Source organism: Equus quagga, chromosome 3, assembly GCF_021613505.1.
Source record: "Equus quagga isolate Etosha38 chromosome 3, UCLA_HA_Equagga_1.0, whole genome shotgun sequence".
In the NCBI taxonomy this organism is placed as follows: domain Eukaryota; kingdom Metazoa; phylum Chordata; class Mammalia; order Perissodactyla; family Equidae; genus Equus; species Equus quagga.
Genome location: NC_060269.1, coordinates 103,392,845 through 103,537,023, shown reverse-complemented (window position 1 = coordinate 103,537,023; position 144,179 = coordinate 103,392,845). Strand labels below are relative to the sequence as shown.

The 144,179-nt window shown below is 36.6% G+C and overlaps 1 protein-coding gene across 2 annotated transcripts; it reads right to left on the bottom strand.

Moving 5' to 3' along the window:
* Window positions 1-63,320: 63,320 nt before the first annotated feature.
* CENPC (centromere protein C) lies at window positions 63,321-140,356 on the bottom strand. Of its 2 annotated transcripts, none has more exons than XM_046657147.1 (19): window positions 140,118-140,356; window positions 136,865-136,911; window positions 135,638-135,708; window positions 134,828-134,922; window positions 129,059-129,164; window positions 120,963-121,248; window positions 119,780-119,989; window positions 116,392-117,005; window positions 111,015-111,206; window positions 105,604-105,895; window positions 88,069-88,215; window positions 86,812-86,894; window positions 78,504-78,563; window positions 74,448-74,552; window positions 73,522-73,650; window positions 72,544-72,639; window positions 70,701-70,855; window positions 64,679-64,769; window positions 63,321-63,519 (listed from the first exon to the last, which is right to left on the bottom strand). In XM_046657147.1, the coding sequence occupies exons 1-19, from the start codon at window positions 140,133-140,135 to the stop codon at window positions 63,449-63,451; spliced, it is 2,868 nt and encodes a 955-aa protein (XP_046513103.1). In that variant the 5' UTR covers window positions 140,136-140,356; the 3' UTR covers window positions 63,321-63,448. The 2 variants fall into 2 exon arrangements, with proteins under 2 accessions (XP_046513103.1, XP_046513104.1); XM_046657148.1 differs by having other exon boundaries at window positions 135,687-135,708.
* Window positions 140,357-144,179: the final 3,823 nt, after the last annotated feature.

Sequence of the window (144,179 nt, the reverse complement as noted above, 5' to 3'; positions counted from 1 at the left end):
AATTATAGCAGACTTCTCATCAGAAATCATGCAAGCAAGGGGAGAGTGGAGTGAAATATTTACTCTTGAAAGAAGAAAAGCAAAGCTGGAAAATAAGATTTTTTTTAAAATTTACTAATTTTGTGAGGGGGGAAGTGTTCTTTTTAACAACTTTCTTGATGCATAATTGATATATAATAAACATCACATTTCTAAATTGTACAATTTAAAAGTTTGACAAATGTATATGCCCATGAAACCATTGCCACAACCAAGATGATGAATATATCTATCATCCTCCCGAAGTGTTTTGGGGCCCCACTGTAATTCCTCCCTCCTGGGCTACTTTGCCCCTTCTTCCCAGGCAATCTATGATCTGCTTTCTGTCACTATAGATTAGTTTGCATTTTCTGTAATTTCATGTAAATGGGATCATACAATATATTTTTTTATGTCTGGCTTCCTTCACTCAGAATAATTATTTTGAGAACTATTCACATTGTAGTATGCATCAACTCTTTGTTCCTCTTTATTGCTAAGCATGGATTCTATTTATGGATATTTCACAATTTTTTTATCTATTCACCTGTTATTTGACTATTTGGGTTGTATCCAGTTTGGGGCTATTATAAATAAAGCAGCTGTCAACATTTGTGTAAAAGTCTTTTTGTACATACATATTTTTATGTCTCTTGGGTAAATACCTAGTAGTGAAATAGATGGATTATATGGTGTATGTATGTTTAACTATTTAAGAAACTGCCAAGTTGTTTTACAAATTGGTTATACCATTTTTGATTCCCACAAGCAATGTATGAAAGTTGAACTCCTCCACACTCTCACAAACATTTGATATGGTCAGTGTTTTTTAATTTAAGCCATTTTAATAGTGTAGTGGTATCTCATTGTTTTAATTGTATTTCCCCAATGACTAATAATGTTAAGCATCTTTTCATGTGCTTATTTATGTTATATAACTTCTTTGGTGATGTATTCACTCAACTCAAATCCTCTACCTATTTTTCAATTGAGATTTTTGTTTACACTATGCTGTGTTAAAATAATGGAAGATTATAAGTAATAGAAATGTGCAACAATAGAGAAATGGTTCCATAAATGTGGTTTACCTATACAATGGTATATTTAAAATGTTGTTAAAAGTATTTTTAATTATATTTAAGTTTAGTCAATTGGATAAGATGGTGGGCTTTTTTATTGTTATTTGGGGGATTTGTTTTGCTTTGCTTTAATAAAACCATATAATCTAGTAAAATGGCCTTTTGAAGATACAACAGTGTTCTGCCTCTCCGGGATTGAGAATTCAATTTACCTTTGGGTTAAATTTGGTTTTTTTTTAATGTTGAATATGACAAGTATCCACTGATAGCCTTGAAGAAAACTGTGACACTATAACATCACCCGAATTCAGCTGTTTTTGACTTAGAACCAAAATTTTTTTTTTTCTTTTTTGGTGTTTATAATTGACCCACCGCTGTCCCTACCTCTTGACTGTGTTTATATAAGGACTGAAGGGAAAATATTTATCTCTGTATAGCTTATGTCTTATCACTGTATATGTAGCTCACATGCTGCAAATTGCTAGCTGCTTTTGTAAGGATGTGTGTTGAACAGTTTCCTATGAGTGATGTAGGGTAAAAACCACAGGACTGCAGGTAGGACATATAGGAATAATATTTAATGCAAGAAAACTAAACCAGACTTTTGATGTCCTTTATGCAGTGTTAATTAAGACTGAATAACTCCAGATTAGCTGATGTTTGCTATTACGTTCTAATGTAATTTTCACACCCCTGTGGGTGGGAATAGAGTCTCCCCTAAATAAAGTAGACATTTCTTCTTTAGTCATGCTGGAGAAAGGCCGCTTAGGACAGAAAATGAGAATTAGGGACTTAGCTTAGACTGAGACAAGTACCTAAACTCAAAGACATGGAAATTCTTGAAGTTGATGCCTGAGATAAACAGTAGAGCAGGCAGAGAGGGAGCCTCCTGGAGGACCCTGAGGCTGGGCTGGGTGCGTGAGCTCAGAGAGCAGCCTCAATTAGCAGCAGTTTTAAGTTCGCCCTGTGCTGGACTTCCCTTACATTATTCCATGATATTTAGCAAAATCTTGCTCCAGGAGGCCACCTGGTTTAGACTGTGAGAAATGAAGGGAAAGGCCTGGGAGTGAGAAACAAAAGGAAGAGCAGTGGCTGACCCTTAGAGGCCTGAGTTGAAAGAGCAATAGCAGAAACTAACAGAAGAAAGTCATGCCCAGAGGAAGAACAATTAATGCCAGAGGCAGTGACATGCTGGGCACAGGTAGTGGAGGCAAAGGGGAGGAACCTGTTGGCAAACCTGTGTGGAAAAGCACTGGGGAATCCTTAGCAGGGAAACATTGTTGTGTTGAAATCCTAGCTCTGCCACATATCAGCTGAATGACCTGGGGCAAGTAGTTTAGCTTCCCTGTCCTTTAGTTTCCTCATCTGTAAAATGGGTATAATACTAATACTACTATAAATGGATTGTTCTGAGGATGACATGAGTTAATATACATAAAGCTCTCAGAATAGTATTGGACAAATGAAAGATTATTGTTCACATAGACTGGTGAGGGCTCACCATTGCCTTTATTGATGGAAATATAGTCACAACGTATTTCATAAAGAAGTCACAAAATAATATTTATGTCAATCATATTTCATCAATGTATAGAGACATACAAAGAGAAATTATGGAAAAATATACTCCCATATCTCTGCTTTGGGAGATTACAGGCCCTTTTAATTTTTTCTTTTTCACATCTCTACTTCTAAAATTAGCTATAGTGAACTTTTGCAACTAAAAAAATAAATATATATTTTGATATATAACAAAAGAGCAGTATAAAAATTCTGGAAAGTAGATTGCTAAAAATCACATTCTTCAATCAATATGCCCTAAGAAATTAACTTTAAGTTTAAAATGCCCTAAGAATTCACAGGAGGCATGTCCATTTGATTGTTTACCAGCGTGATGTTAGAAAGTTATAGTGCCTGCTGTTATCCAGCCATCCCTTTTAAAATGATTCCCTCCTTGTCAGCAAAGGGCTCCATGCTAGACTCACTCTCAGTGAAGAGGCAGGGAATGAAGTGGCCTTTAAAAATTGCTCGCCTGTCAGTGCAAAAGCAGCTATATGTTAACCTCACCTTGAAACCCTGGATAGCACTGACCACTCAGCATTAGAAAAAAGTAGAGGTGCTCTATACATTAACTGCCTAAATTTTCACAGCAATGTTATAAGGAAGGTACTATTAGCCAAATTTTTCAGTAAGGCCCAGAGAGGTTAAATAACTGGCCCCAAAGCACACAGCCAGGAAAAGATCAAACCAGGATCCAAACAAAAGCCTGGCCATACAGCCAGGCACCACAGGGGCTCTCAGGCTTTCAAGTATAGGAACTGAGAAGCATGTGTGCACACACACACTCTACATAGAAGTGGAAAGAATCCCCGGCATACATTATAACCAGTTGTTCCCAAGGTTCTTCCAGCACTGACCCTACTGACTTTAGAACTCTGTATTAGCTCACAATTTTGAAGGAAAATGGAAAAGGAGGAAATACTATCATGAAAACATTGAAACATAAGAACAGCAAACACCTCCCTACCCAAAACATCTAAAACAGTACGTTGTAAGTTTGGGAACTGAGTATTACAGCAGATCTTTTCTTCTTGCACAAGAGTCACTTATACTAAGCCCCACACCACTAAACCGAGACTTAATTACAGTTTCCGCTCTCCCAGAAATGGACTCTGAAACCAGTCACTCAGGAATCCCCTGACCAGCACTAGTGAGGTCATCAGCCCGACAGACCCCTGCCAGCCCCTGAAGGAAAGAGACTGTGCCATAACCAATCCACTTTTTTGTCTAGTACAATTTCCTTGTTCATGCTCCCTTCCGCTTGTAAAAGTCTTTTATTCTGTACAGCTCCTCAGAGCTCCTTTCTATCTTCTAGATTGGATGCTGCCCAATTCATGAATTGTTGAATTAAAGTCAAAAGGTCTTTAACATTTAATCAGCTGAATTTTGTTTTTTAACATTGTCGTTATAGAACATAGGTGCCATTCATCCATTTGTTAATTTATTCCACAAATAATATTCCAGGCACTATATGGTAGGCATTGACACCTGTCTCAATAGTTCTCTTAGAAGTGACTTATTTTTTATTTCAAAATTCTCACACCATCATTCACTGAGACTCAGCATTAACAGAAAGAAAACACACCTGCCTCCAAGCACACACACACTCCTGCAAGTCCATTCCCACAGGCCACGGGTTTCTCTCACGTTCCCTGAACAAGGCACAGATGTTGTATTCTCCCTTATTAACATTCAATTAAAATGTTATAGCTCTCTCTAGGACTTGCGATGAAATAAGAATATATTGATGGAGTTCGGGACACGCTACCCCAAAATATGGCACCTTGCAGCAGGGAATATTTGAAGCCAAAGGAGTTGGAGGACAGCAAAAGCAAGGTCCCTTTGACTGCCCCCTACAACCTTCTCCCCTGAAACAGGTTGTGAAACCCTCAGGCAGAGGTGCCTTTCTGAACCCAGAGGAAGGAGCATCCTCATCTCCAAAGACAAAGGGACCCCGAGAAGAATCCGAAAAACAGGCCTTACTCAGTTTCCCTTTTACTACACTGACTTCATACTCTCTGACCTCTCAGAGTTCTACACGACCGCCCACTCTTCATCAAACTGAGTGGTGATGCAAATAATCCATAATCAATCTAGAGATCAAAATTGGGGTGAGTTTATTATATGAGCCAGTTTTGAGGACTACAGCCCTGGAAAGAAACTTCACCAAGGAAGGAAGCACTCCGAAGAAGCAGGGCATACAGAGTGGTTATATACTGTCTTGGAACAAGGAACATACATCAAATATGACAGGAATATCTCTTTTACTAAAGTCTCAAGATGTTTTGCTAGCACAGCAGGTCAGTAGTCACAAGAAAGGCACAATAGTTGAGTAATTAATCTTTAGTTTCTGGAAGGAATGCTTATCTTTAAAAAAATGCAGATATTGGGGGAGGCATACATCCCTATCTTTAAAAGCATCATTGTTGACTTTGGGGGCATTGTAAATGTTTAAAGCAGATGTACAGTGCATGCTGGACAGGCCATGTCGGGCCTTTCTGGAAAAATAGGTCAGGCCGAATTAGTTTTAAACCAAATGGCTTCCTCATATACCTCAATATATATTAATTTTTCTTATGCCTCTTCATTTATTCATTGTAGGGACCTGGAAATGGCCACCCCAAGATATGTCTCTTTGGCATCAGGATTATTTGAGGCTGATTGCTTTTGATAAACTGGGACAGGGAAGGAGGCTCTGAGGAATAGAATTTGCCCTTTGTTAGGACACATTTATATTTGTAAGGTAAATCTCTAGCTGTAAAAGGTGCCTCTCTCTCTGTACCAGGAAGAAGAAAGGAGATGACCTTCTCTCTAGAAACTCTTAATCAATACCAAAGGCAAGGACTTAAAATCTGCATTTTATTGTGCTTGTCTGGTAACCTCCTGTAACTGACTTCCCTCCCCGCTCAACGTTGGCATTTCTTTAAGGATTAAGCATCTTTCCTTAGGCTAGGAACTGATTGCTGCCTCACCTGTGACCGCCCAGCTCCAGACAATAGACTTGCCTCCTGCTACGCCCGCCGAGATAGCAGACCCACTACCTGCTGTGTCCATCAAGCACTGTGCCGACAGGGCAATCTTGTGACTATTGTGGGAGGGACATTTCAAGCACATGTGAAACACCCTGTTTGGGGGTGTATAACCACTATGAGTACCCCACTTCTTCGGTGCCCTTTCTTCCTTTGGGAAGAAAGGTCCCGGGCCATGGTTCCTCATAAAGCTTTGTTAATTTTCTCTTGCTATTCTGTCTCATGTGAATTTAATTCGTTCTCTGGCCAGACGAACCCACATTTGGGAAGAGGAAATAGCTTCTCCCCTACATCATCAAGAGCATAAAGTATTCAGATATGTTTCTTCGGGTCTTCGTTTCCTTAATGAAGGTTCCCGTGTCACGCAAAACTTAAAATAAATTTGTGTGCTTCTCCCCTGTTAATCTGTCTTTGTCAGTTTAATTTTCAGACCCAGCCAGAGACCCTAAGAGGGTCAAGGAAAACTTTTTCCTCTCCTACAATATGCAAATAAAGATGGGCGCAATTGAAAGGCACTGATACCCAGCAGGTAGGTATCTGTAACTCAGGGCTCATTTATCTCCAATGATTAAAAAGATTAAAAAAAAGTCTGTGAAAATGACCATCCTCTGTGAATGGTGACTAAATCTAGGTGTAATTTGATGCATTCGATGCACTTTGTTCTGATGGCGATAGTGTCTTTCTCCTTCTTCAAATGCAGGGAAATCTCTCCTTGAGCTCTGCCCGCATCCTTTATTATGGAAGGCCTGCTTTGTAATGGAGTCATTATCTTGCTGAGGACTGAGTAAGAGAAAGTGGTCCTTCTGTCCTGTATTAAAGTGCCTGCTCGTTGACTCAGTTATTAAAATAAGAGAGAAAAAAGCTCCTTGTTCTAATTTTCCTTATCAGCCTCCACAGGGCCCATTTCAGGCTGCCTGTGAAGTGTTAGAACGCAATTGTGTGCTTGAATAAAAAGGAGAAACTGAATTAGAGACTCTTAAGACCATTATATTGTCTTATTTAGTGACACTGTTTGCCTCACCAAAAGCAATGGGCTAAGTGTTCTTCCTGAGTAATAATAATAATAATAATACCAACATTTAACTAGCACTTTACACTTTGCAAAGCACTTTCGCATATGTTATCCCTTTTGATCTATGCAACAACGCTGGGGAGGATCAGGTGGGTGTTATGATCATCAATTTACAAAGGAAGGGCTTGAATCATGCTTAAGTTACAGCTTTAAAACTTCAAAGCCAGGATTTGAAAGCAGAAGAGCCAGGTATTGGAGCAGAGTTCGTCCCGTCTTTGGTAGGTGCCACAGACAGCCCTCCAGCTCCTCAGGGACTCAACGCTGAACCCCTCGCCCACCTCTGGGTAGTGGCCTCTGGGTCCTAATTTAAATGACTAGTCTTCAGAGGACAGAAATGAGGCAAATCAGAAGCACCTCATCATAGCCAGCATGCACATGAACATTTGCTATTAATCCCTACATTATGGAGGACGGGTCGTTTTTAAGGGTTGAAGTTTTCGTGTTTTCTTTTGTTTGGTTTCTTTTTTCCTTTTTCTCCCCAAAGTCTCCCAGTACATAGTTGTGTATTTTTAGTTGTGGGTCCTTCTAGTTGTGGCATGTGGGATGCTGCCTCAGCATGGCTTGATGAGCAGTGCCATGTCCACGCCCAGGATCCGAACTGGTGAAACCATGGGCCACTGAAGCAGAGTGCACGAACTTAACTGCCGCGCCACCAGGACGGCCCCCAGGATCGAAGTTTTTGAACAGCTATTTTAACTATGTGTATTTATGTGAATATTTGCATAATCTGTGTACATATTCTGTCATATGTCAAGAAAAGGCCACATTTTATAGAACATTTCAATGTTGTTACAAATGATCTCTGCAAATGATTCTAGCAGGTGTATATGCAAGTTTGCTTCTTTTAGAAATAAACATGATCCTGGATATATTTGTATAAACCAATTTTCTGATCAACTAAATATTATGCAGGGCTGTTCTCATTTTATATAATTCTCTGAAGATGCCATTTTATGGACTCAAATAATCTCTACTTGACTAACTTCACTGATCAATTTGTACTTTAAGTATAAAGTTTTCTTCAATTAGACTAACATACATGACTTTTGGACATTTCAGTTGCTTAGTTTAAATCAGCTACAGCATTTGTTGAGCCCCTAGTGGTGCAGGACCCTGCTAGAGACTGGGAATTCAAAGACAAAAAGACAAATCCTGTGCTCAGGTTGCTCACAACTCTAGGTGGGAAAGAAACTAACGAGGAAAATGTTCTAATTCCCTATTGAATGGTTTGCAAATCCCCAGAGATTTCTTAAAATATTTGCTTCATTATCAAAAATGGGTTGCCTCATTACCAAAAATAGCATCCTATCTCAGCCCGGGGCCGCTACCAAGTAGAGCTTGGCAAGGATCAAGATGGTAATACTTATTTAAAAAAAAAAAAAGATGGCAATAATTTGTTACAGGTTGAAAGGTGAAGGCAGAGGGTGAGAGTAAAAGGGAGGGAAGCAGGGAGGACCTGGTGCAGTACCGTAATGCCCCACTGTGTAGCTCTCACGCCACAGTGAGCCAGCAAGTTGTTGAGTAGGTGTTAAAGATAAACTGAAGCACATTAAAAATTTTAAGAGTTTATTGGAGCAAAATTTGATTCGAATCAGCTAGCACCAAACTGGAAGTGGTTAGGAGTGCCTCACTGACAAGAGCCAGGGGAAAGACTTTTATGGAGAAGGAGTGGAAGCAGCTAGGACATTATTTGACAGCCTACAGCTTCAGTGGCTATACTGTTTGGGAAGCTTCATTAGCTGTTTGTGATGGGTTGTCTTGGGTTTCGATTTCTTAACCTGGAGGCACTGCAGGCTGAGGTTTTGGTTTGATTAACTAAGTTGCTAAGGTATTAGAACCACCTCAGTCTAATGGGCCCCTTGTTTAATCACTGTGATAGAGGCATGTTTATTCTATACAAGAACTTCTCTGGAAAGGCTATAATAAGGGGCTCCTCTTCAGAGTAGTCCCTAGAAGAGAGAAAGTTGGGGGAGTTTATGTGCCAGGCTCCCATTCTTTTTATTAATCAAAGTTCCACCCACATGGAAAGCTATATAGTGGAAATCAGCCCCTTCTGTTCACACAGGAAGCCAGTTATTACTCCCAAGGGATGTTTGTTCAAGTCCAAGCATGTAGGGAATACTTGGTGAGAGTGAGGCACCAATGGAAGGAAGGAAGGAAAGAAAGAAATGGGGGGTGGACTTTGAGATAGCACATTTATCTTTGATCCCAATACAGCATCCCTTCTCATTTCTATGTTTTAGACTTGATACCTAAAATAGTTATGTGATTTTTTTCCCTCCAGAAGATGCTGAGTGGAAATTATACATGAGATTGCCTTTTTATACTGTCTTAAAGAATCATGTTTCTCTCCTCAGAACACTTCCTAGTTTAAGGTCATTGGTGTTATTTGATTAGTATCTGTAGCTTCTACAAAATAGTTTGTGGTAACAGGGATCATGTCTGATCTTTATTTCCATTATGTCTCCAGTAGCTGGCACTTAGTAGGAGCTTAGCAGATACTGGATGAATGAATAAATGAATGGATAAGACGAGGGTGCTCAAGACTCAACCACTGACGTAATGATTTAGCCTATCCAGATAACACATCTGCAGTTTGCTTGGTTCCCCAAAGCTTTACCTGTAAGGAAGAGAAAGAATGATAACTTCGAGCACTAGTGCAAATCAATGAGGGGGATATTTTAGATGGGAAAAGGGAATGATTCTTTCAGTTCTTCTTAAATCAATCATTTATCTATGTCACTGGCTCCTCCCCTTCCTAAAAGCACTAAACTCTATATTTGTACTTGAGTTAGAAAGAATTATAATAATGTTATAAGATTTTTGTGACTCATTTTGAGATAATTGGAGACTTCCTGATGTGCCATAAAACCAAGGGTTGAAATTCCCTGCACGAAATGATTTGGTAGTTTGTGGAAAGCTTATCCGTCAAGGTAGTTAGAAAATGAGACCAAATATCCAAATTCTCCCTCCAGAGCTTTGGTTCTAATCCTGAAATTATTCTGATCTGCTTTCACAGGAGCTACATGTGGCAACTGAGCCAGAAGTGCTAGAGGTAACATAAATTAGATGATGTGTTCTGTCTTTTTCTTTGATAAAGTTAAACTCTTACCATTAGTCAGAAATTGATTTTGAATTGTTTAGAGTGCAGGTTCAGAGCGCCACCTGCTGGTATAATACGTAAGTTCAAGCGACTTTCCTTGATTATAGCTAATACCCTGGTCAGGTTTCTATTACCAAAAATCAAAACAATAAAATTTAATTCCACAACAAAAGTAATTAACATACATAAAAACGCATGTATTCTTTTCCTGAGATTATTCAAAGCTTTCTAGGAAAAATAATCACTGAACTCAGAATTAGAAAACCTGACTTGACTCTACCAATTTCTAGCCAGGGGACCATGAATAAATTTTTAACGTCAAGCCTCAGGTTCATAATCTGTAAAATTTGGGTTAAAAAAAACTGTTCTAGACGAAATAAGATACCATAGCATGCTGAGTAAGGATGAAAAAGTGCTGAGGGCTGAGGAGTGGATGCAGAATGAGGAATTTACTTACATTGACCCCTACATCCTGCAAGACGAGAGTTGCAGTGTGGTGGAAAAACAAGAGACGGTGGTCCTGGTAAGTGACTAAAATAATTGTACAAGGCATGTAGCCTGGAAGGAAAAAAACGAAGACCTACACTTGGGAAAAAATAAAAAGGCAAGAGACTAGAGATCCTAATGAGGTGAGAGAAAAAGTAAAGTGTAAAGGAAGTGAGATGTCCAGAAGAATAGGAGATGATGGTAAGAGATTTATTCCAGATCATTCCAGATGGTGACAATGTCACAAGTGTGAATAAAGGTAAATGTCACAGGGGTAGAGGTACCACAAGGCTGGGTGTTGGCTAAGTTGTCCAATGAACATTGAATGATCAATGGCAGCAGAGAGAAAAGACCATCAGCAAAAGTGAAAGTCCTCATAGAATATGAGGGAGAGACCAAAACAATAAGGAGGAATAGAGGATGGTATGGCAGGTGGCATCAGTGCAAAACAGGTGGCATTTTTGCTTAAGAATGGTAGTTTCTTCAATCAGTCTCTTACTCCATCTCTCTCTCTTTCTCTTTCTCTCTGTGACTTTCTCTGTCTGTCTCTTTCTGTCTCTCCATATATATATAGTCTCTCCATATATATATATATATATATATATAGTCTCATGTATGTGTATATATATATATATATATAGTGTCCCAAAAGTCTTGGTGTAGTTTTAAGCTTTAATAACTCCAAAATTATAAATAGTTTCAACTTGCAAAACATATCATTTGAGAGTTCAACTATTTAAATTTTATTCACTCATTTAGTTTTGTGGCTTTTTAAATATAAATTTCTAATTTTACTTTGTAGTTTCAGTCAACGTTTGTCATCTTCAGTCAGAGGGACTGAATATATTTATTCAGTCAAGATTGATTAAGACCATCCAACCTATTAAGATTCACAAGCGCTTCCCCAGCAATAGTAGAGGTGACTTTGATGAATACTTCATAGAAATAACTATTGATAGAAGAAGGTTGAGTCTCCTTTCCTTCCCAGTATGACCAACTTCATTCAGATACACCTATTTGCATACTCACATATACATACGTATATACAGAGACCAATTCAAAAGCTTTGAACTTGGGAAAGCTTCCAAGTTTGTTCCTGGAGGTGCACAAAACAGCTGGTCAACTATTAAGATGTAGCACCACTTCAATGTCAGAAAATAAAGTCATGCTGCTGGGAAAATTTTGCTAAATGTCCCAGATAATAGCTTAGATTCCCTGGCTTTTACCTAGTTCTTCCTCTCTTGTTAAAAAAAAAAAAGGTCAACTACAGGAAACCATCAATAAAATGAAAAAACAACCCAACAACTGGGAGAAAATATTTACAAATCATATCTCTGACAAGGGGTTAATTTCCAAAATATACAAAGAACTCACACAACTCAACAACAAAAGAATGAACAACCTGACCCAAAAAATGGGCAGAGGATATGAACAGACATTTTTCCAAAGAAGATAGACAGACGGCCAGCAGGCATGTGAAAAGATGTTCAACATCACTAAGTATTAGGGAAATGCAAATCAAAACTACGAGATATCACCTCACACCCATTAGAATGGCTATAATTAACAAGAAAAGAAATAACGAGTGTTGGAGAGGATGTGGAGAAAAGGGAACCCTCATACACTGCTGGTGGGGATAAAACTTGTGCAGCCACTATGGAAAACAGTATGGAGATTTCTCAAAAAATTAAAAATAGAAATATCATATGATCCAACTAGTCCACTACTGGTATTTATCCAAAGAATATGAAATCAATAATTCAAAAAGATATATGCACCCCTATGTTTATTGCAGCATTATTCACAATAGCCAAGACAAGGAAGCAACCCAAGTGCCCATCAATGGGTGAATGGATAAAGAAAATGTGGTGTATATATATATATATATATATATATATATATATATATATATATATACACATACACAATGGAATATTACTCAGCCATATAAAAAGACAAAATTGTGCCATTTGTGACAAGATGGATGGACCTTGAGGGTATTATGCTGCATGAAATAAATCAGCCAGAGAAAGACAAATACCATATGATTTCACACATATGCAGAAGATAAACAAACACATAGATAAGAAGAATAGATTAGTGGTTACCAGAGAAGGGGGTGAGAGGAAGGCAAAAGGGGCAAAGGGGCACATATGTATGGTGACAGATAAAAACTGGACTGTTGGTGGTGAACATGATATAATCTATACAGAAACTCAACTACAGTGATGTACACCTGAAATTTACACAATGTTGTAAACCAATATGACCCCAATAAAATAATTTTTTAAAAAAGAATTCAACTATACTACAAACATATTTTAATAAAACTGAGGTCACTTTTACTACACATACAGTATATATCATAGATTAGATTGTGTCAGTATATTGTTTGTTATACACTATATATTATGCAATGTATGAAACACATTTTCTTATAAAAGTACAAAAACAAGCTATGCTCTTTTTAGCATGTGTTCAGGAGTGAAGAGAGTAGAATCTCTAAAAGCAAGGACCCTGGACTCAGGTTGCGTGGGTTCAAACTGCAACTCTTCTACTTACTAGCTAGGTAATCTTTCATTAGTTAACTACTTTGAGCCTCAATTTCTTCTACTATAAAATGCGGGTGGAGGGGTTGGCCTCCTGGTGTAGTGGTTAAGTTCGGCACACTCTGCTTCAGTGGTCTGGGGTTGCTGGTTCAGATCCCAGGTGTGGATCCACAGCACTCATCAGCCATGCTGTGGTGGCAACCCACATATAAAGTGGAAGAAGATTGCCACAGATGTTAGCTCAGGCCTAATCTTCCTCAAGCAAAAACAAGAGGAAGATTGGCAACAGATGTTAGCTCAGGGTAATCTTCCTCAGGAAAAAAAAAAGGGGGGGGTGGAAATAATACTACTCATCTCATAAGGTCATGGGGAGGGCTTGAAGAGATAACATATGGAAAGCCATAGCAATACATCAGAAAGGTTATCCTTTATTGTATAATTAGCTCAAGCTTCTTTCCACCATCCCTCTCCTCTTACTTCCCTCCTTCTCCACTTATTTACCTGGCCCGCCTCAGAAATACTTTGAAGAGGGAAGTTAAACTTAACTAACTAGATACTCTGAAACTTCTTTTTCCAAATTCACTGTAGAAAAGGGTGCTCACTTTTCCCTGATCTTCTCTTTCTGTGTAAGAATTCAAGACCAAAATATAAATCAATTGACTTCATCTGAATTTCAGGGAGACCTTAAAATATTTGAGCTCTATGTCTACTCACTGTAATCAACTTTAAATGTTAGATTTCAATTCTTAAACCAAAAAGAAATGTGGATTTATTTATTCTTGGCAAGCCAAATTCTCATTCCTTAGTGTTCCCTAGATACAAATGAAATGGAGATTATTAAAAGGTTAAAATATTTTTGGAAACCTTAACTATTATGCCTAACTTTAACTAATTAACCCTTCCATTGAATTAACGACAGAGTTAATTAGCTCAAACGGGATACATTATTTAGTTTGGAGAAAAATAGTGTTGGAGATTAGATACATTCTCTTGCCATCTTGTGGTTTCACTCCCACACTGCAATGTGTTAATTAGGTGTCTATAAAAGCTGCGTAGATACATTGTTCATCCACATAATTTTAGTATATCTCAGCATGGTATTTAAAGCTGCTACTTAAAACTACCAGATGAGTGCATTTGGTCCTTTTTTTCAAAATGCTGGGTACTCAAATGTTTGGTCTCGATATCCTTCTAAAAGGGAGAATGTTTTCATATACAGTTGGCAATAAATGAGACAAGATGATATGAGGAACAGCTGAGTTTACAAAGAAAGGCTGAAACTTGCACAGTTCTGTGGGTTTCTTACTTAGAAGCTACATTCTCTGCAAGTGTATCATTCCAAGTTTTCATCAGGGGAACTAATGATGTCTTAGGAAAATGCAATGAACACAATTTAGACTGCTTAACTTGAAGTCAGTGTTGTTGTTGTATTTGGCTGTTGTTTTTGTTAACTCTCCATTTTCACGTCTGGATGGCCATTTCCTTCACTTCCCTCACTTCATTCAAACCACTGACAAGGAGAGAGCCTGAAAGTCACCTTTATCTGCAGAGCTCTCTGCATTGGTTAGGAAGACAGCCTCAGGGCATCAGTGCCAAGGTCAAGAAAAACTTTCAGTTCTCTAATTCCTAGTCCACTTTTTTTTTCTACCCCAAACTTAAAACATATTATTTAAACAGCACATAACAAACAAAATTCTCCTATGTTTCCATGGCTCCAAAAAAGGATTACTAGAGATAACCTTTGAAGCTAAAATAGAACCCACAGCTAAAACAAGCTAGTCTATAATTGTCCAAGACTCTAACTGAACATTGGACTACAGACTCATCCATCCCTAAATAATGCCCTGCATTATCTCCGAGATAGCATTACAAATGAATTCACTAGAAAAGACTTCCTAACCTGGATCAATTAGTTATTATAGAAAATGGTTAGCTGAGTAATCTGTGTCAGTTAGCTGTATAACAAACCATGCCAAAACTTAGTGGCTTAAAAAAATAATTCTGCAGGTCAACAATTTGGGCTGGGTTCAGCTGAGCGATTCTGCTGGTCTTCACTGGGCTCACATATGCATCTGTGGTCATTGGCTGGGTTGACCAAGAGGTCCAGGACAGCCTTAGCTGGCACAACTTGTGTCTGCTATCCATGGTCTCTCCTCCCCCAGCAGGCTAGCTCAGGCTTATTCACATGGTATTGAATAGGTTTTCAAGGTCTATTAAGGCCATAACTTGGAACTTGCCTGAGAAGCATGCAAGGACTCCTGAGACGTAGGCTCAGATTTGGCATAGTGTCACTTCTTCTGCATTCTATTAGCCAAAGCAAGTCACAAGACCAAGGGGAATCACATTGCGAAGGGAATATATCCAGGGAGGAGTGAAGGATAATTGTGGCCTTTTTTTCCTTTTGCAGTCTGCCACTTTTACACCCAACATATGTAATTGCGTCACTCTTATTTGAATACTTTCAAATTTGTTCCCATTCAGTTTAGAACCGTGATATAATACAGTAGACTTTCAGTGTTACAAAGAAGCTAACAATATTTCCATGGAAACCTATTCAAGACATTTTTACAAATTTTCTACACAATACTAACCCTATTTTAACCTGACTATATTATACATAAACTCCATAGGTTAATGGAATTGATAATTAACTTCAATGCCACACAGAAAAATAATGCATTCCAGTGGGAAAAGTAGTGAACTAGAAATTGGATAAAATAATTGTATTTGGTTCTATCCGTGACTCCCTAAGATATTGCCCTCACGATTAAACCTACCATGTAGTTATCTGAATTCATAAATTCCACTCAATCAAAATAAAAGAAACTAATGAAGACAGGAGGGATAGAGGTGGTGATGGAGAGGAAGAAGAAAAATGATTTTCCTGAAATATTCTTATTGTGAAGTAGCCTGATAGAATAGAAAGTGTATTATCTTGAGAAATAGAAAACCTGGGCTCTACTGCCAGATCTACCCCCTATTTGTTGGTGACCTTAAGAAAGAACTTGATATATGTAGGGCTATGTTTGCTCATTTCCATAAATTAAGGCAGTCGACCTCAAAAATCCCAGCCAGCTCTTAAAAGTAAAAAAAGTGTGCTGACTGTGGAGGGTTCTGTGTTCACCATATAAATACTATGCCTAATTCCCAAACTTCCTCACCCTCCCACTCCCTCTACTTCCCACCCATCCTGGAAAAAAAAAATTCCAAAAATACATATTCTACAATGGCCTCAATCCAGTTGGGCAAAGAGTACTTGGAATGTAAATGGGAGGATTCAATATGCTAACATTGATAGTGAGTGAGACTTCTTTGACTGTCAGATTACATGACAGAAAAGACAAGACAAGGCTACCAACAGCACCCTAGATGTGTAACTGAGGGGGTGGGGCATGCGAAGAATGACAGTGACAGGAAGGAAATAAGGGTTTTTCTTGGAAAAGAGGTGACCCAACAGAGAGTAAAAGCGAAGCTGTTTTGAAAAAGATAGATAAGACTTCCAGATAAACTCCTTGAATAGCTACAGGAATTGGTGATTAGAAAAGGTTTGAAAGCCAAAGTTTAGAAAAAGAGAACAGAGTGTAGCTCAGGGGAGCTGAGTGGGGCTGTGTGCCAGAAAAGAGGAGATTCAGAGAGACTTCTAGGAATGGAATTCCAGGAAAGGAGCAGTAAAGTCAACTCAATAAATTCAGCAAATGTGTTTTGACAGCCTACTTCATGCCAAGTAATATTCTTGCAGTAAAAGAAATTTTTTAAACAGATATCCTTTTCCTCATGGAGCATTTTAGTAAAGTAAGACAGACCATAAGCAATATAAATAAAGAAATGCATGTGAATTAGAAAGTGCTAAATGCTATGGGGATAAATAATCAGGAAAGGGGTTCCTGGGTGGGGCTGGTAGGTTGCAATTTTAAAGAGGACAGTTAGGGAAGGTTTCAAGAACAAGGTGCTCTCACTGCTTCGGCAGCCCAGATTCACTTCACAGTCACAGGACCACACCAACAGGTCTATTAGTTGCCATGTTGTGGTGGCAGCTCACATAGAAAAACCAGAAGGACTTCAGGATTTTAGGCTGGTTATTTTTAAAACTACAGATGAGAAGCAGGCTCTGAGGACTGGAATTTTGCTTGCCCTTTTGAGAGACATTTGCATTTGTGAAGGAAGGGGGGATAAGCTTGTAGGGACCTGAAATTGGCCACCCCAAGATATGTCTCTTTGGCATCAGGATTGTTTTGGGCTGATTGCTTTTGATAAACTGGGACAGGGAGGGAGGCTCTGGGGAATGGAACTTGCCCTTGTTAGGACACATTTACATTTGTAAGGTAAATCTCTATCTGTAAAAGGTGCCTCCCTCTCTGTACCAGGAAGAAGAAGAGAGATGACCTTATCCCTAGAAACTCTTAATGGGGAAGGCAAGAACTTAAGTTGGTTGCTGTCTGGCAATCTCATGTAACTGATTTAGGGTGGTGGCTTCTGACCTTTACTTAATCCGATTTGATTCTTGTCTAAAAGTCATGGGATCACCCAACGACCAGACCCCACCTGCACTGATACCATTTTAACTTTTTTTCATGTTCTTTCCTTTGTCTTGTAAAGAAATGATTCACATACTCATGCCTTATAAAATTAGCCCTAACCCTCAACTCGGGGCAGCAGCAGGAGCTCTGACTGCCAGTGGGTCCTGTCCCCACGCACCAGCTCTGCCTGCCCATGGGTCCTGTCCCCATGCCAGCGGGGGCAGCAGAAGCGGTGGCAGCAGAAGCTCTGACTGCCCATGGGTCCTCTCCCCATGCTATTCTATTCTCTAAATAAAAGAGCACTACTGCCAGATCTTAAGAGTCTAAGAAATCTTTCTTTTGACTCCTTGGCTCACCGACCCCGCATCAGGACTTACAACTAGGATATACAACCATGCACTGGGGCTTTGGGGAGGGGAAAAAAAAGGCAGCGGCATTTGAAAAAACACTAGAAGGAGGTAAAGGAGGTTACATGAGTGGACATCTAGGGAAAGATGTTCAAAGCAGAGCATCCTCATATATCCTCAGACCTGTAGAGTCCAGTGTAGCTGGAATGGAGTGAGGAGAGGGGAGAGATGTAGAAGATCAAAGAGAAGAGCTAGTGTGGGGAATGTTGGAAGGCCACTGTAAGGACTTGGGTATTTATTTGGAGCCCAGGAAGATGGGGATGGCTTTGAGCAGAAGTCTGACTTGATTGCCTTGGGGTTTTGGGCTGAGCCTGGCCCGTTTGGTTACATAAACTTATTTGTATATAAGAAGGGCAAATATAAAACAGAACCGAGATCTCCAAATCAGTTTATTCTTCAATCAATTAACAAGTATTGATGGAATGACCAAATAGAAGCCTAAACTCTAGGGATACAACAGTGAGTATAACATGGACCTACCACAGGAACTAAGATTTAGAGGGAGAGAGAAATAAGAAAAAAGTCACAACTCAGATTTAACTTTCTTTATTCTTTTATAAATAAACCTAACTTGCTCATAGGCCTCTATGTCCACTCAATAGCAGGAAAAAAAAAAAAAAGGTTACCTATTCACAGTAACTTATTCACTTCTGTATTTAAAAAACAAAACAAAAGAGTCTCTTCCAAATTAGTTCCATCTCTTTGGTTCTCCCAGGTTTGGGGAGTGTAGGGGAAAGCTTATGTAATAGGAGAGGCATCTCTTCCCACACTGATCTGCTGAGGAGTCCCAGAACCTCACCTTGGTCTTGCTTGTGAGCATCTCTCTGTCAGCCTTTTTCAGCTGAAGTGTCTGAGCGCTGGCTGTTCTTCCAGCACTGTTAACATCAGGGATCTCCCCACCACTGATGACTTGGCTTTGCCTTGGCTCTCATGGATGCTGCTGGTTCTCTGTGACATTCCCATGACCCCCAAATGGCCCCTAGCTTTGGACTACTTACCTGCAAACAAGTTAGTCCCAAACATTCAGCCACCTTCCATATACCCCGAAAGGACACACAAACACATCTGCATCTTCTTTACACCACTCACAGGCTTCGAGGAATCAAGGAGGGTAAACTACAACCATTTCACATTGGAGGGAAGCACTGCAGGACATCTCCACTCAGCTTCTCTGGTCAAAAACCAAGCACAAAGGCAATTCCCCAGACCTCTCTGACTTGTCTCTATTTCCCCAGACCAAGGTGCAAAGCCTGAGGTGGTGGCAGGGTATAGGCCCTATACCTGTCTCTGTTCTGCAAGTCTCCTCTCTCTCCCCACCCCAGGCTCCTACCCCTACAGCTGAAGAAAGGGCACTTATCTCCCTCCACGTGATAAATGCCCTGATACAGCCTGTATTCCCTCTACTCAGTACCTTGGTCTCAGGATCCCTTTATACTCTTAAAAAAGTTGAGGACCCCAAAGAGGTTTTGTGTGGGTTGTATCTATTAATACTTATATTAGAAATTAAGATAGATAATTTAAAATATTTATTTCCAGATTATTTTTAAAATATCAATAAACCCATTATGTGTTAACAGAACATACATATTTCATAGAGAAAAAACAATTTTTCAAAACAAAAAAATTTAGAGAAAAGAGTGGCATTGTTTTGCAGTTTTGTGAATCTCTCTAATATCTGCTTAATGGATGTCTTAGTCTGGGCTGCTATAACAAAAAGTACGAGAAACTGTGTGACTTAAACAGCAAAAATTTATTCCTCACAGTTCTAGAGGCTGGAATGTCCAAGATTATGGCATCAGCAGATTCAGTGTCTAGTGCCCTGGTGGTTTGCAGATGGATGCCTGCTTGCTGTGTCCTCACATGGCAGGGGGTGGGGGGGTTAGGCGGAGAGAAAGAGAGAGAGATGGGAAGCAAGCTCTCTCCTGTCTCTTCTTATAAGGGCACTAATCCCATCATGAGGGCTCCACCTTCATAAACTACCTCCCAAAGACTCCATCTCCCCATATCATCACACTGGGGATTAGGGTTTCAACATATGCATTTTGAGGGGACACAAAAACATGCAGTCCATAACAATAGAAGACAGCTAGATTCTTATCTCTGCTTCTTCATTCAATGTGTTGCAATGTTGTTTTGGTTGAAATATATGAAGCAAATCTGGTCACACAGATATGTAGTTGGACAAGGGAGGGGAATTTTAACAGCCTTTTCAGATTGTATATTCTTCTTTGATACTATGCCAAAACTTGATAAACTGTAGTGTCTTAAATGTTTTTTGCAATGTTACATCTGAAAAATCATGTTAGTGAACTTTTTGAACTCCATTATGTTAAAATACATTGGTCTCTCTTACACTTTGAATGGATCTTTTACCCATACGTGATTTTGTTTCATACATGGCTCATTTGAAAATATTGATCAGGGGCCGGCCCAGTGGCACAGTGGTTAAGTGCGCACGTTCAGCTTCGGCGGCCCGGGGTTCTCGGGTTCGGATCCTGGGTGCGAACATGGCACTGCTTGGCAAGCCATGCTGTGGCAGGCGTCCCACATATAAAGTAGAGGAAGATGGGCACGGATGTTAGCTCAGGGCCAATCTTCCTCAGCAAAAAGAGGAGGATTGGCAGATGTTAGCTCAGGGCTAATCTTCCTCAAAAAAAAAAAAACAACAACAACAAGAAAAGAAAATATTGGTTCAATGAGTTATGCAGATCTTCCAAATGTTGACACATTTCACTATACCATATCAAAAACTCACATTTATTAATATCTCACCAACATTCTTTATGTATTGGGAAGCAATGAAGTTCAAGGCAGCAGATACAAATTTTCAAGCCTTCAAAGAAAATTCTAATTTTCACTTGAAGACTCAAATTTATCATTGGAAACAAATACTGTCAGTTGTTTCCCCTGATGTTACAGGCTCATTTAATTCATTAAAAAAAAAAGTGCCGGCCAAATACCCAAGTTGGAATAACAATAGCTTGTCTGTCAATCAGTCATTCAAGGAAAAATTTATGTTCCATGAAAAAAGTGGCTGGTTCAGCTCAGAATTCAAACATAAGTTCTTTTCCTCCAGACAGTCATGGTAGTTTTTAAAAAAATAGTTTTATTGAGATATAATTCACATACCATAGAGCTCATCCATTTAAAGTGCAAAATTCAATGATTCTTAGTATATTCACAGAGTTGTGCATCAGGCATCATCACTACAATCAATTTTGGAACATTTTCAATCACTGCCAAAAGAAACACCACATCCCTTAGCCATCATCCTCCAATTCCTCCATCCTCCTCAGCCCTCGGTACCCTAGTTTCTGTCTCTAGATTTACCTCTTCTAGACTTTTCCTATAAATGAAATTATGTGTTTTTTTGTGACAGGCTTCCTTCACTTAGCATAATGTTTTCAAGATTTATCCAAGTTGTAGCATATATCAGTACCTTACTCATTTCTATGGCCAAATAATATACCATTGTATGGATATCCCAGAGTTTACATATCCATTCATCAGTTGATGGAATTGGGGTTGTTTCCACTTTGGGGCTATTATAAATAATGCTGCTTATGAACATCTATGTACGAGTTTTGTATGGACATATATTTTAATTTTTCTTGGGTATATAACTAGAAGTGGGATTGCTGGATCATATGATAACATAGGTTCAACTATTTAAGGATGTATTGGACCGTGTTCCAAGCAGCAGGACTATTTTACATTCCCACCAGTAGTGCATGAGCGCTCAAATTTCTTCACATCCTCTCCAACACTTGTCTTTATCTGTCTTTTTTATATAAGCCATCCTAGTAGGTATGAAGTAGAATCTCACTATGGTTTCAATTTACATTTCTTTAATAGTTAACGATGTTGAGCATCTTTTCATGTGATTATTGGCTATTTGTATAACATTTGGAGAAATATGTTTTCAAATTTTTTGCCCATTTTTAAATTGGGTTGTCTATTATTCAAATGTAGAGTACTTTATATATTAAAGATACAAGTCTGTTATCAGATTTACAGTTTGCAAATATTTTCCCCCATTCCATTTCTTTTCTTTTTATTAATGGTGTTCATCGAAGCACAAGTTTTTAATTTTGATGACGTCCACTTTTGCTGTAGACTGAATGTTTGTATCTCCATAATTCATATGTTGAAATCCTAATCCCCAGAGTGTTGGTATTTGGAGATGGGGCCTTTGAAAGATAGTTAAGTCATGAGGGTGGAGCCCTCATGATGGAATTAGTGCCTTTATAGGAAGAGAGAGAATAGAGCTTGTCTCCCCTCCCCCACTTCCCTTCCATGTGAGGATACAGTAAGCAGATGTCTGCAAACTAAGAAGTGGGCCCTCACTAGATACCAAATTTTCTAGAGTGTTGATCTTGGACTTCCCTGCCTCCAGAACTGTGAGGAATAAATTTCTGTTGTTTAAGCCACATAGTCTATGGTCTTTTTATTATAGCAGCCTAAACAGAATAAGACATCTTTATCCAAGTATTACTCTCTCCCTACATACTTTTTGTTGCACATTATTTGTATTAGTCAAAGTTCTCCAGAGAAACAGAACCCATAGATATAGATAAGAGGAGATTTATCATAGGAATTGGCTCTTGAAGTTATGGAGGCTGAGAAGTCCAATGATCTACTATCTGCAAGCTGAGAACCAAGAAAGCTAGTGGTGTGTCAGTCTAATCCCAAAGCCTGAGAATTGAGGGGTTGATGGTACATGTCACGGTCTGAGTCCAAAAGCCTGAGAACCAGAAGCGCCAATGTCCAAGGAGAAGAGTGATGTCTCAGCTCAAGCAAAGAGTAAATTTGCTCTTCCTTAGCCTTTTTGTTCTATTTGGATCCTCAACAGATGGGAGGGTACTCACTCACATTGGTGAGAACCATCTGTTTTACTGAGTTCACCAATTCACATGCTAATCTCTTCTGGAAACACCCTCACAGACACACCAGAAATAATGTTTTACCAGTTGTCTAGGCATTCCTTAGCCTACTCAAGTTGACACATAAAAATAACCATCTGACTATTACTCAAAGTCATCCTCCACCACAGCACTGAGAGGTCACAAGAATTGAGACAAATCAGAATAATCTCCAGGACTTTTCTGACAGAGATATTGAGGAAAATAGTCTTTTGCTTCACAGCATGTGAAAGAATGTAAAACTGGAACTGCTTGTAGCCATCTACCTATTTCGCAGTAGGAGAAAATGAAAGCCACACAAGCAAAGAGACGAAGGAAAGACCCAGAGTGCTCTCTGCCAGAGTCGAATCTCAATTTCTAGTCCTGAGTCTCTGCTCCTGCAGCTTTTCCTTCTTGTAAACTGCTGCAATACCCTTCCCAATAGCATCAGTCAATAAATTATTTTTTTCATTTTGTTGTTAGTGCTGTCAAGTTGATTCCAACTCCTAGCGACACTGTGTACATCAGAACAGAACTCTGCCTGGTCTTTTTGCACCATCCTCTCACCTTCTGGTGCTGTATCAGACAGTGCTCTGCTGCTATTCATAGGGTTTTCATGACCAATTTTTTAGGAAGTGGATGGCCAAGACCTTCTTCCTAGTCTGTCTTAGTCTGGAAGATCCACTGAAACCTGTCCGCCATGGGTGACCCTGCCGGTATTTGAAATACCTACAGCATAGCTTTCAGCAACCTGGAGCTGCCACAGTACGACGACCAACAGATGAGTGGTGTGATTCCCTGAATAGGAAACAAACCCAGGCCGCAGTGGTGAGAGAATTGAACCTTAACCACTAGACCACCAGGTCTACTACACTTCTTACTCTACTAGAATTGGATTGTGGCCACCTGGAAGTAAAAGTGTTTGGACATGTTGGTGCTTTCTTGTTATTGGGGAGCCCTATGGAATTAGAGGTGTAGTAGCATCAGAGTGATTACAGTATACCACCGCTGGGAATACACATTTCTAACATGGTGGAGAGGTTGGATGTATGATTTCTCGTGAGTCAACAGAGATGCAGAAGCCAATATCTTGATGAACAAAGTTATCTTACAAACCACCTTACCTTTGGTCATAAGAAATCCATTGGTTTCCAAAAAGTTATTTTAACTTTCTTGCCTAACCGCAATTCATTAATTGTTTTGATGCAAAAACACAACTAGGAAAACAAAAAGATACCACTTCACACCTACTTGGATGGTTACAATTTTTAAAAAATACAGAAAATAACAAGAGTTGGTAAGAATGTGGACAAATTGGAACACTAGTGCTTTGCTGGTAGGGATGTAAAAATGTAAAATGGGGCATCTGCTGTGGAAAACAGTTTGGTGTTTCCTCAAAAAGTTAAACATAAAATTACCAGATAACCCGGAAGTTCCACTCTTATGTATATACCCAAAAGAATTGAAAGCAGGAGCTCAAACAGATACTTGCACACCAATGTTCATAGCAGCATTATTCACAATAATTGAAGGAGGGAAACAGTAAGCATCCATCAACAGATGAAGGGATAAACACAATGTAGTATATACATACAATGGAATATTATTCATCTATAAAAGTAATGAAGTCTTGATACATGCCACAATATGAATGAACCCTGAAAATATTATGCTAAGTGAAATAAGCCAGACATAGAAGGACACATTTTGCATAATTTCAGTTTTATGAAATATCTAGAATAGGCAAATTCATAGATACAGAAAGTAGATTAGAGGTTACCAAGGGCTAGGGAATGTGGGATCAGGGAGTTATTGCTTTTATGGGTACAAAGTTTCTGTTTGGGGGAGAGGAAAAAGTTTTGGAAATAGTGGTAATGGTTGCACAACATTGTGAGTATAATTAATGCCACTGAGTTGTCCACTTAAAAGTGGTAAAAATGACAAATTTTATGCCATATATATATTTTACCACAATAAAAAAAAACGATAAAACACACACACCTAGGGAGACAGTACTGTACGTGTGGTGATTAAGAACTGTTAAAATAAATTACTAGGCCCAAGATGGAGCCACTCCTGCCTGGGGTATCATGTCAGCAAACTGAAACTTAGATGTCCCTGTAAATGTTCCACTTGACCGGAAATGCAGTATATCCAGTTAGCCAATCCCCAAATGCCCAGCTAACTCTGGAACCTACTTATTTCCTTGTTCCTTATTAATTTTCTATCTTTCTTTTTCCTCATTCTTTATCTTATAAAAGCTTCCTGCCTTCCACTCCATTTTGCAGTTCTCTGGACCCTTGGGAATGGAGACTGCCTGCTTCATGAAATGTTAAATAAAGTTTCTTTGTATCACTACATTGTCTCCTTTAATCATTTTTAAAAGAACAAGAGACAAAAGCTGTGGGTCAGAACACCTGAGGTTCAAGTTGGGAACCTTGAGAATGTTTAAAACTTGTTTGTATCTCAGTTTCTTTATCTATTGAATTAGGAACTAGAATTAGAATTAGAACGAAAAACTATCTAGTTCATGGGTTGGAGGAAAGACATAATTCATACAAAGTACTAATTTAGCATGGTAAACATGATAGGTGGCTATTAAATATCAGCTATCATTATCATTATTATTCAGTTCACTTTCTACCCTAAAGTACTGAAAACTCTCTTTATGATTTTTTTGTACGTCATTATTTAACTTCATATAGAATAATTTTTAAATTATATTTTCAACCAGGAGCATGCATAAGTGTTTAAAAACTTGAGTTTTGCAGCATATGCTGAAAACTTTAGAAAATAAGGTGAGGGAAACTCAAAATAGTCTGAAAATCTTGAGTTCCTAGCCATGACAGTGCTGAGATGAATTCTACCCCTCCACAACCAACGATTACATAGTAAGATTCAGCAGAAGAGGATATCTCAAAATCACAGGATGTACTCAGGAACTCCTCTAAAAGTTGGGACATGCACCTATCACGGAGATAAAAATAAGGGAAAATCACCTGTATAGTGATATATATTGTTCAAGAAATCTTGAAGGATGATGGCATGAAATCGTCATTCAAACTCCAAAGGTAAATTATTATAAAATTTTGTTGTCTAAGAAAATTCAACTCTTGGCAGAACAATTTGTGAAAACTACAATTAAACAAGCAAATAAAATAAAGTTCGAAACCCAACTTCAATCGAAGATGAAGTGGAAATAATAGAAGGAATAGGCTAAGGAAAGTCAGCTACTTTTGGTTGGAAAATGACTGGCCTCTGAAAATGGCTAAACGATGTATGAGGTGATGGGGAAAGCTCATGCCAGTTCCTAATACAAACTGAATTATTCATGTTCTTAATAGTTTCCTAATATGCTGTACCAAAATGCATCTTTAAAAGCAGAAAAAGTAAATTGTACCCCTTGGGAAGGTGGTGAGGTATAACTCAATCTTGCCCACCACTAAGACAAAATTTTTCTGAAGAGTTAATTTTTGTCTCAACAATGTCCTTTAATTGTGCCTTCTAGTTTACACTATGCATCTATGTAAATCTTTAAATAATGTTCTAAATTATTAATAGGGAAGATCTCTGATTTATCACACTGGCTAATAAGCAAGATGATGTTCCATTTATCAATTCTGAAAAAAATTGATATAAAATAAAGGGAGTGGACAGTACACATTCAAGTATTTTCTCTTCTCTATCTTGGTTTAGCAATAGTTGTTGGGTTTTGAGCTTTTTTAAGAAGACCTTAATGTGACAAAAGTATTTTGCCATGTCAGGGTAATCACTATAAAGAGACACTCAGATGGTCTGGGTGTGGCCCCAGGCAGCATTTTCAGGCATACTAATTTTTCTAGGGCTGCTGTAATGAATTACTACAAACTTGGTGACTTAAAACAACAATTTATTCTCTCACTGTTCTTGAGGCTAGAAGTCCAAAATCAAGGTGTCAGCAGGGCTACGCTCCCACTGAAGGCTCTAGGGGAGAATCTTTCCTTGCTTCTTCCAGTTTCCCTTCCTTGGCCTGTGGCAGCATCACTCCAACCTCTGCCTCTCTCTTCATGTGGTCATCTCTGTGTGTCCCTGAGTGTTCTTTTCTGTCTCTCTTAGAAGGACACTGTCATTGGATTTAGGGTCCACCCTAATCCAGCATGTTCTCATCTGATCCCTACTTAATTATATCTACAAGGACTCTATTTCCAAATAAGGTCACATTTTGAGGCTCTAAGAGGACACGAATTTGGGGGACACTATTCAACTCAATACGCTAATGAAGGGAATGGGCCTTAGCATCAGACAGATTTGGATTTAAAGTCCCAAGTCTGTACCTTTCTAATTCTATGACCTTAGCAAGTCATGCATTTCTGGGTCTCAATGTGTGTCCTTAGAGATAAAATGCAATTAAATTGCCTTCAACACTGGAAATATTAATTATATCCTGTTGAAGTATTTGAACATGGTTTTAAAAATGTCTAATAACATACCTAAAGAGTTATGAAAATTAAGTAGTAAAAAAGGGACAACTCTTCATGGTTGATTCTTTTTCAGATATTCCGAACAGTTTAATATTAAAAATTGTGACATTTTGGTCCTGAGGTAACATAGATAGGCTAATAAAGATAATGAATTGTTGAATGAATAAAGATAATGAATGTATTGTTGAAATACAGCACTTGAAGGAGTCAATTCAAATAATAACATAAAATAAAAAAGAATTAATGACATTATCAGGGTCATCAAAACTCTTTTCAGCTCATCTCTCACTTCAAATCCAGCTGTGAATATATTTCCTCTAAATAATAACCAGTGTGAAATAGTAGTGTCTTATAATCAATCTTGTGAGTTGAATTGTGTCTCCACAAAATTCACATGTTGAAGCTCTAACCCCTGTACATGAGAATGTGACTGTATTTGGAGATAGAGACTTTAAAGAGGTAATTAAGTTAAAATGACATCATTAGAGTGGGCTCTAATCCAATATAACTGGTATGCTTATAAGAAGAGGAAATTTGGACACAGACACACACAGCAGAAAGACCTTGTGAAGACACAGTGAGAAGACAGCCATCTACAAGCCAAGGAGAGAGACCTCAGAAGAAATCAACTCTGCTGACACTTTGACCTCAAACTTCCAGCCTCCAAAACTGTGGGAAAATTAATTTCTCTTGTTTAAATCATCCAGTCTATGTTACTTTGTTATGGCAGCCCTAACAAACTAATACATTCACAATTCATTTTTTTGTACATCACACTGATATCTGATTATATTCAGAATTCTCTCTTTCCTTAAGATCAAAAGGAAGCATATAATTGTCCACCAACTACTCTCTGTGAATAAACACTGTGTGGGTTGTAGTGTAAGCACAGTCTGCATACACAGCTGTGCTTCACTGAGCCCAACTTGCTTTCCAGAACAAAGGGAACTCTTTCTTAAAGATAAATCTAAGCCTCTACCTTTTAGGATATAGAACACTCACCTTGACTTTATATTTTCTCAGTCATTGTCCACTAAGTTTCCAAAAAATCCACACGTCTAATTTCATGCAGGGTCACCTTATTATGTTACTATGGGGGTTCAGAGAAAGGAGAGCTCACATCTGATCAACAGATGGGTAATGTTCCATTAAGGTGTTGGCATTCAAACCAGACTTCTAACGATGAGAGGGTCAGGCAGTAATTAATAGGCAGTGTACTCTGGTTGGAAATAAAAGATTAAGAAAATGAGGTCTGGAGAATTCGGTGGTTAGAGAACTTGCAATGATCTCATTTGATTAAAGCATGTACATGTGTAGAGAGGTGGTGAGTAAAAATTTTTTTTAAATGTATTCTAGAAACCAATTATTGAAGATTATTATAAAGCTAAAGAATTTGGATATTAGCCCAAAAGACAAGCGCATTTCAACAACTCACCTGGGGGAATTTGTTAAAAATACCATTTCCTGAGCCCTATTCACAAACAAATGTCAGAATTTCTGCCAAGTGAGCCTCCAGAATGTGCATTTGTAGCTAGCTCCCCACATTTATCACACAAAAATTTGAGAACCACTGTAATAGGTGATAGAAAACTGCTAAACAGCCCTGAAAATTTTTGAGCAAGGGAATGACCAGATTATGTCTATACTTTAGGATGATTAATCTAATAACAATAAGTGGTATGGATATAATAAAGGAGGTATTATAGACAAGATAGGAGATAGGTTTAGGGGGCTGATTCAGGAAAGAGGCAAGAAGCAATGAAGGCTGACAAAGATGGATATAAAGTGCCCTATTTTGTCATGTAAAATACATGACAAAAGTAGGAATATAGGATTTTATAGCATTCATGTATCAGAGGTTGAGAGAGAGGAAGCATGTAGGAAGACTAGAATAGTAAGCCTAAGTAGTTTAGGTTAATTAGAGGTAGGGTGGTCATAAGGAAAGCTTGTTGGGCATTTAACCAGAAGTACATGATGGATTCAGACTGGGACATGTTGAGTTTGACATTCTGGTAGGACACCCAGAGCAAGAGATTCAACTTGCAGTTTGAAATATAGACTGGAGGACAAGAGCGAAGTAAGAGCTCAAAATACACAGTCAACATTTGTCTGGATAGAGATGATGGTTGAAGCAGTCTGATTGGATAACACTTGGCTATTGTCTAGGCAACACTGGCCCGAGGGGAAAGCCATAGAGAACGAATGAGTTTAATAAGAATTTAGAAGTTATAAATTGAAATTGTATTGTTAATGATATTTCTTGCATTGTTAAGTTTATGATAGTGTATATTATGATCTGTAACTAAAATTACATCTATGGGCCTTCAACTTAAGTTGATTTTAAAACTGAAAAAAAACAACCGTACAATGTTAATTGCAATGAACATTACAATTTTCAGTGTAGAATCAAGTAGAGTAACAGTCAGAGAAATGTGTCACCTGAGACAAACTAATCCTTACTATTTCCATTATCTTCTGTGTTCATCTTTGCGTATTCTTTTTTTTTTCTGGAGTACATCCTCAATTTTCTTCATATGATGTCCATTGGTCATAAACTTTTTGTATATTTTCTTTTTTGAGGAAGATTAGCCCTGAGCTAACATCTGCTGCCAATCCTCCTCTTTTTTGCTGAGGAAGGCTGGCCCTGAGCTAACATTAGTGCCCATATTCCTCTACTTTATATGTGCCATAGCACGGCTAGATAAACAGTGCATGTAGATCCGCACCTGGGATCCAAACTGGTGAACTCCCGGCCACCAAAGCGGAGCGTGTGAACTTAACCAATGTGCCACCAGGCCGGCCCCTGTATGTTTTCATTTTGACAGTCTATCTTACCTTCACTTGCTTGTGTGGCTGGGTATAGATTCTAGTTTGAAATCATTTTAGCTCAGACTTTGAAGAAAGTTTCCTTTGTCTCACACAGCCCAGGATTGTCAGTGAGCTGTCTGAAGCTGATTCTTGTTCGTTTGTAAAGATCTTGTTCTATTTCTCTCTGAAAACTTTTAGGATTTCCTTTTTATCATTAGTTCAGAAAGTGTTATCAAAATGTTTCTAGATATATCTTTTTAGATTTTTTCTTCTTGGCTCTTAGGGGATTCTTCCAATCTAAAGACTTCTCTTTGTTCAGCTCAAGAAAATTGTCTTCCATTCTTTCTTTCCTCCTTTCCACTGTCTCTGTTCCTTCTTTATGGAATTTCTACAAATGCCATACCTACTAAATCTACCATGTCCTTTAATTTTTCTATCATATTTCTCATACACTTATTTTAGTTTATTTGACTATTTATCTCTGTCTTTCAATTGCCATTTGGTTTTTCAACCATGTCCTTTCTAGTACATTAGCACGCCTACTGGATATTTAAATTTCTAATAACTCTTTGTTATGCTTTGATTGCTTCTTTTTTCCCCCATCAATAGTCATGCTTGTTTTATGGATCCAATTTCTTCTTTAATACTTCTGAAGACACTAACAAGAATTTTTATTTTTTTACATTTTCTTCTCTTACCTGACTTGTTTCTTTCTCTTCCAAGAGTTGGTCACTGTGTCAGTTCACCCTGATCTGTCATTTTCATGCTATTCTTCTTCTTCCTATGTGGGTTTCCTCTGCAGTTTGGTTGTTCTGTTGCCCTAATAATCCTTTCACTTGAAGAGGAAGGTGGGTTTCACGTGCAGACATGACACTTGTCAACAGGCAGGCTTCCCTGTAGGGTGGGTAGCCTAGGAACCAGTTAACAGGCAGACAGGGCTGCCATTTGACAAAATAAGGACACAAAGTATTTTAGCATTTTAAACCCATGAATGCAACTACTTATCCTTTTAATTTTCGTCTATTTTTGAGGACCTAAGCTCTGTTCTACTTCTTTTTCAAGATCCAGTTCTCAAGCCAGGAATCTGTTCAAGAATCTGCTCCATTTCTTTGGAAAATATGATGCTTAGTCTTCATTCTTGAAACTATGGGTTAGTTTCTCAAACTTTATCAATCTTCTTTTAGCTAGCAGGTGTGATTAAAGTTAAAAATATTGACAGTCCGGCCCAGTGGCACAGCAGTTAAGTTTGTACATTCTGCTTTGGCGGCCCAGGCTTTGCCAGTTCGGATCCCAAGTGCAAACCTACACATCGTTTATCAAGACATGCTGTGGCAGGTGTCCCCACATATAAAGTAGAGGAAGATGGGCACGGATGTTAGCTCAGGGCCAATATTCCTCCCGAAGAAAGGAGGAGGATTGGTGGCAGATGTTAGCTCAGATCTAGCGTTCCTCTCAAAAATATACATATATATTGAGATACTGTGCCTTACATTCAATAGCAACAACAAAATTACCTTGCTGCTGCTGCTGCTTATTATTATTATTACTAGTAAGGAAGTTTATTTTATACAGTAGTTTTAAGTTTACAGGAAAACTGAGTGGAAAGTACAGAGAATTCCCACATGCCCCTCTCCTCCTAACACACCACAGTTTTCTCCATTATTAACGTCTTGCATTAGTGTGGTACATTTGTTACAATTGGTAAACCATTACCTTGCTTTTTTTTTTATTGAGGTATAATTGATATATAGCATTGTAGTATTTTCAGGTGTATAACATAATGATTTGATATTTGTAAGTATTGTGAAAAGATCACCACAAGTCTAGTTAATATTTATTACCACACATAGTTATAAAACAATTTTTCTTGTGATGAGAACTTTTAAGATCTATTCTCTTAGCAACTTTAAAATATGCAATACAGTATTATTAACTATACCACTTTCTACCTTACACCCACAGGACTTATTTATCTTATAACTGAGAGATTGTACCTTTTGACCCTCTTTATCCATTTCCTCCACCCTCTGTGCCCCCTGCCTCTGGCAACCATCAATCTATTCTCTGCATTTATGAGCTTAGTTTGGGGTATTTTTGTTTGTTTTTTTGGGGGGTTCTTTAGATTCAATATATAAGTGATTTGTCTTTCTCTGACTTATTAGACTTAGCATAATCACCTCCAGGTCTATCCATGTTGTCGCAAATGACAAGCTTTCTTTCATTTTCATGGCTGAATAATATTCCATTGTGTGTGAGCATATATACATATATATATATATATATATATATATATATATACACACATGTACCACATTTTCTTTATCTATTCGCCCATCAATGGATACTTAGGTTGTTTCCCTATCTTGGCTATTATAAATAGGGCTGCAATGAACATGGGGGTACAGATATCTTTTCAAGTTAATGTTTTCATTTTCTTTAGATAAACACCCAGAGGTGGAATAGCTGGATCATATGGTAGATCTATTTTCAATTTTTGAGAAATGTCCATACCATTCTCCATAGTGGCTGAACCAATTTACATTCCCACCAACAGTGCACAGTGTTCCCTTTTCCCCTTATTCTTGTTTGTTATTTCTTGTCTTTTTAAAATTTGTTATTTCTTGTCTTTTTTGTTTTTAAAGATTGGCACCTGAGCTAACATCTGTTGCTAATCTTCTTTTTCTCCCCCCTTCTTCTTCTCCCCAAAGCCCCCCAGTACATAGTTGTATATTCTAGTTGTGTATGCCTCTGGTCGTGCTATGTGGGATGCCACCTCACTGTGGCCTGATGAGTGGAGCCATGTCCCTGCACAGGATCCAAACCAGCAAAACCCTGGGCCAGGGAAGCAGAGGGCACGAACGTAACTACTCAGCCACGGGCCTGGCCTCTCTTGTCTTTTTGATAATAGCCATTCTAACTGGTGTGAGGTGATATCTCATTGTGATTTTGATGTGCATTGCCCCAATGATTAGTGATGTTGCACATCTCTTATGTACCTGTTGGCCATTTGTATGTCTTCTTTGGAAAAAGGTCTACACAGATCCTCTGACCATTTTTTAATCAGATTTTTGTTTTTGCTATTAAGTTGTATATCATTACCTTGGTATTTTTATAGCACTTTATTGTTTACAAAAACCTTTAGTTATATCATTTATTCATCAGATAGTAGGTGTCCAGAAAATATTTTTGGATTGTTGAATGAATTAAACAGCTGCATATGAGCTACAATTGGCTTGTAATTAAATACAGCTGGCAGGACAAAAATATTAAAATAACTATACTTTTTAAGTTCAGCATCTATCATTTGCTAAATTACATCCTCCAGACTACTAATAATTCCTTGGTATCTTGATGGGGTTGATCTGCTTCACTGGAGTGAGCATTTGGTGTCTAGAATTTTTCCTCCCTCTGGCTCATCAGGCAACATGACTATCTAAACTAAGCAAATAATTACAATAAAACAAGCACTTAAAATTATATTTTATCGAAATATTGTTTTTACAACCGTATTAATTGTAGTAACCTTCTGGCATAACTTATAAACATTGATTTTACTAAAAATATATTCTTCATATTACCCACATTTGAATCATATGAAACATTGTTTTCGAAACAGGGCCTATTCTGTGCTAAGAAGAATGTTTATTCTAACTAGCAAATATTTGTGCTAAGACTTTAGGAAGTTGCCAGAGGAAGAAAATGCTCAAATATTAAAAGACTAATAAGATATCTTATACTACATTAATCCTCCATACAAATAGCATCAGTGGTTTGTAACCTGAATTTCCTGCTTCCATGAGCAGGATCCTCTGAGGCTGAAAAAAAAAGTGTTCACTCATATGTATCTAATCTAAAAACTGATCTTTCACTAGGTAGAAATCCAACTGCAATGACAGCTCAGAGTTTCATAGCCTAACCCTGTCATAACTATTATTTGCCTGAGTCCCTGACTCTGACAGATTTGCCCACCAATGTCAAGAGAGAGGATCTGCCCCTGATTACTGAGAAAAAAACTTCTGTCACCTTATGTCCTGTTCACAAGAACCATTGGAGGAAAAATATGGCAAGAGTCAAATAAGGGAACTATCATTCTTTTATTTTCATATATGTTCTACATGTCATGGCCTAAATACAGAGTAATCAGGATATCGGAAAAATAACCACCTGAGTTCCAGAAGAGCAAGGAACATCAGGATAATATGAACCTGGGTGGATAGAAGTAGTAAGAGAGTGCAGGAAGAAGCCCACTAAAGAGGTCTTAGAGATTTTTCTCATCTTCATCCATCATAAACTTGGCAAAGAAACATAAAAAGATTTGTGGGAAGGAAATGAGTTGTCAACTTCATATAGCAACTACTGTCCTAATGTTGTTATACAGTGATTTTTTACTTATTAAACTTCTTAATATAAGCCAAGAACCCTGGCATGATATGTTTAGACCAATTTCCCTAATAAATCTTTTTAAAAGGAAAAGAATAATTCCTTAACACTATAAAGAATATTAAGAATATTTATCTTAAACCGGTATCTTACTTAACAATGTAAAACTAGATACATTACCTTTAAAATCAGTAAAAGTTGCCCTCCACCTCTGACAACCACCAATCTGTTTTCTATGAGTTGTGTCTTTTAAATTCCACATATAAGTGAGATTATACAGTATTTTTCTTTTTTGTCTTATTTCACTTAGTATAAAAATATTCTGCATTTATAGTAGCAATAACAAAGCAAATTAAATATCATATGGTAGGTTGCTAACAAGGCTCCAATTATTTACCCTTCCTTGTATCTATACCCTTTGCCATGTGACTTTGCAGTTCCTCTTAATGAAGAGGCGGAAGAAGTCTATTTTTCCTCCCAAGAATCTGGACTGCCCTTGGTGACTTGCTTTGGCCAAGAGAATAATTCTAGGGTTTTAGAAACCTTGAATGTTTTTGCTTGCTTGCTCTTTTCCTTTTCTGACTGCTAAAAGAACCTGCCTGGGATAGTTAGCTATCCAGATAGAGGAGGAAAGATATATGAAATGGCCAAGTTGCCCCAGTCATCCAGGCAAAGCCATCCTAGATCAGATAACAGCCAGCTGACACTCAGATGTGAGTGACCCCACCCAAGATTAGCAGAGTCACCTAGCCAACCAACAGTTGACCACAGACAAGCAAATCCAGTCAAGATCATTCAAGCCAAAGCCAAATTACCCAACCCCTACAGACTCATAAGTTAAGTAAATGTTTAATGTTAAGTGCCACTGAAGTTTTGTAGTTGTTACACAGCAATATGGTGACAAGAGATAACTAATACATACTATTTAAAAATATTACTAACGTGGAAGCAAAGCAGCTGGTTATTCCATAACCTGACTCTTGTGAGACTCTGACTACATGTCCCTGAGGGTAAGTATTTAGAGTATTCTTGCCTCTTAGAAGAGTTACCAAGGAGAGCCATCCCAAAAAGAATAACTTTTTTGGCCTTTGCGTGACTGAAAAATAAACTTTTATTGAATTAAGTTATTGATATTTTAGGGTTTTTTGTTATAGCAGATAGCCTACCCTAAAAAATACATCTAAGACAAAAATGATGTTCCACAATCTTTTGCCTGTTTTACTTAAATTTAATAACAAAGCACTCAGAACTTAATTATTCTCTGATTTGCATTTATTCATCATGCCTTCCCTAATTCAAACCTTTCAATACAGAAAGATTATATATTTATAACTTATATAGAGATTATATACCTATATATAATACATGTCATATATAAATATATCTGAAAATAATTTTGCTGAATTACTTCATTATAAATATAAATTCAGTATATAATAATATTGATAAAATAATAGTACAATAATCAATAATGTGCCCTTGAGCTCACATTCTAATGTACTGTCTACCCACAATAAGAAAGAATTAGTAAATCATAAGTCCCTTGGTCAAGGGGCTTGATAAGTACCCACTTAAGCTATGAGAGTGGGTCTAACAGGCTAACCCAAAGAAAATTTCACTGAGCAAGTAGTTATTGTGCACTTAGATGCTCAGTCATAAGATAGACATTATTGGAAGATACAAAGAATTATAGGGGGGACAGCCCTGATGGCCTAGTGGCTAAAGTTCAGCACACTCCACTTTGGCAGCCTGGGTTTGGTTCCTGGCGCAGAACCACAACACTTGTCTGTCAGTACCCATGCTATGGTGGTGGCTCATGTAGAAGAACTAGAAGGACTTACAACTAAAATATACAACTATGTACTGGGACTTTGGGGAGGTGAAAAAAAAACCAAAAGGGAAGACTTGCAACAGATGTTAGCCTCAGGGCAAATCTTCCCCAGCAAAAGATAAAATAATAATAATAAAAAGAAGTATAAGGAATAGTGCTTATGTTGGCTCATGTATAGATTACTTTCCTAATTAAATTTAAGCTTCTTATAGGAGGTGACTGAGTCTTATATATTATTTGTATTTTGTAGTTCTAAGCATTAGGCAATAAAACACTAAGGACCTGTGTCTGTACACAGTTTTCCATTAGCAATAGTATCTTCTACAAGTCCTCAGAATCACTTTCATTAATTTTGAATCAACTGCAACACTTTTGAAATTTAAACTAACTAGGGCTACTCATTAGGAAAGAAAGTAAATTGAAAGGAACTTTGGACAGCAATTTATAATGTGCAAAATTCAAAATCAAAGTAAGTAGAAAAAAAAATGTTACTTTCTTGACTTTGGATATGACACTAAAATCATACATAATAAAACCAAAAATAAGTGAAACTGAATCAAACTAAAAAGCTTTGGGAGAAAATATTTGCAAACCATGTATCTAATAAGAGGTTAATATTTGAAATATATAAGGAACTCATACAATTCAATAGCAAAAAAAAAAAAAAAAGACAAACATGGTCAATGGACTTGAATAGACATTTCTCAAAACAAGTCATACAAATGGCCAACAAGTATATGAAAAGATGTTCAACATTACTAATCATCAGGGAAATACAATTAAAACTACAATGAAATATCACCTCTCACCTGTTAGGATGGCTATTATAAAAAAAACAAAAGACATCAAGTGTTGACAAGAATGTGGAGAAATTGGAACCCTTAACACTATTGGTAGGAACGTAAAATGGTACAATTGCTATGGAAAACAATATACAAGTTCATCAAAAAATTAAAAATAGAACTACCGTATGATCTAGTCACCCCACTTCTTCATATATATCCTAAGGAAACTAAATCAGGATCTCAAAGAGATACCTACACTCCTATGTTCACTGCAGCATTATTTACAATAGCCAAGATATGAAAACAACATAAATGGTCATCAATGGATGAATGAATAAGGAAGATATAGTATATACATACAATGGAATGTTATTCAGACTTTAAAAAGAAGGAAATTGGGGTTGCTGTCAAGATGGCAGCATAGGCAGACTGAACTCACCTCCTCCCATGGACACAACAAATTTACAACTACTCTGGGAACAATTACCCGAGAGAGAACTGAAAACTGGATAAAAAGAACCCCTGTGGCAAGCGACGGTCCTGATTGAAGTGGAAGAGGCAGAAATTCCTTTCTGGAGAGAAAAAGCCACCTTTGAGCCATGGTGCTTTACAGACAGCCAGGAGCAATCATAAGGTACATGGCCTTCCCTGGAGAGCGGGGGACCTGAGCAGGGGAGCATTGCTGCTATAAGCATCTTTTGGACTCAGCACAACTGAAACAAGTGTCATAATATCTGGCTTTGCTGGCTACTATGAAGAATACTCCCAGAAAAGCTATCAGACATAAGGGGAAAAAAGGCAGCTCTTATAGGACCCATGCACAAATTCACCCATTTTGGAAAGCAACCTAAAATTACCATAAAAATGCACAGTCCTTTAGAGAAAAGAGACACACCTGATAGGCTCTGGTTGAATCTTGGTGAGAAGTGAGACCTCTCCAGGGACTGAGACATTGGTGGAAGTCATTATTGTGATGTAGTACAGGTGTGCTGACAAAGATGCTGGCAGATGCCATTGGAGTTCTTCCACTGGCCTGTTTGTCCAGGGTCTGCCCCACCCACTAGAGCACTGATTTAATCCAGTTCAGCCAGGGATTAGGGCAGCCTGCCCTGGAAAGTGGCCCCACCCAACAGCAAGCCCTCAGGCAACTTGTGGGCCTGCATAGACTAGGTCCCTGGATCCTCTGCAGCCAGGCAAGTGGGATGCCTCTGAGGGGCAGGGAATGCATGAAGAGCAGGTGGAGTGTGTGGGGCATTGGTGGAGTGTGTGGGCCTCTGCAGTGGGGTGACTGGGTCTGCTTCAGGGGGTCAGGGTGTGCACAAGGGGCAGGACTGTCTTGATAGGTGTGGCGCCCTGAGGGTGGCGGGGCTTGTCAGCTGCAGAAGACTTGTGCTTCTCAAAGTGCCACATAGATGACTGGCCACACCTTCCAAAGCCTGAAACAAGTGTGTGCTCCTGTGCCTGGGGCCAACCCCACTAAGCTACAATCCTGTGAGAGCTAACAAGAGTCTTACAGGCCAGAGACCTATAGTAATTGTTAAGCCCCTAAGCCTGGCAACCAGCCACTCCAGAGGCCTACTCCCTTAACATAAAAACTGCAACAGGAATGTGCTATTAGACCTTGCAGCCAACTGTGCTGGGGCTCCCTATGCCTGATAAAGTGACTGAAGAGTTCCATAGCAGCCACACACAGCGAGCATTACAACCAGCTGGCCAGGGGAACAGCCTAGCCTCCCTGGGTACCTGCAATAAGAGCAACCCTGCCACAATAAAAGGACATACGTAGCCCACACAGGGGACACTCTGGAACATTTAGAATTGGTGATGAGAGGGAAGCACACTGCTGGGCCTCATAAGGCATCTCTTACATAAGGCCACCTCTCCAAGATCGGGAAATGTAGTTGATCTACATAATATATAGATATAAGCACAGAGAAAGAGGTAAACTAAGGAGACAAAGGAATATGTTCCAAGTAAAGGAATGGGACAAAACCCCAGAAAAAGAACTAAATGAAACAGAAATAACAACAGCTACCTGACAGAGTTCAAAGAAAAAGTCATAAGGATGCTCACTGATCTTGGGAGAAGAATGGATGAACTCAGTGAGAACTTCCACAAAGAATTGGAAAATATAAAAAAGAACCAATCAGAAATGAAGAATACAATGCTGGAAATGAAAAATTCACTAGAGGGACTCAATAGCAGGGGAGATGATATAGAAGAATGGATCAGCGAGCTGCATTAAAGGCTAGAGGAAATCACCCAAGCTGAATAGAAAAAACAAAAATGAATTAAAAAGAATGAGGGCAGTCTAATGGACCTTCTGGGACAAGATCAAGCTAACATTCATATTATAGGTGTCCTAGAAGGAGAAGAGAGAGACAAAGGGGCAGACAATCTATTTAAAGAAACAATAGCTGAAAACTTTCCTAATCAAAGGAAGGAAACAGATATCCAGGTACAGGAAGCACAGATAGCACCAAACAAGATGAACCCAAAGAAGAACACACCAAGACACATTATAATTAAAATGTCAAGTATTAAAGATAAAGAGGGAATCCTAAAACTCTCAAGTGAAAGGCTACAAGTGACATACAAAGGAAAGCCCATAAGGCTATCAGTTGACTTGGTAGCAGAAACCTTACAGGCTAGATTGACATGATATACTTAAAGTGCTGAAAGGAAAAAACCTATAGCCAAGAATACTCTACTCAGAAAGGTTATCATTCAGAATTGAAGGATAAAGAGTTTCCCAGACAAGCAAAAATTAAAGGAGTTTACCACTAAGAAACCAGTTTTACAAGAAATGCTAAAGGGACTTATTTAAGTGGGAAACGGATCACAGATAGGAATAAGAGAATTATAGGAAAAAAGCAATAAAATCACTGGTAAGGGCAAAAACAGTAAAGGTAGCAGATCAACCATCTATGAAGATAATATGAAGGTCAAACGACAAAAGTACTAAAATCACCTGTTTCCATGATAAGTGGGTAACAGATACACACACAGAAAGAGGTTAGATATGATATGAAAAGTATAAAATGTGGGAGGCAGGGAGTAAAAGAGTAGAGCTTTTAGCAAGAGGTCAAACTAAAGAGACCATCAACTTAATATAGATTGCCATATACACAGATCATTATATATGAACCTCATGGTAATCACAAACCAGAAACCTCTAATAAGTACACAGAAAATTAAGAGAAAGGAACCCAAACATAATACTAAAGAAAGCCATCAAACCACAAGGGAAGAGAGCAAGAGAAGAAAGGAACAGAGGAGAACTACTAAAACACTCAGAAAAAAAGTAACAAAATGGCAATAAGTACATACTTATCAATAGCTACTTTAAATGTCAATGGACTAAATGCTCCAATCGAAAGGCATAGGGTGGCTGATTGGAAGCAACCTAGGTGCTCATCAAGGGACAAATAGATAAAGATGTGGTATACATACACAATTGAATACTACTCAGCCATAAGAAATTATGAAATCTGGCCATTTGTGACAACATAGGTGGATCTTGAGGGTATTATGCTAAGCGAAGTAACTCAGAGGGAGAAAATCAAATACCATATGATCTCACATAAGTGGAAGACAAAAACAACAACAAATGGTCACATAGAGACAGAGACTGCATTGGTGGTTACTACAGGGGAAGGGGGCAGGGAGGAGGACAAAAGAGATGATTAGGTGTATGTGTGTGGTGATGGATTGGAATTAGTCTTTGGATGGTGTAATTACATGATGTAATCTACACAGAAATCGAAATGTAATCATGTACACCTGAAATTTATATAATGTTATAAATCAATGTTACAATAAAAAATACGTAAATTTTTCAAAATAAGATTTTTTCTTAAAAAACTTCAAAAAGAAGGAAATTATGCTATATGCAACAAGAAGAATGAACCTGGAAGACATTATACTGTGAAATAAGCCAGTCACAAAAGCACAAATACTGCATGATTCCACATATATCAGGTATCTAAAATAGTCAAATTCGTAGAACTAAAGAATGGAATGGTGGTTGCCAAGGGCTTGGGGGTGGGGGAAATAGGGAGTTGCTGTTCAATGGGTATAAAGTTTCAGTTATGCAACATAAACATGTCCTAGAGATCTGCTGCACATCATCACGCCTGTAGTTAGCAATACTACATTGTACACTTAAAAATTTGTGATGAGGGTAGATCTCATGTTAAATATTCTTACCACACAAAGAAATGGGGTACAAGGAAACTTTTGGAGGTGATGCATATGTTTATTATCTTGATTGTTGTGATGATTTCATGGGTATGTGCATATGTCCAAACTCATAAAATTGTATACACTAAATATTTGCAGTTTTGTAAATCAATTATACCCAAAAAAAGCTGCTAAAAAATGAAAAACAACTGTTATTTTAAGAATATCAAGAAACAAATTCTCCTGTCATACAAATTAGAGTGTCTTATCAACCCATGGTGGTTCAAACTTATAAGGCAGGACACTGAAACACCTGATAAGTCCTAGGTACTTTAAAGAGGCTCAGATTAATCAATTTATCTAATAAATTCATTATAACTTACTGTCATGTGGTAGAAAAAAATACTGAGGAAAAAGGAAATAAGAAGTGTAAAAGACTGTAAAGGTTATAAGACAGAGACAAAGAATATATTTGCATGGGATGCCAATACTGAAAGTAACATTAAGATAAGGAGTTGAAAAGATAAAAGGAAAAATAAGAGCAAGTTGTTTTTTCATTGCAAATTGTCCTAGGGCATGGTTTTATAAAACAGTGTTTGGCAGCCTTACGAAGTGAGCATCGTCCTACTGTACAATCCAGAAATCACACTCCTAAGTATTTGCCCAATTGAGTTGAAATTTATGTCCACATGAAAACCTATATACAAATGGTTATAGTAGCTTTATTCATAATTACCAAAACTAGCAGCAACCAAATGTCCTTCAGTAGATAAATGGATAAACAGTGACACATCCAGACAATGAAATTTTATTTACCAATAAAAAAGAAATTATCTATCCAGCCACCAAAAGGCATGTAGGAAGCTTAAAAGCCTATTGCTAAGTAAAATAAGCCAGACTAAAAAGGTTATATACTGTATGATTCCAACTATAAGACATTCTGAAAAATGCAAAACTATACAGACCACAAAAAGATCAGTCTTTGCGAGGGGTTCAGGCAAAGGAAGAGGTGGTTAAGTAGGCAAAGCACAGGGAATTTTTAGAGCGGTGAGGCTATTCTGTATGATATTGTAATGACAGGTACATGACATGATGCATTTATCAAAACCCATAGAAATTTACAACACAAAAAGTGAATGTTAATTCATGCAAATATTTATAGAGTTATTTCAGAGGTCAGAGTATTCCAGGATAGAATGTAGAAAAGGACAAAACAATCTATTACAAATATATGAAACCACCTCACTGAAGGGGGTGGGAAGATAAGCGTGCTGATCTATGTAACTTTGGAAATGAGTGGAGTAAGACTAAAGGCTAAAGAAATTGTACATAAGCACTATACTCTAGTTGATAAAGTTGTTCCCTATGAGAGTATAAGTTAACAACTCTGAAACTGCTATATATATTTACAGAAATCAACTAGTTAAATAAATGAATGGTGCATGGTGAGAGCCAGGTTCTTCACTGTTCAAATGGGAGCTTATAGATAAGCAAGGAAAGAAGGCTAGAATGATTCATGTGGTAAAAGATTAGAGTTGGAAACATTAGTATAAGCTTATATTAAGCTTAATACAGATACAAATGGTTACATATAGAAGTATTTACAGATATGTGTGTATATACAGGTTAGTATACACACATATATTACCTTGCTCTGTAAGCTGTGAGGGCCTACAAGTAACAACATCTGGTAGTAATGAGTACATTGTGCATCCAGATTTTGTCTTCTAATACCATTCTCTAACAAGAGGAACCAGGGTTCCTTGGAGAAATGGCTAATACTAGGACTGGGACAAAAAAATATACAAGATGAGCCTGGAGCATCTTGTAGTGCCAAAAAGTAAGAAAGCGCTAAAAAAATTAATTTATTTTTCAAAAAACCTTAAAACACACCATGATATCAAAGGGACAAAGGGACGAATAGCTAAAGCTAGAGTAATCTGAAGCAACAAAATAAATTGCCAAAGCTAGAGTGATCTGAAGCAACAACATAAACTGCCAAAGCTAGAGTAATTTGAGCAGCAAAGTAGTATTGGGTTATAACCCACAGTATAAAAAATACTCATGAGTCCATACTGATACAAACAATTGAATAAATAAACAAACATGGGAGAAGTGACAAATCTCTCATGCAGAAGAATTCTAATTTACATAGATATTCCACCCTCAAGGAGGTGAAGCACAACTCCCACTTAAGTGTGGGCTGCATAGTTACTTCATTCCAAAGACTACAGTATGGAAAAGAGGGGGTGAAAAAAGTAACTTTATCATGGAGAAACATGACATACACCATTCCAGCCAGGTGTTTAGGGCAATATCAACAGTGGTCAGTCATGTGATGAAAATGGCACTTCCCCTCTGTGATTTTCCTCTCCAAAACCTATAACCTCAGTATAATCATTAGAAAAATATCAGACAAATCCCAGTTAAGCAGCATTCTACAAAATACCTTACTAGTACTCCTCAAAACTCCCAGGTTCATCAAAAACAAGGAAAGTCTGAGAAACTATCACTGTCATGAGGAGCCTAACAAAATCCAATAACTAAATGTAATGTGATATCCTGGATGGGATCTTTGAACAGAAAAAGGACATTAGGTAAAAACTAAGGAAATCTAAACAAAGTTTGAATGTTAGTTAATAATGTATCAATATTGCTTCAACTGTAACAAATGTACTAAAATAACAAGGGAAACTCAGCGTGAGGTACATGAACTCTACTATCTTCACAACTTTTCCGTAAAACAAACTGTTCTCAAACCTTGTTTATTGAAAAAGTTAATTGAAGACAATTTCAAATTCCACCAGGCTGTAATACAAAGAGCTCCTATTCTTCTCACATGAAAGTCTGACTCCTTACAGAATTCTGAACTTCTGAGAAACTGAAGGCAAAAGGAATATGGAATGGCTAGTGGAGGAGGAAAGTCAAAAAGTCAGTCATATCCTAATCTCCACTTGCAAAAGCAAGGGCAGTTGAATATTTCCTCCTTAATGTATCATTCGTGACTTTCATTTTAAGCGGCATCCCCTCTCTCTGCAATCTTTACCTTCACAGTACATCTATTTGGTGCCCTGTTGGTAATTAACATTCATTTAATCCTTCAATTGCAGAATATTGAGATGGGGTCGTTATAGCACTGAAGGAAGAAAACTAGATTGTGTTCCTTTGGATAGGAAGAGTGTATTATTAATATTAGCAATAGCTATATTGATTGGACTAATTCTGGAAGTTCACATCTGGGAAGATGGATGAATGTGCCTATTACGTAGCCAAAATTTTGGATGTAGTGTACATATATTTGAGTTTTAGCAGCCTGGCTATTTCCTTGATTCCCCAAAGCCCAAATAATTGCGGTCCCTCTGCCACTGGGTATGGTCTTCGCAGTTGTGAGCATTCAATGCAACGTTAACAGATAGTTGAAGATAAGATCAGTGGAGCAGCAGCAGTGCAGGCAGTGGTGGTGAGAGAGGTAAAAGCTCAGTATGGCAGAGATTTTACTGTTTAACTTCATGTCTAGATCAGGTATTATCCTTTACTGAGCCTTGGTCAGCAGCTCTCTACTATTTCCAAGCACTATCATCTACCCACTGCCCTTATTCCTCTTCTGCTTTATCAGAGTTTCTGCTTCTTTTAACAACCAAAAAAACTATTTACTGTGTTGTAAAACAAAGACAGATGATAGATATAGATGTACATTTGTATCATATATACATATATGGAATACATATATGGAAAAATAATGCATGCCACGCACAACAAACATCAAGGAAAGTTATTTAGCTGCAATACGTGCTTCACAGGTATCTTGCATTTTTTCCTAAACCCTAAATATATGTGCTTGTCACATAGCACATCTCTCTTGTTTTTTCTTTATCCACCCAGTCTCACTTGTCTGTCTGGGTTGTCAGCCAGTGCTCCACAGCCCATCCTTGCCAGAAAGACACTTGCTGAGATATAAGCTGTCAGCTCTGGATGCCTAAGTATGTGGTTTTCCTCTAAAAATTCTATTTCCAGTTGACAGTATAGCACTTTCATCTTGTTTCCTTTTTGAATTAAAGGGGAAAAACGACCTAGATAATCTCAGTTGACATAACCTGTGCTGCTTGACAAATTAGCTCTCAGGAAAATTAATGATCCCTCCAGCCATAGGCAAGCTATTTGATTCCCCTTCTTCTAGTGATAAAATGAACAACAGCCATTTCCTAAGCAGTAGTTGACAAATTTGTGTTTGCAGAACAGAGACTTTAAAACATCTACTCATGAGGTCCCATTTCCAACGTTAGTATCCTTATCAATGTAGATTGATCCAGGTTCAACTAAGTTTAATATTCACAGAGCACACAGCTTGTTCACACACACCCATGATAGGTGTTAACACCAAGGAATTAGTTACAATCTCTTATGTCTAAAACTAGCACCATGTCCTTTCAAGTGAACCATGGCACGAGTGGCAGTGTGTTTCACAGAGAGGTCCAAAAAAAATAGAAAAAAACTGAAAGTGAAAATCAAGAATCAATCTTTTTTTTAAATATTTTTTCCTTTCCTTCCTCCTTTATATTACACTTAAAGTAGTATGTTATTTTTTAAAATTATGCATATTATAGACTATTTTTTATGAATTTTGTTTCAGGGTATTAAAGGAACATAAAACATTTGTTATAAAAAGGGGGCTTTGGGTCTTACATAGCTTTTTCCAGCTTTAGTGAGGCATAACTGACAAATAAAAACTGCATATATTTAAAGTGTACAATTTGATGTTTCGTTATATGTAATACATTGTGAAATGATTACCACAATCAACTAATATATCTATCATCTCATACAGTTACTATTTTTTTGTGTGTGAAACACTTAAGATCTACCCTCTTAGCAAATTTCAAGTATCCAATACAGTATTGTTAACTATAGTTACCATACTGTACATCAGATCTCCAGAAGGAAGGAGGAAGAAAGGAAGGCGGGGGAGGAAGGGTCGGAGGGGAGGAAGGGGGTAGAGGGAGGAAGGGAGAGAAGCAGCAGCAGAGACTGTGGGTGTCACACAGAGCCTAAAATATGTACCATCTTGCCCTCTACAGAAAAAGTTTGCCTACCCTGTCCTTGTTATAAAGTTTTTGATTTCCTTTAATAAAGCTGTTTCTAGGCTATTTCTACTTTTATTCCTACCCAGAAGCTTTAATTTACAATCTTGGAACTTCCTGAAGCTATTTCTTTTAATTTAGTCTAGTGCATATCACAAAAGTTATGAATAAGAATTGGTAGAACATATTCTGTCATCAAAGAGATAAGATTCCTTTATTAATGTAAAATCTTAAAGAGAATGAAAAGCTAAATGTCAAAGAAATAAATCACAGAATATATAATATACATAAAAAATACAATACCATTAACAGTTGCTCAAAAAATGAAATACTTAGATGAAAATCTAACAAAACATGTACATGACTTGTATATTGAAAATATACAATGCTGATGAAAGAAATCAAAGAATATCTAAATAGACAGAGATACAGTGTTCATGGAATGCAATATTCAACATAGTAAAAGATGTTAATTTTCCCCAGAATGATATAAGGTTTAACATAATTCTTATCAAAATCCTAGAAAGATTCTTTGCAGATATAGACAAGATTATTCTAAATTTATATGAAAAGGCAAAGGAAGTAGAATTGATAAAATAATTCTGAAAAACAACAAAATGGGAAGAACCAATCTACCTGATTTCAAGACTTATTATACAGATATATCAATCAAAACTGTGTGGTATTAGCAGAGGAGTAGACACATGGATCAATGAGACAGAACAGAGAACCCATAATAGACTCATACAAATAGACTGAACTGATTTTTGACAAAGGTACAAAGCAATTCAATGGAAAAAAGCCCTTTCAAAAAATGACACTGGAGCAATTGGACATCCACAATCAAAATATGAATTTTGACCTAAACCTTAATTATTACATGTAAAACTACAAAACTTTAGAAGATAACATATGATAAAAATCTTTGGGACCTACGGATTGGTCAAGAGTTTGCATGAAGAGTGACAAAAGCAAGATGGTAGACTAGGAGGTCCCCGCCCACAGTCTCCCTCGGCAACAATAATCTGGCAGCCAGTCACAGAAAAAAGTGCCTTTGTGGGGCCTTTGTGGTCCGGGTAAGAGACTATGAAACCCCAGTGGAACCCAAGACCAAAAAGGGTAATTTTGAGAAGGCAGACCCATCCCCAGGTGATAGACTTGCCCACAGTAGTTCTGGCTACAAACCTGAAATACCCGTCCCCCTGTAGACCCAGCTATAGCTCTGTTTGGCCTTGCTCCTGACACTATCACCATCTGCCAAGGGACCCAGTCACACCTGCCCACGCCCTGGGTAACAGGCCCACGGATCTGGGTCTCAGTTGTGAACACTTTACTAGGTGGACTCTAAAAAGGCCAGTGACTGGGCTCCAGCTGCTCTTAGCCACGGTCTTGCCCAGGGACCAGGTGGAAGTCAAGCCTATCTGTGCCACAAGACAGGCCCTCCAACCTTGGTCCAACTGCAGATCCTGAAACAGTGCTATAGCCTGGCTCCAGCCCCTCTCAGCCATGGGATGAAAGAAAATGAGGAAGACACAAGTAAATGGAAAAATATCTCTTGTTCATGGATTGGGAGAATTAATATTGTTAAAATGTCCATACTACCCAATGCAATCTATAGGTTCAATATGATCCCTATCAATGAAAAATTCCAATACCAGTTTCTAGAGAAATAGAAAAAAAAATCCTAACATTCACATGGAACCACAAAAGATCCCAAATAGCCAAAACAATCTTGAGAAAGAACAATGCTGGAGGCATCACATTTTCTGATTTCAAACTGTCTTAGAAAGCTAATCAAAATAGTATGGTATTGGCTTAAAAAGACACAGAATCCAGTGGAAAAGAATAGAGAGGCTAGAAATAAAGACATGCATATACACTCAACTAATCTTTTTGTTGTTGCTGAAGATTCACCCGAACATCCGTACCAATCTGGTCACTACCACAACATGGCCACCAATGAGTGGTGTAGGTCCACGCCAAACTTAACCACTAGACCACAGGGCCAGCCCCTACAGTCAACTAATCTTTAACAAGAGCACCAAGAATACACAATGGGGAAAAAGCAGTCTCTTCAACAAATGCTGTAAGGAAAAGTGGATATCCATATGCAAAATGATGAAATTGGATACATTAACTTGATTGTGGTAACAATTTCTCAAGGTATACATATATTAAATTATCATGTTGTATGCCTTAAAAAGTAAAAGTTACCTTGACATGAAAAGCACGATCTACAAAAGAAAAAAATCCATAAATTAGACTTCATCAAAATTTAAAGCTTTTCTCTTCAAAAGACCCTATTAAAGATGATGAAAATGCATGCCAGACTAGGAGAAAATATTTGCAAACTACATATCCAACATATGACTCATATCTAAAATATATTATTTTTTCCAGTTTTATTGAGATATAATTGACAGATAACATCACATGCATTTTAGATGTATTTTTTTTTATTTTTTATTTTTATTTTTTTTCTACTTTATCTCCCCAAACCCCCCCTGTACACAGTTGTATATCTTAGTTGCATGTCCTTCTAGTTGTGGGATGTAGGACACCGCCTCAATGTAGCCTGACGAGCAGTGCCATGTCCACACCCAGGATCCGAACCCTGGGCCGCCGCAGCGAAGCGCGCGAACTTAACCACTCGGCCATGGAGCCGGCCCCGATGTATATGTTTTTTAAATGATCAAAATTCAACAGTAAAAATATCCAAATAGAAAATGGTCAAGATATGAAGAAATATTTCATTGAAGAGAATGGCAAATAAACTTATGAAAAGATATCAACATCACTAGAGAAATGCAAATAAAGATTATGATGAGATATTACTACTTACCTATTAGAACAGCTAAAAAAAAAAAAGTGACAATAGCGAATGCTGGTGAGTATGCAAAGAAACTGAGTATCTCATGTATTGATTCCAGCCACTCCGGAAAATAGTTCAGCAGTTTCTTAAAAAAACTAAACACACACTTACCATATGTATTTCTGCACATTTATCCCAGAGAATTGAAAACTTACACAAAAACCTGTATACAATTTTTTTTTGTGGTACATCTATACCAAGGAATATCACTCAGCAACAAAAAGTAATGAATTATTATTATGCACAACTTGGATAGATCTCATGGGCATTATGCTGAGTGAAAAAAAACCCAAAGGTAATATACTGTATGATTCCATTGATATAACAATCTCTAAGTGACAATATTATAGAGATGGAGAATAAATTAGTGGTTGCCAGAGGTTAAGATTGGGGTGGGGGCATCAATGTGACTGTAAAGAGGCAGCATGAAAAAGAACTTTGTGGTTACAAAGCCTGATAGCACTGATGGTTACACAAATTTACAAAGGATAAAATCACACGGAACCATAAACACACATTGTATTCATGCAAATGTCCCATTTTGGGCATCTACTATAGTTACATAATGTGTAACCACTGAGGGAAACTGGATGAAAGGTACATCCATTCAGTAAGTGAATGGCTAACAAAACTGTGGACTATTACTCAACAATAAAAACAAATGATTACAAGCATCATGAAACTTTTCTGAGTGAGGATCACGACAGATTAATGGATATTGAATTCATTATCCCTCTACAACTGTAAACTAGCAAAACATAAAAAGTAACTATGTGCAGGCACTGGACAACAATGCAGGGCTGTGATTACTGAAAGGCATATAGTTAGCTCCACAGTCACTGATTTTATGCCTAAGGGTACTTTCCAAAACTGGGTACAGAGAGTGGAGTTCTAACAGGGCAGTGGTCTCATTGAGCAGAGAAAATAGATTATAACTTGGGGCTGTTGAGAGAGCTGAAATTGTGCATCAGGATATCAGAGAAGAGGAAACTGCACTGAAAATAGAACTCCAGAAATCTGGATGGAGTGCCCAAGAGTAGTGCTGTGCGATAGAACTTTCTGCATAATGGAAATATTTATATTTGTCCTGTTAAACATGGTAACCACCAGCACCATATGCCTACTGAGCATTTGAAATATGGCAAGTGCAACTACGGAACTAAATATTTTATTTTAAATGGCTACAACATGTGGTTTGTGGCTATTGTATTAGCCATCACAGCCCTGGAGTTTAGGTTGCAAGTGTGCAGAGTAAAATTCTATGAGGCCTTTCTCTATCTAGCTTATTTCACTTAGCATAACATAGTCCAGGTTCATCCATATGGTTACAAATAGCAGCATCTCCTTCTCTTTTAAGACTGAATAACACTCCATTGCATACATACGCCACAATTTTTTATCCATTCATCTGTTGACCCTTAGGTTGTTTCCATATCTTGACTTTTGTGAATTATGCTTGCAATGAACATGAGACTGAAGATTTCTCTTCCAGGTACTGATTTCATTTCCTTTGGATATATACCCAGAAGAGGGATTACTGAATTGTACAGCAGTTCCACTTTTAATTTTCTGAGGAACTTCCATACGGTTTTCCATAAAGGCTGTACCGCCTGACATTCCCACCAACAGTGTACAAAGGGTTGTCTTTTCTGCACATCCTTGCCAACGCTTTTATCTTTTTGATAATACACATCCTAACAGATGTGACGTGATAACTCATTGTGGTTTTTTGGGGATTTTGTGTGTGTGTGAGGAAGATTAGCCCTGAGCTAACATCTGCTGCCAAACATCTTTTCCTGAGGAAGACTGGCTCTGAGCTAATATCTGTGCCTATCTTCCTCTACTTTATATGTGGGACGCCTGCCAAAGCATGGCTTGATAAGCAGTGCATAGGTTCACACCCGGGATCCAAACTTGCAAACCCTGGGCCGCTGAAGCAGAGCACGTGAACTTATCCACTACACCATCAGGCAGCCCCTAACTCACTGTGGTTTTGATTTGCATTTCCCAGATGATGAGTGATGTTGAAAACCCTTTCATACACCTGTTGGCCATTTCTATGTCTTCTCTGGAAAATGATCTCCCTTACATGTGGAATCTTTAAAAAGTCAATTTCATAGAAGCAGAGAGTAGAACAGTGGTTACAAGGGATGAGAAGGTGGAAGAACTGGGGAGACGGTTGTTCAAAGGATACAAAGTCGCAGTTATGTAAGACGCAAAAGTTCTACACACCTAATATATAGCATGATGACTAGAGTTAATACTGTATCGTATATTGGAAACTTGCTAAGAGAATAGATTTCAGGTGCTCTCACCACACACACACACACACACACACACACACACACACACACACAGAATGGGAACTATGTGAAGAAATGGATATCCTAACTACCTTGACTGTAGTAATCATTTCACTATGGATATCAAAACATCATGTTGTACACCTTAAATATATACAATTTTTATTTAAAAAAAAAAAAAAACCCTGTGAGGACTGACTGAGAATTACTAGGAGTTGTGAACTGAGAATACAGAAGAACACACAGAATACAGAAGTGGCAAAATTTGGGAGATGTGGATCTGACCAACCAGAGTAGAGAGCTCTTGTTGAACAATCCAGGCTTTTAGTTTAGAGACAGAAAGGCTACACTTTAGAAAGCAGGCTACTCTAGCTCTAGAGCAGTTTCTCAACCTCAGCATTACTGACATTTTTTATCAGATAATTATTTTGTGTGTGTGTGTGTGTATAGGGACAAGGGACTACTGTTCATTGCAGGATGTTCAGCAGCCTCTCTGGCCTCTACACACTAGGTGCCAGTAGCACCCACGCACATACCTTTTGTAACAATCAAAAATGTCTCCGAACATTGCCAGATGTCCATTGAATGGTAAAATCACCCCCGGTTGAGAATCACTGCTCCAGAGTAACAGCTAATCTAAAACGATCCTAACAAAGGCTAAAACAAAGTCTCAACAGGATCAAGCTGAACATTAATAAATTAACCTCCTAAAGAATGAAATTCTTAAAAAGAAGGGAAAAAAACCAACAATAAAACAAATGAAAGATTGTTTCCAGTAACAGAATATGAAGAGGTCAACAATTCCCCTATATCAAAAAAAAAAAGTATATAGCTAGACAAAATGGGTAAAAAACCATCATTTCAAGGCACTGGAAATCAATCAAAGGCAAACAGTAGGTTGAGAACTATGTATTCTTGAAAAATTGCTAGAGCTTTGGAAAAGAACCGTTGGAGCCTGTGTCATTCTTGAGTAAGGTTCTCATTCTTCCCTAAGTTAGTCAGTAAGGACTTTAGCTGTATTAGGCAGTCGCTCACTTCAAAAAATAGTAAATTTGCACTAAGAGAGGATGGACTTGATTCAGAACAGGTGTGTAAACCTACAGTTTTGTCACTTAAGAGGAGGAAATCAGTTAGGAATGGATAGGGAAAACCTGTAGTTGCTAGCCAAAGGTGACAGTTCCAGCAACAGAGCAGCCAGAAATTTAACAAAGATGGTCCCGGGACAGGGCAGCCATAGAAGGGCTAAGATGAGTTCTCCAAACATCCCCATCTAACTCAGAAATCCAGCATGCACAGGGGAGACATAAGAGAGCATGGCAAAAAGGAAACGCCAAGGGAGACTTGAGAACTGGCTACAAGGTTGAATGTATCCCCTATCGCACACAGGGAACAATTAGCAGAGGGCAGAAGGCTTACAGACTCAAAATGTTTGATGTGAACCTCTGTCCAAATCATTGGCTGACTACTAAGCTATGCAGAGACAGAGGCTAACCCTAGGGAGTCATGATAAAAATTAAAATAAGAATTTAAAAAACCAAGCAGAGATAGCAATAGCTCCACACCACAGGGGGAACAGATTCCACAGCTTGAGTTCAGGCAAGACAATAAATTTTAAAGAAACAAAAAAGATATAAACATAATATAGAGCTGTTACAATATATTACCTAAATTTTAAACAAGAATTATTAGACATGCAAAGTGTGAAACAAACAGTAGCCCTCCTTATCTGCAGGGGTATGTTCCAAGACCCTCAAGTAATGCCTGAAACAATGGATAGCACCAAACCCTAAATATTGTTTTTTCCTATACACACATACCTATGATCTATGATAAAGTTTAATTTATAAATTAGGCACAGTAAGAGATAAACAACAATAATAATAAAATAGAACAGTTATAACAATATACTCTAATAAAAATTACTGAAGATCTTAGCAACCTCAGCATAAAATTTTTTTTCTTTCTTTACTGAGAACTTTTACTTTTCACTTAAAGGAAGCACTTTATGGATTCTCTTTGGCATATCCAAACTGCCAACATCATTACTCTTGTACTTTGAGGTCATTATTAAGTAAAATAAGGGTTACTTAAACACAAACACGGTGATACCACAACAGTCGATCTGATCATTGAGATGGCTACTAAGTGACTAACAGGTAGTATACACAATGTGGATACATTGTCCTGGACAAAAGGGATGATTCACCTCCTGAGCGAGACAACATGAGATTTCATCACAATGATCAGAAGGGCACACAATTTAAAACTGACGAATTGTTTATTTTTGGAATTTCCCACTTTATTTTCAGACCACAGTTGACTGTGAGTAACTGAAAGCATGGAAAGCAAAACAGCAGATAAAGAGGGGGTCACTGTACTAAGGGAAAAAAGCAGCAGTTTATGAAAACTGAGTCTGTATGGGTTTAGATGTTAGATTAGCAAAGACTTCAATAAGGTATTAATAAACATATTCAAAGAATTAAAGGTAAATATGCTAAAAATGAGTCAACAACAAATGAATCTCTATAGGAAAATATAACTACAAAAAAGAACAAGTTTAATTTCTAGAGTTAAAAGGCCTAATAACTGAAACTAAAAATAAAATCATGGGGCCAGCGCCATGGTGGAGTGGGTTAAAGTTCTGTGCACTCTGCTTCGGTGGCCTGGGGTTCACGGGTACAGATCCCAAGTGCAGACCTACTCCATTTATCAGCCATGCCATGGAGGCATTCCACATATAAAATAGAGGAAGACCAGCACAGACGCTGGCTCAGAGGTAATCTTCCTTAAGCAAAAAAAGAGGAAGACTGGAAACACATGTTAGCTCAGGGCAAATCTTCCTCACCAAAAAAGATAAAAATAAAAAAATAAAAAATCATTAGATGGGCTCAACAGCAAACTCGAGGTGGCAGGGAATCACTGATTTGAAGAACTACCAATAGATATTATCCAAAGAATTGAAAGAAAAAAAATTGAATAAAGATGAACAAAACCTCAAAGACCTGTGAGACAACAACAAGCATTCTAATACATGTGTAATGAGAGTCAGAGAAGAGGAAAGAGGAGAAAAAGATTTTGAATAACAGCCCCAAACTTCCCAAATCTGATTAAAAACATTAATTCAGATGCAAACAGCTCACCAAATCCCTAGTAGGATACATATAAAGAGAAGGACATCTAGAAACATCATAGTCAAAATGACAAAAGACAAAAAAATCTTCAAAGGAGCTAGAGAAAAATGACTCATCACATACAGAGAACAACAAAATGACTAACAATAGATTTCTTATCAGAAATGATGGAGGACAGAAGGCAATGGACTGACAGAAAGTACCAGAACAAAATAAACTGTAAAACTGAAACTATCAAGTGAAACTATCATTCAGAAATGAAGTCAAAATAAAAATATTTCCATATCTACAAAAATTGAGAGAATTTGTTGCTAATAGACCTATCTGTAACTAAAGTTCTTCAGGCTGAAACGAAAAATACTACATGGTAAGTTAGATACAAAGGACGGAATGAAGAATACCAGAGATAGTACATATAAAACACTGTATATAACATGACGTAATCTACATAGAATTTGAAATATATTATGATTTACATCTGAAAATAAATTAAAAAAAATAAAAAATAAAACACTGTATATATATTTTCTCTTAATTAAAAAAGATAATTCAAAGCAATGATTATAACAAAAATTTTGGGATATATAAATACACATAAGCAAATATGTACATAATATACAGTAATGTATACAACAATACCAGTCATTAAAAGGGGAAAAACATGAAACAAAGTTGCTGTATTTTGTGAAAATTAAGTCAGCAGTAACCTGACAGAGGCTGAGATAAATTTAAGATGGATACAGAAATCTCCACAGCAGCCTCTAAAATAATAACTCAAAAAATACAGATTCAGAAGATTTAAAATGGTACACTAAAAAGATCGTCTAACCCAATTTAAAGCAGGGAGGAACAAAGGAATAATAACAATAACAAAACCCCATGAGACATACAGAAAACAAACAGGAAAATGGCAGACATAAATCCAATCTTACCAATATTTACATTAAACGTGAACAGATTAAGCATTCCAATCAAAAGGCAAAGATTGTTAGACTGGATTTTAAAAACTCAAGATCTAATTATGTGCTTTATATAAGAGATACATTTTAAATTCAAAGACACAACTGGTTGAATACAAAAGACAGAAAAAGATATATCAGATAAACAGTAAATACAAGGCAGCTGGAGTGGTTATATTACTATCAGACAAAACAGACATTAAGATGAAAAATACTACTAACAGAGATATTTCATAATGGTAAAGAGGTCAATATAGCAATAAGGTATAACAATGATAAGTGAATATGAACTTAATAATAAGAGTTTTAAAATATATGAAGCAAAAATTGAAGATCTGAAAAAGAAACAGATATTCAACAGCTAGAATGAGAAGTATCAATACTCCTCTATCAGTAATGAAAAGAAAAACTACACAGAAAATCAGTAAGGATACAGAAAATTTAGTACATACTATCAACCAACTTGTCTTAACAGACATAGAAAACTCTAAGAACAACAGAATACACATTTGTTTCTAATAGACATGGAACATTCTCTAAGACCATACTGTGGATAATAAAACCACCTTGATAAATGTTAAAGGGCTGAAAGTATACAAAGTATGTTTTCTGTCCACACCATGGCCTGGTAAATCACACCGACAGGCTGAATCCAGATCACTGCATTTTGTATATAAATTTTACTGAAATATAACTGCACCTATTTATTTACCTATTGTCTGGATGCCTTCATGTTTCAACAGCAGAACTGAGTAGTTCTAATAGAAACCATTATGTCTGGCAAAGGCTAAAATTGCAGGAAAACTTAGGAAATTCCTGAATTAGTAATTAACACAGAAAAACAAATCTGGGAAATGCTTAAAGATTTGGGACTTAAGAGACACAGCCAAATAACCCACTGGTGAATGAGAACATCACAAGAAAAATTTTAAAATGTCTGGAATTAAATGAACATGAAAATGACAGATAAAAGTGCAGCTTTAAATGGCTGAATTAGAAAGGAAGAAATTCTAAAATAAATTATCTAAGCATCCACCTTAAGAAGCTAGAAAAAGAAGAGCAAATCAAACCCAAAGTAAATAGAATGCAAAAACTTATAAAGATCACATCAAAACCCAATGAAACCGAAAGTTATTTTGAAAGAGCAACAACAGCAAAAAGAACTCAGCAAGAATGACCAAGAAAATAAGAAAAAAGAAACAATTATATAGCATAACTTATGCTCCAGATACTGTAAGCATCTGTATATTACCTTAAGCATATTTTAAGACAATTTTATGTCAAATCTAAAGAAAGCTGTTGAAAGAATAAATATTATGAACTTTTAGAGTTGAAAATTTAGATATAGGCAAATTCTTCAAAAAACACATTTAACAAAACTAAAGAGACAAGAAATCTGAATATTCTGATACTTATTAAAGAAGTTAAAGCCACAATTATAAATCTTCTCATAAAGAAAACTCCAGGCCCGTCTGGTTTTACTGGTAATTCTTTCTAACATTTGATAAGGAAATGTTACCAATGCTGTATAAACTCTTCCAAAAATTGCAAAAAGAAGAAACAGACTCTAACGCATTTCATATGGCCTGTAAACCTTGATACCAACACTTGACAATGTCATAACAAAAAAAGAAACCCACAGATCAATATTCCCTCAAGGACCTAGACACATCAAAAAAATTCTTAACAAAATATCAAGAAACTGAATACAGCAATATATAGATAGAATAGTAAACCATAACCAAGTGGGCTTTATCCCAGAAATGCAAGGAGAGATCAAATTTTTTAAAAAAAGGGAAAAATGATCACCAAGTGGTGAATTACGAATGAGAAAACCATATGATCATTTCAATAGACACAAATAGATTCTTTCTTTAAAAAAAAAAAACTTAGCAAATTAGAAATACAAAGAATTTCTTCAACCTAATAAAGGAATCTATGAAAAGTTCACGGCCAGTATTATACTTCAGGGTGAAATACTGAATGCTAAGACTGAGCAAAGGCAGGATGGCTGCTCTCACTGTTTCCATTCAACATGTTGCTGGAGGTCCTAACAAGTACAAAAGGGAAAGAAAAAGAAATAAAAAGCACAAAGATTAAAAAGAAAGAAGTCAAAATGTCTTTATTCACAGATGTGATGGTATACAGAATACATTCACAGAAAATCCCAAGCAATCTTAAAAAAAAAAAAAAAAAGAACTAACGACTGAATTCAGCAAGGTCACAGAATATAAGTTGAATAAATAAAAATCAATTTTACTCTTATATATTAGCAACAAAAACTTGAAAAATTACAGAATACAATTTAACATAGCATCAAAAAAATGCAACGTCTAGCAATAAGTTTAATAAAAGATAAGCAATATCTCTATTTTGAAACCATAAAATAAGAGTCAGAGAAATTTAAGACCTAAATAAATGGAGAGCTATATCATGTTCATTGGAAAGTACACAAAATTGGTTCAGATGACAATTCTTCCCAAATGGATCTAAAGTCTAAAGATTCAATGTAATCCCAGTCAGGATCCCAGTAGGCTTTATAGTAAATATTGACAAGATAATTCTAAAATTACTATGCAAATGCAAAGAACCTAGAACAGCCAAAACAATCTTGAAAATCTTGAACAAAATTAGAAGTCTCACAGCACCTGAATGGAGAGTCTTTTCAACAAAGAAAACTGGATATCCATACAGGAAACAAAACTGACCTTGATCTCGACCTGACACTATACAAAAGAAATTAGTATGAGATGGATCATCATCCTAAACATAAAAGATAAGTTACAAATTTGTAGAATGAAACAAAGGAGAATATCTTCCTGACTTTGCAGTAGGAAAAGATTTCTTAAAGCAAACTAAAAATTGTACTCCATCAAAAAAAGTCTATCTTCATAAAGACATATCATTTAAAACCCACTAGAATGGCTACAATTAAAGACTGATAACACCAAACGTTGGCAAAGAAGTGAAACAACTGCAATTTGCATAATTTGCCGGTGGCAGTGTAAAATGATATAATCACTTTGGAAGTGTCTGGCAGTTTCTCCTAACATTAACCATACACATGTACTTTGACCTAGCAATTTCATTATAGGTATCAACCCAAGAGAAACAAAAACGCATGTCTGTTAAAAAACCTGACAGAATATTCACAGAGATTTTATTCAGAATAGCTCAAAATAGGAAACAACTCAAAATGTCCATCAAGAGGAAAATAAAGTGGTGTATTCATATGAAATATCACTCAGCACTAAAACATGAAGGAGCAACTAATATATACATCATAGTGGATGAATCTGAGATATTGTGCTGAATGAAAGTATATTTTATGAGTCAATTTATACAAAATTTTAGAACAAGCAAAAGCTATCTACAGTGATAAGCAGAATAGTGGCCCAAGAGGTGGAAGTGGGGTTGGCAGGAATTAACTTGGATAGAATAGAAAGGCACTTCCTAGAGTGACAGAAATTTTGTGGGTTACTTAAGTATAAGATGTACTTGTCAAAGATTCATTGAACTACACGCAAGATATATGCATTTGACTATATATAAATTACATCAATAAAATAAAGATTTCACTTAAAAAAAAAATCAAGCCACTGCCGATAACAGACCAAAATTCTGGGAGTCTAAGTAAGGATGGAAACATATTCAGTCACATAACTCTTGACTTGGGAAAGCAAGTATACCAGTTTCTCTAGTGATAAAGCATTTATTCATATACTAAACTCTGAAATTTCTTATGGAGACACTGAGAAATACAATAGACAAGGCCCTAGCAAACTTCACATGAAAAGTAATACATTTGCATTGACTTTTTTTAATACAGTCATGTGCCACATAATGATGTTTCGTTCAACAATGGAATGCATATACAATGGTGGTCTCTTAATATGAGTACCATATAGCCTAGGTACAGGTAGGTTTGTGTAAGTACACTCTATAATGTTCACACAACGATGAAACTGCATAAAGATGCATGTCTCAGAATGTATCTCCTTGATTAAGCAGCACAGAACTGTAGAAGTAATACTTAAAGCATACTTTTGAAATATAATTCTGACAAATGGAACTAAGATTTTCAGGTTAATATGAGAATACTTAAAACCAGAAAAAGAAGAACAGAAAAAGCCCAAAATCAGTAGAAGGAAGGACACAATAAAAATGATAGCAGAAATAAATGAAATAGAGACTAAAAAAAAAAATCGAAAAAAAAAAATCAATGGAACTAACAGCTGGCTCTTAGAAAACATAAACAAAATTCACAAATCCTCAGCCAGATTTAAAAAAGGAAAAAAAGCGCGAATGCTCAAATAAATAAAATCAGAAAAGAGGAGAAACTACAACAAATACCATGGAAATACAAAGGATTATAAGAGAATACTCTGAAAAAGTATACCTTAACAAATTTGATAATCTAGAAGAAATGGATAAATTCTTAGAATCATACAACTTTCCAAAACTGAGTCAAGAAGAAATAGAGAGGGGCTGGCCTGGGGGCATAGTGGTTAAGTTCGTGTGCTCCGCTTCGGTGGCCTGGGGTTCATGGGTTTGGATCCTGGGCATGGACCTACACACCACTCATCAAGCCATGCTTGGTGGCATCCCACACATAAACAGAGGAAGATTGGTATAGGTGTTAGCTCAGGGCCAATCTTCCTCACCAAAAAAAAGAAGAAGAAGAAGAAGAAGAAAAAGACATAGAGAATCTGAATAGACTGATCACTAGTAAGGAGATCAAAACAGTAATCAAAAAATAAAAGTTCAAGACCACACAGCGTTCTCAGTGAATTCTACCAAATATTCAAAGAAGATTCAATACCTATCCTTCTCAAACTCTTCTCAAAAACTAAAGAGAGGAGATGCTTCCTAACTCATCCTATGATGCCAACATTACCTTGATACCAAAACCAGACAAGGACAACACACAAAAAAAGGAAATTACAGGCCAATATCATGTATGAACGTCGAGGCAAAAATCAACAAAATACCAGCAAATCTGGGGACAGCACAGTGACACAGCGGTTAAGTGTGCACATTCCGCTTCAGGGGCCCAGGGTTTGCCGGTTCAGATCCTAGGTGTGGACATGGCATCGCTTGGCAAGCCATGCTGTGGTAGGCATTCCACATATAAAATAGAGAAAGATGGGCATGGATGTTAGCTCAGGGCCAGTGTTCCTTAGCAAAAAAAGGAGGATTGGTGGCAGATGTTAGCTCAGGGCTAATCTTCCTCAAAAAAAAAAATAGTAGCAAATCAAATATAATACAATAAAAAGATCACACACCACGATCAAGTGGGATTTATTCCAGAGATGCAGGGATGGTTCAACATCCGCAAATCAATCAACATAATACACTATATTAACAAGATGAAGAATAAAAATCACATGATCTCAATAGATGCAGAGAAAGCATTAGACAAGATATAGCATCCATTTATGATAAAAAGTCCAATAAAATGGGTATAGAAGGAAAGTACCTCAACATACATAAAGGCCATATGTGACAAACTCATAGCTAACATCATACTCAACAGTAAAAACCTGAAAGATATACCTTTAAGAATAGGAACAAGACAAGGATGCCCACTTTCATCACTCTCATTTAACATAGTATTGGAAGTCCTAGCCAGAACAATCAGGCAAGAGCAAGAAATAAAAGAGTTCCAAATTGGAAAGGAAGAAGTGAAACTCTCACTGTCTGCAGATGACATCATTTTATATATAGAAACAAGAATCCACCGAAAAACTTTTAGAAATAATAAACAAATATAGTAAAGTTGCAGAGTACAAAATCAACATAGAAAAATCAGTTGCGGTCTATACACTACAACAAAAGAGCAGACAGGGAAATCAAGAATACAATTCCACTTACAATTGCAACCAAAAGAATAAAATACCTAGGAATAAATTTAACCAAAGATGTGAAAGATGTGTACAATGAAAACTATAAAACATTATTGAAAGACATTAAAGAAAACGCAAGAAATGGAAAGATATTCTGTGCTGATGGATTGGAAGAATTAACATAGTTATAATGTCCATACTTCATAAAGCAATCTACAGATTCAACGTAATCTCTATCAAAGTCTCAGTGACATTTTTCACAGAAATAGAACAAAGAATTCTAACATTTTATGAAACAACAAAAGACCCTGATAACCAAAGGAATCCTGAAAAAGAAGAACAAAGCTGGAGGTATCACGCTCCCTGATTTCAAAATATACTACAAAGCCAAAGTAATCAAAAGAGCATTGTGCTGTCACAAAAAGAGACACAGAGATCAATGGAAAACAATCCAGAGCCCAGAAATAAACCTACACATCTATGGACAGTTAATTTTTGACAAAGGAGCCAAGAGCATACAGTGGAGAAATGATTAAAAGGATCTGAACAGACATTTTCCCAAAGAAGATATACATTCAACATGACTAATTATTAGGGAAATGCAAATCAAAACTACAATGAGATATCACCTCACGCCCCTCAGAAAGGCTATAATTAACAAGACAAGAAATAACAAGCGTTGGAAAGGATGTGAAGAAAAGGGAACTCTCATCACTGCTGGTGGGAGTGCAAACTGGTGCAGCCACTACGGAAAATGGTATGGAGATTCCTAAAAAACTAAGAACAGAACTACCATATGATCCAGCTATTCCACTCCGAGGTATTTATCCAAAGAATACAAAAACACAAATGTGAAGATATTTGCATCCCCATGATCACTGCAGCATTATTCACAACAGCCAAGACTTGGAAACAACTTAAGCACCCATCGCCCATCAATGAATGAATGGATAAAGAAGATATGGTATATATACACAATGAAAAACTACTCAGCCATTAAAAAAAAATCAAATCTTGCCATTTCCAGCAACATGGATAGACTTTGAGGGCATTATGCTAAGCAAAATAAGTTAGAGGAAGAGTCAATACCACATGATTTCACTCATAAGTAGAAGACAACAACAGTAAACAAACACACAGATATAGAGATTAGATTGGTGGTTACCAGGGGTAAGGGGGGAGGGTGAAAGGGCAATAGGGCACATGTGTGTGGTAATGGATGGTAACTAGTCTTTGGGTGGTAAACATGATGTAATCTATAAAGAAATCAAATATAATGACTTACATCTGAAATTCAAATAAATAAATATTTGAACACAAAAAATATGACAATACTTAAAATGACTTCAGGAATAGCTGCTAGCAATTTGTTTCTGACATTTAACCATTTTCTCTCCTAAATCTCTTTAGTTCTCTACATATTTCAGCGTGTTCGGTAATATTAAGAAAAAAGACTTATTATGTACTGATCTTTCACACTGACTCTCCTTTTTAATAGAAAGATCAGTTCCAAGTATAGAAACATTATTGTGAAACCTACAGGTTTCAGAGAAAGCATGGCCCTGACGACACTTTGATTCCGGACTTCTAGCCTCCAGAACTATGAGACAATAAATTTCTGTTGTTTTAAGTCACCCAGTTTGTACTATTTTGTTTCAACAGTCCTAGAAAAGTAATACAGATATATCATTTAACACAGTTCTCTATTATTGGGTTATTTAATGATTAGTGACTTAAAACTGATATTTGGGAAAGATTTTTAAATGAATGGACATATTAATCAGATCTCTTCTGACAAAGAAATGTCTTATTTTCAATGGGGGAACAGTGATTTTGGTATTCTTTTCATGTTATTAAAATACTATGAATATGGGCATCACTACAGACCATGTGAATATTCAGAGAAAAATTAGAAGATACACATGGGAGTTTGAAATGTTTATCAAACACAAGTACACACAAAATTGAATAAAAATTTTATTTTAAGACATCACAAATAATTACAAAGATAAATGTCTCAATTATACAAACTTGTGTGTATGTGTATATACGTATATACATACACACACGTGTTTAAACTTTGCTTCATCTTTCATCTTTTTATCTGAGTAAAAAGAAGAACACTTTCCTTATTCAGAAGGTTTTTGATGTTGTAATAATTACCTAGAAGGAAGGTGATAAGAAAATAAAATTATTTCTATAGGAATCATTTCCATTTGATTAAAAGTTTAGCCATGACTAAGGTGGTTACAGTATATAGTACCAAAAAAACAATCAATTCATCTAACCTAAAATAACTTATTTAATCCCATAACCTGAAAAATCCAAGAGTTAACCACCACCTGTGATCCAGATAAGGCTTGAAAGAAAATTTCTTTCATTTCACATCATTCTGATAATAAACACAAAGATGAATCAGACAAGGGTGCAGGGAGGGAAAATCTCTCTCTGAACCTAATCGTTATTAGGACTTTGGAACTGCTATGGATTCCCCCAAACCAGACATCTGCATATACAAGTAAGTATAATAGGTAAAATATTAAGTTAACATAAAATCTTGAAGTTATAAAAAGGCAAATGCTATTAAATAAATTAGGTAATAAATTGCAGCAAAAGTGAAATACAGATGAATAGCCACACATAAAGCAAGTTTATAGCACTCAGTACCATACTGTGACTTCCTATAAATTAGAAATTGATACATACTAAGATTAGTGGAGTTAATAAATGTAAATTGTTCACAACAGTGCCAGCACATACAAAGGACTACATAAACACAGCTACTATTATTATCTCCTTTCATTAGAATGTAAGCTCCAAGAGCACAGGGATTTTTGCCTGTTTTATTCATTTATGTATCCCACACTCTTAGCGCTATGCTTGGCAGACTATCAATACCATTTGTTGAATGAATGAACGAATGAACAAATCAAAATTCCTATTCCCAAAGACTTGTGCTCTTCAATAGCTGATGAAGCACACTATTCTCTATGTTTAAAATAACATGTTAAAAACTGTTTGACTATATAATATCTTAAAGATAATTCAGGGTGAAATAATTTTCCTTCTACCCTGCATATAACGTGTCCTCTAACTAAATATTTTTATATTTAGCAATAAACAACTCTTGCTAAATTTTCATGTATCGAAACACTAAAATACTTACCTAATGATAAATTAAAAGAAAATATATACCAGACTTCTTTGGCATCAGTCACATCATGCTTCATTTTGACCACTGTGGCTTCCATTTTCATGGCGCTCATGAGCAACTATATAAACATTTAACTACGTGAAAGAAAATGTCTTTAATTATTCTTACCTGAAGGAACAAAGAACGAATCACCAGTTGTTATCATATAAGGTGTTTCATGTAAGGTACATAAAAGGTCACCAAAGTTAACATAAAAAACCTGTAAAATTAAAAATTACAATCTCATTTCAAATTGAACCACAACTTATACTCCAAAGAAAGTTACAGAAAATGTGACAGGCAGAATAATGGCCCCCCAAAGACCTCCAAACCCTAATCTCCAGAACATGTTATGGCAAAAGAGACCCTGAGATGGGGAGATTATCCTGGATTATCTAGGTGGGCCCAAGCTAATCAATGAGCCCTCAAAAAGTGGAGAATTTCTCCTGCTGAAAGCAGAAGAGAACTCAAGAGAAATTCAAAGCATGAGAAGGACTTGCGCTATTGCTGGCACTGAAGGTAAGAAGGCCATAAGACAAGGAATGTAGGCTATTTCTAGAAGCTGAGAATGACACCCTGGGCCAACAGCCAGCAAGGAAATGAGAACTTCAGCCCTACAACCACATGTAACTGAATTTTGCCAACAACATGAATGAACTTGAAAGGAGATTCACCCAAGGAGCCTTTGGAGAGGAAGAGAGATCTACCAACATCTTGATCCAGCCTTATCGTACTTTAAACAGAATACTCGGCCTAGCCCGCCAGACTTCTAACCTACATAGCCATGAGATAACAAATGGGTGTTAAGTCACTAAATTTGTGGTAATTTGTTAAAGCATCAACAGAAAACCAATACAGGAAGAAATTTCTTTCACTCTTCCTTATTATTTACAGGCTTATGAAAATTCAGAACCACTGTAAAAGAATATCACTTAGCTATACTAGAAAAATAGGTAGATTTTATGTACAACTCTTTAAAGGTTACATGCTGAGGACATGTAACTTAATCTGACTGATGAATCAAAGAGAGAGCAAAAACAAAAACAAAAAAATCATATATTTAAACATGCATCAATATTAAGAAAGTAAAAGAGGATAAATCTATGAATCATCAAGGTCTCTATATTCAAACATGGCAAATTTTATATTTTATACATACGTAGCACCCTGGCAATGATCTGTTCTTTGGGCAACTAAATAAAAAAATGTAAGGCCTTCAAACTTTGAGATTCACTCATCAAGAATATTTTGCCTCAGAGAATTATTCCTCCCTTCCTCCTCCTACTTCCTCTTTTTTTTCCCTTAGCATATTGTAAAATGAGCCTATAAAACACCAGAAAAACAATAGCAGCTAGCACCTATATAGCACTTACTTCATGCTGGCCACTATTCTGAACATTTATTTTTACTCATTTGATGTATGTACCTACCAGTAAGACAGATACTATGTTAACAGTTTTTCACAGATGAAGAAAATGAGGGACAAAGGGATATAAATTTCTAAGGTCACAATGTAAATGGCAGAGCTAAAATACGAACTCTGGCACTTTGATTATAGAATTCATGTTCTTAATCACTATGATATACTAACTCCCTAAATGGGAAAAAAGTTCTTAAAGTGGTTCTAAAGGTACTTCTATAATTTAATAAAACAAAAAATTTTTATTACATCCCAAAAACATTTGACTCAGTTTAAAAGATAAAAGGTAACAAACACACTACCCAGAAAGTCAAGCATATATTTCTAGGTGTTTCTTACTTATCTATTGAGTTTGGCTCTCTAAACGCACCTCTCGCCACTTCTCCAAACATTTTACTAAGAAGGCTTTTGAACTATACAAAAATAGAAGGATGAACTCCCCTGAATATCTAGCACAAACAACCTGCCCTATTCAGAGTCTCTCTACTTCCCTATGCATATTATTTTGAAATAAATTCCCAGCATCATAAATCATCTGTAAATATTTCCGCACATACTGAAAGATCAAGGTGCTTTTTAAAAACATGACCACAATACTGTCATCATACCTAAAAATAAACAAATATTTAATATGAAATACCACATCAGTATTTACATTTCCAATTGTCTCTTATATATCATATTTTTAAAGGTTTGTTTGAATGGAGATCCAAATAAGAGCCACACATTGTGAAAGCTTGATCTATCGCTTAAATCGCTCAATCTATAGTGGTTCTCAATTTGGTGGTGATTTTGCCCCTCGGGGTAGAGTTGGCAATGTCTGGGGACATTTTTGATTATCACAACTAGAGGGATACTATTGGAATCTAGTGGGTAGAGGCCAGAGATGCTTCTAAACATCCTACAATGGACAGGACAGCCTCTCGACAACAAAGAATTATCCAGTCCAAAATGTCAACAGTGCCATGGTTGAGAAACCCTGATCTACGGGTTCCACCTGGTTCTCTCTTTTCTATTTCTTGCAACTTATTTATTAAAGAAATCAAGCAGCAAAATTTGTTGCAAAAATCTTAACACAGCTGGATTTTGCTGATTACAAACCCAGGGCATCACTTGAAAGGCCTGCTATTCTTTATTTCCTCTAAATTGGTAGTTAGATCTAGAGGCTTTATCAAATTCAGGTGGTGGTGGTTGTTTTCTTCTTTGTTTTTTGTGTTTTAAGCAGGTGGTGAGGCAAGGCTACTTCACAGTGTTGTATTCTTTCATCAGGAAGGCACATAATGTCTAGTTTTGTTCTTTTTAGATGCTAGCAGACACTGATGACCAATGCCCAGATCCAACAGTTTATAAGGGTTTGCAAAATAGTAATATTTCATTCTAACATTCCTTTCATTTATTAACTGGAGTATTTCAAACGAGGACAAATTTCCCCTCATCTATTATTTGGTTACTTAATAGTACAGTTTATACGAGAAAGGCAGAATAAATGTTTATTTCCCTTTACCATACTTGTTGTCAAAATGAGTTGGAGAATATTCTCCAAGAGTGATAAATTCATTTTTCTTTTTGTAGTAGTCTTACAAATTCATGGATTTAGATACAATTGATGTGTATCAATCCACGGAAGTTATTCTTATTGATACTCAAATCTTCACATCTTTGTTGGGTGAGAGCATCTTCAAGTTGGATCCTAAGACCTTATGACCCAATCCTAAGGGTCTTTGATAGTTTCCTATCAAGTATGACAAAGATATTCCAAACTCAGCCTGAGGCCTGGAATCAGACATTTCTCTAAGGAACTCTGGTTCCTTTAAGCTTGTTGCTGTCACATTTTGTTTTTTTACTTCTAGAACATTTACTGTCTAATTTTTCAAATATCTTCAACCTTTGCTCATACGGTTTTTTTTTCTCTCTTACCCTGTTTTTTTCTGTTCTCTACATCACTTAACTTTTATATTTTCCATTTTCTTTTTTTTGGCTAAGAAAGATTCACCCTGAGCTAACATCTGTTACCAATCTTCCTCTTTTTGTATGTGAGCTACCACCACAGCATGGCCACTAACAGGCAAATGGTTTAGGTCCATGCCCGGGAACCAAACCCCAGGTGCCAAGGTGGAGCGTGCCGAACTTAACCACTAGACCACTGGGGCTGGTCCATGTATGTTTTCCATTTCTTAATCTCTTCTTTTCTTCTGGGAGAGCTCCACAACCAATTCCCATAGTTAATTTGTTAATTCTTCTGTGGTTTGATTTTAACAAATCTACTACTGCTACCCTCTCTCTCTCTCATATAGATTCTCTAGTACTGAGTTTGCAGGACACAGTTAACAGCCTATGTTGATTCTCCATCTTGCGCCTTTTGTTTCTCAAAAGCATATATTTAAAAGTGTGTTATATTTAAAAGTGTGTGTTATATTTAAAAAATGGAAAAATACTCCCCTTACTATAAAAGAAAGTTTAACTCTGATTTTCATTATAAAAAGTTAAAGTCAATATCCAGAAGAAATAAAAAATCAACTAGAATCATGTAGTAACATATTATTTTTCTAAAGTTCCTTCAAGTTTCTGTCATTTTCATTTTTAACTTCTAGTCTGAAAAGAACAGAGACAGAATTTTCTGTTTTGCACAGTTTGCTTAAATGTTTATCCTAAAGGTCTTCTTATATGGCGTTCTTCAAAATAATATGCTTAAACTAACATAAAAATGCCTAGAACAGTATCTGAAATGTGTAAGTGCTATATAACTGCTTACTATTATATAATGGTTTATCTCATTACTAAGTCAAAATACAAATATAACCATTTTCTTCCTGCACAACATTTCAATAGTTCTCATTTTTACAATTACTGTCAATGTTACAATAAATAACTACATATGTTCAGCTCCCCTAATTTTTAAATTATTTTCCTAGGAAAAAATTCTGAAATGAGATTCATAGATCAAAAGATACACACTTTTTTCCCAATAATTTCTACTAAGTCAGTAATTACAACATATCATTTGTTTTTAATGTGGATTCCTTTGAATATTAGCCAGGTTAAACACTTTCAAATATTTACTATTCAAATTTCCTTTTGTATAAGAAATGCATTATAGTTTAATGGGTAACTGCTATTAGTTCAGTGAAGACATTTCATAAGACTTATCTTCATTATTAATTGTTCTTTAATGATTACACAGAGATCATCAATTACTTTAGTTAGTTAAATATATTAGTTTTACTTTTTTTTTTTTTTAAAGATTGGCACCTGAGCTAACATCTGTTGCCAAACTTCTTTTTTCTTTTTTTCTTCTTCTTCTTCTCTCAAGGGTCCCCCAGCACATAGCTGTATATTCTAGTTGTAGGTCTTTTGGTTGTGCTATGTGGGACGCTGCCTCAGCATGGCTTGATGAGCAGTGCCATGTCCGCACCCAGGATCAGAACAGGTGAAACCCCGGGCCAGCAAAGCAAAGCCGGTGAACATAACCACTTGGCCATGGGGCCGGCCCTTTTTTTAATTATTCTAATAATACTTGGAGATCTGTAACATTTTAAGGTTGGATTAAAGAATATTTTAAAACATTTTAAATCCAGATTCTAGTTATACTGCTGTAGTAATAATTTACTCTTGACTCTCATGTGTACCTTTTCCTTTCCTTGCCTCAATATGCCCTTCTTTGTTAATATAAACTCAAGGATCTTGATGCTCTTCGTTTTAGTCCTATTTGAGCTTACTTTAATTTTGTCAGTAAAAAGAATTGTCTTGAATGTGATACTCCAGTAACTCTTGATTTCATAGGTTCCTGAAATGTTACTGAAAAATGTACCTTAGACTGTAATTTTTTTTTTTTGAGGAAGATTAGCCCTGAGCCAACATCTGCTGCCAATCCTCCTCTTTTTTTTCCTGAGGAAGACTGGCCCTGAGCTAACATCCATGCCCATGTTCCTCTACTTTATATGTGGGACACCTGCCACAGCATGGCTTGATAAGCGGCATTATGTCCGCACCTGGGATCTGAACCAGCAAATCCCGGGCCGCCAAAGTCGAATGTGCGCACTTAACCACTGTGCCACCAGGCCGGCCCCAGATTGTAATAATTTTTAAGTAAACATTCTTAAAATTTGGTGATTTTCAAATTCTATAATTTTCAAATTCAAAATGCAGAAATATAACATACATACATCTCTCTCTCTCTCAGACCAATGTTGCAAGGATGTGTGTCTCTGATGACAAAGACAGAGAGACAAAGACTGACTCACCTTGAATCTCGTTATAACTTTAGCCAGTAATACTGCTATATACAATAATATATTACTTAGTACTCATTGACGCAACTAGCTCCTAGTCTTCAGTCTGCTGCTAACTAGGTACATGATTTTGAAGAAGTCTTTTAATCTCTTTATTGCTAAACTGCATGGAAGGAGAAATGAGATTTAGACAATTTCTATAATCCCATCCAGCTCTAAACTTTAATGATTTGTTTGCAAACCTATATTCTAAGATTCTTTTAACTAACAACCATTCCTTAAACTTGTGAATCTCAAGGTTACACTGCTACACACAGAATATGTACTTTTAAATAACTGTTGGATGACTGATTTAAACAGATTTAATAAATAAAAAAATTCTCTGTGCACCATAGTAATAAGATATCATTTCAGAGGAAATAGAATCTTTAATGCCTCATCGAACCCAATAAATCAGAGTTGTATCAATAGCAAACATAAATATATGGAAAAATATACTCACCAAAATATCTGAACCAACATGCTGCTTTCCCTTTTCTTGATGTGGTCCTAATATCAATTTTCCAGTAGAAAAAAAAGGTGTATCCAATGTTTTATATACTTTCAACTCACCATGTTCAACAATAAATTGATATGTGTCTCGTGGCCTTACAAGATCTAGGGGAAAAATACAAATATAAAAATAAAACAATAGCAATAATATTGCTCAATGATATAACATATACATACATATATACAATAAAGTTATTTCTAGATATAAACCTGCCTTAGAAAAATAGAAGTAATTAAGATAATTGACTCATGAGGTAGAATGCCAGAGGTCAAATCCTGTCTGTCTTACAAACTGTGTGACCTTAGGCAAGCATATCCTCTCAGTGCCTCCACTTCCTTTTCTATAAGATGGGATAATAGTTCATCTATGTTAGAGTTGTGAATATCTAGTGAGTTAATGTGTGTAAGATATTTAAAATACTGTCACACAAAAGTAAGTATTAGGTAAATCTTAGCTATTAATAATAATAATGGCAGTATTATTATTTCTATTATAGCTCAGACAGAAAATAAAATTAGCTAAGAGACAAGAAAGAATACCATTATCTTTAAAAAGTCTAACATAGCCCCTAATACAAAGGTATCATCATTACGACGATAGATTCTTTTGTGCTTGCTTGACTGATTATTAAATAACAAGACTTTTCTTTATCAAGTAAAGGCTCTAAGTAACCAGAGTTGCTCACAAATTACTATCTCACTTTTGAATTTCCCTTTTACTTACAAACATTTCCAGATCTATAATTAATACATTCTTCTGTCACTAGCTTCTGACTCTGCTTCTCTAGATATTTAGGAAAGTTAGTAAACCCAAAGACTATAGGATACAGAAAATATATAGACCCAAGAAACAGAAAAAAAGTGATAAACTCCTGACATCAGTCATAACTTTTCTCACTTGGTACAGTATAGCAATGTTTTTAAGTTAAGACACTACACTAAATAAAATTCTCTGTACGTCTACCTCTGTTGCCAAATAATCTGAATACAGAAATAACTTTGTTACTATGTCAAATGGAATCTATTTCACAGCCAACATTTTAATTAAGAATACCACTACTGCCTCTCTGGTTTGACCTATTTGTTCTCTGACTTAGTCCTCAGTACTCTCTGGTACAGTCATAATAAATAAATATCTCCTGTATGTAAATACCGCCTGGTTAGTAAATAGCTGAGTGTCACCTACTTACCCCCACCACACTATAGCCTATCCCTTGAGACCTCTGATGGTCTCCTAGACACTAAACGCTTAATGCCTATTAAATATAGCAGGAGGCTTCCAGGAACCTGTGCTGGCCTTACAATTAAGCCTGGCATTTGTTTGGCTGATTGATGCCCTTGCTATTCATCCTCCCCGAAGGTTTCAGTTCCCAGGTACCATTACTGGCATTACAAGGTCCGGAAGGCTGTATAAGTCCTCCCCACAATCTCTGCCTGGTCTCATAGTAAGTGTATCCTGGGGTCTGCCAGCTAACTTGCTACAATTCCCCATAAACAGCCCCTGTCCCCATATATCCTTCTGGTCAAACAAGGCCTAGACCCTATTTAGGGAGGCAACACTAGCACCCCAGACAACAAATGCATGGTGCTGTATGTGCCCTGGAAGTGTTTGCCATCAGTGCTCCCCTAGAGTAGTCCTCACTTAGGCTGCTTAACGGAATTAGACCCTCTATTGGGCTTTGGCTCTGACAGAGGTGGGAAGAGAAAGAGAAAATAGATGGGCTGGTCATCAAGACAGCAGTCTGTCCTCACTAGTTGCTGAATGAAGCATTTTCAACATCATCCCAACTTACCCATGAGAATAATTTCTCTTGTTTCTGGGTCCCTTATCCTTGTTGGCTGCAAAGGATCTCCCAGAGGTATATTCAGATTTACCACTAATTTATTCTCTGCAAAAGAAATAACATTGAAATACAAACTACTTACTTAAAATTGTTCTCAATTTAAAAAAAATATCTAGTATGAAATATAGCTGTGGACAAGCTGTAAAGGAAAATTGCCAGAGGCGTAACAATCTCTTCCTATTTATAAATGATCATTCTGATATATAAAAATTCAAAAACCACAATAATTTAATATAGAAGCAAGCATCCTAAACTTATTATCTGTAAGTTTACTGCAACATGACAACTCTTGAACTCTTGCATTATCAAGAAGTTAAATGATGTTTTGCATATCCTCTCAGAGAGACAGAAGTATGCAACAGACTTTAGAAAGAATTCATTAAAATGTCCATTTTAACTGCAGTTTGGGCATGGAAAAGGTAAGCTTCATTTGACTGGGCAATTTACTCATGAGAAAATGTTTTATACTATGCTATTAATGATCTTTTTTTATTATTATTATTTATTTTAAAGATTTTATTTTTTTCCTTTTTCTCTCCAAAGCCCCCAGGTACATAGTTGTGTACTCTTAGTTGTGACTCCTTCTAGTTGTGGTATGTGGGATGCCGCCTCAGTATGGCTCGATGAGTGGTGCCATGTCCGCGCCCAGGATTCAAACCGATGAAACCCTGGGCCGCCTACAGTGGAGCACACGAACTTAACCAGTCGGTCACGGGGCCAGCTCACTCAATGATCTTTTTTTAAAGAATAAAATTGGTTTACTTTCAAAATTTGGGGGAAAAAAGTGGAAATTAAAAAGTGAATTTACCCTATTGTATTACGTCTGAAGTTTTTAGAGAGAAATTTCAAAATCTGCTGAGAATTACTTCTCAAAGCACTGCTATTTAAAATGAAACCTAAAAGTTACTTTTAGGAATAAGTTCATACTTCTTTCATTGTTATCAAGACAGATCCTTTTTCTATTAACTATTTCGTTGACTTTTTCCATGCTTCCTTTTGCCTTCCTTTTAGATGATACCGTGTCTGGAGACAGTATTCCACCAATCACAAATCCTCCTGAAATTTAACGACAAAAAAAAGTAAAGTATCATACCTGAAAAAGTTAAAATCTTGAAACAAAGCTCTTCAAATTAATACAGCACACTTCCTTTCAAAGTATCAAAGAATACAGTAGATTCTACATTCTACAGCAAGTAATTCAAATAATACAAATACCAAACAATTTCACTTATGACTCTACTATCCCAAATACAGAAGCACTGATGAAACATGACTGAATGATCTTTCATGCTTGAAACCAACAGTCATCAGCGAAGGTTTAAAAATCAAAAAAACACAAAGGCCAGCAATGAACTATTTATAGTAATCCACATGTGAATTTAGTACTTTGACTTAGATATAGCCATCAAAGAAAGAAAATAACTTTAAGATAACACTCACTATACTTTCTTGCACTCTCTACCATTTCTGTAGAAAAATATGATGAGAAAATGGGAGGAGAATAACAATGAGGAACACAATCTGTCAGTTATAATTTTCTCATGTTCTGACCTAATGCTTCACCTTATGCAATTAGAAACCTCGTTCAATAGTATAGAAATAATAACACTCTATAAAGTGACACACCTGTCTCAAATTGCTGCCAAAGAGAATAAGAACCAGCATCTTTTTACTAATCAGACAAATCTGGATTTGAATCTATTCTTGTCACATTTTTGGGAGATAATGACTAAATGAGGTAATATATGTAAATATGTAACTAAGTGCTTGACATGTAACATACACAAATAAACTGTAGCAATCCTCATTATTATTTTTTATCATCAGACATTAAAGTATAAACTGGAATTTACCTGATGGCCTTCCCTGATAATCTATTCGCTCCCCTCGCCAGTATTCCAAAGGTTTCAATCGTGTTCTCTTGGTCCTGCGAACATTTGGTGTGTTGGAGGGCAATACTGTAAAAAGATATTAGACAAAAATATACACATATAAATGCTTAGTTGGATGGTATTTTGCAGTGGAAAGACTGATATCATCTTTTAGAACACTAATACTTGTAGACAAAACACTACAACAAAATTTTAAGATATATTTGTGCTAATAAAGAAACGCCAAAGGAAAAATAGGTTACTAGACTGGGAGATTTAAAAACTTGATAATACTCAGCATTAATGATGCTAAAGGTAGATAGGAACTCTCATATCTTGTAGGTAGAAATGTAAACTAATTGAAGATAATTTGAAAGTACCTATTATTATAATACTCTTTGACTCAGAAATTTCATTTCTAGAAAATGAGTTTGCAAAAAAATTCACAAAATTGAACAAAGCTGTATGTACAAGAACATTCATGGTAGTACTGTTTAACAGAAAGAAAAAATCAAATTGAAAACCACCTAAATGCCCCAAGATAGGAAATTTGTAAATCAAAGGTAGTTACGCATTTATTTTAATAGGTTCATGGATCTTTGGGGGAAATAGAGGTAAGAGAAATTTTATCTGAATTCTTATTTTGGCTTTCGTGCTTACCTCAATTATTAAACACACAATTTAACATAAACCAAAATGCTTAAAATTACATAGGCATGCTAATCATGAAAAGAAATACCTTTCAAGGCTGAGAAAATAAACACAATATTTGAGAATTGCTTTTTAAAATGTTATGTCACATTTCCCGTAACAAGTGTTGTAATCAAGTTTTTACTACTAAAACAAAAACAAAAAAGGGTAGTTACATGTGCATGTCTTTGTGTGTATAAACACATATCCACTCATTTTATCTGAAGAATGTAAAATTCTATATACTAAGTTGAGTTTGTTGGCTATATACTCAAATTCCTATGTTCTTGTCTATTTTTTGTTTGCTAGAGCTGTCCAATTCTGAAAGTGGTTTATTAAAATCTGCCACTCAAACTGGATTGTTTAATTAAAAATCTTCTTGCTTTTTCTTAGTTTTTTATTTATATATTTTAGTTGCTAGGTTGTTTGGTGCATAAGAGTTTATGATTTTTCTATTTTCCTCATAAATTGTTCATTTTATCATTATATGTCCTTCTTTATCCTGTTTAGCATTTTAACACTAAATTCCACTTTGCCTAATATTAAAATGGCACTATTTTATTTTCGTTTACATTAGCATACCTAATTCTTTGACAATCTTTTATTTTAAAAATTGTCTTAAGTGTTTCTTATAAACATATAGGTCAGTTTGCACTGTTTAACCAAATCTGATAGTCTATCTTATTAGAGGAATTCAACCCATTCAGACTCTCTTAGTGTAAACAAGTAACAGGCTTCCTTTTATTCCATCCATCTTACTTTATATTTACTAGTTATTCTACATTAGTGATTCTTCTTTCTCCTCATTTTATTGGTTTGATCAAATGATCATTTCTTTTCTCCCTCCTCCCCTTGGCCATTTCAAAGTTTTGCTGTGCTTCTGCACTCTAGTATTAGTTACCTACCCACTCCTGACATTTAAACATCAAACTCTTATTTCTCCATGATTATATTAAAAACTATATCCCTTACCAAGATATGCTATCCTCTCCTTTTTCTCATTTGGTAAAAGCAAACTTTTAGACTACTTTTATTACCCCGTTTTTGACCCCTACTCTTGTCCCTATTATACCAAGTTCTGTTAAGACAGTCTGGATTTCAAGGTATTATTACAAAAATCTTTAACTAGCACTTATAAATCCCCAATTACATTAACATTAAGTAGCTGACACATCCTAAGGTAATCAGCAATGAGTCACCCCCTTCTACAGTCCCCTGCCTTAGGATGGGACCTGTGACTTTCTCCTCATCAATAGAATATGCAAAGTCACTCCTGTGATTACCTCATGATTATATATATGATAATATATGATATTATACATACAAGATACTATCTAGCAGAAACAGTGAGAAATCCTTCCTTGCTGACTTTGAAGAAGCAAGTTATCATACAGTGAAGGGGCCTAAGGAAAAGTTCATGTGGTAAGAACTACAAGTGGCCTCTAGAAGATGAAGAGTAGAGGCCTATTGCTGACAGCCAGCAAGAAAACAAGTACCTCAGTCCTACAATTTCAAGGAACTGAATTCTGCGAACGCCCACATGACCTTGGAAGAGGGCCTCAAGCCTCAGATGAGACAACAGCCCAGGCTGACACTTTTGGTTGCTGTCTGTGAGATCCCTGAACAGACGACCCAGTTAATCTATTATGGCTGGGCTCCTGATCCACGGAAACCATGGAACCATAAATATGTGTAGTCTAGGCCACTAAATTTGTGGTAATTTGGTACAAAACAACAGAAAACAAAGACTTTATTTAAATTATCGACATACATTCCAAGAATTATTCCTCACTACTGTTTCCTCTCTTTGGACTTAGTTCTGATTTATATGATACTTCGTTAGAACACCACACATGGGTATTATACATGGAAGATACTAAACTCAATCTTGCATTATCTGCAAAATAAATTCACTTAGAAAGAAAGATATCTTGGCTGGGTATAAGATTATTGCATTGTAATATATTTCTGAAAGTAGGCTATAGATACGATCTTATTCTTCCAGTGTTACACAGATGCATAGTGCTAGTCATTTTTTTTTCCTTTATATGTAACTTTATCCTTCTGTCTGGAAGCTTCTATTCTTGAAATTTAGGAATTTTATTAACTTACATTTAGAGGTATATATTTTTCATTACTTCTGACAGACAGTTGGTAAAATCATTCAAACTGCAGATTAAAGCGTACCTTTAATCTAGGGAAGCTTTCTTTAACTACTTTCTTTAACTGTTTTCTCTCCTTTAAATGTTTCTTTTTTCTGGAAATCCTATTATTTGCATGTTTTATCTGCTGTCTCCATGTTTCCACTGCATATCATTTTTCATCGTGGTTTCCATCTTTTTGTATCTCTGCTCTGAGGACTTTCTTCCATGTTAACACCAGCTACTAATTCAGCTCTCAACAGTGACTATCTCTACTTTCAGTTCATCTACTGACTTTTTAAACTGAAAAATTATGATTTTTAGTACCAGAAAGTCTTCTATGCTATAAGGGAATCTCTTAAAGTGCTCTTATTTCTTCTGAAAATTGTTATCCATCTACTAAAAATTTCTAGCTCACCAGAAGTTGCCACTGTTCTCAGGCATAATGCTTGAGTTTCCTCTCTCTGGTTGCTGGAGCCCCTGCTCAGGGATGGTTTTATCTCTCTTTGCCTACTCCTGACTCTAGTCAACATTCCACTCCAAGACAGGCATTAAGCATTGAGCAGTCTCTCTTCATATGGGTGCACAAAATATAACTGACAAGATGTGAGTTTTTGGTTGAAGCGATGACAGAAAGTTTCACTCCTTCTGGTTCTCTTCAGGTACAAGCACAGAATACTCACAGCTTCAAGTACAGAGAGAAACATAAAAAGCCACTCCAATCCCAAAAAGATGGGAGGTCCCATGAATCTTGACTGGCAAACATATCTTTGGAAACCATGGTGTTTTAATCCTCACACGGGCCTCTCTGTGAGTTCCACAACTCCCAGCTTTGCCTACTTACCTGTCCTAGCTAGTGCTCTGTTTAGAAGTAAACTGTATAAAAATGGGAGGAGAAGTTGCCAGGGACGCCATCTATATCACAGTTATATTTTACAGAATTCTCCACCCTGGCTTTTTAGCCTAAGTGGGATCATGCTCCCTATTATGGAGCAAATACTGAGAGGGCCACAGGATTTATAAATGGACATAAAGAAACTCAGTGGCCTATGATTTACTGCAAAATTAATGAAAACTAAATTTGTGGTTTTAATTTATCTGCCAATTAACCCAAATAATATTTCCCCCTTGCTTGAGAAAAATTAAGTTACATACATAAACAGAAGTTTTACATTATGAAAATACATAAGGAGAGAAATAATCTTACCTATTTTGTAATGTATTTTGTTCTCTAGTGTTACTTTAGATCCTTTTACTCTTGAGTCATCTGAAAAAGGCAAAAGATAATATCATGAGCAATGGCTGCTAATTCCATGGTGAGTTAAATACAGTATGTTACCTAGTCAACTTCAGTGTAGGCATTTTAAGTAAAATTTGTTCTGATAATACATTTTATTACTCCTTTGGCTTTTCACTGCTACAGAATAAAGACTAATGAAAAACAGTGTAACATTTCTCTAGATTTTGCTGCAATGACCATATCTAAAGAGCATAATAGTTAAAAATAACAAAAACAGGTTTTCTATTGCTGGTGGACTTCAGGTGAAATAAGCCACCAGGTGGATAAAAATGCAGGTTGTGATAAGAAACAATTAATATGCTAATAATGTAATCTATGATCCTTAAAGTTCTAAAATAGTACAACTGGACTGAATTTAGCAGTGTGCCAATTAGGTCAGGGGTTCTCCACTTCAGTCTACACTTAACTGCCATCAGTTCTTTCCTTTCCCAGGCACAAATGTTGTTCTCTATCAAGAGGTAGAGTCTAACTCCCTCCTTCTTGAATCTCTGCTGGCCTTAAAGACTTGCTAGACTAACAAAATGCAGCAGAAATGACATTCTGGGACTTTGAAGGCTAAGTACTAAGTACTAAGTACTAAGAAGATATGAAGGTTCAACCTGAGTCTCTTAGAACTTCACTCTGGGGAAAGATAGCGACCATATATGAGGACTGACTACTCTAAGACCCATGTTGTGAGGACACCCAAGTAACCATGTGGAAAGGCCATGCAAAGGAAAAGAGATTTTTGGGCAGCCCTCGATTGTTCCATTCACCCTGGCTGGGTGGCAAATATCTAAGTGAAGAAGTTACCCTGGACTTACAGCCTAGTTGAATTTTCAAATGACTCCAGACTCAGCAGCTTGTATTTAACTACAAACACATGAGAGAGCCCAAGAGAGAACTGCCCAGCTAAGTCAAGTCAACCCATGGAACCATGAGTGATAAATCAATTCTTGTAGTAAGCCACTAAGTTTTGAGGATGCAGTAATATGTAACTGGAACAACAATTAATGTTTGTGAATTACCTAAAATTTTTGATACAATTTTGTATGAAATATGCATTTTCTGAAAAGTAGGTCTAAGCTTTCACTACATTCTCAAATGAATCCATGATAGCAAAAGATTGTTAAGAATGATTAAATTAAATACTTTATAAAACTGCTGGCTTGGAAGAAACTCTAGTGACCATAAAATCTAATTTCCCTGTTCAGAGTAAGTAAATCTATAGAGATCAAAGAAGGAGAACTACAGGCCGATATCACTGATGAACATAGACGCAAAAATCCTCAACAAAATTCTGGCAAACCAAACACAGCAATACATCAAAAAGATTATACACCATGATCAAGTGGGATTTATATCAGGGACACAGGGATGGTTCAACATCTGCAAGTCAATCAATGTGATACACTACATTAATAAAATGAGAAACAAAAACCACATGATCATCTCAATAGATGCAGAAAAAGCATTCGACAAGATCCAACACCCATTTATGATAAAAACCCTCAATAAAATGGGTATAGAAGGAAAGTAGCTCAACATAATAAAGGCCACATATGACAAACCCACAGCCAACATCATACTCAACGGACAAAAACTGAAAGCCATCCCTCTGAGGACAGGAACAAGACAAGGGTGCCCACTTTCACCACTCCTATTCAATATAGTACTGGAGGTCTTGGCCAGAGCAATTCGGCAGGAAAAAGAAATAAAAGGAATCCAAAAGGGAATGAAGAAGTAAAACTCTCACTGTTTGCAGACGACATGATCTTATGTATAGAAAACCCCAAAGAATCCATAGGAAAACTATTAGAAATAATCAAGAGCTACAGCAAAAAGCAGGGTATAATATCAACATACATAAATCAGAAGCATTTCTATACACTAACAATGAACTAACAGAAAAAGAACTCAAGAACTCAATCCCATTCACAATCGCAACGAAAAGAATAAAATACCTTGGGATAAATTTAACCAAGGAAGTGAAAGATTTATACAATGAAAACTACAAGACTTTCTTGAAAGAAACTGACGACGACAGAAAGAGATGGAAAGACATTCCATGCACATGGATTCAAGAATAAACATAGTTAAAATGTCCATACTACCTAAAGCAATCTACAGATTCAATGCAATCCCAAATAGAATCTCAATGATATTCTTTACAGAAATTGAAGAAAGAATCCTAAAATTCATATGGGGCAACAAAAGACCGCGAATTGCTACAGCAATCCTGAGTAAGAAAAACAAAGCTGGAGGCATCATAATCCCCGATTTCAAAACATACTACAAAGCTACAGTGATCAAAACAGCATGGTACTGGTACAAAGACACATGCACAGATCAATGGAACAGAATTGAAAGCCCAGAGATAAAACCACACATCCATGGACAGCTAATCTTTGATAAAGGAGCTGAGGGCCTACAACGGAGAAAAGAAAGTCTCTTCAACAAATGGTTCTGGGAAAACTGGACAGCCACATGTAAAAGAATGAAAATTGACCATTCTTTTTCACCATTCACAAAAATAAACTCAAAATGGATCAAAGACCTAAAGATTAGGCCTGAAACAATAAGTCTTCTAGAAGAGAATATAGGCAGTACACTCTTTGACATCAGTTTCAAAAGAATCTTTTCGGACACTATAACTCCTCAGATGAGGGAAACAATAGAAAGAATAAACAAATGGGACTTCATCAGACTAAAGAGCTTCTTCAGGCAAGGGAAAACAGGATTCAAACAAAAAAACAGCCCACTAATTGGGAAAAAATATTTACAAGCTACTTATCTGACAAAGGGTTAATTTTCATGATATACAAAGAACTCACACAGGTTAACAACAAAAAAACAAACAACCCGATCAAAAAATGGGCAGAGGACATGAACAGACATTTCTCCAAAGAAGATATAAGTATGGCCAATAGACACATGAAAAGATGTTCATCATCACTAATCATCAGGGAAATGCAAATCAAAACTACACTAAGATACCACCTTACACCCGTTAGATTGGCAAAAATATCCAAAACCAAGAGTGACAAATGTTGGAGAGCTTGTGGAGAAAAAGGAACCCTCATACACTGTTGGTGGGAATGCAAACTAGTGCAACCACTATGGAAAACAGTATGGAGATTTCTCAAAAAGTTAAAAATAGAAATACCCTATGACCCAGCCATCCCACTAGTGGGTATCTATCCTAAGAACCTGAAATCAGCAATCCCAAGAGTCCCATGCACCCCTATGTTCATCGCAGCATTATTTACAATAGCCAAGACGTGGAACCAACTTACATGCCCAGAAACTGGTGATTGGATAAAGAAGATATGCTATATATACACAATGGAATACTACTCAGCCATAAAAAGGACAAAATTGTTCCATTCGCATCAACATAGATGGACCTTGATGGTATTATGTTAAGTGAAATAAGCCAGACAGAGAAAGACGAACTCTATATGACTCCACTTATAGGTGGAAGTTAACATATAGACAAGGAGAACTGATTGGTGGTTACCAGGGAAAAGTGGGGTGGGGGGAGGGCACAAAGGGTGAAGTGGTGTACCCACAACATGACTAACAATAATGTACTACTGAAATCTCACAAGGTTGTAATCTATCATAATCTTAATTAAAAAAAAAATTGCTTTTATGAAAACGCTACCTATAGTGACAATTGCAAAAAATTTGAGGGATCAGATATTTGGGGCCCTGCATGAGATAAACACTCCAATCTTTCCTCAGTGGTTTCCAGTCTTTGTACCACGTGGGGTTCTTTTCTTTCTTTCTTTTTTTTCTTTTTGGCTGTTAAATGTAGATCATGAAACCTGCATTTACATGCACAAATCAAGCAAAGAGCAAGAGAATTGTTTTCCTGGCTTAGAGTAAGAGGGACTTCAACAGGAATGGATGACGAAAGGCATTGGGACAGAGACACCTGAAACTGAACAAGAGATGCTCAAAATCGACCGTGGCACTTTGTACAAGGGACACAGTATATGAAGATAGGGACACAGATGTGGGCAAGAGCTGGGATTAAATTACTTTTCACAAATTAAAAAAAAAAAAAAAGTAGATTAGTGGATGCCTCGACATGGGGGATGTGAGAGGTGATGAAATGGAAGGTACCTGCTAAAGAATATGGAATTTCTTTCTTGGGGTGATGAAAATCTTCTAAAATTTATTGTGGTGATGGCTGCATACCACTGAATTACATACTATAAATGGGTTAACTGCATGCTATGTGAAATATACCTCAAAAAAAGTTCAAATCAAAAAAAGTTCCAATTTCCCATGCAATCCCCACTAGAACAAGTAGAGCGGGATATTCTCTGAAAACTTTCACATAGCAGTATGCCTTGGAGGCAGAGAAGGAACAAAGCAAATAAGTAAATATACTGAAGATAATGGGAGCCACCTTTCTCACTATCAGAGAAGGGGTTTATAAAAACAGAAAAGGGAAAGTCAAAGGTGTTGGACTAGAATTGGAGATACCGACGTGAATTCAAGATTTCTTGAATTCACAGAAACAGATACAAATGCTTGTGTATGTATGGTGTACATATATATATATGTGTATCTATTTCCTATCTCAGTCCACTGAGAGAGCCTATAAGCAATGATATCCCAGGAACGAGCACACTGAGTGCCCAGATCTGGGTTTCTAAATGCCATCCTCCACTAAAACAAACCAGGTTCCTTAGGAGAAAAATAACTGATTCTAGAGAAATAACTGATTCTAGAGTTGAGGCAGCTTGCTCTCAAATAGTTCAGAAAAGGCTAATTATAATAAACATGCATAAACATATATGTAGGGCAAGTAGGCAGGGAGATGGAACAAATGTTGTAAAATGTTGACAACTCTGGAATCTGGATGAAGAGGATAAGGAACTTCTGGGTAAGTCTGAAATTATTTCAAAAAAAGCAACACAGAGACAACTCTCGAATCTCAAAGATTAAAGAATCCTAAGAGCATGGAAATGAAAGAAAACACGTTATCTACAATGGAAAAAAGAAGTAAGGCTGGCTTCAAATTTTCTACTCATAAGCATTAGATATGGTGAGTCAAAAGAGCAATAGCCAGATAGTTTAAAGGAAAATGGATTATGAATCAAGACTCTTTTTACTATTCAACTGGTTGTTCACTGTGTTTAAAAAAAAAAATCCTGAGTCCTTGTGAGCCTATGTAAGAATGTCTACCAACTTTACAAAGAGGTAACAAGCATATCTGTTACGACAATAAGTATAAATGTGCTAAACACTAAAGGAAAAAATACTGATAGAGCCAGTTAAAAATAAAAATTCAATCACGTGCTATTTCTAAGTCACTTTGTTTTAGTTCTGTAAGAAAGGTTAAGTGAAAGGATGAACAAAGATCTACGAAACAACAAATCAAAAGAAAGCAGGGGTCACAATATTAATATCCAACAAAACAGACTACAAGGTAAAAGCATTTTAACAGGATCAAGAGATAAATCTGACCGAAGCAGGTACATTCCCTATGAAGGCTTACATGCTCAATAATAGTGCTGAAACATACAAAGCAAACACTGCAGGAAACAGAAGGAGAAAGAGACCGACCATTGCAAGGAAGCACTTTACTGCAATTCTGGCAGTCCTTAACAGACTTCACAAATCAAAAGTAAGGATACAAAGGATCGGAATAGTGTCAAATGTAACACCTCCAAATCTAAGATTCTGGTCTTTTCCCCAAAATCTGCTCCTTTCCTAGCAGTCTCCAAATCAAGTAACAGCAAAGCCATTCTTTCAGGTGCTCAGGCCAAAAATCTTCAAATTATCCTTGATACCTCTTTCTCTTACCCCCATATCCCACCCATCGGAAAATCTAGTTGACTCTACCTCCAAAAATACCTAAAATTCTACTACTGCTCTCCACCTTCCACTGATATCACTCTAGTCCAAGCCGCCATCACTCGGAGTATTACTATCCCACCAACTGGCCTCCCTGCTTCCAACCTTACACTAGTCCCTTCAAACTCCTCAGTTCATCCCTCACACAGCAGCCACAGAGATTCTGTTTCCAGGTCTGTCATGGCTCTCCTCTGCTCATAACCCTCTAAGGGCTTCCCAACTCTCTTAATAAAAGCCAAAAATCCTTACAATAGCCTTTAATATCCTATGTGATCTTTCATTCTTGTTACCTCATGACATCATCTCCTCCTACTCTATCCCTCTCTTCCTCTGCTCTAGCCCTCCTAGTCTCCTCTGTGTTTCTGGATCAGAAAAGACTCTTTATCATATCAGAAACTTTGCCCTTGATCTTCCCTGTGTCTGGGGCACTACTTCCCCAAAGAGCTGCTTGATTTGTTTTCTCATCTCTTTTATATCTTTGCCCAAATGATCAATTCCTCACTGAGGCCTTTTCTGCCAATCCACCTAAATATATAACCCCCATTTCCCAGCCCAAAATCCCTGCCTTATTTTTCTACTCTCAATATCCAACAACTCCTAAGTTCTGCTATCTTTTTTTACTGTCTTTCATCCTGGCCTCCCATAGAAAGTAAGCTCCAGGAGGGTAGAAACTTCATCACTACTACCTACATCCCTAGCTCCTAGAAGAAAATATTGTAAGTATTCCACAATATTCCATAAATATTTTAAAATTCCATAAATATTCAAAGTATATTCAAAAATGCATATCCACTTATATTATCAACAAAATTATGAGTGGATATACATATTTTTAAATCCTTATCTATACACAAAAAAAATTACATTCTTTTTCAAGATTTTTATTCTTCCATGAGGCTTATGTGTTCTAAGTATGCTCTAGAACACAAAAAAAACTTCAATAAATTCAAAGAATAAATAACACAAGCCAAAGTTCCCTAGATCAATAAAATGAAACTAGAAATTATCAACAAAGAGCAAAACAAAACACAACTTTACTTAGACTAACGGCCAACGTTGCATATTTATCATATGTCAGGTATTAAACTAAGCAAGGAATGTGTATTCATCCTGAGATCCATCTATGGGATTGGAACTGATTTCACCATTTTATAGGTAAGGTAAATCTAAAAACACTGAAACTTCTTACTCAAGATAACATAGGTAACAAGTGATAGAACTGGATTCAATCCCAGGTTCCTGACTCTGGAGACCAAAGCTCTTGACTAATGTTCTTTTAAATAACTGCTGGGTCAAAGAAAAATCACTATAATTTAGAGTACGCTACTACAAAAACATTATGTAAAAAAAAAAAAAACTATAAAATTAAGCCAAAACTATACTCAGGAACGTTCACTGCTTTTTCTTTACCACATAAAAAGAAAAAAATAAATATAGAAAGCATTCAACTTAGAGGAGAAAAAGAATAAAATAAATCTAAACACAGGGAGAAAAAAGAATTTAAAAGGAAAAAGAATTAGCAAATTAAGAAACAAAAAACAGTATAACAGATTATATTCCAAGCACACATTCTTTCGGTGCTTTTCTTAACGGCATATTCTTTTACATTCTTTTCTTAATGGCATAAAAAATTACAAAACTCTCTATTAAAAGGCATTTTTAAAACTTTATTATGGGAAAGTTTCAAACATATTCAAAATAGAGAAAATAGTATAATGAACCTGACATAGCCATCACTCAGCTTCATTAATCAACAAAACATGGCTAATCTTGCTTCATTTATACCCTTATCAGCTTAACACTTTTTTCTTAAAGATTGGCACCTGAGCTGACAACTGTTGCCAATCTTCTTTTTTTTTTCCGCTTTTTCTCCCCAAAACCCCCCAGTATATAGTTGTATATTTTAGTTGTGGGTCCTTCAACTTGTGGCATGTGGGACGCCACCTCAGCATGGCCTAATGAGCGGTACCATGTCCACGCCCAGAATCCAAACCAGCGACACTCTGGGCCACCGAAGCGGAGCACACAAACTTAACCACTCGGCCACAAGGCTGGCCCCTTAGCCTTACATTTTTAAATACTAAGGTAGATATCTTAAGTGCCAATTATTTCATTATATCCCACTTCACGGAAAGAACTGTCACTCATCTCTCATTCTTTTTCTGATTCTTATTTCCCTCCCTCTTTCTCTCTCACCTAAGTATAAGGTCTTACAAATCTCTGAACATACGGTAATGTTCTTAAGAGTGAATCCTCAATACACATTTGCCATTGATGATAATTTAAACAAAACATAGCACACTTTACTCCATATGCATAATGCCATAAAAATCAAGACAGCAGAAAATAAACAATAACTTACCTGAACTTTCCTGAACTTCCTTATCAACCACTTCAGAATTATTCATTTCAGACGTTAAATAATTCTTGGGAGTGGAAGGTCCACTTAGGAAAAAAAAAAGTAAACCATAAAATTTGTGCTTTTATAATACATGTATCTAATGTATCTACCTTAATGGTATTTTTCTCCTAAAACTGCCACAGGTTTCTTTTTTATGAAACCAATAGTGATGTTATAGGTCACCAATAATATACTTACTTGCTGCACAAAACAAAGAATCTACAATTTAATCCCATAATTGACTGTCAAACACGATACAGAATTTTATAACCTTTTAAACTAATTCATGAATCAGTTGTGAATTTAAGTCAACACAAATAACATTCTTCAATAAAAATAAAATTATAAGAACTAAAATTAGACATAAATCAGCTTATCGTAATTTTTCATAAAAACTATAGCCAAAAACAAATGGAATTTAAAATGTAGTCCAGAAATTGTTCAGAGATGATTCAGCTTATCCCAGTCCTAGATCCCTTTCCTCCTATTATGAAGCCCGGATCGGTCTAGTGGTCACAACCCACCAAATAGTAACAAAATCTTAACCATTCTTTAAAAGTCTGAGAATTGCTATAATTTACCATTTCTTCATTTTAAAAAAGGGTATATGACTTCATATATTGTAAGAGTAGGTTAATTTGATTTGCTCACTGAGTGTGCATGCTCTAAACATATATCCACAAATTCTTAGATACTCCTCCTTTCAAGACATAGAGCCTAATTCCCCTCTCCCTGAATGTGGTCTGGACTTAGTGACTTGTTTGTTAATAGAAAAAAGTGGAAGTGACAGCATGCAACTTCAGAGACTAGGTCATTAAAAGGCATTATGACCTGATTGTAGTCATACTTTGTTTTGGATCACTCACTTTGTGGGAAGCCAGCTTCCATACTGAACAGCCCTATGAAGAGTGCCACATGACAAAGAACTGGGGCCTCCAGCTAAAAATCATGTGAACGAGCTATCTTATAAGTAGATCCACTAGTTCCAGTCAAGTCCTTCAAAGGACTGCAAACCAGACAAACATCTTAAATGCAAACACCTCATGAGAATCCCTGAGCCAGAACTAGCCAGCTAAGCCTCTCCTAAATTTGTGACCCACAGAAACTATGAAACAATAAATGTTTGGAAGTCACTACTAAGTTTGGGGTAATTTGTTACACAGCAATGAGTAACTAATATAGTGAGTAAATCCTATTATCTTTAGCACACACATATACCTTTCTTCCAAAACTGAAGTCTTAGGCTCTCCAGAATCCAAGTTAAACTCTGCTGGTGTCTTGCATGTATATCCACTGGTCTGAGACTTCAGATGAACATTTTGTGAAGTCATAACATTAGCTTGATCCTTTGGGCTTCCTGTATCTCTATTAAAATGAAAAATGTATAATTATTTACATTTCTTCATAAAATATTTCTATCAGAAACAAAACACAGGTGGGTAGACAACATAATATTGACTATAAAAAATATCAGATAACCCTGTTCAGGTCCTAGGACTTACAGCTAGCCCAGGAAGGAAATTTGATTCTAGAACCTACCTGATAAGAGAAATGGTACAGACCTGGTCTAAGATGGAAGGGATGACAGGAAGACACTGGGAGACATTACCTACAGGTTCTTATGATGTATACTGCACAACTAAGCTATCACAATTTTTTTGGGAAATCCACAAACAATAGAAATTGTTTTCTTTGACATCCCTTGTCAGCCTACTGAGGAACAGTAGGGTACTCAGAGGGACTCAGGCCCATCTCTTTGGTAGCTACCAGCTAACTAGTTTACCCCCAATATATGCAAACAAGGTACACTATTTCCAGACTGCATAATTTTCTCTTCTCTCTTACAAATCCTATGTTTTAATTTGTTTCTCGAATCAGTCTACCAGCCTACTCTTACCATATGTGAGAAAATAATTTGCATCCAATATAACTAAAACACATGCAAACTTTTGAGTATTCTTTGATAATTTATTTCTGGAGGTTCTAATGTCCAAGTCCTACCATCAAAGTCAAAAGAAATAAAAGGGATTATAACCATGAACAATTATATGCCAACAAGTTAGGTAACTCTAGGACAAATTGCAAGAAACATACAAATTACCAAAACTGATTGAAGAAGAAATAAACTATCTCAAAAGACCTATAACAAGAGAACGAATGAGTAATCAGAAAACTACCAAGTGGCCGTCCCCATGGTGTAGTGGTTAAGTTTGGCATGATCTGCTTCTGCGGCCCGGGTTCACAGGTTTGAATCCCAGGCGTAGACCTATACCACTTGTCAGCCATGGCAGCTGTGGCAGCAACCCACATACAAAATAGAGGAAGACTGGCACAGATGTTAGCTCAGGGTGAATCTTCCTCAGCAAAAAAACCCCACAAAAAACCCACAACTACCCAGAAAGAAAAGCCCAGATCTAGATGGTTTCACTGCTGAATTCTACTAAGCATTCAAAGAATACAAATCCTTCACAAACTCTTAAAAAAAAAATATTACTTCTCAACTCACTTTATGAAGCCAGTATTATCGAGATACCAAAATTAGACAGATATCAGAAGAAAACTACAAACCAAAAAACTCAACAATATACTAACAAACTATATCTACTAACTTATTAAATAGAATTATACATCATGACCAAATGGGATTTATACCAGAGATGTAAGCTTGGTTTAATATCCAAAAACCAATTAATGTAATACATCACATCAGTAATAAGCAAAAATCACATGATTATCTCAATAGCTATAAAAAAAGCACCTAACAAAATCCAACATGTTTTCATGATAAAAACACTCAACAAACTACAAATAGAAGGGAATCTCTCCAACCTGATAAAGGGCATCTATGAAAAACTCACAGCTAACAACATACTGACTGGTGAAAGACTAAATAAATTCTTTCCCCTTCAGATTAGGAAAAAGACAAGGAAGTCTGCTACTGCCTCTTCTATTGAACACTGTACTGAAGATTTTAGCCAGGGCGATTAGGCAAGAAAAAGAAATAAAAAGCACCCAGATTGAAAAGGAAGAGGTAAAACTATCTCTATTCACAAATGACATGATCTCGTACTCAGAAAATCTTACAAAATCCACTAAAGAGCTACCAGAACTAATAAATGAGTGCAGCAAGGTTGCAAGATACAAGATCAATATACAAAAGTCAATTCTACTTCTATACACTTGCAGTAAACCACCCAAAAATAAAATTTAAAACACAATTCCATTCACAATAGCATCAAAAGGAATAAAATACTTACAAATGAATTTAACAAAAGGAGCGTAAAACTTATGCTCTGAAAACATTGTTGAAAGAAATTAAAGAAGATCTCAATAAATGGAAAAACATCCCACGTACATGGATCAACAGATTTATTGTTAAGATGGCAATATTCCCCAAATTCATACATAGATTCAACACAATCCCTATTAGAATCCCAACTGATGTCTGTATAAATTGACACGCTGATTCTAAAATTTATATGGAATTGCAAGGGACTCAGAATAGCCAAAACAATCCTGAAAAGGAAGAATAAAGGGAACTCACACTTCTTGATTTCAAAACTTACTGCAAAGCAATGGTAACCAAGACACTCGAGTACTGAAATAAGGACTGATACATAGATCAACAGAATAAAACTGAGAATCTAGAAATAAACTCAACATCTATAGTCAACTGATTTTTAACAATAGTGCCAAGACCATTCAAAGGGGAAAAAAATAGTCTTTTCAACAGTTATGGGACAAGTGGATAGTCACATGCAAAAGAATAAAACTGGACTCTTACTTCACAGCATATATAAAAATTAACTTGAAAAGGATCAAAGACCTAAATGTAAGAGTTAAAATTTTAAAACTCTGAGAAGAAAAGACAGGGGCAAATCATCATGAACTTGGATTGAGTAAAGGATTCTTAGATATGACACCAAAAGCACACGCAACAAAAGATAAAATGGACTTTATCAAAATTTAAAACTTTTGTGCTTCAAAGGACACCTTTAAGAAAGCAAGAGGCAAGCCTGGTGGTGTAGTAGGTTAAGTTCACACACTCCACTTCAGCAGCCTGGGATTTGCCAGTTTGGATCCTGGGCAGGGACCTACACACCACTCATCAGGCCATGCTGTAGTGGCATCCCACATAGAAGAACTAAAAGGACTTACAACTAGCATATATGACTATATACTGGGGCTTTGGGGAGGGAAAAAAGTGGAAGATTGGCAACAGATGTTAGCTTAGGACCAATCTTCCTCTCCAAACAGTGTATCTTTAGAAAAAAAAAAAGCAAGTTAAAAGATGACCCACAAAATAGGAGAAAGTATCTGCAAATCATTTATTTTACAAGGGACTTGTACCTAAAATATTCAGACCTCTTAGAACTCAAAAAAAGACAACCCAATTAAAAATCGGGCAAAGGGGAGAGAGGTGGAGCAAAATGGTGGAGTGACCTGACCCGCAACTCTCTCCCCTCCAAAGTACAACAAAGGACTGAAAAAAAAGAACCTGAATTTCAGCTAGTGAACCTAATGCCAGGACTCAGAGACCTACAGTATCAAAAGACAGAGGATGGAGCCCCTGCTGCCCACCTCAGAGGAGGTGGAACAGGGTAGGAGAGAACTTCGCTCCCTCCCCTAGAACGCGGGATCGCCACACGGGTCCGTGAAGGAGCAGGGGAGGGGTGGCATGACCAGGGGATCGTCTAGGACTCCTGCCCCTGGTACAGTGGAAACCCGCTGACGGGGAAAAGCTTCCGTGCGCGGGGACCCCATAAACCCAGGGCCCCGGGAGACCAGAGAACAGAACTGATCGAATCCAGATCTGTGCGCGAGATAAACTGCCCCCGGCCCCACCCCCTGCCCCAAAACCGCACTGGGCGCCACCGTCTTGCCCGAAGGCAGAGAGCTCAGAACGCGTGGCACTCGACCCCTATCTAGGGGCGACAGGCTATAACTGCAACCGAATTCTACCACCATGCGAAAAAACCGCTCCTCTACCATCCAGCAATTTATAAAAGCCCCAGACCAGAAGGAAAATAATAAAAACACAGAACTAAGTCCTGAGGACTTGGAAATAGGTAAACTAAGTAAAAATGAGTTCAGAGCAGCTATAATCAAAAAATTCAATGAGGTAGAGAGAAAGATAGAGAAACAAGCCAAGTTCTGGAGTTACTTCACAAAAGAGATTGAAATTATAAAGAAGAATCAAACAGAATTACTAGAGGCGAAAAACACAATGGACCAGATAAAACAGAATACGGATTCCCTGAATGCCCAGGTAGACTCCATAGAAGAGCAAATTAGCATAATCAAAGATAGACAGGCTGAATGGCTCCAGACAGAGGAACAAAGAGAACTAAGGATTAAAAGGAATGAGGAAAGTATTAGATAGCAGATTCAATGAGGAGAAAGAACTTAAGGATCATAGGAATTCCCAAGAACGTGGAAAAGGAAAATGGAGCAGAAAGTGTGCTTAATGAAATTATAGAAGAGAACTTCCCAAATATACAGATTGAGGGAGAAATGTGTGTAGAGGAAGTTTTCAGATCTCCTAGATTTGTCAATGTAAAAAGACCTACTGCAAGGCATATAGTAGTACAAATGGCAAAAATGAATGACAAAGAAAGAATACTCAGGGCTGCAAGATGAAAGAGAATAACCTACAAAGGAGCTCCTATCAGACTTTCAGCGGATTTCTCTGCAGAAACATTACAAGCTAGGAGAGAATGGAGTGACATATTCAAAACTTTAAAAGATAAAAATCTTCAGCCAAGAATACTCTATCCAGCAAGAATATCCTTCAGATATGAGGGAGAAATTAAATCTTTTCCAGACAAACAAAAGTTAAGGGAATTTGTAATGAAAAGTCCTCCACTACAAGAAATCTTCAAGAAGGCTCTCATACCTGAAAAAAGAAAAAGGGGAGAAAGGGGTCACAAACCACAGAGTAGGGAGACAGATAAATAGAACCAGAATAGGATAGCAAATATTCAACTGTAGCATTAGGATAAAGGTAAGGAAACTACCAAAGCAAAGACGATCTTATCACTCTAACTACACACTAATAACACAAGTTGGAATAAGAAATGAAAATAATAATTTAGGAAGGGAAGAGCAAAGGGGCTAAATTAGTCTAGGCAAAGTAAGTAAGAGACCACCAGACAATAGACTCTATTATACACGAGATTCTAAATACAAACTTCAGGGTAGCCACTAAACTAAAAAACAGAACAGAGCCACAAAACATAAATAAGGAAAAATCTAAGAAACCCAGCATAAGAAATTGCAGTATCAAATTGGGTAGGATAAAGCACACAGGAAGAGAAAAGCAGGAAAGCCACATAATGAGCAACAGATTGACAGCTTTAAGTCCACATGCATCAATAATCACACTCAATGTAAACAGACTGAACTCTCCAATAAAAAGACACAGAGTGGCAAAATGGATTAAAGAACAAGATCCAACAATTGGTTGCCTCCAGGAAACACACCTCAGCCCCAAGGACAAACACAGGCTCAGAGTGAAGGGGTGGAGAACAATACTTCAAGCTAATAGCAAGGAAAAAAAAGCAGGTGTTGGAATTCTTATATCAGACATAGTGGATTTCAAAATAAGACAGGTAAAGAGAGACACACAGGGACAATATATAATGATCAAAGGGACACTTCATCAAGAAGAAATAACGCTCATAAATATCTATGCACCCAACATAGGAGCACCAAGGTTCATAAAGCAACTATTAGCAGACCTAAAGGAAGATGTTAAAAACAACACAATGATAGTAGGGGACCTCAGCACCCCACTCACATCAATGGACAGGACAGATCATCCAGACAGAAAATCAACAAAGAAATAGAGGAGCTAAATGAAAAACTAAAACAATTGGACTTAATAGACATATATAGATCACTTCATCCTAAAACAGCAGAATACACATTCTTCTTAAGTGCACATGGGACATTCTCAAGGACAGACCATATGTTGGGAAACAAGGCAAGTCTCTACAAATTGAAAAAAATTGAAATAATAACAAGCATCTTCTCCAATCATAATGCTATAAGGCTAGAAATTAATTACAAGAAAAAAGCTGAGAAAGGCACAAAGATGTGGAGACTAAACAATACACTACTGAACAAGCAATGGATCATTGAAGAAATTAAAAAAGAAATCAAAAAGTACCTGGAAACAAATGAAAATGATAACATGCCATACCAACTCATATGGGATACAGCAAAAGCTGTATTAAGAGGAAAATTCATCGCAATACAGGCACATCTTAACAAACAAGAAAAATCCCAAATAAGCAATCTTAAACTACACCTAACCGAACTAGAGAAAGAAGAACAAATAAAGCCCAAAGTCAGCAGAAGGAGAGAAATAATAAAAATCAGAGCAGAAATAAATACTATTGAAACAAAAAAGGCGGTAGAAAGGATCAATGAAACAAAGAGCTGGTTCTTTGAGAAGATAAATAAAATTGACAAACCCCTAGCCAGACTTACAAAGAAAAAAAGGGAGAAAGCTCAAATAAACAAAATCAGAAATGAAAGAGGGGAAACAACAACAGACTGCAGAAATACAACGGATTATAAGAGAATACTACGAAAAACTCTATGCTAACAGAATGGATAACCTAGAGGAAATGAATAAATTCTTAGACTCCTACAATCTCCCAAAGTTCACTCAAGAAGAAGCAGACAATTTGAACAGACCAATCACAAGGAAAAAGATTGAAACAGCAATCAAAAACATCCCAAAGAATAAAACCCCAGGACCAGATGGCTTCCCTAGGGAATTCTACCAAACTTTCAGAGAGGATTTAATACCTATCCTTTTCAAGCTATTCCAAAAATGAGGGAGGATGGAACACTTCCTAACACATTCTATGAGGCCAACATCACACTGATACCAAAGCCTGACAAGGACACCACGAAAAAAGATAACTACAGGCCAATATCACTGATGAACACAGATGCAAAAATTCTAAACAAAATTTTGGCCACCAGAATTCAGCAATTCATCAAAAGGATCATACATCATGATCAAGTGGGATTCACACCAGGGACACAGGGATGGTTCAACATCTGCAAATCAGTCAACGTGATACACCACATCAACAAATTGAGGAATAAAAACCACATGATCATCTCAATAGATGCAGAGAAAGCATTTGACAAGATCCAACAGCCATTTATGATAAAAACTCTGAACAAAATGGGCATAGAAGGGAACTGCCTCAACATAACAAAAGCCATATATGACAAACCCACAGCCAACATCATACTTAATGGGCAAAACCTGAGTGCCATCCCCCTGAAAACAGGAATGAGACAAGGATGCCCTCTATCACCACTCTTATTTAACATAGTACTGGAGGTCCTGGACGGAGCAATCAAAAGCAAGAAAAAGGAATAAAAGGAATCCAAATAGGGAGGGAAGAAGTGAAACTCTCGCTGTTTGCAGACAACATGATCTTATATATAGAAAACCCCAAAGAATCCACTGGAAAACTCTTAGAAGTAATCAACAACTACAGCAAAGTTGCAGGATATAAAATCAATTTGCGTAAATCAGTAGCATTTCTATATTCTAATAACGAACTAACAGAAAAAGAACTCAAGAACACAATACCATTCACAATCGCTACAAAAAGGATAAAATACCTGGGGGTAAATTTAACTAAGGAAGTGAAGGACCTATATAATGAAAATTACAAGGCCTTTCTGAGAGAATTGGATGACAACATAAGGAGATGGAAAGACATTCCACGTACATGGATTGGAAGAATAATAAACATAGTTAAAATGTCCCTTCTACCTAAAGCAATCTACAGATTCAACGCCATCCCAATCAGAATCCCAATGACATTCTTTACAGAATTAGAACAAAGAATCCTAAAATTTATATGGGGCAACAAAAGACCCCGAATTGCTAAAGCAATCCTGAGAAAAAAGAACAAAATGGGAGGCATCACAATCCCTGACTTCAAAACTTACTACAAAGTTACAGTAATCAAAACAGCATGGTACTGGTACAAAAACAGGTGCACAGACCAATGGAACAGAAGTGAAAGCCCAGAAATAAAACCACACATCTATGGACAGCTTATCTTTGACAAAGGAGCTGAGAGGATACAATGGAGAAAAGAAAGTCTTTTCAACAAATGGTGCTGGGAAAACTAGAAAGCCATATGTAAAAGAATGAAAATTGACCATTCTTTTTCACCATTCACCAAAATAAACTCAAAATAGATCAAAGACCTAAAGGTGAGACCTGAAACCATAAGGCTCCTAGAAGAAAACGTAGGCAATACACTCTTTGACATCAGTATTAAAAAGACCTTTTCAGACACCATGTCTTCTCAGAGAAGGGAAACAATAGAAAGAATAAACAAATGGGACTTCATCAGACTAAAGAGCCTCTTCAAGGCAAATGAAAACAGGATTGAAACAAAAAAACAACCCACTAACTGGGAAAAAATATTTGCAAGTCATATATCTGACAAAGGCTTAATATCCATATTATATAAAGAACTCTCACAACTCAACAAAAAAAAATCAAACAACCCGATCAAAAAATGGACTGGAGACATGAACAGACATTTCTCCAAAGAAGATATACAGATGGCCAATAGGCACATGAAAAGACGCTCATCATCGCTGATCATCAGGGAAATGCAAATCAAAACTATACTAAGATATCACCTTACACCCATTAGAATGACAAAAATATCTAAATCTAATAGTAACAAATGTTGGAGAGGTGGTGGAGAGAATGGAACCCTCATACACTGCGGGTGGGAATGCAAACTGGTGCAGCCACTATGGAAAACAGTATGGAGATTCCTCAAAAAATTAAAAATAGAACTACCATACGATCCAGCCATTCTACTACTGGGTATCTATCCAAAGAGCTTGAAGTCAGCAATTCCAAAAGTCCTATGCACCCCAATGTTCATTGCAGCATTATTTACAATAGCCAAGACATGGAAGCAACCTAAGTGCCCATCAACAGATGAATGGATAAAGAAGTTGTGGTATATATATACAACAGAATACTACTCAGCTTCAAAACAGAACAAAATCATCCCACTTGCAGCAACATGGAGGGAGCTTGAGGGAATTATGTTAAGTGAAATAAGCCAGTTAGAGAAGGATAATCTCTGTATGACTCCACTCATATGAGGAATTTAAAAATGTGGACAAAGAGAACAGATTAGTGGCTACCAGGGGAAAGTTGGGGTGTGGGGTGGGCACAAAGGGTGAAGTGGTACACCTACAACACGAATGACAAACATTAATGTACAACTGAAATCACACAAGATTGTAACCTACCATTAACTCAATAAAATAAAAAGTTAGGCAAAGGATCTGAACAGATCTTTCTCTAAAGATATGCAAATGACCAATAAGCATATGAAAAGATGCTCAACATCATTAATCATCTAGGAAATGCAAACGAAAACCACAATGAGATACCACTTCATACCAACCAGGATGGCTGTAATCAAAAAGTCAGATAATAACAAATGCTGACAAGAATGTGGAGATATTGGAACCTTCACCCACTGCTGATAGGAACGTAAAATGGTGCAGATGCTTTGGAAAACAGTCTTGCAGTTCCTCAAACAATGAGTTACTATGATTCAGCAATTCTACTCCTAGGTATATATCCAAGAGAAGTGAAAACATATGTCCACATAGAAACTTACAAATGTTTATCCCAGCATTATTCATAACAGCCAAAGGTAGAAACAACCAAAACATCCGTCAATAATGTATGGATAAACACAACACAGTATAAAATATTATTTAGCCATAAAAAGAAATGAAGTACTGACACATGCTACAACATGAATGAAACTTGAAAATATTATGCAAACTGAAAGAAGCCAGTACAAAAAAACTCATACTATATGATTTCATTCATATGGAAGTCTAGAATAGAGAAATCTATAGACAGAAAGCAGATTAGTGGTTGCTTAGGGCTATGGGGGAGATGATAGTTAAAGGATACTGGTTTCTTTGTGAGGTGATGAAAATGTTCTAAAATTGACTATATTGGTAGTTTGCATCTATCTGTGAATATACTAAAAACCACTGAATTGTACACATTTCATGAGTGAATTGTATGACATGTGAGTTATCCCTCAATAAAGCTATTAAAAAAATCTAATGTAGTAAGCTTCTATTCCAACTGGCTTATAGAAATAACATAAAAATTAAGTGCTTATATAAATTCAAAATGAGAGAAACTCAGGGGAAATGGCTTATGCTTTAAATGCACTAGCTCTTTTTTTTCCTGAAAGATTTTAATAGGGAAAAAGAGTGTTAGCTCATAGTTTAATTAATGACCATTATTATGTTATTATGAGAAGCAAAAAATATCACTTTCAAACAAGTTATAAGTTTTAATACCTGCTATATACTTGTATAGAGGAAAAGTAGCTCATGTAATATTTCTAATCAGGAAGAATCCTTAGACAAATTAGATTAGTTTATTAACTTTGGCTTAAAAACTATCATCTGTCTCCTCCCTGATTTCACCACTGTGTGTGTGTTCTAGTACTGAATATTCTAGTACTGAAAAGGTTTGAATTTATTTTCCCAAAAGAAACCTAATATCAGCTTAAATTGTGTTTTCAAAAACCCTTAGTTAACTTTAAGACTTCAGATTAGTATTAAATTGTACTAATTAATAATTAATCTTTGGGTATGACAAATATATGAAAAGTAAAAGGATAGATTAGAGTATACGAAGAAGTCATTTGGTTTAAAACTAATTCAGCCTGACCTTGTTTTTCCAAAAGCGCCTGATGTGGCCTGTTGAACGTGCACTGTACATCTGCTTTAAACATTTACTATGTCCCAAAGACAAGAACACTGCCCCTAAAGACAGGGATGTAACTTTCCCCAATATCAGCATTTCTTTAAGGATAAGCATTTCTTCCTGGAAACTAAGGATTAATTACCGACCTGCTGTGCAAGTTAAGCATCTGTGACAGCAGTAAAAGAGACGATCGTGTCACATGTGATGTATGCTCTTGTTCCAAGACAGTATGTATAAGCACTCTGTACACTCCACTTCTTTGGTGCCCTTCCTTCCTTAGGGAAGGAAGGCCCCAGGCTACAGTCCTCTGAACCGGCTCATAATAAACTTACCCCAATTTTGATGTATGGATTGACTATGCATTATTTGCATTGACAGATATCCGGATAATTTGCACAATAAAAAATACAAAACTGGTTTCTAAACATAGTTTTAATTTACCTCTTTCTCATACATTTTAAAACGGCCATCAATTAGGCTAAAGGATGTACCAATGCCTTTGGATGTTAATATACAATTCATGTTAGCCACTTTGAAAACAATGTTACAAGGCTTAGGTAATGTGCACCTGGGGACAGCAATAGCTAGACAGTTCTTGATTGCCTATTTTCAAATATCCCCACTACCTGGAGGAAACAGAAGTTGGTTGCTTTGAGGGTCAAAATACTTGAGACTAGGCTAAATACAACAATTACAAAGAAATGCAAATACACAAAGTAATGAATATGTTTTGTCTATCAAAGGAATTCTTGCACTTTATCAAGAAAGTAGAATTGATACAAAACATATACTATCTTATTTAATAAGATTATGTTAAAGCTGATATCAAAAAACATTTTTCATCTACTTATATATGTACATACGTTTAAACACATATATAAGCATATATTAAGATCAATTTTTAAACAGCTTATCAACAATAGAGAAAAAAATCATTATAAAAGATGGATCTCTTAAAATACCTTTTTGGCATCTCTGTCATGCTTTAAACCATTTTTAACACAAGTTCCTCACTTTCAAAAATGCTCACTTTTGTTACTGATGCACGTTTTAAACATTATCACTATAAAAAAGACTATAATCATTTACCTGCTTTTAGGAACCTATGACATATTTATATTTTAATGTAATAACCCAGTTTTCTCTGACAAGTTTTTTTTTTGCCTTTTCTGAATATTGAACAATAAAACTGTTAACATGCCTTTTATATCTAAATTATCTTTGAGCTTTCCATAAGAACCATTTGGTAACCACAACGATTTATCTTTTCACCTTATGACAGGTAGAATATCAAAATTATTAACATGTTTGCTCTCCTATGCATATTAAGTAGCTTAAGGACTACACAGGCTGACTAAACAAATATCTCAAAGATCTTTGTATGAATCCAGATGCCCAACAGGCTTTCTTTTTTTCTTTTTAAAGATTGGCACCTGAGCTAACATCTGTTGCCAATGTTCTCTTTTTTTCTTCTTCTTCTTCTTCTTCTTCTCCCCAAACACCCCAGTACATAGTTATATGTTCTATTTGTAGGTCCTTCAGGCTCTGCTATATGCGACGCCACCTCAGCATGGCTTGATGAGCGGTGGTAGGTCTATGCCCAGGATCCAAACCAGCAAAACCCTGGGCAACCAAAGCAGAGCACGTGAACTTAACCACTTGGCCACAGGGCCAGCCCTCAAATAGGTTTTCTTTTTTTTTTTTTTGCGAGGGAGGTGGGACCATCCCTTTCTTTTTTTTTTTTAAAGATTTTATTTTTCCTTTTTCTCCCCAAAGCCCCCCAGTACATAGTTGTATATTCTTCGTTGTGGGTCCTTCTAGTTGTGGCATGTGGGACGCTGCCTCAGCGTGGCCTGATGAGCAGTGCCATGTCCGCGCCCAGGATTCGAACCAACGAAACACTGGGCCGCCCGCAGCAGAGCGCGCGAACCCAACCACTCGGCCACGGGGCCAGCCCCTCAAATAGGCTTTCTTAAGCAAACATTGTAGCAACTATCAACTCTGGATATTTCTAATTGGACTAACTGCTCACTGTGCACAAAAAATAATGCTTATTTTAGGAATACAGTTCAAATTTAGAAACTTAATGTAAATTAATCTTACCTTAACATTTCTCTCAACCCATAGCTAAGGCTTCTCTGCCTTGTTACTAAAACATTGATTTATTTTTATTAACACATTCAAGTAAAAACAACTGGTGTACTAGTCAGAAGGCTTAAGTATCCAAGGACACACTATTTAATCTATGTGGACCTTCCTCATATGTAAAAATGGAGCTAATAACTAACTGTCCTATCCACTTCTCAAGAGTCTTATGCAAATTAAGTGATATAAGACAGAAGCTGATATAAATACAGGCACATCTCATTTTATTGCGCTTCGTGGATATTGCATCTTTTACAAACTGAAGGTTTGTGGCAACCCTGCGTCAACCAAGTCTCTCAGTACATTTTTCCACAGCATTTGCTCACTTCATTTCTCTGTGTCACATTTTGGTAATTCTCGCACTATTTCAAACTTTTTCATTATTATTATATTTGTTATGGTGATCTGTGATCTGAGATATTTGATGTTACTATTTTAATTGATTTGGGGTACCATGAACCATGCCCTTATAAAATGACAAACTTAATCGATAAATGGTGTATGTTCTGACTGCTCCACCTACCGGCTGTTCCCTCCACCCCTCCTGAGGCTCCCTATAATCTGAGACACATAAATATTGAAATTAGGCCAATTAATAACACTACACTGGCCTCGAAGTGTTCAAGTGAAAGGAAGAGTCACACATCTCTGACTTGAAATCAAAAGCTAGAAATGATTAAGCTTAGTGAGGAAGGCATGTTGAAAGCCGAAATAGGCCAAAGCTAGGCCTCCTGCACCAAACAATCAGCCAAGCTGTGAATGCAAAGGAAGAAGTCTTGAAGGAAATTAAAAGTGCTACTTCAGTGAACACGTAAACAGTAAGAAAGAGAAACTGCCTTACTGCTGACATAAAAAAAGTTTTAGTGGTCTGGACAAAAGATCAAATCAGCCACAAAATTCCCTTAAGCCAAAGCCTAACCCAGAGCAAGGCTCTAACTCTCTTCAATTCTATGAAGGCTGAAAGTGGTGAGGAAGCCACAGAAGAAAAGTGTGAGGCTAGCAGAGGTTGGTCCATGAGGTTTAAGGAAAGAAGCCATCTCCATAACATCAAAGTGCAAGGTGAAGCCACAAGTGCTGATATAGAAGCTGCAGCAAGTTATCCAGAAGATCTAGCTCAGATCATTAATGAAGGTGGCTACACTAAACAACAGATTTTTCAGTGTAGATGAAACAGACATATTGGAAAAAGATGCCATCCACGACTTTCACAGCTAGAGAGGAAAAGTCAATGCCTGGCTTCAAAAGACAGGCTGACCCTCTTGTTAGGGTCACTAATGCAGCTAAGTGACTTTAAGTTGAAGCCAATGAACATTTATCATTCCAAAAGTGCTAGGGCCCTTGAGAATTATGCTAAATCTACTCTCCCTGTGCTGTATAAATGGGGCAACAAAGCCTAGATGACAGCACATCTGTTTACAACACGGTTTACTGAATATTTTAAGCCCACTGTTGAAACCCATTGCTCAAAAAAATATTTTTCAGAATATTATTGCTCATTGACAATATACCTGGTCACCCAAGAGCTCTGACGGAGATGTACAATGAGATGAATGTTGTTTTCATGCCTGCTAACACAACATCCATTCTGCAGCCCATGGATCAAGGAGTCATTTCAACTTTTAAGTCTTATAATTTAATAAATACATTTCATAAGGCCATAGCTGCCATAAATAGTGATTCCTCTGATAGATCTGAGCAACATAAATTGAAAAGCTTCTGCAAAGGATTCACCATTTTAGATGCCATTAAAAACATTCATGATTCATGGGAAGAGGTTCAAAATATCAACATTAACAGGAGTTTGGAAGAAATTGATTCCAACTCTCATGGCTAATTTTGAGGGGTTCAAGACTCCAGTGAAGGAAATAACTGCAGATGTAGTGGAAATAGCAAGAGACAAGAAGTAGAAGTGGAGCCTAAAGATGTGACTGAACTGCTGCAATCTCATGATAAAACTTCAATGGATGAGAAGTTGCTTCTTATAGATGAGCAAAGAAAGTGGTTTCTTGAGATGGAATCTACTCCCAGTGAAGATGCTGTGAAGATTATTGACATGACAACAAAAAATTCAGAATATTACATAAACTCAGTTGATAAAGGAGCAGCACGGTTTGACAGGAATGACTCCAATTTTGAAAGTTCTACTATGGGTAAAATGCTATCAAACAGCATCGCATGCTACAGAGAAATTGTTCATGAAAGAGTGAGTGAATCTACGTGGCAAACTTCCTTAGTGTTTTAAGAAATTGCCACAGCCACCCAACCTTCAGCAACTACCACCCTGATGGGTCGGCAATCATCAACATCAAGGCAAGACCCTCTACCAGCGAAAAGATTACGGCTCACTGAAGGCTCAGATAATGGTTAGCATTTTTTAGCAATAAAGTATTTTTTAAAGGTATGTATATTGTTTTTTTAGACATAATGCCATCACACACAACAGACTACAGTATAGTGTGATCATAACTTTTATATGCACTGGGAAACCAAAAAATTTGTGTGATTCCCTTTATTGCAATATTCGCTTTATTGTGGTGGTCTAGAACCAAATGTGCAATATCTCTGAGGCATGGCCTGTATGAAAGCCTCATATAACACAGAGAGGGCATTACAAATCAGTGGGAGGAAATGCACTATTCAATAAACTGATTAGACAACTGATTATCTACATGGGGAAAAAAGAATTTAGACTTTCTCCTCCACATCAAACAAAAATAAATTACAGATGGCTTAAAGAAGTAAATATAAAAAATCAAGTTAAAGTTTTTAGAAGATAATATAGAAAATACATCTTTATGACTTTAGAGTCAATAAAACAGGAAATTCTCAAAATGCTGAAGGCTGATAAATTCAACATTAAAATTATATCTTCCATATGAAAGACATTATAGACAACCTTAAAAAGTGAAAAGACAAGACACAGACTCAGAGTGCTATTTGTAATATATGTGACCCATTAAGGATTAGAAGCCAAAGTAAATAGAGCTTCTAAAAATCAATTCTAAAAAATATAGAAAGTGAGCTAAAGGTATTAACAAGCAATTTACAAAGAGGCAATCTATTTAAAAACGGGCAAGCAACAAATGAAAACATATTTAACTGCTTAACCTCCCTAATAAGTACGGAAACGCAAATTAAATCCAGAGATACACTCCATTAGACTGACATAAAAACAAGTCTAACATCAACACATTTTGGTGAGAACATGGAGCAATGAGAATTCTTACACCATTGTAAGAATGGAGAGGGGTTGTAAACTGGATCCAATTTGGAGAGCAATCTGGCAGTCCTTAGGCAAGTTAAACATGTACATATCCTAAAATCCTGCAATTCTACTTCTTGGTATATATTATAGAGAATCTCTCACACATGTACACAGGAAGCATGTACAAAATGTCCACTGAAAAACTGTTTTAATAGTGAAAAATTAGAAACCCTTATCAAGAGACTAGATGAATATATTTTCATATACCCATATAAGGCGATACTATAAATTCAACCAACCACTTGTTTTTTTAAGTCCTGAGAGCTAGGAACAGTTTTTACATTTTTCAAAGGTTACATTTTAAATGGTGAAGGATCTACACAATAGCTCAGATTTTGCCTCTTGGCCAGTAAAGCCTAAAATATTTACTATCTGGCTCTTTAACAAAAGTTTGCCAACTTCCACTATGAAGGAATGAAAATAAAACATTTATCAACATGAACAAACTCAAAAGTATATAATGTAAAAAGCAAGTCACAGAAAGATATGTATAGTATGAAACCATTTTTATAAAGTTTTAAAACAATACCACATACCATTTATATATACAAGCACATGTAGGAAATGTATAAAAACATCCATGAGAATGATAACTACCAAATTCAGTGTAGTGGCTATCTCTAAGAAGGGAAAGAGAGTAATGGGATCAGCAAAGGTTCACATGGGATTTCAATGGTCACTATGTTTTATTTCTTAAGCAAGGTCATGGGGAATCAGGTGTTACTTTGGCGGGGGGGGGGGGAATACCTGAAATATCTCATAAAAAGAAACTGAATGAGAAAGAAGATATGAGAACGGTATGAAAAAATTAAACAGAATGTGTATGGGATTTATTTTTGCACCATAATGACATACATTAATAGTTTGGAGCACTCTTTCATTTATTTTGATACATCTGCAATATCTTGCAGTTTCTCAACAATATGTATTATTTGTTGAATAAATAAATGAAAGAATAAATGCTATATCAATAAGCAAAAATGCATAAGAATAATACTTAACTGATTAGGTTGTTAGACTGATGAGAATTCATTGAAAGCACCTAGCTAATACCTGGCACATAATAAGCACTCAAAACATGTTAACTATTATCATTTTAGGGGGAGAAGTACTAAGATGTATTCCTATTTATTGAAATCACATTAACCTCACTTAAAAGGAAGCAACTCAAACTGTACACTTAAAAATGATTAAGATGGGAAATTTTATGTTATGTGTTTTTACGACAACAAAAAAAGGGAAGCAACTCTTAGGCAACAACAATACTCACCTTATTAAATTTATCACCCACATCCCATGTGTGCTATATATTATTCCCCATTTTAATAGGAGGAATAAATTCAGAGTAGTACTTTGTGTAGGGCGTCACCCAGCTAATGGCAGAGCCTAGATTTACTACTAGGTTTGCAAGATTGCAGAGCCCTTTATGCCAATACTGCCTCTCTATAAATGATTAAATAACATAGACAAACTATTAAATGCTGAACAAAAATAACTATATTGTACACATGACGGACATTACCCAGAATGATCAAGATTTTTCTTCTTAGCCAGGTCTGCTTTGTCACTTTCCACTGACTCGTTATGGGAACAACTGGGAATTTCATCATGGTCAGTAATTCCTCCAGAATCTTTAGCATTTAAAAACTTCTGTCTTTTTGAGCTGCCTTGAGTAGCTCTCTTCTGCCCTTTACGTGGAATAGTTTTTCTCCCAATATTCTTAGATGATTGACTTGATTTTTCAACAGGTTTTTGTCTACTGTTGTGATACACTGACAATTCATTTCTTATTGAAGAATTGCTATAAACAGGATCTGAAGGATTCAATGAAAACTTAAAGTTAGCATGTTTATCCAGATCATCTGACTCACTGAATAGTAACATCACTTTTATTTACACACACACACCAATCTCAGAGGCTACGTTTTCAAATTAAATTCACAAACATGTATCTCTTCAATTTTTAGATACGTGCCCCAAACTCTTTAAATATATCAGAAGCTTCCAAAAACCACCCTCTCTGGCTCTGCCCACTACTTTTCTATCCATCCTTAAGATCGTGGTATTCCTCAATGTTTCAGCTTCAGCTTTTCTCACTCTATATACTTTCTTTGAAGGAACTATCTACCCATAACTTTAATTACTATCCACATGCTAAAATTATAACATTTACCTTCTCCTCTCTACCAGAGTTTCCACTCTGATTTTAGTTACCACCCTAAGGAAAAGTACAACTATCTACACAGATATCTATGTCAGAAATCGGAGTCATCCAAGACTCCTGCCCCTATCCACAATCTCTAAATCTTGTCAGTTCTACCTTCCTAATGCCTTTCAAATCCACTTCTTTCAAGCTCTCCTGCCTGTCATTAGCAGGCATTCTTATCTGGATTATTAAAACAGCCTCTTAATTAATCTCCCTTTCTCTAGCTTTGCTGTTCTTCAATCCATTCTTCACACCGCTTAAAGAATCATCCTTGGTTCAAGTTGGATCATTACAACCCTGCTAAAAATCTTTTAGTGGTTATTTACAGCTTAAGGATTAAGTCCAAATATTTTCAATATTAATTTACTTCTACATTTAGAGTACTTATTTCATTAACTACAACTCTCCACACTCCCCTCCAAACAAACAAACCAAAAAAAGTCAACAGTACCGAACTATTTGCATTTTTCTAAAGCACTGGTTCTTAAAAGGTGGTCCGGAAACCAGCAGGATCAGCATCACCTGGGAATTTGTGTGAACTGCAAATTCTCAGGCCTCAACCTCAGACCTCCTAAATCAGAAACTCTTGGAGTAGGGTTCAGTAATTTGTGTTTTAACAACCCTTCCAGATTAATTCTGATAAACAGCTTTAAAAAGGTCAAGTTCTCAGGTCCAAATCTCTGCACATGCTATTTCTGCTTGAAACATTCCATCCTTCGTCCTCACTCACCCAATCAGTTAGCAGACTCCTAATTCATCCTTCCGGAAGCTTTCTCTAATTTCCTAGGCTAAATTAGTAGCTCTCTCAACTCTTTGATAATGTTTATGATACATCTGACTGTTTACTTATCTCTCTCCTCCAGCAGACTGAGAATTCCTTGAGACCAAGACTGGTGTTTTACCTATCTTTATATTCCCAATGCCTAACACTAGGGGCAGGACTGTGGTGGAGCAAGAGTAGCCTATGGTGGGAAAAAAACCTTTTTTACAGTTTCATTGAGATATAACTGACATCTAACATTTTGAAAAATGATTACTAGAGAGCAGATATTAAAAGTTTTCATCATAAGGGGAAAAAAATTCTAAGTAGGGTGGAAAATTTAAGAAGGTGCTTACTCTCAGAATCATCCAAGTACTGAGCCTGAAATCACACAACCCTGAAAGCAAGTGCCTCCTTAAACTTCCCATTCTAGGTTCCTCACTTGCCTCACTCTAGTCCTGGCATTGCCTAACACCATTTCTGCCTCACAGTGGGGACTCAATAAATGTTTCTTGACATATATAAAAAAGCAGCAGGGCTACATGTGTACCACTGGCAGCATGGTTGCTTGATTAGTGAAATAAGCAACAGACCAAGAGTCATGAAATCTGGGTTCTATTGTTTTCCATGACCTTAGTGGCAAGTCATGTTGCTTTTCTGGGCTTCAGACTTAGTTTCTTCTTCCACCAGATGAAGGAGTTTGAACTTTATGACCTTTAAAGCATTTCTCTACTTTTCTGACTCCCACTTGACCAGAAACACAACATCTGTTTCCGACTGTTACCATAAGTCTTTTTTGGTAAGTTTCAAAGTTCCAGCGCACTTATCCAAGCTCTGTAAGATTTTTATTTATCCACATATTTACCACCTATTTACCACAGTTTCAAGCAACCTGGAGCAGAAAGGTGAGTTCTCCAAACTACTGTTACCGTAGTAGTTAACATTTTAAAAGTAATAGTTAATATTTTAATACTTAATCCTTACAACAACTTAATGAGGTAGAAGTAGTGGTAACCATACGTTACAGAACGAGAAACTGAACAAAGTAATCTAACCGAAGTGGAGGAAGCATAATTTAAACTCATATCTAACTTCAAAATCCAAAGGGGACTGCAGCAGAATAAATATTTCTTGTTGCTATCACTCAAGCATCCCAACAATTCAATAATTCATAGCAACAAGGCCTCAGAGATGTAGTACCATACTTGTACTAGTCTCTCATTCGTTGACTTAAAGGTCCCAGAGCCAACAGTATCTGCATATGTAAATGTTACCTTATCATCTACCAATCTTTCCATGAAAACCACCTTAAAATATTCAAAATTTTTCCAAAATGTACATAATCATACATTTCCATATTGTACAGAAAGAGTTGGCATAGCAGGCCTAAGAATGCTATCTTTAGAAAGGCGTGCTTGCAAAATTAGCCATTGGCTAGCATGTAGGAACCTGAATTTCAGAGGGGTTCCCATCATTTCATCATTTCCTTATTGAAAAATGTGGTTCAGTGTGCCTAAGCTGCTTTTGCAAAAAATATGGTTTATGCAAATACTTGCTTTCCTTCTGGGAGTAAAGAATTTTAGTACTGCCAGGCAGACGGTGTCTAGGTGACCAGCCCTAATAAAAACCTTGGGCACTAAATCTTTAATGAGTTTCCCCGGTAGATGACATTTCACACATTTGTCACAAGTCACTGCTGAAGGAATTAAGTGCCTCCTGTATGAATCCACTGGGAGAGGACTCTTGGAAGCTTGCACCCGACTTCCTTCAGACTTTGCCCATATACTTTTTCTCTACAGATTTTGCTTTGTATCCTCTCACTGTAAGGAAACTTGACACTTCATTATCACTCTCTCACTTCACTTTTACCTATTTCACTGAGAAAACAAAATTGGTCAGATGAGTCTATCTTTATCTTCCCACCATCAACTCTAGCAACTTACTTCCAGCTGTCCCCATATACTGTGGCTTTCCTCTTTTATGTGATATACTGTCCTTGTCCCTGTCTAAGGCTAACTCTTCTAACTGTGCGCTAGATCATATCCTCTCCTTGCTTACTCAAGACTGTGATCCTGCATTTATCCTCTACCTTTCTACAAAGATTTTAATGAGTAGATAAGCTGATGTACTATCTTGTATATTTAAAAAAATGACCTTCTCTTGACCCCACATCTGCTATGCCCCTTTATCTTATTGTCTCTCTTTCCTCACTTCCTACTCCCTCTTGAACCCACTCCAATCAAGCTTTTGATCTCATCATTCCACAAAAACCACTTTTATCAAGATGACCAACAATCTCCATGTTTCCAAAATCATACTGTCAATTCTTTGCTCCCACCTAATTCAGGACATTAGCAGTATTTAAAACAGTTCATCAACTTGATCCTTAAAATGCTTTCATTACTTTACTTTACTTCCATAACCCTAAGTTCTCCTCATTTTCCTTTAATCTCACTAACTGCTCCTTTCAGTCTCTTCTGATGGATCTTCCTTCCCCTTCCTGACTCCTAACATTAGAGCCTCCCAGGACTCAATCCTTGGCTTGCTTTCTTCTCCAGGGACTACTCCAGTCTACCACTAGGTGATCTCAAGCAGTCTCAAAGCTTTAAATATCATCTATATATTGATAACTCCCTAATTATAAGTCTTCCTAGATCTTTCCCCCTAACTTTAGATTCATTTATCAGGAGATCCCATCAATACATCAACTTTGATATCTAATTAACATATTACAACCTGAAACCTTGACATCCTTCCCAAATCTACTTCTCTCACATCTTTCCCCAGCTCCATTCTTCTACTTTTTCAGGCAAAAACACTGAATCATCCTAGCCTGCTGCTTCTCTCTCACTCCAAACCATCAGTACTCTCTGTAAGCTACCTTCAAAGAATACCTCGAATCCAACCACTTATCTCTTCCCTCCAACAATCTCCTAACTAGTCTTCATGCTTCCATTTTTGCCTAGCCCTAGTTTCCTCCCCACATAGCAGTAAGAATAATCCTTTTAAAAGATGAATCAATCAGATCGCTTTACTGTTTTTTTCCAGTAGCTTCCTTATACACATCATCTAAACCCTCTATCACAGCCTGTCTCTCTGACTTCACCTCCCCCAGCTTCCTCTTCTTCAGCCATACTGGCCTTCTTGATGTTACTCAAACATGCCAAGCATGGCCCATCAGCACCTTTACAAACACTGTTCCCTTGGTCTGGAATGCTCCAGAACAAATTATTTGTATGGTTCCCTCCTTCACTTTAGTCATATATGTGCTCTGAAAGACCATAATGGCCTCTCATTGCTACCTTCTATAAAAACAGTATTCTGCTCTATCTTCCTATCCAGCCCCACCCCTGCCATCTACTTTCCATCTCTATCCTTTATTTGCTTTATTACCTATCACTGCATGAATTATATATCTATATTGTTGGTCTTTCTCCACTAGAATGTAAGTCCCGTGAGAGCAGGACTTACTGCCTTTTTTTTTTTTTTTTTTGAGGAAGATTAGCCCTGAGCTAACTGCTACCAATCCTCCTATTTTTTTTCTGAGGAAGACTGGTCCTGAGCTAACATCCATGTCCATCTTCCTCTACTTGATATGTGGGACACCTACCACAGCATGGCTTGCCAAGCGGTGCCATGTCGACACCCAGGATCCAAGCCGACAAACCCCAGGCCGCCGAAGCGGAACGTGGACACTTAACTCCTGTGCCACTGGGCCGGCCCTGGACTTTTGCTTTCGGTTTTGTTTTTCCACAGTTGTACCCCTATATACAGAATATGGTATATGGTACAGAATCAATGAATGTCTTCATAATTAATTAATTTAATATTTCTATTGATGACCCAATTTAACTATGTCCTCATGAGAGTTTCTCTGGAGAACAGCAGCATAAATTAAACATAAAGCCTCTTAAAGAATGATTTTTTGGGAGCTCCCAATGAACACAATTTAAATAAAAATACTTACTCTGCTCTGATTGCACCACCCACCAATTAGATGGACGCCTGGAAATTCTTCGACTTCTTGTGACAGTCAAAGTCACTTCTTCAGGTACAAGTTTGTTCTCCTTGGACTCATTTGAAAAATGCTTCTTTTTACCTTTCTTATCTTTTTTCTGAATCGCTGAATGAGGAACATTGGTGCTACTTTTCTCGCTCCCTGAAATAAAGAAAACCATAAAAACAATTCACAATCTACAGAACCAGAGTTTTGAGAAAACTACAACAGATTAAAAAAATAAAACAACCTCCTTCAACTATAGGAACTTCTTAAATTTATCCTGTGGGCTTCCTTTCATCTCTCATTTTTTAAAAGTCATATGTTCTCAATAAGATTTCTGTCACTTAAATGCAACCTTTCACATTGCTTGATAACTAACATATCCTCCTAAGCCAAAAAAACAAGCATACACTGAAAAGCAAAAATAAAATATATGGTGCCTTCCAACTACTCACCAATGTCCCAAATAAAAAAGGGTAACTACTGCTTTTCTGTTTTGAAATAATTGATGTTTTTTGTCAATCTTATTTTTGGAAGATGAGATTTAAGGTGAGTTTTCTCTAAAGAGATCTTTTCTATATGAAGGAAAAAGGTTGTTTCCGTGAATAGAATTTAAAAAGAGAAAACAGAATGAAAAGAAACATGGATATAGCAAGCAACACATAGTTAATGAAAAGGTTTGGCATCAATAGTAACTTCATTTTACTACAAAGGCAAATGGGTAAGAAAAGAATCTAACAGAAGGGACAGATAAATTCTAATTTTGTTTTTGTGATGGACTACTAGGAAGAAGAGGAAATCATGGAAATAAAGGCTATTTTAATGTAAATATTGCAGCTGAGAGGGGCGCAACCACCAAAATGGGTTGGACAAAGGAGAATTTCTTTTTTTAAGACATAAGTTCAAAAAATGCTATTAGAAAAAATGTAAAATTTTCTTGACCATCAAATACATCAAGAAACCAGCATTTATTAAGCACCTGAGACAAAGATTTCCATGGGGTCCAAGGAAGAGATTAAAATCCTATCAAGTAGGAAAGATTCATAGAGTAAATAAATTGCACAAAAGTGTGTAAGACCAATGGAGCAGGCATTATATATAATCATATAATTAAGTATTAAACTCTACAGAATAAAAAGAAAAGAAGAAAGGAGAATATATAATAGGGGCTGAAATCTGGAAATACAGAAAATACAAGACTAGAGCTTTCACTAAAAAGGTAAATTTGGGGAAATAATTCAGACAGAGATGATATCTAATACAAAGGAATAATTTTCTCAAAGTATGACTATAAAGGAAGAGCAAAGGGTAAACAATTAAACTTGGGGAATATGGAGAGTCACCAAAATTTATAGGTGAAATGAGGAAAAGTAATCAATAAAGAAGACATAGAAGGAAATCAAACAAAGAAATAGGGAGGAGAATCAGGACATTACAGTATCAGAAATTAGCTAATGCTTAGTTAGGACAGAATGAACACTGCATCTTAGTCATCTTTACTATCTATAGCATATAACATTGTGTTTGGCACATAGGCTTTCAATAAATAGGCACTGAAATAATGAATTCAGGCTGAAGCCAATATTTCACTAGGCAATGAAAAGGCAAAAGTGCTACCCAACATGAGCTATTTTAGGTACTATTCAGATTTTTGATACTCAAAGTATGTTTCACAGATCAGATATATCAGCATCACCTGAAAGAGATTGTTTGGAAATACAGAATCTTGGGTCCCACCCCAGACCTACCTAAATCAATTTAGTAATCAGTATTTTAACAAGATCCTCAGGGAATTCAAATGCAAATACAAGTTTGAAAAGCACTCTTCTAGGTAATTTGGTCATTCTCTCGTTAAATTTGATTGGGGAACAGAAGGACAGAAGAAAATGAGCCAAATTACATCAAGATCCCTTACAGTAGTATCACTCTCTAATTCTGTTTTGAGGATAAGCTATAGCATTTGGCAATATTTTGAATAAAGATAAAGAGAACTGATTCATGCTTATAAAAAAAGTAAAAGAAAAATAGTAGCTTCAATGATACTGAACCAGGTACAAAAAAGTTGATGAAAAAGGAAAGAATGTACTTTACCAATATAGTGCTTAATAATAGTAACAACCAAGATTTTGGAAGTGATGAAAATGGGAGATATTGGAAGAGCCATCATATATTAAGTAAAAACTCAACATAAAAGAAAACCTTTTAGGGAGTAGATGTAGAAAATGATAAAGGGTCAATTTACAAAACACTAAAGCAAGTATAGAGACTTTAACATGGTTGCCACTGATTAGTAGTTTAAGGAATTATCTGTATAACCGCAAGAATCCTCAGGGATGAACATCATTTTCCTGCCCCCTATCTCTACCCTCATCTCTGTTCTCCAACTCCTTTTCTTCTGTTTCTCCCTTTTTTTCTTCCCTTATGGTTGTCAAAAATATCCTCAGAAATTGCTTCAACAAATGAAAGGTGGTCATGACGACAGAGATTATTGCCCATGTTCACAAATCAACTTCTAAAACATCAACATGAACAATGATTTAAGGGAAAAGAATGTGAAGGGAAAAATGCCATCACCAAAGACTTGTGTGGATGATGACACAGAGAAAGAATATCATACAAAGTCAAAAACAAACCAATTAATATAATCATTTCAGAAATCAGTTCCAGATCAGGAAAGATTAGAAACTGAATAACAAAGAATTTAGAAAACTAATAAACAAGAACACATACAGAAGATATAACTGATATATGAACAGTTGGTAATGTGAAGAGAGTTACTTAGAACTGAGGGGACATATGTCATAAGTAGCATAATAGCTAGAAAAAGAGATGACTTGTAAGTGATAAATTTCTACCACTGTAGAAAATTTTGCATATTTACATGTAAAGGAGTAGGATTCTGAAGGTGGGGCATTTTTTAAAAAGCAAAATTATTCATCCAAAATAGAGTAATACTTCTGTCACTGGTAATAATGTATTCCGATGACCCACAGAGGTGATAAGTGCTAAGGCTAAGATCTTGGGACTATTTTAGGAGTAGAACAAATATTGTCCTGTTCTTGTGGAGCTTTCAGTCTAGACTCGAGTTAAAGTCAGAAATTCAGCAAGTAATTATAACTTTGATAAAATGAAAAGGTTACTATTGGAGCATAGGTAGGAACATATCGCGGTGAGGGACAACAATCAAAGAAAGTGATATTTAAACTGAGTACAAAACTTGGTAGTGGACCCAGGGTACATTTAGGAAAAATTTTCTAAGCAAAAGGAACAGCATATTAAAAGACCCACAGGTGAGAAAGTGTCTGTTCACAGAACTGGAAGAAATTAATTATAAAGCAACCCAGGAGATGAATCTGGAAATGTAAAGAGAAGCCAGGGGGTATGTGCATAAACTGGTACAGTAACCTGAGAAATAAATGACTCTAGCTTGGCTAAGAGAAGTAGCAGGAGGAATGGAGACATGTAACAGATTTGAAAGCTACTTAGAAAGAAGTTAAAAGACTGACTTTATATGGGTTGCCACGTAAATGAAACAGGAGTTAAAGATGACTCAGGTTTCTTTCTTGAGCCACTAGATTTATTATACCTCCATTTACGAAGATACTGAAAACTAGAGGATTAGTTTCCAATATGTTCAGTTTGAGAAGCCTATGAGACATCAAAAGTAGAAAAGTCAATTGACTCAACCCAAGTCATCAGTTTAGGCACTACAAATTTGTCAAGTGCCTTATGAATTACAGGAAAATTATCTCCAGAGTAAAAATATCTTTGGAATTAAATTGTCTTCATACTGTTAGTCTTTGAAACTCGGGGGGCCAGCCCCATTGCCTAGTGGTTAAGTTCACAGAGTCTGCTTCGGTCGCCAGGGTTTTGCCAGTTTGGATCCTGGGCACAGACAAGGCACCACTCAACAAGCCATGCTGAGGCAGCATCCCACATGGCACAACCAGAAGGACCCACAACTAGAACACACAACTATGTGCCGAGGGGCTTTGGGGAGAAGAAAGGGAAAAACAAAAAAGCAGCAGCAGATGTTAAATCAGGTGACAATCTTAAAAAAAAAACAAAACAGTTTAAAAAAAAAAGAAACTGATATGGTTGGCAGAATGGCCTCCCAAAGATGTACTCACCCTAATCACAAAATCTGTGGAAATGTTAACTTACATGCAAAGCAAGAGACTTTTGCAGTGATTAAGCTTATAAACTTTGAGACAGAGATATTATCCTGGATTATCCAGGCTGGCCCAATCTAATTACATGTGTCCTTAAAAGCGGCCATCAGAGAGAGAGAGATGAGACAATGAAAGAAGAGGCAAGTAAAATTCAAAACGTGAGAAGGCAGGCATTTTTGGTTTTGAAGATGCAAGAGCGGAGCCAAGATTCAAGGAATAGAGGTGACTTCAAGGGGCTGGAAAAGGCAAGGAAACAGATTCTCTCCTAGAGCCACGAGAATGGAATGCAACCTTGTCAACACCTTCATTTTAGCTGAGTGAGATTCATCTTAGACTTGCGACCCACAGAACTCTAAGAAAATAAATGTATGTTATTTTAAGCCACTATGTATGTGGTAATTTGTTAAGACAGCAATAGAAAATTAATACAATTGGTACGGAAATTAATCAGAATGTTATATTCGCTAACAAATATTGATGAAGATTTAATATCCATGAAAATTAGTTTGCAGAATATAGCAGGTACTCAATAAATGTTTAACATTTATAATCAAAGTGAGTATCCTTCAAGCACACTTTCTTGATATAATATTTTTCCTAATGAACTATGGATAAATCAAAATTCTGTACCTTCAAATTTTGTGAATTCATATTCTACTTAAGGGATTAGTGAGAAAAAAACTTTCTTGTAATTTAATTACCATCCTCAGTTTAGTCAGTTACTTTGTATTGTGTTTTCTTAAAATGGCCAGCTGCCAATTAGAAACTGAAGGGAGCAAAAAAATAAAGAACAATTCCAATAAAAAGAATATGGGACATGTCTGACATTTACAAAAGAGGTACACAAAATGGAAAAGGTAGCTTTTTTCCTTTTATTTTAAGCTGTATCTTTTAAATATACAAAGGCACACACAGACAAAATTGAAGTCTGACAACTACTATTTCAGGTGATATAAAGTCTATGTTATAGCCTACAAGAAGCTACACAAAAATGAAGTGAGTTGGATATGAGTTATATGTAAAATAAAGAGAGTCCAGAAAAAAGCTTGTAGGCTTTTAAGACTTTGTAGATTTACATTTACGTTGCATACTTCCCCACGGTACGCAGGGATATTACATAAACATAAAGTGGTGGAATAATGTTCATAGTTATATTTAATACAAACACTTACCCACAGTTGGCATCTGTTTTTTGGAAATATGAACATTGCTCATCTCTTTGCACTCTTTCATATTACTGCCTGAATTTCTTTGTAACTTGTCTTGGGTGACATGTGACATATTTATATTTTTATCTTTGGAATGCTCCATATCAACCTGTTCTTCAACTACATTGGCCTTAAATTTTCTTCTCTGATTTTGATTTACAGTCCTTTTGTTTCCAGATGATTTTCTGGCATTCTTAGAATACACTTCATATTCTGTAGATCTATAATTATTTTCCATTTCATCTGTCAAAGCACAGCTCCTACACAGTATTCTTTGTTCAGAGGGCTGAGATTTCTCTACTTGGTGAGCTTTACCAGAATGTCTGTCACTTGTCAAAGTCATAGGTGATACATTGTGATGTTTTTCTCTTGACTTCCTACTTTGAAGGAGTGTAGTGCTCTCAGCTGGGGATACTTCGCATTGTTTCAGAGGTCCAGCCTTTCTTGGTATGGTAATCCAAGATCGACTGGCAAAACTTCCAACTGATTCATCAATTATAAATTCATCCTCTAACAACTTCATATCATTTGCCACAGATGAATGAGGTGGAGTAGTTGCTATATGCCTAACAATAGGACTAAAACAGAATGTTACAATAAATAATAGCTCAAAAGAATAAAGGTCTTACCTTTCCTTAGTGAAGAAAATAAAATAATCTATATAGAAAGTAAAATCTACATAACTTTTAAAAAGCAGTTCACGTCTCGATTTTCCCTTACCCTTAAAAATCTTCCCTCCTTTTAAATTTTTTAAATATCTGATCACACTCATTTACAACTCTAATGGGATCATTAGAAATTTAGAGCTGGAAGGAAGCCTAGACATCAACTAATTTGATGCCCTCCTCACCCATTATATATATTACAATATTTAAACCCAGAGACATGTAAATACAGCCCAGATACATTGACAGACAGTCCAAAAATGCATGCCATAATTATATAGTGCTGTATTAAATTATATGTTTGTATAGATGTCTCATGGGGCCTGAATTTCTTCACATCCAAAACAAGGGTGGACAAGTTTATTTCTGAAATACCTTCAAGTGTAATATTCTAAGAAAACACTAATAAATTATACACTAAATTATATTATGTAAAAATTCATTCCAAGTTTGAGTAATTTACACACATTTTCATGTTTTAATATTGCAATCATGGTATAGAAATAAATGGAGTGTATCTAGAAAGGTAAGCACATTGGGATTAAACAGCACCTCTTCCAATTAGCTAGGAAAGCTTTCTAGAGAAGGAAGGAATCATTCAAAGGATAGTAATCTAATGGACTCATTTTGCATCTTCCTCCTTTTTATGTCAACAGCCTTGAGCAAACCACATACAGAAGTGAGCTATACAAAAGTAAACACTTAGGGTAAACATCTAAACTCCAGAGCTAGCACATGCACTCCTTTTTCTGCCTTTTTCACTTGGATAAAGATGCTTAACTATTTTTAGACATAGTAGAAGCAAAGCTAGAATGGAAGAATTGGATTATCAGTGTGGCTTTTTATTAAAATATACAAAAGGATTATGAAATGAAAATGTCTTCTTTACTCTTCTCATCTCAAATCCCTAATAAATCCTATAATGTAAAATAGTATGTAAATTGCTAAGAAATATACTTTCCTTTAATAGGTAGAGTTTTACAAGTTTATATAATTAGAAAATTCTAGAAAATCTAATAAAAAACAAAGTCAATATAAACAAGACTACAATAAATGAATGATTAAGCAGAAAGATTATTTTTCAACACTTAAAGAAATAATCAATGTTATAAATAGATTTAATTTGCTTTTTTGTGTATTATTTGTAACATCTATTAGTTCTCTATTAGTATATAAAGAAGTAATGCTAAGAATTTAAAAACGAAGCCTTCCCAAATCAGCCAATAAGAACTCTCCAAATCTGCTCATGTATTCTATTTCAAGGTTATTCAAACCACAGACATCCTTAGGAAATAACCTTGACACTTGCTATAGACTGAATGTTTGTGTCCCTCCCAAATTCATAAATTGAAACCTAATCTCCAATGTGATGGTATTTGAGGGTGGGACCTTTAGGAGGTGATTAGGTCATGAGAGGGGAGTGCTCATGAATGAAATTAGTACCCTTACAAAAGAGGTCCCAGAGAGCCCCCTCGCCACCTTCTACCATGTGAGGTTATAGCAAGAAGATAGCCATCTATGAACCAGGAAGTGGACCTCACCAGACATTGAATCTGCTCAAGCCTTGATCTTGGACTTGACAGCCTACAGAACTGTGAGAAATAAATTTCTATTGTTTATAAGCCACCCAGTCTATGGTAGTCTGTTATAGCAGCCCAAATGGGCCTAAGACAACACTATTAAAGTTCAGAAGAGAGAAAGATGACATCTGGCTAGGTGGAAAAATCAAGAAAGACTTCATGGCATTTGAGCTGAAAGATGGATAAGGTTTGGTCATGAGGAAATGCAAGAAAGACAATCAGAAGGAAGAACATAAGCAAAGCAATGAAGCAAGAAAGCACCAGATACAGCGAGTAGTTACATCTGGCTGCAGCAATTAAACATAAAATTAACTTTACTCACTGGTTTATCAAAAAGAACATTAAACAAAATTCTTTTTTTTTTGAAGATTAGCCCTCAGCTAACATCTGCTGCCAATCCTCCTCTTTTTGCTGAGGAAGACTGGCCCTGAGCTAACATCCATGCCCATCTTCCTCTACTTTATACGTGGGACGCCTAGCACAGCATGGCTTTTGCCAAGTGGTACCACATCCGCACCCGGGATCCAAACCAGCGAACCCCAGGCCACCAAGAAGCGGAACGTACAAACTTAACCACTGTACCACCAGGCCAGCCCCTAAACAAAATTCTTAATTACTTTTTTGGAAATAGATATAATTAGCCCATAAATGTAACATATTTGTATCTGATTTTATATTTGTATCATGATATCATATTTTAAGTAGCCAAAAACAGATTCAAATTTCTTTTAGGACTATTCTTTTGTTGACACAATCAGAAGAAATTAAAAAAAAGATTTAAAACCTTCATAGTGAAATATAGGCACCTTGACATAATTCTATTTCTAAATGCAGCCGTCATTCTTTGATATCATACAAACCAGGAAGTGTTGATGAGCTGTATAAACTCATTTTCTTTCACATCTAATTTAGTATCTATTAAATGATAGCTTTGGGGATGATTTACTGCTAAGAAACTACACTCTCCTTACCATGAGGCATAATTTCAATTAAAATTTGTGTCAATTAAGATTAACTTCTAAGTTAAACAGCATTAAAAATTCTTACATGTTGTTCTTGGATTGTGAAAGAAAAAATGTCTCAAAGGACAGTTTCGTAATAACTTACCTGGATTCACTTTTTCCTTTTACTGTTTCTAAAAACAATGTTGAAAAACTCTTTTTAGCTTCTGGTTGAATTTCATATTCTGAATCTTGTATTCTTTTCTGAGATGCTCCTGATGGTTTCTTCTCTTGTGGTCCTTCTGATACTTTATCCTCTATTTCTGAGACTTTACTCTCTATTGCTACTTTCTTCAAAACATCATCAAAGTTTAACCTAAGAGGTTAAAAGGAAGGCAAACTGAATGCTCCCAGTTTGCTAAGTTATGGGTTATCCTAAACTCCCTTACAGTAACAATATACACGACTTACAAAATTTTCCACTGAGCTTTTATTTAAAATTTATAAATGCTGATTTGTAACCTGCTACACAAAATACACCAGGAAAACTGCTCAGAAAAATTAAATTTTGCATTTATCAATAGAAAAAAAATAAGAAAGAATGGTTAAATCATACACCAAAAAAATGTGTACTTTAGAGCACTAATTATCAAACATTTAATACGAATTTGAATCATCTGGAGACTTTTATTAAAATGTAGATTCTGATTCAGTGGGTCTAGGACAGGGTTTGAGATTCTGTATTTCTAAAAAGCTCCCAGATAAATGCCATTGCTCTTGATCCTGAGCCACTGACTACACTTTGAATGGCAAAATCTTAAAATGTACTTAACTCCTTGGCTCCAATAATCACATAAGATGCTAAACAGAAATTACATTCATTACAGAGGTGCCCAGTAGTAAAGGACCTTCAACAGTCTACTTTGCTTCCTGAAGGCCAAAGGCAAAGGCCCAAGAAACAGACATGGTTTATCACAACTCATCCTCAATAATAGCTACCCTTTGCTACTCCAGAAAAGACCTGATACATACTTACCCTTGTAATTACAAATAACCTAGAGAAAATACAAATTGTTTCTCTTAGGAACTTACACAAAACTTACCATCAGGAAAAAATACTTTTTTCCATAGACTATAGAAAAATTTTACCGCCACACTTTTGTGAAATACACTTTAAGGCCTTCCTTATTAAATATAAACTCAATATATACTGAATGTGTTATGTTCATCCTATAGCATGTTAATATTCCTCAATACTTACTATTGAGGACATAAAAGACGAAGTTACTAACTTTTTACACCAAAGGTAAAATTTGTATAGAATTAGTTTTATTTAAATAAAAATTCACCTTTTTTTGGTTTTATGAGAACTCTCTGTACCTGAAGACAACATACTTATCGAATTTTTTAAACTGTGGGTCTCTCTCTTTTGGACAACAGACGCAACAGCATTTTTCGAGACAGATGTTTTTGCATCCAAAAGAACAGAAGCTGAACCAACAGACATGTAAAATTCCTCACTGACTTCATTGTGATGATCTTCTACTTTTTTACTTGACATTTTTCTTGAGTCAGGTGTATTTTTAGCACCAACATCAGTTGCCAAAATTTCCTGATGAACTTCATGGGCCTGAACTAGAATAAAATTGAAAAAGATATTAAAAAGTTTTTACATAATAATATTAGAACCAAATGTGCTTTTTTAAAATTCAGGAATAATTTAATTAGAAACAATTTTCAGAAGACTCATGGGTCATTAAGTTTATAATCACAGATCTAGGATTAAAATACGTAAGTAATTTAAAAGCTCTAACTTATGAAATTAATGGACTGAAGCACGTATTTGGTCCATACTCTGAAGTTTTAAAATGCCAGAAATCCTCCATCACAGAAAATTTACAATTTTATTGATACAGTCAATTTAGTTAAGATCTGACTAAGTCTAAAATAGTGAAGTAATCTTAGAGAAATTACGAGACTCAATCTTGAGGTTATGAAGTCGGTAAACTAGGGTAGCTAACTGTGCACATATTTATATACATACATACACATAAATAGATATAACCAATACATAGAGATATACAACAGATATATATGTGTGTGTGTATATATAAAGAGATTATAGATATAAAGAGAATATACATATTCTCTTAACCTTCCATCTTCAAATATCAAAGAAAAAGTAGAATGGCTGGGTGGTAGTCATACTAACTCATATTCTTAAAAAGCAAAGGTTAAAAATTCAAAATACAACCAATAAGGGCTTTTGTTTCTGGAACTAGATGGCATAGATTTACTTTTTCCTGCTTTTCCCTCTAAATACAACTAAATTCTCTGGAAATCATCCATCAAATGACAATTAAAAAATTCTAAAAGTTGGAAGGAAGAAGGTGGATTTGCTAGGAACTTCAAGCCGTAAGCAACAACAGACAATTTAGTGAATCCCCTGGGTTTTCTTTTTATCTCCCATATACCCTACACTAGGCTCTAGAGAGGTCTGCAACCTGGAACCACCAACACGGACAGGGGGGAAAAAAGCCTGTACTCTCTGGCCAAAAGATTTGGAGAAGGGAAACACAACAGAGAGCTAGTGGAGAACCCCAACTCCCACTCCACAACCTGGGCCGCGGGGCACTCCATTCCACTGGCTAGGGCAGAGCAGCAAAGCCTTAGGCTACGCCAGGCCCCACTCCGTAAGTACTATGGGACAGTGGCAGCAGAGGAGCAAAGCCTGAACCAATCCCATCCCCAGACCAACCCTGTCCCTGCTCCAACATCAGAGACGGCACCCATATGATCCACAGGCAGCTGAAGAGGTAGTGAAGCCTCTGACCTTCCCAGCCCCTGCTTCACAGACCAAGGTGACATTTTGATACGCTGGTAGTATTGACATCCCAGGTCATCCCAGCTCCTGCTTCAAACGAAAGCACCAACAGACAGCCTAATCTGAGGCAAGAAGAGCATAAGAGAGCTCTGCATCCCTCATCCAGTTCCCCACTCAGTCATATAAGGAGATCCAGTCCAAGCAACTTCTAACCTCAACCTCCACTTGGGTGAATAAGGACATCAGGATGCTCAGAAAAGCACCTTTCACCCACCCACACAGCACTAGCAAGAACTGAGCTGGAACCCCAGTAGCATCAGAAAATGACACAGATCAAAATACTACTGCTAGGACTCTGAACATTTAACCATCCTTGGAAATAAAATCCACAAAAATAGGCAAGAATCCATACATTAAACCAAAATAGGGCAATTTTTTCTATAACAAAAGATTTAAGTATAATCAAGTATCTCCTAACATAATAACCAAAATGTTGAGGATACAATCAAAATGACTGATCATATCAAAAACCAGAAAAAACACAAGTGAAAAAGAAAATATGATCAATGGACACAAATAAACAAGATGAATCAGATGTTGGAATTATTTAACAAGAATTTTAAAGCAGCCATCATAGGGGCCGGCCCTGTGGCACAGCGGTTAAGTGCGCATGTTCTGCTTCAGCAGCCCAGGGTTCGCCAGTTCGGATCCCGGGTGCGGACACGGCACCGCTTGGCATGCCATGCTGTGGTAGGCATCCCACATATAAAGTAGAGGAAAATGGGCACAGATGTTAGCTCAGGGCCAGTCTTCCTCAGCAAAAAGAGGAGGATTGACAGCAGATGTTAGCTCAGGGCTAATCTTCCTCAAAAAATAAAATTAAAAAAATAAAAAGCAGCCATCATAAAAGTGTTTTAGTAATCAATTATAAATTTTCTTCTAACAAATAAAAAGAAATTCAAAGAAATAGGAGTTACAAAAGAGAACCAATTTTTGGATTTTAGCCATTCTTACAGGTGTGTAGTGGTATCTATTTGTCATTTTAATTCAATTCCCAAATGACAATAATGAACAAATCAAAACCACAAGATACAACTTCACACATATTAGGATGGCTATAATTAAAAAAAAAAAAAAACGAACAAAACAGAAAATAACAAGTGTTGGTAAAGATGTAGAGAAATTGGAACCTTTGTGCACTGCTGGTGGGAATGTAAAATGATGTAGCTGCTACAGAAAACAGTTTGGTGGTTCCTCAAAAAATTAAAAATACAATTACCATATGATCCAATAATTCCTTTTTTGGGTATGTATCCAAGAGAATCGAAACCAGGGACTGCAAGGGTTATCATACACCTGTGTTCACAGCAGCATTATTCACAATAGACAAATGGTGGAAACCCAAATAAAAATGTTGATCAATGTAAAAGGATAAAAAAAATGTGGAATATACATACAATAGAATATTATTTAGACTTAAAAAGGAAGGGAATTCTGACGCATGCCACAACACAGATGAACCCTGAAGACATTATGCTAAGTGAAATAAACTGGTTGCAAAAGGACAAATATTGCAAGATTCCACTCATATGAGGAATTTAGTCAAATTCAGACAGAAACTAGAATGCTGGCTGCTGGGGGTGGAGGTGAGGAGATGGGGAGAAGAGGATTGTTTATTGGGTATAAAGGTTCAGTTTTGCAAGATGAAAAAGTTCTGTGGATGGATGGTGGTGATGGTTAGGCAACAATGTGAATATACTTAATGCCAATAAACTATACACTTAAAAATGGTTAAAATGGTAAGTTTTATGTTACATTACTTTACCATAATTTTTAAAAATTATTTTCTAAAAAGAAATAAAGAGTAAAGAAAGTGATGTGTGTGTAAACAGAAACAAACAGTGGCTGTTTAAAACAATAGAATTAAAACATATAACAGGAATAAGATGCATGTCATCTGGAAATTAGAGAGTTGTTCTAGTTACTATGTCTTCATAATAAATAACTCCATAACTTGGTTGTATAAAACAATCATTTATTACAGTCATTGATTCTGTGGGGCAGGAACTTGACAGGGCACAGCAGGGAAGGTTTGCCTCTGTTCCATGAAGTCTGGGGCCTGGAACCATCTGAAAGCTTGCTTATTCACATGTCTGACATCTGAGGCTGGGGGCATTTCTGTCTATGTACCTCTGCAAGTGGGCTATGGTGAGCTTCCTCACAGCATGGTGTCTAGGTTTCCAGGGGGAGTATCCTATGAGGGAAATAAGGAGGCCACATACCCTTTTATGACCTAACCTTGGAAATCACACAGTATTACATATGGCAAATTCTAAGATGACACAATACATCATATGATATGTAGAAACAATCTCATTGAAGGGAGTGGGGAAAAGAGATGCTGACCTAAATAAGAAATATGTGGAGTCTGTAAAACTAAAAGTTAAAGAAAAGTTGACATGATCTTGAAGGAACAACATTCCAGGAACAACAGCACATCTAGCACCCAGATCTTCATTCCTAATACCATTCTCCAGTAAAAGGAACCACTGGCTCCTTGGAGAAATGGGTGATTCTAGGAAAGGAGCAGGAAATATATAACATGAGCCTGAAGAATCTTGTAGTTCCAGAATGTAAGGAAGTGCTCAAAAACAACAACAAAAATGGGGTATGTCAAGGGGCAAAGGAGCCAATGAAAGAGCTTCTAATGGCCAAAGCTGGAACAATTTGAGTAACAAAACTATTAAAATAGTATTGGCTTATAAACCAAAGTATAAAATAGAGTTTCTACCTCAAAAACTAGAAAAAGAAGAACAAAACAAACCCAAACCAAGGAGAAGAATGGGAAAAATAAGAGCAGAAATCAAAGAAATTGAAAACAGGAAAACAATACAGAAGATTACTGAAACAAGAAGCTAGTTCACTGAAAAATGTGAATAAAAATGATAAACTTCTAGCAAAATTAGCAAAAATAAAAAGACAAGACATAAATTACCAATATCCAGAATAAAATAGTGTATATCACAATAGATCCTGCTTCCATTAAGAGGATAATAAGGTAATACTATGAACAAATTTATGCTCATAAACTCAACAACTTATAAAAAATGAACCAATTCCTCAAAAACCACAAACTATCAAAATTATGCCAAGATGAAATAACCTAAACAGTCCTTATAACTATTAAGAATTGAATCAGTAATTTAAAAGCTCTTGAAAAAGAAATCTCCCAGACCAGATGATATCACGAAAGTATGTTATGTCAAACATTCAAAGAATTAAAACCAATTTATACAATCCTTGCCAGAATTAGAAAAGGGGATAATCTCCAACTCATTTTATAAGGTGAGCATTACCTTGATACCAAAATCATACAAATATAACATAAAAAAGAAAACTATATATCAATATTTCTCATTAACTTAGATCCAAAAATTTCTCAACAAAATTTTAGCAAATCACATCCAACAGGTATAAAAACTAGTAAAACACCATAAGTGACATTTATAGACAACTACACTCAACAACAAGAGAATACATTTTTCCAAGTGCCCATGAAACATTCATAAAGATAGACAATATCCTGGGTCATAAAATAAATCTTAACAAATGTAAAAGAACTGAAATCACACAGTGTATCCTATGCCATAAAGGAATCAAGATTAGAAATCAATATGGGAAAGACAAAAGGAAATCCCTAAACACTTGGATTAACACATTCCTAAATAACCAAACAAATCAAAGAGGAAGCCTCAAAGGATATTTTAAAATATATAGAAATAAATAAAAATGAACAGAAAACACATCAAAATCTGTGGGATGAGAAAAATTTATACTACTAAATTAATACACCTGAAAAAGTGTATTCACTTAGCATGTTTCCAAGGTTCTTCCATGTTGCAGTATGTATCAGAACTTCATTCCTTTTCATGGCTGAAAATGTTCTACTGTATGTATATACCATGTGTTGTTTATCCATTCACTTGATGGATATCTGGGTTGTTTCCACCTTTTGGGTATTGTAAATAACGCTGGTATAAACATTGGGGTACAAGTATCTTATTGAGTCCCTTTTTTCAAATCTTTTGAGTATAAACCTAGGAGTAGAATTACTGGGTCAGATAGCAATTCTGTATATAATTTTTTGAGGAACCACCAAACTGTTTTCCACAGTGGCTGCACCATTTTATATTTCCATAGCAATGCACAAGGGTTGTAATTTATCCACATTCTGGTCAATATTTATTTTCCCTTGTCTTTTAAATGACAGCCATCCTACAATGTATAAAGCGGCATCTCGTTGGGGTGTTGATTTGCATTCTTTAATGGCCAATAATACTGAGCATCTTTTCATGCATTCTTGGCCAACTAGAGAAACGTCTATTAAGTCTTTTGCCCATTTTTTAATTGGGTTATTTTTTGTTTTTGAGTTACAGGAATCCTTATATATTCTGGATAGAAAACCTTTATTAGATATACTATAATATTTTCTCCAACATTGTGGGTTCTCCTTGCACATTATTGACCATGTCCTTCAGACTAACACTTTTTGAAGAACATAAATATATGACATTGTTCATATGTAGAAAACCCAAATACATAAAACTGTGAATTCTCACAAAATTAGTATACAAATTAGATGCAATTCTAGTTAGAATCCCAACAAAATTTTATTGGGAATTGGAGAAAAAGTTCAGATAGAAAAAAGGTCTGAGAAAGGCAAAGGAATAGTGAATACAAAGTTAATAAGGTTATTATCAGCACATACTATAAAACTACTATTAGTAAAACAATATTGTGTTGCCATAAGAATTAAAAAAAGACCAAAATTCAAAAGTATATTGAATGATATGTGGGATTTAATACATGATAATAAAAGTAGTACATTCAGAAAAGAATGGATTATTTAATTAATAAATGGACCTGGCACAATTGACCACCTGGAAAAAAATAAAATCATAACATTACATCACACTGTATACCAAAACACATTCCAGATGGCTTAAAAATTTTAACTTAAGAGGCCAGCCTGGTGATGTAGTGGTTAAGTTCACGTGCTCCACTTCGGTGGCCTGGTTCACGGGTTTGGATCCTAGGCACGGAACTACTCCACTCACTAGCCATGCTGTGGTGGTGTCCCACATAGAAAAGAGAGGAAGACAAGCATGGATGTTAACTCAGGGAGAATCTTCCTCAGCAAAAAAAAAGAAAGAAAGGAAATCTAAGATATTGCATATACCATTAGGATAAGACAGACCTTTTAACCAAAACAGGAAACTCAAAAGCTATTAAAAAAAAAAGTTACACACAACACTTAAAATAATAAATTTTGGGGCTAGTCTGGTGGCGCAGTGGTTAAGTTCGCGTGCTCCACTTTGGCAGCCCAGGGTTCTCAGGTTTGGATCCCAGGTATGGACCTACACACTGTTCATCAAGCCACTGTGGCAGCATCCCATATACAAAATAGAGCTAACTGATGTTAGCTCAGGGCTAATCTTTCTCAGCAAAAAGAGGAAGAATGGCAACAGATGTTAGCTCAGGGCCAATCTTCCTCACCAAATAATAATAATAATAATAAATTTTACCTATCAAATGGTTAAAGATACCATAAACAAATTCTGTAATAGACAAGGGATCATTTGGAAAAACAACTGCCACACAAATTAGAGACATATGGTTACAGACATTCAATTCAAAGATCTCTCATAAACAAGAAAAAACAAGTGGGCAAAGGATATGAATAGACGAATGCAGAAGAAAGCAAATTAAAAAAGTCTATAAACTTATAAAAAGGTGTTCAAACTCAGTGAAAATCACAGAAATGGACACTAAAGTAACAATGAGATCATTAATACTGATCAAATTGGCAAAAAGTAGAGTAGTAAATAATCTATCAGGTAAAAGGTACTTTCTTACATTGCTGTTATAAAAGAAAACTGTAAAAGCCTCTTCTGAAAGTGCACACACCCACATTTGGATGTTTTCATGTAGGAGCAGCAATGAAAGCATGGAAGGATTCAAAAGTTATCTCAGCAGGATGATGGGAGTAATGATTAGTAGCTTTTTCTTTTAAACCTTTGACTCTTACCTCAAATGAAGGACTTTTCTAATTTGACAAATGCAAATAAAGCAACTTTAAAAAGTAGCAGTGGGCCAGCCCGGTGGCATAGCAGCTAAGTGCGCATGTTCTGCTTTGGTGGCCCAGGCTTTGCCAGTTTGGATCTGGGTGCGGACACGGCAACACTTGGCAAGCCATGCTGTGGTAGGTGTCCCACATATAAAGGAGAGGAAGATGGGCACGGATGTTAACTCGGGGCCAGTCTTCCTCACCAAAAAGAGGAGGATTGGCAGTGGATGTTAGCTCAGGGCTAATCTTCCTCAAAAAAATATTTAAAAAAAAGTAGCAGGATACATAATTGACTATTGGAAATTGAGCAAAAGGAGAAGAGAGAAAAACACTGACTATAGACGAGAAGGAATCAAAAACTCCAACCATTGCACAACTCTATCTAGGCTGACCCTGACCTTGTCACTCAAGCCAACGCACGCACCACCTTCTTTCAGCATTTCTAACTTCTTAAACATATCTAGGCAAATAACACTCATGGGGATGCCACCAACCTGATCTGTTGGCAGCTTCACTCGGTTCTACAAGGAACTGCAGAGAAGCTTCTTTCTTCCTTGAAGAAACTGGAATTGACTTTGGGTGTGATTTCTGGCACTGAGCCTAAAAGAGATACAACATTAGATCTACTCTATTAAATTACCAATTCTGATTAAACACATTTGTTTTTAAAATGGAAAGAGACAAGTATTTAAACACAATAAATGAGCCTGTAGAGCTGTGTACTTAGGCAAGTACTTCAGAAAACAATTTGGCATTATGTAGTAAAGTTGAAATTTCATACAACCTATCACAGAAACAATGCTGCTCTGAACAGCAAAAACCTATTCTGACAGAAGACTAGATAAACAAATTACAGTATAATCATATAAAATAATATCACATATACAATAGTGAAATGAATAAACTACAGCAACATGAATAAATGATTATGTTAAGTGAAAAAAAGCAAGTTGCAGAAGTATATAATAATCCCATTTATGTAAAGTTCAAAACAGATGCAAAAACATGTAAAACTATATATATATATATATATATATATATATATAGTATTTAGAGATTCTCTCCACACCAGAAAGAGTTAACACAGCAGGTCTCATCATTTAAAGGGCCTGCTTGCAGGGCTACTAGCCCTTGGTTGGCACCTGGGGACTTGGCTTTCAGAACGTTTCCTCCATTACCAATTGATAAGGTTGTGCCTGCTATGCCAGCCTGCCTAGACTGTTTGTATGCTCTTTTTCCTTCAGGGAGTACAGAATTTTGGTAGGCAGAGAGTGCCTACATAACCAACCCCCAACAAAAACAAGCTAAGTCTCAAAAGGCTTCCCTGGGCAGAAAGACTGTACACGTTTTACTGCATTTCATTGCTAAAGGCAATGAGGGCACTCTGTGTGGCCTCTCTGGGGAGCAGAGGAAGCCTGTTATGGATTCCTCCAAACTCCGCCTGAGTTGTCTTTTTCCCTTACTGATCTGGCTATGTATCCTTACTGTTTGACTTTAACAAATCTCAGTTACAAGTACAACTGTATACTGAGTCTCATGAGTCCTAGTGAAGCACTCAACATGTGGATGGTAGTGGGACCTCTGTCACATGTAGAGGAAGAAGTTGACACAAACGTCAGCACACACCCATATGTCATAAACTATAAAGTAAAGGATGGGAATAATGAACATGATAAACCTCTGTGCAGGGAAGTGAGGCAGAAGAATAGGATCAGAAAAGGGCACAAAGATGCTTCAAAGGTATTGGTATTTCTTACACTGAGGGATAGGCACATGGGTGTTCATTTACATTATTTTTAATACCTTATGTGCATTACATATTTTCCTTTGTAAATTTGAAATATATCAGGTCATAAATTTTAAAAATCTAGAAAATGAAAATCTCATTCTTATATTGCAAGAGGGAAAGAAAACTGGTAAACCATTTTGTAGAAAAAATAGCCAATATTTAACAATTTTACTTCAAATGTGCATATCCTAGAGAAATTAAATTCAAAACATGTACACAAGGAGGCATGAACAAAGACGTTCACCACATCACTATGATAATGAATAGATGGAAACAACTTCAAAATCTACCAACAGGGGAATATATAAATAATAGAGCCACTGCACTGCTGTTCAGTGGATACATTATGGAATTCAATTACATAAAGAAAGCAAAACCAAGTTTTCATTAAACCCTGCTCCTTCTTGAAACTTCATGAAGGAGTTTTAAAAATGTATAAACCCAGAAGGATGAAGAGAAAGAGAAGGGAACAGATGAGAGATGTCAACAGACTTTTTTAAGTTGGAAAGCAGATCAGTAGCAACTAATCAGCCCAGAGAGAGCAGAAACACACTAGCTATGGAGAAAGCCCAGAAGCAGACATTTATGTTTATGGAGAAACTCATAAGATCAATAATCACACATCTAATTAATTAGAGATGCTAATTAAAAAAGCATCTCTAAAAGAGGAGGTCCAGATGGGGCCTGCAAACAGAAGAGTTGATAAAAGTATGTATAGGAAGTAATGAGAGTCACAGAGCCCTGCCTCTCCCAGCTCTAGCAGAAAATGTTTACTCTCTGGAGTTTCAGAATCTGAGAGACGGTGAACTCAGTGGCATGAGACACAGCTGATGATAAGAGTAATACACTAAAAACTAAATATTAAGTGGATGTATTTAAATTGCACCTTCCCCTTTGCCCCACCTGGCTGAGAACACTCACAGTTAGAATCAGGCCCCTAAGCAGGAGAGAAGATTTGTCAGAAAAACCTACCAATCCAAGAGAAAAATCCCTGTAGATATTAACACCCAGACATCCACAATGACTTGGCCCAGACAGATCATACCACAGTGAAATCTACCAATGTACAAATTTTACTATGCAAATAGAGCTTCCAATCACCATTTTAGTTTCCCACTCAAATAAGAGGAGACAGCTAAGGATCACTGGATATATGACAAAAGCTCTAGTGTAAAAGGCAATGAGCAAAGTAAGCAAAAAAGGTACTTACAGGAAACAGAAACCATACGAATATTACTAAAAAAGGTTAGAGGAACCTAACATCAAGGAATATTGTGAAATTTCAGATCACTAAAGACAGATGACAAGATCCTAAAAGCTTGCAAAGACAAAAAAATAGTGACTCAAAAAGGATCAAAGAATCAGAATGATATTCTCAACAACAACACAAGAAGCTAAAAGAAAACAGAGTATGTCTTTAAAAATCTGAGAGAACATAATTTCCAACCTAGAATTCTGTACCCACCCAAATTACCCATCATGAGGATAAAATCATGATATTTTCAAACATTTAAGGTCTTAAACTCTCAGGAAGCTACTAAAGGATGAGTCCCACCATAAAAGGAGAGAGAAATAAAAAGGAAGATTTGGGAACCAAGAAATATGAGCTGCAATACAGGAGAAAAGAAAAGGGAATTCCCTGTATGATAAAGGGAAATCACATGGCAACGACCTTTGTGACAGGCCTAAGGATGAACAGGAGCAAAACACAAAGGGTAGAGAGAGAGATCCAGGAGGCATATCTTCAGAAAAAAACTGAAAATGATAAATTACTTATGTGTCTACAGACACTAAGAAGACATTTATTATTCGGTCACAGAAATTGGTGATAAATTAGTCATAATGCACAAAAAATCCACAAACGGAAAAACCAAGACAATTAAATCAAGAGAAAACTAAGATACAAGAAATGGTTAAACAAACTGTGGTACATCCATACCATGGAATACCACTCAGCAATAAAAAGAAATGAATTACTGAAACACACAAAAACCTAGAGGAATTTCCAAAGAATTATCCTGAGTGAAAAAGTCAACTCCAAAAAGTTATACACTCTATGATTCCATTTAAACATCCTTTAAATGACAAAACTGTAGAAATGGAGAATAAATTAGAAGTTCCAAGGGTTAAGGAGGGGGTGAGGGCAAGAGAGAAGTATTACTATAAAAGGACAATAAGAGGGGTCCTGTGGTGATGGAATTGTTCTGTATCTTGTTGTTAATGTCAATATCCTGGTTATGATACTATATAACAGTTTTCCAAGATGTTAACTTTACAGGAAACTAGGTAAAGGGTAAATGAGTTTGCACCCTATTATTTCTTACAGCTGCTTGTAAATGTACAATTAAGTCAAAATAAAAAGCTTGATCAAAAGAAAAAGGAAGAGGCTCCGGATAATATCTTTCTATAGAGTACGTTCTCTTTTTCTCCTATTAGGCAGATTGGATTAAAATGATCAGCTCCGGGGCCGGCCCGGTGGCCCAGCAGTTAAGCGCGCACGTTCCACTTTGGTGGCCCGGGGTTCGCCGGCCCCAATCCCAGGTGCAGACATTGCACTGCTTGGCACGTCATGCTGTGGTAGGCGTCCCACATATCAGGTAGAGGAAGATGGGCATGGATGTTAGCTCAGGGCCATGTCTTCCCCAGCAAAAAGAGGAGGATTGGCAGCAGTTAGCTCAGGGCTAATCTTCCTCAAAAAAATAAAATAAAATAAAATGATCAGCTCCCTTCTCGCTCTGAGGACGGAGCTGGGTCAGTTTGAGATAAAATTTTAGTAAGACGCAGTCCACTTGTAGTCTGCCTTCTTCTTCAGAATGAGCCCTCCTGCATAACTGAGAGCCCAATAATTCTCCTTATGCCTGAAAGATTGTGAGACATTCAGTTCAGCCCTTTGGAGGTTTTTGCTTAACTTTTTAGCCTCTTGCCCAGAATGCTTCAAAATCTGTCAAATGCCTCCTTGTGGTGGGCCCCCTTCTGCAGCAGGACTGTGCCTTCCTAGCATAGCAAGACCACATATTTCCCTCCACCTTTCTAGCCTAGGGTTTTGCACCACCCCAGAACTTATAAATGTTCTTTAAGGAAAGTGGCTATCCATTTGGGCACCTCTGGACTCCAATTTGTCATGGCATCCCTGCACACCTAAAACAAAGCTCTGCTTTCCCACAGCAGACTCCCTCTATCCGGGCCAATCAAAAACTCAGCTTTTGCCCAAATTTAGCAAAAACCCTTAGGGAAGAAAATGACTAACAATCGTCAACTCATCTTCCAAGGATTCTTCTTTCTTTGGAATTTTAGTTCATCTAGGCTCTGTTGCTTCCACAGCTTCCCATGTCTCTAGAAATATGATTTGTTTGCATTTTATTCTTTAAACTAGCTGTTGCAACAGGAGTGGTGGCCTGCCACAATCTGTTACATACTACCTAGAAGATGAACTTCTGGCATAACCTTGACATCAAAGCCCTACAAGGACATTTTAAGAAAAGGCAGTATTATTCATGAACACAGATGCAAACATCTTAAAAATTAGCAAACCAAATCAAGTTTATCCTAGGAAACTTAAAGTTGTGTTAACTTTCAAAAATCAGTGTAATTTATCACATTAAAGGTCTCTCAGTTCTGAAAGAAATAGATCTGTCCTCATTCCTTGGAACCAAAAGGCTATATATGTTTAATTATTTGTTTATATAAGTTTCCAGTAAATGTTATTTCTAGTACTACAATAGTTTTCTCTCCAATTAGTACTGTGCTTTTGAATAATTTGTCTTCAATCATTAGCTTCAAAAACTCCATTTGAGGGGGCCAGCCCTGTGGCCGAGTGGTTAAGTTCGCATGCTCTGCTTCGGCGACCCAGGGTTTCACTGGTTTGGATCCCGGTGTGGACATGGCCACCGCTCATCAGGCCATGCTGAGGCAGTGTCCCAGACAGCACAACTAGAAGGACCCATAACTAAAAATACACAGCAATGTACTGGGAGGATTTGGGGAGGAAAAAAAAAAGATTGGCAACAGTTGTTAGCTCAGGTGCCAATCTTAAAAAAAAAAAAATTCTATTTGAAAGTCTGCTATTTTGTAGAGTTATCCTCTTAAGATATGTAATCAATAAAAGACTGATCTCCCTGTATAGCAATTGATTGCCTTCAGTTTTCAAAAAATAACCAAACTTACCAACCTGGATTAGAAACTTAAATAGTTGCCCACTTTCCTAAAAACCTAATTTAAGTATTATTTTGGAAGTAAAAAATGATTGTTACAATTTGATAATTCTAATTCCCAGACCTCCAATTTCAAAACAGGAAATGTCAAATCAAAATTTTCACAAAATACCTTTAAATGTCATAGAAAGTCAATGGGAATATAGGATTCCCTTTTAAGAATGAGATTTACAAACAACTTAACTAAAACGTATCTACCTATATTGTGTATTGCTTCACCCATTAAAATATTAAACCTGTACCAGCTTTCCTTTTTGACTTACCTCTTTGCTTGGTGATTTAACACAAAGGTCTTTTGTTGTAGGTGTTAAATAAACCACTGATTTTGTAGAATTTCTGCTAAAATCATTGGCAGGACCTAAAAAGAAAATCAAGAAATTTTTAAAAGCAAAGTATGGTATGAAATCTTTTGGATACATTTAAAAGCAGCCCTACACGACATGTGAAGAAGTCTGTTGACTCTTTAAACCAAATAGCTTAAATGAAGTACAGGCATCAATCCAATAATCAAATGTTCCTAGAAGACCTCAGGAACTGAAAAAGAAGAAATTTCTGAAGAAATACGTGCCGGTCTTCTTTCAGAGCCTGTACAGAAGAGATACTTTTCCACTATCTGTGTTTATTTCTTTGGTTGGCCTATTCTCTTACTCAAATACCCTCTGACACTGACCAACACTTAGAAAAGTTTTTTGCCATAATTCAACATTTCTTTAAAAAGAGGTGTAAATCACGAAACATTATCTCAAGCTCTTCAGTGATCCCAAGAATTCTGCATATTTATTTCCATTACATGAAATACTTTCTCTTGTGCATTTTTATTTATGGACTTCTAGACTACACAAATCTAGTGTGAACTAAAAGGAATGACAAATTATTCTCATTTTCGCCAGTGTTATCCTCAGTGTACCAGAAGGTACATGAAGGACTGCATGTGTACTCAAAATTCCTGGGAAAATAATTTACACGTATTTAAATGCTAGAACATATTTGCTGCATTTGATATAAATTAATATGACAAATTTATATTTTCATCTATCCCAACCCTCAAAGTCCATCTAGAAATGAAGCCTTACTTTCTTCTTCAAAACAGTCTTGTAAGATTTCCAGTATATTCTGGCCTACCTGCATATTAATGTCAGGTGCCCTAATAAAAAGGAAAGAAGGGAAAACGTTAACATATCATTTCTAGAACATATCTGTTATTTACGTCACCATCTACTTTGAAAATTCCATTATCTCCTTATTACAAAAGGTTAATTTACTTAACAGGAAAAATTTCACCTTTACTCTGAGGATAAAACCTTTATTCTCTGAGGATAAAATATTTAAGAGTCCAAGAATTCCCAGAAAAGTATGTTAAGTAGTTATGTCATTATCTACATTAACAATTATACTCCTTGATTGAACAGCCACATCTAAAGCTGTTTTAGATTACTGCTGTATCTAAACGGGAATATAAACATTTTTGAACAAATCAAATCAGTCCTGAAACACTTCTTTAATAAAGACTCTACAGTCACAAGTCCTAACAGTTCCAAGTAACATTGTCTTCCCTACAAGCTCTCAAATGCACTTTTGATTCAATACAATTAAGCTGCTAATTTTTTAAATTAAAATTGTATTCAGAAAATTGTAGATTCACATGGAGTTTTAAGAAATAATATAGAGAAGATCCCTTGTTCATTTTATCCAGTTTCCCCTAATGGTAACATTTTACAAAACTATAGTACATACACTATCACAACCAGGATACCGATATTGTTAACAATCCACCAATCTTATTCAGATCTCTACAGTTCCACCCGTACTCCTTGGTGTGTTTATGTTTGTGTGTTTGTGTTTAGCACTACACAATTCATCCTATCTGTAGATTCAGGTATCAACACTACAGTCAAGATACTGAACAGTTCCATCACCACAAAGATCCTTCTATTTCCCTTTTATAACCAAATCCACCTTTTCTTTTACCCTCACTGAGTAAGCTGCATCTTTCTAACATTACCATTTAATCCACCCACAGAGTGCTTTCCCCATGACAGTCATTTAGTCAGAACTGAGACCGCCTCTTCCTGATCCACCATTTATCAGGTGAGTTTCTTTTCACACTGCCACTAAGATATTGCATTGCTTGCATTAATATTTCCGTTAATATAAAATAACTAAGGTGACTACACTTAATCAGTGGGCAGAGATACTATTATTTTAGTCAGAGATAATAGTTTTTCCTTTCTTCATTTAAAAATTCTACTTTCTGAAGGTGGGAATAAAAATTATCTTAAAAGCTTAAATACATAAATTACCTGGAAGGTCGGCAAAATCTTCTTCTGTAGTCATTTTTGAGATGATCCTAAAAAAAACGTAAATCATCAATCTAGTTTCCTTGTTTAAAATATATTCAAATATAACTTATCTTAAAGTAATTTTACCCCAACATGAGCATGCCAGAAAATTTAAGTTCTTCATTTATTCATTAAGTATTTGTTAAATGCCTATTATACTACTATAAAGAGGAATTCTTGTAGATGAAGTGAAAGAGAACTTGCCTCATATCCAGTTTCTAAAGCTATGCTTGTACTATTTCCTCACCCTGGGATTTATTCCATCTTCTTCCTCCTCTTCTTCTACCTCCTGCTATACCTTTTCCACCAACAAAATCCTATCTGAGCTTCCAATAATTCAAGTTGATTGACTAACAATATCTACCTACCTCCTTCCCCTGCAGGGAGATCCCTCTAAAATCATAGTAAAGAACTAAAATGGCATAAAATAACAACAAAGAGAGTGGCAGAGAGGACCATCTGTGGACAAATAACTTTTACAAATTTTTCGAAGATGGAAAATAAATGAAGTGTGATAATTGATGAAACAGAACAAAGGCAGTAGTAGCAGCCTAGAGTAAGATCAGAGGATACTATCCTAGATGAGGAGTGAAGCTGATCTGCCCAGGAGAAAACCATAACTATGCAGAACTAGGAAATTCAAGATCTGAAGGAGCAAAAGAGTGAGAAAAAATAAAAACAGAACAATTAAAAGAATACCTATATACAGAACAATAGACCTGTCCCTATCCCGAGAAACAGAGTTCAAAAACAGTATTCTATTGTCTCAGTCTTAAATATCACCAGCATCTATGGATCACCAGACATTTTAAAGTCTCTAAAACAAAAGAGAAAAATCAAGACATAAATTTTAAAAAAGTTATTTCAGGCATTTGAAATATGAACTGTGATCAAGAGAATGAGAACATAAGCCACAGACCAGAAGAAAATATTTGCAAAAGACACATCTGACAAGGAGTGTTATCCAAAATATACAAACTCTTAAAACTCAACAAACAGGAAAAAAAGCTACCCAATTAAAAAACAAACGGGCCAAAAATCTTCACACACAACACACCTAAAAAGACATACAGATAACGAAAAAGCATACGAAAAGATGCTCCACACCATTTCCATCATCAGAGAAATGCAAACTAAACAACGTGATACCACTACAAATCTATTAGAATGGCCAAAATCTGGAACAATGACAACTCCAAAAGCTCATGAGGAAGCAGAGCAACAGGAAATCTCATTCATTTAGAATGCTAAATGGTACAGCCACTTTGGAGGACAGTTTGGTGGTTTCTTACAAAACTAAACATACTCTTACCATATGACCATATCACCATATCACGCTCCTTGGTATTTACCCAAAGAGCTGGCAACTTACGTCCACACAACAACCTGCACACAGACGTGTATAGCAACTTTACTCATAACTGCAAAAACTTGGAAGCAATCAAGTTCTTCTTTTTAAAATTTTTTTATTGCAGTAACATTCGTTTATAACATTATATAAATTTCAGGTGTACATCATAATATATTTCGATTCCTGTATAGATTACATCATGTTCACCACACAAAGACTATGACACTCCATCACCACACACATGTGCCTAATCACCCCTCTCACTCTCCTCCCTCCGCGCTTCCCCTCTGGTAACCACCAATCCAATCTGTCTCTATGTGATTGTTTGTTGTTGTTTTTATCTTCTACTTAGGAGTGAGTTCATATGGTATTTGACTTTCTCCCTCTGACTTATTTTGCTTAGCATAACACCCTCAAGGGCCATCCATGGGAAGCAACCAAGTTCTGTTCTTCACTAGGTGAATGGATAAATTGTGGTACATCTAGATAACAGAATACCATTCACTGCTAAAAAGAAATGAGCTATCAAGCAACAAAAAAACACAGAGGAGGCTTAAATGCATAACACTAAGTAAAAGAAGCCAATCTGAAAAGGCTACATACTATATGATTCCAACTATATGATATTCTGGAAAAAGGTAAAACTATGGAGACAGTAAAAAAATCAGTGGTTGCTAGGGCTGAGGGGGGAGGAAGGGATGTACAGGTGGAGCACAGAGGATTTATAGGGCAGTGAAAACACTCTTTATGATACCACGTCATTACAGATGGATAAACCTCATTGATGGATAAATGTCATTAGACATTTGTCCAAATCCACAGAATACACACCATCAAAAGTAAACCCTAATGTAAACTATGGACTTTAGGTGATAATGATGTGTCAGTGTAGGTTCATCAATTATAACAAATATATTACTCTGGTGGGGATGTTGACAACCAGCTAGGCATGTGCAGAGGCGAGAGGTCTATGGGCAATCTCTGTATCTGCCTCTTAATTTTACTGTGAACCTAAAACTGCTCTAAAAATTAAAATAAATTTTTTTAAAAACTGCTCTTAAAAAAAATGAACTGTGGGCATTTAGTAAATTTTATGCCTCTTCACTTCTCCAAATGAAAATAGCTTTATTCCTTTTTTAAAAATTATATATAATGTAAACAATGTATGTGCTCACAGTAAAAAGTACACTCTATACCACCCTTGCATACATCTCTTTACGCACACAAGCAAACATATATAACTTCATATAAATGGGAGGCCGTCAACGCCGAGGATTTTCTTAAAGGACACATAAAGTAGAAAACACAAGTTTAGGATGGGGCTAATAGTGAGTTGTATAATACACAGTAACCATAAGCGAAGTTTGAAATACAGAACAGTCAACATCGAGGGAGTCCAGCAACATGGAAACAAAAACTGAGTTCGCGCCCCGGGCAGTATTCACAGTTAGCACCTTTTAATAGGTGTCTGTCAGAAAACTTTATCAATAACAGATGCTCCAGAACACTGCAAGCCTGAAGCTAAGGCATACGTTTAAGGCCTTTCAATACTTCTGTGGACAGAAAATTATTTGGAAGACTAGGAACTGGAGCTCGGCTAAAAAGTAGAAATCACAAGACTCTCTGAAGAGAAGGATGCCGTCACAACCGAAATTACAAGAAACCTTGAGGAAACAAGTAAACAAGTCCATTAACTCGGACTATCGGCACACGCTCACTTTTGATCTCAAAATTTTCGCGCGCTTTCCCCACGGAATCCCCCGAGAAGCGCCAGCACCGGCCCAACGTTCATTCTCCCCCGCCTCGGCCCGAGCGCCAATCGGCCGGCCCCCACCAGCCGCAGCGGCCGCGGCCCGCACTTACCAGCCCCGAGTCCGCCATGTTGCGGCCCGGCTCCGCCCGCGAAGGGGGTTGGGGGCGGAAGCCAACCTAGGCCGCGGCTCGAGGAAGACTGGCGCGGACCGCGTCGCGGGAAGAGAAGCCAGGCGGCGACCCAGGAGCGGCCCTGAGGTGGGAGGCACCCGCAGCGAGAGCGCCTCAAGCCAGCAAGCGCGCACCCCCGGGGCTCGCCGCCCATTGGCTCGGCGCTCCACAAACACCGATGCCCCGCTCTCTCTGCGGTTTGAAATAAGCTGCACATGCGCAGAACGGGCCTTGCCACCCAATAGGAAGCAAGCCGTTATGGACCCGCCCCCTCACTGTACCCTCCCACTGCCCCGCCCCCCTGCCCCGCCCTCTCTTCCTCCAGTAACCCCGGGCGCTCTTCTTAGTCTCACTCGGTCTCGTCCTCCTTCTCTTCGCCGACCCGGCTGCTGGGCGTAAAGCTGGGCTTTTACTTAGCAGGCACGATCTTGGGAACCGCCTTTGCCCCTTGAGCCCAGTGTAAAACTTCTTAGCGGTTCGATTACAGAGTATAACGTAATACTTGGGGTCCTGCTGGTGGTGTAGTGGTTAACTTCGCGCGCTCTGCTTGGGTGGCTGGGTTCACCTGTCCCGATCCTGGGGCGCTCCTACCTACACACCCGCTCATCAAGCAATGCTGTGGTGGCCTCCCACGTTCAAAATAGAGGAGGATTGGCACAGATGTTAGCTCAGCTACAATCTTCCTCACCAAAAAAGAAAAAGTAATACTTGGAAGGATAAGAGGTAGAAATTGCGGAAGTCGTTTGAAGATTTCCCTGTGCAGGCTCGTTAGCCACACCCAGCCAGTCTGTGCATCATCTCTGAAAGTAATAAGATGATGATGATAGCTTGTATTCTTTTTTCAAATGTGTGGGTAATATTTTCATGAAGCATTGCCAGCAAAATGACCTATATAAATATATATCATTTCGGTGTGATGTCCTGACAAGAATACTAGATCAAGAGTCTTGAAACCTGCTCAGCCCTTGGTTAGCTATGTCATCTAGACAAATTGTGGCACCATTCTGGGTGTTTCCTTAGTTATATAATGGAAAAGCTAAATTAGATGCTCCAAAGTCTTCTTCCTATCTGATTCTATGAAACTATGTCCTATTTTTATGACAAAAATAATGCAAGGGAATTTTAATCAGACAATACTTATTGAATAAATTCATTAATCAATATTTGAGCTGGTAAATTTTTTTAAACTTGTAATGCTTTAACAAATGTTATCACCTGCTAAGGCCATTTTTTCTTCTTTCTTTTTTTTTCCAGTAGGGAAGAGAGGTTACAAATTGACTCTGAAATCAGACAAGCCTAGGTTCAACTCCACTAATTCTGCCATAATGGGCAATTAGACTATTTCTCGATTCCCTTGTCTGTGAAATGGGAATAATATTACAGTTGTTGAGATATTGGATTAATTCCTTTTAAGATCTAGGTGAAATGCCTGGGACATAGTAAGAATTCAACAAATAATTCTATGGGATATTGTTTTACTTGTTCTAGCAGTTTTGCCAATCAGACATTATAGAATTTGATGTCGTCACATTTAGAATAGACAATAATAAAAGTAAACGTTTATTGAGTGCATACTATGTGCCAAGTTCTAATCTAATTGCTCTCTATGCAGTAACTTAATTCTTAGAACATTCCTGTGAGAGAAGACAACTAATATCCCAATTTTATAGACAACAAAACTGGGACAGAGTTTAGGTAACTTGCCTAAGATCACGCTATCATTAAATAACAGAACTTAGTATGAAGCCCAGTATTTTGACTCTAGAACTGAGCACTTAATCACTATACTCTTTTTACCTCTCAGTGAGAAATTTTAGCAAGCACAATCATAGACAGAAAATTCCACATGTAAAATTATACCCCCATGCTTCCACTGGAAAAAATAACTCTCAGAGGTATTTTGAGAAACTTGAAATGCGATGGCATACTGGTGTAGCATGCAGGGCACAAAGGATGTTGGCAATGAACTGGTCTGTTCTAGAGAGAAAATGGAGCAGTACCCTTATGAAAACAGAAAGTTATGGAGACTCCCGAGTTCCTGAACATACTTTTCAGTTTCCTCTGCATCTGTCCTAACATTTAATAGCCCCACCATGGTTTCAGCATCCTAAAACAGGGTTGCTAGTTGACGGAGTAATGTTTATAAAACCCAAGTTTGTCATAGACCCCCTGCCCCCCAAAATACATCAAGATCACTCCTTATGAACTGCTATGACAGCTGACTAAATCTTGAAGTTTTCCATCAAAACTACTTACCTAGGTAGTTGGGGGATGGGGGGTGAGTGTGTGGGCTTATGTATCTGTCTATGGAAGTATGTGTATTAGATGTGTATATGGGAAATAAAGTATCCAGAAATTTAACTTTTAAGGGAAGTGTAACTTTCAGTTACTTTTGATTTTATGTAATTTAAAATTTGTAATTGTTAAAACTACTTTAAAGAATATTTTAGACTTTAAAAATTATACTCCCAAAATCAACTTGCTCTAGAAATTTTACCGTAGTTGCAATTATAACTTAAAATTTGCTAAAGGGAATTAAACTTATTTGTATAATTCTGTTTTATTTTTTAATATAAAATTTCAGTTACCTTTTTTTTCACTCTTTACTGCCCAAATGTTGATCCCTCTGTTAAACACATTCACTTTAGACCTTTCTGAGAAAACTACCCTCAGACAGAAAGGCTTTACCAAACTGTAATTGCCAAGTTAATAAAGTGTGCTTGCAAAATGTGGATAGGTGGCAGCAACATTCACCAAAAGAAACCCAAAAAACCAGTTTTACTTCACAGTGGGTCCTTAAGGTCTGCACTGAGTCCTTAATTTTAAAGTGCTGTACAAATTGACTAATCTTTACATTTCCTAAGTTAACTCTGATGTCCACCAAATAATTATGGTATGGGTATTTATTGTCAAAGTCTCTTCACTTACGAGGTTCCGTATAGAAAAAGCAGTCATAGCACAAAAATATTTGCAACTGAACTGACCACTTAAAAATTAGTCTATATTCAACCCCACTCCAACAGCTTAATGTGAGCATCTGTCCTTCCATCATCCCATTGGATCAACATCATTTTTGGGTAAGTCTCACACTGTTTGTCAGATATTATAAAACAGAACAAAGCAAAATACACTGTTAATTGGTTGCAAAGTGAAAATGAAAATCTTGCAAAAGATGAATGGCTTTATGAGGTTGAGAGTGATACAGAGAAACCTCTCAAATTAAATGCAAAGCCAGTGACAAATGCAGAGTTAGACTAATTAACTTGACAAGCTTGATGATGTCTAAGAGAAGCTTGGGATGTCAAAAGTTAAAAAGTGGCCTTTGGAGAACAGATTAGTGGTTACCAGAGGTGAAGGGGATAGGGTGAGGCTGAAAGGGGTAAAGGGGTACATATGTCTCGTGACAGATAAAAACTAGACTTTTAGTGCTGAACACGATGCAGCCTAGAGAGAAACTTAAATATAATAACGTACAACTGAAATTTACACAATGTTATAAACCAATATGACCTCAATAAAGTAAGTTTTTTAAAAAGCCAGTAATGAAAGGTCACAAATTTTATGAATCCTTTCATAAAAATGTTCATTACTAGGGGCCAGCCTGGTGGTGCAGCAGTTAAGTTTGCATGCTCCACTTTGGTTACCTGGCATTCACTAGTTCGGATCCTGGGTGTGGACCTATGCACTGCTTACCAAGCCATGCTGTGGCAGGCGTCCCACACATAAAGTAGAGGAAGATGGGCACGGTTGTTAGTTCAGGGTCAAACTTCCTCAGCAAAAAGAGGACGATTGGCAGCGGATGTTAGCTCAAGGATAATCTTCCTCAAAATAAAGAAACAAAAATTAATCACTGGCAAATTTATAGAGATTGAAAATAGGTTAGTGGTTGCATAGGGCTGAGTGGTTTGGGAAGAAATGAAGAGTGACTGCTAATGTGTATGGGGTTTCTTTATGGGGTGATGAAAATGTTCTAAAATTGATTGTGGCAATGATTGCACAACC

Bases quoted from the DNA above. Each gene is read 5' to 3' on its own strand.
- CENPC (XM_046657147.1), bottom strand. The intron at 78,564-86,811 runs GTAAGTTATTGT...TGCCTTTTTCAG, and splicing joins GGAAGTTCAGGAAAGTTCAG to ATGACTCAAGAGTAAAAGGA. The intron at 73,651-74,447 runs GTAAATTCCAGT...GTTAAATTTCAG, and splicing joins TTATCAGGGAAGGCCATCAG to GAGGATTTGTGATTGGTGGA.